This window comes from Oryctolagus cuniculus, chromosome 19 (genome assembly GCF_051225735.1).
Source record: "Oryctolagus cuniculus isolate XC-2025 breed Fujian yellow rabbit chromosome 19, ASM5122573v1, whole genome shotgun sequence".
NCBI lineage: Eukaryota > Metazoa > Chordata > Mammalia > Lagomorpha > Leporidae > Oryctolagus > Oryctolagus cuniculus.
In genome coordinates, this window is record NC_142885.1 from 53,785,267 (window position 1) to 53,929,445 (window position 144,179).

The 144,179-nt window shown below is 46.6% G+C and overlaps 1 protein-coding gene across 2 annotated transcripts; it reads right to left on the reverse strand.

Moving 5' to 3' along the window:
• Positions 1-4,399: 4,399 nt before the first annotated feature.
• HS3ST2 (heparan sulfate-glucosamine 3-sulfotransferase 2) lies at positions 4,400-109,541 on the reverse strand. 2 transcript variants are annotated; one of them, XM_002711823.6, is made up of 2 exons: positions 109,047-109,541; positions 4,400-5,779 (listed from the first exon to the last, which is right to left on the reverse strand). In XM_002711823.6, the coding sequence occupies exons 1-2, from the start codon at positions 109,532-109,534 to the stop codon at positions 5,161-5,163; spliced, it is 1,107 nt and encodes a 368-aa protein (XP_002711869.1). In that variant the 5' UTR covers positions 109,535-109,541; the 3' UTR covers positions 4,400-5,160. The 2 variants fall into 2 exon arrangements, with proteins under 2 accessions (XP_002711869.1, XP_089177862.1); XM_089321736.1 differs by lacking the exon at positions 4,400-5,779 and adding an exon at positions 104,381-107,613.
• Between the last annotated feature and the right edge of the window lie 34,638 nt (positions 109,542-144,179).

The window sequence follows — 144,179 nt, forward strand, 5'->3', positions numbered from 1 at the left end:
TCTGGCAAAAAGATCTCTGTGAGTGAGATCCCAGTGGAAAGAACAGGTCATCAAAGAAGGAGGTACCTTTCTCTGAAGGGAGGAGAGAACCTCCACTTTGACTATGACCATGTCTAAACAAGATAAGAGTCGGAGAACTCAAGGGGCTTCCATAGCCTTGGAAACTCATGACTGGTGCATAGGGAGATTACTGATGCCATAGACAGGAGTGTCAATTGGTAAAGTCAACAACAGGAGTCACTGTGCACTTACTCCTCATGTAGGATCTCTATCCTTAATGTGCTGTGCATTGAGATTTAATGCTATAACGAGTACTCAAACAATATATTTCACTTTGTGTTTCTATGTGGGTGCAAACTGTTGAAATCCTTACTTAATGCATACTAAACTAACTGATCCTCTGTAAAAAAAAAAAAAAAGAAATTATCAATTCCCAACTTGACTCTCACTGGGATTAAACATGACAATAGGTCTGCTCTGATTTCATCATCATTTAAAAAAAATCATCTATTATTTTTCACTTTATGTTTCTGTGTGGGAGCAAACTGTTGAAATCCATACTTAATGTATACTAAGCTGATCTTCTGTATATTAAGATAATCGAAAATGAATCTTGATGTGAATGGAAGGGGAGAGGGAGTGGGAAAGGGGAGGGTTGTGGGTGGGAAGGACGGTATGGGGGGGAAGCCATTGTAATCCATAAGTCGTACTTTGGAAATTTATATTCATTAAATAAAAGTTTAAAAAAAAAAAAGACAGCAGGGGCGGACACAGTGCAGACTCACATAGGACCCTCGCAGAGCCACAGAGAGAAGCAAACTTACCCAGACCCTTTGCAGGGTGGATGAGACAGACAGCCATCCTCAGTATCCACTCTCCCCTTCTGCTACAGAATTCCCCACTTTTAGCTGAGCCCCAAATCTCCCAAACTCAACATCACATCTCCCAGATTCCCTTGCCTCTCAGTGCGACCCAGGGACTGAGTTCCACCGAAGAGGTTGTGAGTGAAGTAGTACCTTTGCACAACCATAGGGGGCACCACTCACAGTGAAGAAGCCTCAGACGGAAGGGGTGTGTTCTTCCTGGGCTCTGGGGACAGTGAATGCATGAACAGACAATGGACAGACCACAGGGCAATGGAACTCTGACCCCCGACCCCTGCAGCACCTGGCCAGAACAGCCAGGGGTCCCTCAATGACTAGCAGCTTCCCCATTGCTCCCAGCTCAACAAAGAAAGTCAAGCAGACCCCAAACCAACTGCAGAAGAAGCCCCACTTCTAATTAGCCTGGCAGCAGCTTCCCTGCGCCAATGATCTCCCATCAGGGCACAGCAGAAGCCTTCTCTCTTCTCCACTACAGAGCTTTCCCACTCTTCTGCCTGCCTTTGAGCCTCTGCCAAGCACCAGACTCCCTGCCCTTGCAAGCGCTGAATCAATAGCCCTGCTTGTTCTCCTTTGGGTGGTCTCCATTTATTTCGACACTCCCTTCCTGCTGAGTGCAAGGCAGACGTGGGGTGAACCATCTGGAATTGCGAGCAGGAGAGAGCGAGGGTTCGCGTCTCTGGTGTCCCACCCTGGCTGTCAGTCGGAGAGACACACTTTGGTCTTCCACGGCATTGCTGCTTGGGGATTCTGCTTCAGCAATCTAAACACACACACACGCACACACACACACACACACCCCGAGGAGCCTCTTCAACTCAGATTGAATAGTCAAACTTCATCTATTTCAACTGTGCTAATTTGGATCCTGTGCAAGTCTGCCTTGGGCAGCCTGGGTGAAAGGGGCCATTTGCACTGGATTAAAAACCAGAGTTTGCTGAGCTTGTACTCCAGGTTTCACTCGCTTAAATCGGAATGTGGAAGGTACTTCAGCATCTTTCATTTGCATAGAATGATTAATACACTAATTACAAAAGACTCATACCTATTCATTAATAGGAGGAGACTACTTAGCCCAGGCAGTTGGAAAGGCTTGTAAACGCAGAGTACCCAGCCTGCAGTGATGCACTCAAAACCCCGAATCTGCACCAGTTCCCAGGAGTCTTCCCCATTTCACCAACTTTTTCCCGGGCGTTTCCTGTGTGTGCTCGTGGCCACCTCGTGGCCTGGGATTCCAAGACACCAGCTATTTTGGATGGGTGACCTAGAAGGGCTAATTAATCATGTCCAGGCACAGTCCATCGTTCTGGATGCCACAGGTGCAGGCCCTGGCGGCCAGGTGGTAACAACTCCCCTTTCCCTCCGTGTCACTTCTCCATCCCCATGGGGGGAGCACGGAGGGGCAGACTCCTGGGCCTGACTTCGGGACAGCTCCTGCCCAGGCATTTGACAACCTGGAAGGTGCTTGAGTTGGGGAGAAGGACTGGGACATAGAACTAATGTTTTTGACTTTTGTCCTCTATCTTTTCTTTTTTTAATAAAGATTTATTTATTTATTTGAAAGAGTTACATAGAGAGAGGAGAGGCAGAGAGAGAGAAAGAGAGAGAGAGAGAGAGAGAGAGAGAGAGAGAGATAGAGGTGTCTTCCATCTGCTGGTTTACTCCCCATTTGGCCGCAACGGCCGGAGCTGTGCTGATCCAAAGCCAGGAGCCAGGAACTTCTTCCAGGCCTCCCACGTGGGTGCAGGGGCCCAAGGACTTGGGCCATCTTCTACTGCTTTCCCAGGCCACAGCAGAGAGCTGGACTGGAAGGGGAACAGCCGGGACTAGAACTGGCACCCATATGGGATGCCGGCACTTCAGGCCAGGGCGTTAACCCACTGTGCCACAGCACCGGCACCTTGTCCTCTAACCTTGTGAGATTCTGATTTCCAGACCTTTCACCCATGCCTGGCAGAGCAGACAACGGCAGAGAGGCCCTGAGAGCTTCCGCCATCTTCCCCAGCCACCTGCCAATGATGCAACCTGGAAACAGATCTCAGACATGTAGTTCCATGGACACCCTGGTCCACGCCCCCAAGGCCTCCCAGGAGCCATCCACCCACTCCTAAGTTCATCTATCAGACTTTTCCTGTGTGCTCACCAGGAGTGAGCAAGGCACAGTCTCTAGAACTCTAGAAGAGTTCATGGGCTCTGGTGGAGGCACACCTACCAAGGAATTATAATCTGGCGTGATTAAAGCTGTTACCGATTTATGTACAAACTACCAAATGAAGACAAACGGCAGGCAGATAGCTGAACCGGGGCCAGCTTCACACATAATAAGCAAGCGACACTTGTGTGAAGTCTTAGGGGGGACGTGGGATTCTATTTGCTGGAGATGACGTGGGAGTGTGAGAAGCATTCCAGGCAAGGGAGCATGGGCGAGGGCAGGGGGCCTGGAAGGAGTCCAGCCTGGGAGCAGAGGATGAGCGAGGAGAGGCAGGAGATGAGCCAGAGCCTGCAGACTGGGGTTATCATGGGCACCTCCTTAGAGCATCGGGGCTTTCTCTTGAGGCAGGATTGGAAACCCAGACGCCTAGCGGGCCACGTAGATGATGTAAACCAGGGCTCCGTGGGAGTCGGGACACTGGAGAAGCCCCAGGCAAGGGTAGCAGCCAAGAGTTGCCTAGCTGGAGTTCAGGCTCGGTATAGCCAGGTTTCCACCTGTTAAAAAAAAACAAGAAGCTTGGCCGGCGCTGCGGCTCACTAGGCTAATCCTCCGCCTTGCAGCTCCGGCACACCGGGTTCTAGTCCCGGTCGGGGCACCGGATTCTGTCCCGGTTGCCCCTCTTCCAGGCCAGCTCTCTGCTGTGGCCAGGGAGTGCAGTGGAGGATGGCCCAAGTCCTTGGGCCCTGCGCCCCATGGGAGACCAGGAGAAGTACCTGGCTCCTGCCATCAGATCAGCGTGGTGCGCTGGCTGCAGCGCTCTGGCCGCGGCGGCCATTGGAGGGTGAACCAACGGCAAAAAGGAAGACCTTTCTCTCTGTCTCTCTCTCTCACTGTCCACTCTGCCTGTCCAAAAAAAAAAAAAAAACACAAACAAACAAACAAACAAAAAAAAAAACAAGAAGCTGGAGAACTATACACTTATGTGGGTGAGGCCAGTTTCTTAGCTGTTGGCACAGTGATTTCCCAACGTTATGCTGGCCAAGCACAAAGATATCGGATGTCCCTGGAGCCCTTGGGCCTTTAGTCTGACGCATCTAATCGCAGCCTCTGAGCCCGGAACTGGCAGGCAGACTGAACGTTCTGGAAAGGGGTCGTCCCCCCCCGCCCCCAGGTCGCCACGTGCTCTTTCTGCCCCCCATGTCTGCCAGCAAGAACCTCTTTCCCCACCTCTGCCCCCTGCTTCTCCCTGGGGGGCTGTGTCTGCACAAGACACGCCCATTTCCTGCCCCTGCCCCCACCGCACCCCCACCCCCAGCCAGCCGGCACCCAGAGGAACTGAAGGAATGAATGACTCGGGCTGCAGAGCCGGCTTCCAGACAAAAGCCCAGTCGTGTTTATTTCACAGGGACAAGCATGATTGGGCTGCATGCTGAACGTGAAAGCTCGCGTGAGGAAAGTACCCGTAACAGCAGAAGTAATTATGTGCTTTCGTCCACAGGGCCCGGGGGAGAGTCACAAAGTGTCTCTGAAAGCCAGTGTCCCTCAAGCTCAGCTGAGAAACCACTGGTTTGTCTTAGCCTCAGAGGGTCTGTCCCCCAGGAGTAGCCAGGGGCTTGCGTCCAGCCCTGCAATCTCTCAGTGAGCTGCTAGGATCCTAGGGGAGGATGAGGATGGCCTCCCAGCCCACCACCCAGGGCGACTGTGGGGGGGCCACTAAGCTCAGAGGGAAGGCAGGTGCCACTTGGAATCAACAACCCCACTCCTGGGTGGACAGGGACAGGGACAGACTGCTATGTGCACGGCAACAGAACAATCACCACTGAGAACACCTGTCACTCTTCTTAAAGCAACTCCCCAAGGCCTGGTAGGGGACAGAAGGGAGTAGGATTCTGGAGGCGACAGGTCAGGCCGGGAGCAGACCAGGTTTGCCTGGACAGACTGATGAGAGCTCGTGGCAGGGACCTCCCCCCTGGTCTCTTGGCCGTTACTGGCTTCCCAGTTCCAAGAGGATGGAACTCAAGGTGGGAGAGGGGGCTGGAGCCTGGGTTGGCTGGGGACAAGGATCACAGGCTCCGAGAGCCAATCTCCCAGAAGAGATGAGCCGGGGAGCCGGGGCATCCTGGTGGCTCACTCCCACCTGAAGTCCTGCCCGACTGTCTCATAAAATTTAATATTATAAGGTCTATAAAATTCCCGGAGCTGCTCTATCACTTCAGGATCGATCTGAACGTGAGCTCGCCCTTTCGATTTGCCCAGGCAACGGGGCAGCAGGCTGGACTCGGTTTTTTTCAGGCAAGGGAATCCTTTGGTCTTATTGAAATAGAAGTGCTTGTCCGTGATGAACCTCTTAATGCCCAGGAAGTCCTGGACGCGCCCCATCTCGCCGGCCGGGTCAGTGATGAGCCGCTCGCCGCTGACGAAGTGGATCTGAGCCAGCGGGAAGTACTGCAGCCAGCTCTGCAGGTGCAGCGCGTACATGCCGATGCGGATGGCGTTCCACGACACGTCCACCAGCCCCAGCGTGCGGTTGCGGAAGGAGAGGCCCTCGAAGGTAGGGATGTCCGGCTTCTTGGACAGCGTCTGGGTGTAGTCGGAGATGGCGCGGGTCACGGGGTTCCGCACCACCACGATGAGCTTGGTGTCCCGCGACATGTTGAAGATGCGGCGGGGGGCCTCTTGAGTGACGAAATAGCTGGGGGTCTTCTCCAGGGTGATCTGGGTGTCCAGGGTCCTGGGCATGAGGCTCCTGGGAAGGGGCCGGGGGAGGCACAAGCAATAAAATCATCAGGTCTCAGGTCTCCGGCACAATGACAGCATCTCCCTCCCCCGGTGACCCCTGGAGATTCCCTCGGCGGCATTTGGGGCTCTCCTGGTCAGGAACCCGCTTGAACTCTTTTTAACTCAAAAATATTCTGTAACAGGTTTGCTCTAAGACAGGAAACAACCTAAACACCCATCAGTACAGGTCACACAGATTGTGGAACAGTCAGTGAATGGATCTGTGTGTATGGATACGGAATGATGGAACGTTCCATCATATGGAATATGGAATGTCCAACACATAGTATTTGTGGGTTCTGTACTGGAGTAGTCAACCAGTCACCAATCAAAAAGAGGTTCTTTTTTTTTAAAAAGATTTATTTATTTATTTGAAAGTCAGAGTTACACAGAGAGAGGAGAGGCAGAGAGAGAGAGAGAGAGAGAGAGGTCTTCCATCCGCTGTTTCACTCCCCAATTGGCCGCAACAGCTAGAGCTGCGCCGATCCAAAGCCAGGAGCCAGGAGCTTCTTCCAGGTCTCCCAGGTGGGTGCAGAGGCCCAAGGACTTGTGCCATCTTCTACTGCTTTCCAGAGAGCTGGATCAGAAGAGGAGCAGCCAGGTCTCGAACCAGCGCCTCTACGGGATGCCGGCGCTTCAGGCCAGGGTGTTAACCCGCTGCACCATAGCACCGGCCCCCAAAAAGTTTTAAGTGACTGGTGTTGGGGTGCAGTGGGTTAAGCTGCTGCTGCTGCTGCCTGGTATCCATATCGGAGCATTGGTTTGAGTCCTGGCTGCTCCACTTTTGATCCAGCTCCCTGCTTATGCACCTGGGAAAGCAGCAAAAGAGGTCCCAAGTACTAGGGCACTTGCTAGCCACATAGGGGATCCAAATGGAGTTCCTGGCTCCTGCCCAGCCCTGCCTGTTGTAGCCATTTAGGGAGTGAACCAGTGGATGGAAGACTGATTTCTCTCTCTCCCTCTTTCTCACTCTCTCTTTCAAATAAATAAAACTTTTTTTTTTTTTTTTGACAGGCAGAGGGGACAGTGTGAGAGAGAGACAGAGAGAAAGGTCTTCCTTTGCCGTTGGTTCACCCTCCAATGGCCGCCGCGGCCAGAGCGCTGCGGCCGGCGCACCGCGCTGATCCAAAGCCAGGAGCCAGGTGCTTTTCCTGGTCTCCCATGGGGTGCAGGGCCCAAGCACTTGGGCCATCCTCCACTGCACTCCCTGGCCACAGCAGAGAGCTGGCCTGGAAGAGGGGCAACCGGGACAGGATCCGGCGTCCCGACTGGGACTGGAACCCAGTGTGCCGGCGCTGCAAGGCAGAGGATTAGCCTAGTGAGCTGCGGCGCCGGCCATAAATAAAACTTTAAAAACATTTTAAAAATAGTATCTGTGCTGAACATGTATAGACTTTTTATTTTTGTCATTGTTTCCGAAACAGCATTGCACAAGTGTTTACACAGCACTTACATGGTACCAGGCATTCTCAGTAGTGTGGAGCTGATTTACAGTCTATGGGCTTGGGCATTTGGCCCAGCAGTTAAGTAGCCGCTTCGGAAGGCTGCATCCCACATTGGAGTGTTTGACTGGAGTCCCAGCTCATCCCCTTCCCGCTAACGTGCACTCCAGAAGGCAGCAGATGACGGCTCGAATACTCGGGTCCCTTCCACCCACAGGGAGATCTGAGTGGGTTTCCAGGACCCAGGCTTTAGCCTGGCCCAGCCCCAGCTGTTGTGGGCATTTACTTCCCACTGGGAAGTAAACCAGTGGGGATGGAAGATCTCTTTCTCTTCCAAATGAATAAAAATAACTAAACTTTTAAAAAGTAGCATGAGGGGCAGCGCTGTGGTGCAGCTGGTTAAAATCCCAGCCTGCAGCTGCAGCATCCCATATGGGCACTGGTTCGAATCCTGGATGCTCCACTTTCCATCCAGCTCCCTGCTAATATGCCTGGGAAAGCAGTAGACGATGGCCCAAGTCCTTGGGCCCCAGCACCCATGTGGGAGACCCAGAAGAAGCTCTTGGCTTTGGATCAGCTCAGCTCCAGCCATTGCAGCCATTTGGGGAGTGAACCAACAGATGGAAGACCTCTCTCTCTCTCTCTCTCTCTCTCTACCTCTCTCTGTAACTTCACCTTTCAAAAAATAAAATAAATTTTTTAAAAAATAGAATGATTTGATTCAGTTTAATTATTAAGTTCTCTATAGACAACCAGGATCCTGGTCAGCTCTCTTCAAACTCTCTCTCTTTCCCTCTCTCCCTTTCTGTGTGTTACTCTGCCTTTCAAGTAAATAAACAGCCTCCAAAAAATAGAACATTGGAGGACTGTGTAGATTCTATGTGACTACTGTGCCATCTTGTACAGAGGAACAGAGCATCTGTGAATTTTGGTGCCTGTGGGGTGTCCAGGAACCAATCCCTCAAGAATACCGAGGGACGATTGTATTTCTTTTATTTTTCTTAAATATTTTTTAAACATTGAATCGTCAACTTTATTTTATTTTTACTTGAATGGAAGAGAAAGAGAGAGAGAGAGAGAGAGAGCGAGCTCTTCCATCCACTGGGCCAGGCTGGAACCAGAAGCTGGTAACTCAATCCAGATCTTTCCAGTGTAAGGTAGGTTTCTAATACTCAAGTCATTGCTGTTGCCTACCCGGATGCTCATTAATGGGAAGCCGGGAATGGAGGCAGAGCCTGGACTCCAATCCAGGCAATCCAGCAGGGGATGCAGACACCCCCCCCCCCCCCCCCCCCGCCAAGGCATCTTAGCCACTGCGCCAAATGTCTTCCTCTGATTGATTAGCTTTAAATGGGAAAGGGGCAAGATACAGCATGTATATGGTGGGAAGGATACACAAGAAACCAGTCTATGTAGTTGCTTCTGAGGGGAGAACTTGAGGCGGGTATAGAACTAGGAGATTAGAATCATTTTTTATTATATAACCTTTTATACAGCTTGAAAATGTTAATGTGTATTTTACATATTCAAAATCACAAGGAAGCCATTGAATATTGTTCTGGCAAACGATCTTTCTCCAGAGACATTAAGAAAACCTTCTCTTGGGGAGGGAAAAAAGTTTGTTTTGCAGGAACAGCAACTGTTTAGAAATGAGTTCTGACGTCTTCTGCAGCCTTTGTGTTGGCTTGCAGACGCCCAGAACCCCAGCCTGTTTGAGACCCCAGACAGAGCCAGGGAGCGCAGCCTCTCTCCGCCTGGTTTTCCATTTCTTGGCTGTGCTCACGGTTGTAAGGGATGCTGGTGGGAGGCGGTGACGTCTCCTTCCTGGTGGCAAATCTTTCAGGCCTTGACGGCTCTCAGTCCCTGTTTCTTAATAAAGGTCCATTTTTGTTTTTAACCCTTAAACTAGTGTGTGTGTGTGTGTGTGTGTGTGTATGTGAGTGTGTGTGTTGCCTGCCCATTAGAGCTACATGAGGAACTTTTAAAACTTTTGAATCAATTTGAGAGGCAGAGAGAGAGAGAGTGAGAGAGAAAGAGAGAAAGAGAGAAAGAGAGAGAGAGAGAGAGAGAGAGAGAGCGCATGAGCTCCAGCTACTGGTTCACTCCTCTAAGCAACAGCCTGGACTGGGCAGAGTCAAAGCCTGGAGTTGAGAACTCAATCCAGGTCTCCCAAGTGGGAGCAGGAACCCAAGTCACTTGAGGCATCGCCACTGCCTCCCAGGGTCAGCCAGGATGATCTCTAATGAGGAATCCTTCCAACCTTTCACCCTTTCTGATTCTTTCTATTTTTTTTTAATTTTATTTATTTGAAAGGCAGAAATACAGAGAGAGGGAGCCATGGGAATGGGGAGAGAAACAGAGAGAGTCAGAGACCTTCCATCCACTGGACCACTCCCCAAATGGCCACAACGGCCAGGGCTAGGCCAGGCCAAAGCTAGAGACCTGGAACTGTGTTTGAGTTTCCTGCATCGTGGACAGGGGCCCAAGCACTTGGGCCGTCTGCAGCTGCTTCCCCAAGCATATTAGCACAGCGCTGGATTGGAAGAGGAGCAGCCGCAACTCAAAATCATGCTCATATGGGATGGCAGCACCACAGGCAGCGTCTTCAACTGCTGCACCACAATGCTGGCCCCCGTCTTTTCTAATTCTATCCCTGCGCTATCAAACAGTAGTGGAGAAAATCGCTGACCCTCACAAACGAATTCTGTACGTATTTATTAATTCTAGCTTTATCTGAGCCCTCAGCACTGCTCATTAATCTTTATATTTTTCTTTCCAGGCCCTCCCACCCTTCTTCATGGTAAATGTTCCAGATTATCACCATGAGCTCCCAACCTTACTCCGACTACCCACCCTTGACACACAACTCATCTCTATTATACTAGAAAGATGCGAGCTGACACACCCAGCTCCTTCAACCATCCTCTCCTCCATCTTGAAACTGGTCCTTGCGCCATCCTGAATTCCTCCTGCTAAGTCTTAGAGACCAAGGCATGTGGGGGGCGCATCTGCCCACCTGTATCATTTCCCTTCCCCCACTACCTTTGCTGAAAACCCTTCCACTAGACCCTTGAACTTCCAAATTCACTGTCACACTGAAATGATACAATTGATAATTTGCTTCCGTGCCCAAGGTCTACATGGGCCATAGTGGGTTGAAAGCTTTAGTAGTATTTATTAGTACTGAGTAGGTCAGTATTTTTATTAGGATATCATTATAAGCAAACAATCACAAGTGCACCTGAGTAGAATTCTTTGATTCGGTTTTCATAGAAATCTGGCTCTACTGCTTTATGACCTTGGCACACATTATAATTAGGAGTCGGACTTAATGATGAGAGTGGATGGAACTCCATATGTTTGTTTAAGGATTTTCACTCTATGGGGTTATTGATGTAAAAGTCTTCCCCAAGACAAAGAACTTTTCACTTGACCAGCCCTTACACAGATTTCTTTGCAATGTTCTGTAATACGTGCAAGAATACCCACAGAGGAATGCAAGATGTATCGATTCCTGAGCTTATTTTACTATAGAGCATGAACTTTTGTCCAGAGGACCAATTCACCCCTCTCTCTGCTACCAGTTTGGAAAATTCTGATCCATTCTAGAGATTTCCAGAGTGTCACATCATTCTCCCCACCTACGCACCCAAATGAAACTCCGCCCTTCTAATTGGTATATCAGTTGCAAAACCAAACGACAACCACTAAGGAAGATAGAAGAACCAGACATAAAATCCCATCACTGAAGTCATATCATGACCTCAAATTTCTCTATCCCGCCAAAGAAAACCCTTGCATATTTACTTCTCCTTAGGTCGCTGGAATGTAGTACTGGAAGCCTGGGATGATAACATGCAAAGACTGTGCAGATGAAGTGAGTTTTAAAACTTAATGGAAAAATGGAATTAAAAGATAAGTGTATTTCAGTGGAGAAAAATTGAAACTCCATGTATATAATGGGGTGTTGAAAACATTCATGAAGAATGTGTATTATAAAAAACCTATGCATGGACTAAAAATATTTTTGTAGGGTCTGGTGCTGTGGTATAATGGGCTAAGCCTCTGCCTGCAGCACCAGTATCCCCTATGGATGCCAGTTCAAGTCCCGGCTGCTCTTCTTCGATTCAGCTCTCTGCTATGGCCTGGGAAAGCAGTGGAAGATGGCCCAAGTGCTTGGGTCCCTGCACCCATGTGGGAGATCCAGAAGAAACTCCTGGCTTCAGATTGGCCCAGCTCTGATTGTTGCGGCCATTTGGGGAGTTAACCATTGGATGGAAGACCTTTCTTTGTCTCTCTCTCTATCTGTAACTCTGCCTTTCAAATAAATAAAATCTTAAAAAGAAATTTAAACATCTTTTAATTCACATTTTTCATGAACTTTCAAAAAGTTTCATTTATTTATTTGAAAGCAGAAAAGCAGAGAGAGGGAGAGATGGATCTTCCATGTGCTGGTTCACGTCCCAAATGCCTGCAACAGTTAGGACTGGGACAGGCTGAATCCAGGAGCCCAGACCCCCATTGGAGGCTCCAAGTGGGAGGCAGGGGCTCAAGCCCTTGAGCCATCATCTGCTGCCTTCCACTGTGAGCATGAGCAGGAAACTGGATCAGAAGCAGAGCAGCCAGGACTCAAACGGCACTCTCACCCGCCCTTGCACGGACTTCCTGAAGTTCCCACGTTCACCGCCCTGCTCCATGCACAGAGGTGGGGAATGCACTGGCCTCTGCCTCGAGGCTCACCTTCCTTCATGTCGCTGTCCACATTTTACTTGCTTGTTTCCAGTGGCTAACAAGCAGCTGACCGTTCCTCTCAGCCTGTAACTCTCTTAAGTGTCTGTCTCCTTCCTCTTCTCTAACTCAGCAACAGTGACTGAGTGATCTAACCCGCACGGATGGGGCTCACCTCCCGTCTGCTTTTTCAACTCACTTTCCAACAGTTTTCCCTACACTGGGTAACAACCTCCGAGTGTTTCCTGGAGGAACTACCACTCCCTCTTTGGAGGAAATGTTGATAGGCTGATGGAAGTAAAGCCAGTAAGCGCCCGACTTTATGACAAAAGGACTGAACAGGTGTCAAAAACACTGACAATGAGGCTCCTCCAGCCAGAGGCAGGAGCTGCAAGGGATTCCCCATCAGTTTCTGGCACACAATCCCTTCGTCAATGCTGGTTCTTGGCCTTTCCTGGACATGGTTCCTTGGCTTTCTGTGGATTCTGTGAGGGCTAAACAACTTTCCAATACAGTACTGGTATTTTAAGTTAGGCAGAGTTGATTTCTGTCGCTTGCAACCCAAGAATTCTAGTATCTCATTTGCTATGTGGCTGTTTCTCGTCCTCTGAGGATGCTACACTCATCTCACTTAATGATAAACTCCCTGAGGGCGCAGCAGGCTGTGTCTCAGATGCAGCTCTGTCTCCAGAGTCTACCAGAGTCTACGGCACAAAGTCTCCATTAACATTTTTAAGTTCTAACTGAAGCCAATGACCTGTCCAATCCAATTACGCTCCAAAGCCCTGCATCCCCTTTGCAAACCCCCAACTTTCTCCAAATCAATCTAGATAATTCCCAGTGGCCGATCTCGTTCTCTTCTCATTCATGATCCTACCGGATGATCCCATTGCTTCCTCAGCCTTTAACCACCACCTGGGAAGTGCTGACTCACAAGCCATAACCGCAGCTCCCACGATAACGTCCTATGTTCTAGCCCAGAGTGTCCGACTCTCCGTAACCTGGACACCTCACATCAGCAATCAACTCACCAATTTCTTCCGCAAACTCATACTAATCCCATTGTGTGTTCATGATTGGCTCCGTGTCCACCTTTATCATGAGCAATACGGACATGTGGCGCATTCATTTCATCCACCTCGCACAATTTCTGGCACACAGTAGGTGCTCAATAAGTGGATCAGAGATCCAGTGTCCGAGCTAGGTGCTTGCTTAGGAGTTCTTGAGTCTGCAGAGGTTCTTGATGTGGGTTTATGGAGCTGGGCCCTTCCCTGGTTTCCCAGCCTTGGGCCAAGGAAAGATTTGGCAGATAATCCTGGAGGGAGCTTTTCTGTTGATTGCAAGATTTTGTCATGGCCCTGGCTCACTGACCGGGGAGAGCCCCAGCTCTGCTTCCACCAGAACCTCCACATTCAGGACGGAGAAGGAGATTTAAAGGAACACACATCATTCCAGTTCAGCTTTGCTATCTGCCCAAAGCCCTGCAGTGTGGCTGGAAGACGGAGGCGGGTGAAATCAGCCTGTAAGCTGGGATCATTTCAGGGCTTTTGGAGCAAGGCAAATGTCTGGGTCTCATGTCAGACTCATGAGATCAGAATGTCTGGGCCTGAGGCCCTGGTACTGCAATTCTGAGGCTCCCTGGATGTTGGCTGGCATTTGGAGCAGCAGTTAGGATGCTGTTTGGGATGCTCGCATCCCGTATCAGAGCGGCTGGGTTCAAGTTCTGACTCCGTTTCCAACTCCATCTTCCTGCCTGTGTACACCCTGGGAGGCAGCAGGCTATGGCTCAAGCAGTTGGGTCCCTGTCACCCACATGGAAGACCTGGATGGAGTGCTGGGCTCCTGGCTTCAGCCTGGACCAGCTCAGCTGTTGCTGGTATTAGGGGAGTAAATCAGTAGATCAAAGATTTCTCTCTTTCTCTCCTCTCTCTCTCTCTCTCTCTCTCTCACACACACACAAATAAAATGCTCCTTGGGTGAGAACACTGTTGCAGACTGCGTATTTTTTAGCACTATATTCTTTCACATAATTTCTCATGGATATCAACCAGGGTGCACCTTAGGGAAAAAAGTGCCCATGCCTCTCCTCTGTACACTCCTGTTTAATGGGTTTACAGTGGCGTCTACTTAACACATGCATGCTAATATAATTAATTATCTACGTATATGATTTTACAGATAGAGAGCGAGCAAGCTCCCATCCGCTGGTTTACTCCCCAGATGCCCACAGGGGCCAGGGCTGAGCAAGGAGCCAAGGCCAAAGCTTAGAGCCAAGAACCCAATCCAGGTCTCCCTTGTAGGTGGCAGAAACCCAACTACTGGCACCGTCACTGCTGCCTCTCAGGTCTGCATTAGTAGGAAGCTGGAATCAGGAGCCAGAGCCGGGTAGCAAACTCAGGTGCTCTGATGTGGAATGAGGGCATATTACCCAGCATCTTAACTGCACGGATAAAACATTACTATCTGATATTATACGTGTGTGTGTGTGTGTGTGTGTGTGTGTGTATCTATCTATCTATCTATCTATCTATCTATCTATCTATCATCTACCTATCTATCTACATGGTGGCTGTCCCTCCCTGCCCCCAGTGGATTGTAAACTCCAAGATGAAGGGGGTGGTCTCTCTTGTTTGCTGCTACATTCTCAGCTCCGAGAAGAGAGCTGGCACTCAACAGAGTTTCAGAACATACTTGTCAGAAAAAGAAAAATAGAGATAAGACTCTAATCTGGGAGCAAGGAGACAGATCCTATTGTGTGTACAGGTGGAGGTGTGTCTCTCTTTCCCATCCCCAAAGTCTATATCTTATCACTCTAAGTGGGAAATCGGATTACCAGAAAGAGAGAACAAATCCGAATACTCTCTGGGCATCCCAAGGCTCACTGAAGAGAGAGCAATTATACAAGGTATTTCCGCATGTTCATGGACTAACTAAGTTAAAAGAGCATGAGGATTTTCCACGAACTTTGTGAGGTCCCCTCGTATCTTTGACCCTCTGGTTCACACAGGGCCATGCTGGGCGTGTGTCTGCATGTGGCAGCATGTCTGGTGGCCTGTCACTGGAAACTCACACAGCTGGCACACTTGCAATGATTATAGGATGATCTGGAAGATTTCATTTGCTGCTAAATTTGCCCACTCTGCGTATATGCTGAGTGTTGGGGCATCTTTCTTTTCTTTTCTTTTCTTTTTGACAGGCAGAGTTAGACAGTGAAGGAGAGAGAGAGAAAGGTCTTCCTCACGTTGGTTCACCCCCCAGATGGCCGCTACAGCCGGTGCGCAGCGCTGATCTGAAGCCAGGAGCCAGGTGCTTCCTCCTGGTCTCCCATGCAGGTGCAGGGCCCAAGGAGCTGGGCCATCCTCCACTGCCTTCCTGGGCCACAGCAGAGAGCTGGACTGGAAGAGGAGCAAGCGGGACAGAACTGGTGCCCCAACCGGGACTAGAAACCGGAGTGCCGGCGCTGCAGGCGGAGGATTAGCCTAGTGAGCCATGGCGCTGGCCAGGGGCATCTTTCCTAACTGCGCGTGCATGAGCTTGTGCCCACTCTTGGTGATGACAAGGACTTCCCCTCTTGCATGCTTATTTTCCCTAAGGGAAACATAACCACCTTCCTTTGCTTGCGGAGCCGTGGTTTTGGAAACGATTCCCCATGTTCTCTTTATTGGCTGCAAATAAATGACTTTGTGTGACAATGACTTCAGGTGGAGGTTTTGCTTTCTACTCCGCAAGAAGTGGACCCACGACTTGGGTGGGTAACATCCATCCCCCCAGGCGAGGGGCTGCACCTGAGCTCAGCTTCCCTAAGAACTGGGGCAGGAAGAGGCCTTGCCTGAACCTGGTTCCCATCGCTCCTCCAGGCCCCCAGTTGCTGGGAAGCTTTTCCAGATAACTCCTGTAAACAGCTGGCACCTAAACTCAATCATTATCCCCGACGAGCAAGGCTGCTCATCCCTGCACTGTGAGAGAAGCTGATGGTGGTGTAGGTAGGAGCAGTCTCCCTTCCCTGGGGTACACACCCCTCGAAGGGCCCTCAGTGTGGAGGTGAGAGGACAGGGCAGCCCTATCTTCCTGCCTCTTTGGTGACCTTGGCTTGCAGGTGTCCCCCAGGAAAGCCCATTCTTTCATGTTTACCTTGTGCACTGTGGGCTTTGTCCTGAGTCTTGCTGTGTGACAGGTGGAGTTGACAAAGGAAAGGACCCTCTGGGCATGGTACGAGGGGGCTTCAAAAAGCCCGTGGAAAGTGGAATTAAAGATAAGCTTGCTGCTGGTGCCCCAAAACCAAACCAAACCAAACCAAAACAACAACAAAACAAAGTCATGCACAGTTTTCTAATGTGTACCTGCCATGAGCTTTTTGAAGACTCCTTGTATTTTTGGACTGCACTTTTTTTTTGCATCAAAATAAACTTATCTATTTAAAATATTTATATTTTTGCTTATTTGAGAGGGGGAGAGAGAGAGAGAGAAAGAGAGAGCAAGCAAGCTGCCACCCCATTGATTCACTTCCCACATGCCTGTGAGCCAGGAACTCCGTCCAGGTCTCCCCCATGGGAGGCAGGGACCCAGCAACTTGAGCCCTTGCTGCTGCCTGCCAGGTGTGCATTAGCAAGGAGCCGGAGTCAGGAGGCTGGAGCCAGGACTCCAATCCGGGCACTTTGGTACAAGGTGCACTGGTGTCTCAGCTGGAGGCTTTACTCTAGGCCAAATGCTTGCCCTTCAAGTTACCTTTCAATTTTCTTTGTCCATGAATATCTTGAAGTCTTCTTGCTACTTTCATGACTGGTTATGTGTACAGGATTTGGAACCAAAGAGTCGGGAGTTTGAGTCCTGCCTCCTGCTAGTCGTGGAAGGGCAGGTAGCAGACAGCAGCCCCTGGTCATGGGGTAGAAACCAGCTGGTCGTTGGCATTCCTTGTGCAGTGTCTGCAAGCCAAGGACTGTTCTAAGCTCTGTGTGAGAACCGTCTCATGCGTCTTCACAGCAACCCTACAAGTGGGCACTTTCGCTGTTCCTGGTTTGGGGAGGAGAAAACTAGGACACAGAGAACTAAAGTAAATCAGCAAAGCAACACAGACGCTCACAGAGTCTGGATTCGAGTGTGATTCTAGCACTGGAAGGAAACGTGAGAATATAAAGATTCAACTTGGCACAAGGACAGCCTTTCTAGGCATGAGACAGAAATCATGAAGGGGAAGATTGAAAAGTTAAGGCGACATAAAAAAGTCTCTGCGATGGAAAAATACCATAAATAAAAGGAAAATGACTAATTGGAAAAATACTTGCAGCATGGATGCCACAGACCCAAAGTAATGAGTTCATGGTTTTTTGTTTTTTTGTTTTTTTGTTTTTTTTTTTTTTTGGAAGTCTTTATATATTATTTTCTGGACTTCTTGCAAATCAGTTAGTGGTAGAGAAAAAGGACATAGACCATGGGGGAAGAGTCAGTAGAAAAAGATCTACAGAGAATAAACAGAAGGGAAGACATTCAGTGTTTCTCAAAATGCAAACTAAAGCCAGGATGCCATAATACCACTCACCTACAGGGTTGGCACCTGTGTTTAAAGATTGTAACAGTTATTATGTGCAAGATGAACCAATACTCTTCTACTATTGGTAGGAGGGTAAATCAGCATTACATATTATCTAAAAAACACACAGCCCTTTAAACCAGCAATTCCCCTTCTGGAAATGTATTTGCACACGTGTGTGAAGACACATGTGCAAGGCTGTTTGTTGCAGCGTTTATGGAAGAAACAGAGAGGCATCTATGAAAGACACCTGGTCTCTCTCCATGTCATTCCCCTCTTCCCGCAGGGGAGCTGCCAGCCAGGAACTACATTTCCCAGCACCCCCTGCACCCAGGTAAGGGCAGTGTAGTGCGCTAGTATAGGCTACACAGGAAGCAATGCAGATGTGTGCTGTTCTCTGTCTTTTCTGGTCCACCAGCTGAATGCAGGGGCATCTGTGACCTTAGAATGGGGCAGGCCCAACAGGTCACGGAAGGGGCATGGAAGACCACCCACAACTAAGAAACAACCCTTGGACTGACTGCGGGGGAGGGGGAACCAGAAAGAAAGTTTTTTTCCTAGGGCTGGTTTGCAACAGTAGTTACCATGAAGCTAACCATGGAAATATTGTTTATAATCTAAAAAGACCAGGACCAAGGCACCATGTAGGTGGCTGGTTAAATAAACTACAAGGAGGCCATACAATAGATGATGATGTGACTGGTAAAAAACAAGGCAGATATAAACACTGACACAGAAAGGAGTCCAGGATATATTATTAAGTGGAAGAAAAGCAAGATGCAGGACAGAAAGTTTAATATGATCCTATTTACATACATGTATTTACACACATGCACGCATGTGCTAGTGGGTATGTGCCTGAGCCTTCTCAAAAGGATACACAGTGAACTAAGGCCACCCAGGGAACTGGTAACAGGGCTGGCCTCTGGGGGACCGTGCAGAGCCTGGGATGGATTGTAATGCACAATGGAACTTCTCCACCTTTCGCTTGCTGCAATCATTGGAATTTTTTGTCCCTTTGCCATGAGCATGCATTCACTGTCTTTTAAAAAAAGCTAGCTAATATTTTTATGTATAGGCTAAAAATAAAAAAATTAAACCAGATTATCTAATGCAAAAGCTATTTTTACAAGCCTCCATTGATGTTCTTCGGGAAGAGGAGAGCTGCTGTCGTGGGGGGAGGGAGAGGAAGCTTGTTCCCAGCGTCTGAGGTGTGGGTGGGAGGCGAGGGCGCGGGGGCTGGGGCTGGAGAGCTCCTTCCCCGGGAAGCTTGCTGCGGAAGCGGGCAGGGAGACGCACGCTGGGTGCCGAGTGCATGCTGGGTGTCGAGTCGAGTGCACGCTTTTGCTGCTGCCTGTACGGCTCTGAGAACTTTCCAGGCCACTGGACCTCAATGTCTTGGGTTCCTCCTGTGGCTGAGCATAAGGACAGGATGGGGACCACTCCGGCTGTCTTTCCTTTCTCAGTCTGGGTGCAGCTTCTTGGCCTCCCTCCCTTTCTCCTGGAAGTCGTGACCTTAAGCCAGTGCTTGGACACTTGTGGTAGCTGTGTGCCTTGGAGCAACATAGATTCTGATTCTGTTGGTCTAGGAAGCAGCCTACAAGCCTGCCTCTCTGACGGGCTCCACGAGGATGCTGGCCTGCTGGTCCCTGGCTCACACTCTGAGGGGCAAGGTCTTCCTGCAGGCAGCACTGGCCTCAGCGGCACACAGCAAGAGTTCAGCGAAGGTTCGCTGCCTTGAACAGGATCATCTAACTGATGCTGGGTGAGGGACCGCGGATTTGAATCCAGGACACTGGGATTCGAGTCTGAGAATTTCCACATCGGGTCCCTCACCTGCCTCGAGTCGGGGATGATGGTGCTGACCTCGCCTGCAGCTGTGAGTGAGCCCTCAGAGAGAGAAACACGGCAGAGTTCCCCAGAAGCCACGAAGCACTGCGCCCACCCACTAGTGGGCTCCTCTTCCTCTACGTGGCCTCCCCCCACCCAAGTCTTCCTCATTTTCATGATGCAGGTCATCTGTCCCGTGGATCTCCTTTATGCCCCAGCCAGAACTCCGGAGAGCAAGCCCAGTGGCTCCACTTCCTCGCTTCACATTCAGCCTGGTTCCCAGCCTGTTTGCCTCTGAAGCAGCCGTCTCCAAGCAAACACAGAAAGCCAATCTCGCCTTTTGTCCCAGTCTGTTTTTTTTTTTTTTTAAGATTTATTTTATTTATTTGAAAGACAGAGTTACAGAGAAAGGTAGAGACAGAGAGAGAGGTCTTCCTTCTGCTGGTTCGCTCCCCAGTTGGCTGCAACGGCCAGAGCTGTGCCGATCCGAAGCCAGGAGCCAGGAGCTTCCTCCGGGTTTCCCACGTGGGTGCAGGGGCCCAAGGACTTGGGCCATCCTCAACTGCTATCCCAGGCCATAGCAGAGAGCTGGATTGGAAGAGAAGCAGCCAGGACTAGAACCTGCGCCCATATGGGATGCTGGCGCTTCAGGTCAGGGCTTTAACCTGCTGCACCGCATCGGCCTCTGGTCCTGGTCTTTTTTTCTGTGGCATCTGAGGCATCTGTCCACTCCCCACTTCTTTACTTTTGATTTTACTTATTTGAAAGGCAAAGGGTAGATGCAGAAGACAGAAAGAGCTCTTCCACCTGCTGGCTCACTCTCCAGATACCTGCAACAGCCAGGGCTGGGCCAGGCCACAGCCAGGAGCCAGGAGCTAAATCTGGGTCTGCCACAGGGGTGGCGTCACCACTGCCTCCCAGGGTGCAGGAAGCTGGAGTCGGGCGCAGAGCTGGGACTGGAACCATGGCCTCCTCAGTGGCATCGTCAGTGCTGTGCCACATGTTGCCTTCCTTCTTCTCCTTCTCCTTCTCCTTCTCCTCCTCCTCCTCCTCTCCCCTCCTCCCCTTCCCCCTCCCCCTCATCTTCCTTCTTCTTCTTTTTTGACAGGCAGAGTTAGACAGTGAGAGAGAGACAGAGAGAAAGGTCTTCCTTCCATTGGTTCAACCCCCCAATGGCCACTATGGCCGGTGCTGCACCGATCGAGGCCAGGAGCCAGGTGCTTCCTCCTGGTCTCCCATGCAGGTGCAGGGCTCAAGCACTTGGGCCATCCTCCACTGCCTTCCGAGGCCACAGTAGAGAGCTGGACTGGAAGAGGAGCAACCAGGACAGAACCTGCGCCCCAACCGGGACTAGAACCTGGGGTGCCAGCACCACAGGCAAAGGATTAGCCTAGTGAGCCGTGGCGCCGGCCATCCCACTTCCTACTTCTTGAGAGCTGTTTCTCTTTGGCCTTGAGAATCATCTCTTGGTCGCCATATATATTTTTCCCCTTGGCCTACGATTTATCTTCTTGTCTCCATTAGTGGCCCCAGCATTCACCAGTTGCCCCGGCAATACCCACATCCCAGGAGAGCCTGACTTCCATTTCTCTACACCTGCTGCCGGAGAATGCCTGAGCTGGCGGGATGGCTCCACGGCAGTAGCTGATGGCCAGCACCGCTGGCAGGTCTGCCATGTTACTCTGGCCACCTGGTTCTCCTGCCCTGCACATTGACCAACTCAGACCTCTCCCGTTCTCTGCAGATGACCAACACTGCCTGTTCCTGCCACTGTCAGCAGAGAAGCTCACTTCCAACTCTACAGAGAATACAGAAAGCCTTAGAACCGAGGGGCCAGTGCTGTGGCATAATGGATAAAGTCGCCACCTGCAGTGCCGGCATCCCATATGAGCTGCTCCACTTCTGATCCAGCTCTCTGCTATGGCCTGGGAGAGCAGTGGAGGATGGCCCAAGTGCTTGAGCCCCTGCACCTGCATGGGAGATCTGGAAGAAGCTCCTGGCTCCTGGCTTTGGATCAGCACAGCTCCGGCCGTTGCGACAAATTGGGGAGTGAAGCAGTGGGTGGAAGATCTCTCTCTCTCTCTCTCTCTCTCTCTCTGTCTCTCCTTCTCTCTCTGTGTAACTTTGACTTTCAAATAAATAAACACATCTTTAAAAAAAAAATAAGGCGTGCAAAGGTTGAACGTGTGAAAAGGAAACCTACTGGCAACCTAATGCGCACCCCCCCTCCCCGAACTGAATATGCTCACCAGTCTGTCAAGCACATGAAATTTTCCACACTGGCCAGCACTAGGCTGGCCGAAGATGGAGCGTCCCAGCTGAGTGGGCTTCTGATGCCAGCCCCTGGTCTGAGCACCTTCACCTCCACAGTACCTTGTCCACAAAACTCTTTTCCACTGCTACCGTGTGCACCTAGAGCCAGCTCCTCTAAGGACCAGCCCCTACCAGTTCTGAATGCTTCCCAGGCACTTGCAAAGTCTCCAACCACGATGCCTGGATGAGTTAATGAATTTATTTTTAAAAACCAAGCTTTACAATCTCCAGAGTTCCCAGGGGTATTGAGGATTTTGTTGAGCTGAGTTCCACAAGCCTACCCCACTTCCAACAGCACAGCAGTGCCCTCTAGTGGAAGGTGATCCCACTGCAGCTGTTGGAGAGAACACTTCAACCTGTTGGCTCCTGAGAAAAACGAATGAGCGATAGGAGGTCCTTTCTGCTTTGTCTCTCGAAAGTTGTCATTGTATAAGAGTAAGTTAAAAGCAATGGTTGCAAAGAGTCCCGGGGGTTGGCATTCAGATCACGCAGAGAGCAAGAAGAGAAGTGGAAAGTGCATATGAGCATGCCCTGAAAAGCCATTTATTCAAGTATCACCCAGGCCTGGAATGCGCCCAAAGCCACATGCATGGTTGTTAGGTCACCAATACTTCTGCCTATGGGATACAAATCCACATACTTGTTTGGGCTTTAGCTCAGCGTGTCAGATCTGGAATGCATTCAAGAATCCCAGCAAGATAAACCAGCAGGCATGCTCAAAGCCCCTAGTCCTCTCCTGTCTCTAGGACTCTGCTCTTTGCATCTGGAATGCCTGGGCCTGACTCTTCCCATCTGGAATGCCTGGCCCTCCTTTCGATGTCAGATCGAAAGCCACCGCTCTCAACTGTCACTCACCAGACTCCATGGTTTCTTTCCCTCATGGCTCAAAGCACAATCTGTAATCATCTTGTACATCTGTTTGTTTGTTTATTTTTTGTCGTTCCCCCAAGTCAGTCTGTTGACAGGGAGGGGGTGATGCCTGCCTCGCTGGCTGTGGCATCTCAGTCCCTGTCACTGTGCCACCTCATCACAGGCAGGCGTGAGAGGGTGAATCACACCCACCAAATATTTTGCTTGTAAAATGAATAAGAGGGGAGGGGATCAAAGCCTAAATCAGGAAGACACAGGCTCCTGCAGGGAATGTGGCAGCCTAAGATCTGCAGAAAGGATATCCCAGAGCATTGACTTAGTGCCTGTGGTGCACAAGTGCTTCATGGATGACATGCAGTTTTGCAGTTACGTGTTTAATATATTTTAGAAAACCGAAACTAGGACATCCCTTTTATTGAACAGATTTTATCACTTAGAATGAGACTTGAATACACAGTGAAGGTAGAAAATCTGAACAGGTCTAAAACAAATACTTAATAAATAATAGCACAAATGGTGGTACTGGTAAAAAGACTGCCCTGCAGTGACTAACATGGGGGAGCCTCTGTCTCAAAACAATGTTGGGGGGTTAGTGTCACAGGGCAATGAGTTAAGCTGCTGCTTGTGATCCAGCATCCCATATGAGTGCCGGTTTGAGCCCTGGCTGCTTCATTTCCAATCCAGTTTCCTGCTAACGCACCTGTGAAAAGCGCAGGTGCCCAAGTACTTGGGCTCCTGTCACCTCCCTGGGGGACCAGGATAGAGTTGCTGGCTTCTTGCTGGCCCATCTCTGGTTGTTGCAGCCATTTGGGTAATGAACCAGCAGATGGAAGTGCTCTCTCTCTCTCTCTCTCTCTCCCTCTCCCTCTTTCTCTCTTTGCTGCATGAACTTTTTTTTTTTTTTGACAGGCAGAGTGGACAGTGAGAGAGAGAGACAGAGAGAAAGGTCTTCCTTTGCCGTTGGTTCACCCTCCAATGGCCGCCGCGGCCTGCGCGCTGCGGCCGGCGCACCGCGCTGATCCGATGGCAGGAGCCAGGAGCCAGGTGCTTTTCCTGGTCTCCCATGGGGTGCAGGGCCCAAGCACATGGGCCATCCTCCACTGCACTCCCTGGCCACAGCAGAGGGCTGGCCTGGAAGAGGGGCAACCGGGACAGAATCCGGCGCCCCGACCGGGACTAGAACCCAGTGTGCTGGCGCCGCTAGGCGGAGGATTAGCCTAGTGAGCTGCGGCGCCGGCCTTGCATGAACTTCTAAATACATATTTTTTTAAAAAAAGACCCCAATGTTGGTACAGCCCAAGGGAATCCAAGCTATGATAATGTGGCTATACATTCATTCAATAAACAATAAATAAGCATCTTTTTTTTTTTGTCTGAGGTCACACCTGTAAATGAAGCAGAGGCAGCAGTTGCTCTCCCAGGGCCTCTGGTTTGGTACAGGAGACAATGGGAAAATGGAAAACACTTCATTGAAGCCGTGAAGAGGGAGAGCAAGTGAAATGGTGGAACCCTGTAGGGGTCAAGAGGTGAGCATGGGCTGAGATGAAAAGACACTAGGATGACCCGAGAAGTAGGATAAGAATGGGGTGTGACCGAGCGAAGACAGCGCTACAGAGTCTCAAATGCATGGTTACACCACACCACCACATGAAGAGCTGGGGAGAGCAGAATTAGTGAGGCAGAATTTACAATTCAAAACAAACTTGAACCCGGTTTTAGATTTTTACAGTAAAGGTCTCCAAGAGAACTGAGATGAGAGAGAAGGAGACACAGAAGGGATAGTTACAGGCAAGGTGTACTTTGCTGATGTTATTGAAGAAGAAATCCAAAACAAATTGGACAGAACAATAGGCTGAGATTTCATGAATGAGATTTCCAGATGCATTGATGGTTATGATGTGGGCAGAATGAGATGCCACAGACGGCGAGGAAGGCATCACCCTTCCTGAGGATGTCAACAGACTGACTCGGGGGAAAGGCACCCACACCCATGAATCCATCCATCCATCCACCCACCCATCCATCCACCCACCTATCCATCACCCATCCAAACATCCATCCACACATCCATCCATCCAAACATCTACCCACAGATCCATACATCCACCCATCCATCCACCCACCCACTCATCCATCCATCCATCCACAGATCCATCCATCCATCCATCCATCCATCCACAGATCCATCCATCCACACATCCACCCATCTACCCACTCATCCACCCATCCATCCATCCATCCATCCACCCACCCACACATTTGCCCATCCATGCAACCACCCATCCATCATCCATACACGAATGTACCAGAGATAATACTTTACATGGTGGGTAAAGTATAAAAGTTCTAAGAGTATTACAGGTACCCAGGATGGAGAAAGCAAACAAAACAGTTTTTCTACACATTCAAGGCAGACAAGGGCTTTGAAGCAGCACTGAGTGCTAGAAAAACAGAGATTACCATTTGCAGAATTTTTCATAAGAAAAAAGTTGTGACTGCCAATACTTATTTAGCCAGTTTACTGTGAAGGTGAAAGAAAAGCATTCTAAGCATGCAACATTTTGGAAAACATTGTGTCTTGATCTCTCAATTGCCTGAGTGCTGGTGTGAAAGAGCTCAGGAATGCGGAATTGCAATTAAAAGGACAGTGATTGGGGTAAAACAGAGCACGAGCCCCAACCAGCAATGCTTTCAGTGCCCAGTAACAGCATTATTAATTTAAAGTGATACAAAATTAATTGATAAATCAAATCCAAAAATCCCAGGTTACATGGACAAAAACTGAAAAGCTGTCCACAGAGGAAGACATGGAGGGAAGGAGAGGAGGAAAAGGACAGACGTTCCCTGCTCCCCGTGGCTTCGCCTTCTGAGGTTTCAGTTACTTGTACTCAACTGTGAGACAAAAGCATTTATTGAAAAATCATAGATGGGGCTGGCACTGTGGTGTAGAGAGGGTAAAGCTGCCACCTGCAGTGCCGGCATCCCATGTGGGCACTGGTTCAAGTCCCAGCTGCTCCGCTTCTGATCCAGCTCTCTGCTATGGCCTGGGAAGGCAGCAAGAAATGGCCCAAGTCCTTGGGCCCCTGCACCCACGGGGGAGACCCGGAAGAGGATCCTGGCTCCCAGCTTCGGAAAGGTGCAGCTCCGGCTGTTGCAGCCAATTGGGGAGTGAACCAGCAGATGGAAGACCTCTCTCTCTCTCTCTCTCTCTCTCTCTCTCTTTCTGCCTCTCCTTTTCTCTCTGTGTAGCTCTGACTTTCAAATAAATAAATAAATCTTTAAAAAAATCATAGAAATAAGGCTGGTGCCGCGGCTCACTAGGCTAATCCTCCGCTTGCGGCGCCAGCACCCCGGGTTCTAGTCCCGGTTGGGGTGCTGGTTCTGTCCCAGTTGCTCCTCTTCCAGTCCAGCTCTCTGCTGTGGCCCAGGAAGGCAGTGGAGGATGGCCCAAGTGCTTGGGCCCTGTACCCACATGGGAGACCAGGAGGAAGTGCCTGGCTCCTGGCTTTGGATCAGCCGTAGTGGCCATTTTGGGGGTGAACCAATGGAAGGAAGACCTTTCTCTCCGTCTCTCTCTCTCACTGTCTAACTCTGCCTGTCAAAAAAAAATCATATAAATAAACAGCCCATGAGGTTGAAATAACTTTTATTATGGTATTATGCTACAACTTTCCTCTTTTATTATTAGTTACTGTTGTTAATCTCTTACTGTACCTCTTATGGAAATTAAATGTAACATAGTTCTATATGTATAGAAAAAGCATATTATACATAGGGCTCAGTACTATCTACAATTTCAGGCATTGACTGTGGGGGCGGGGGTCACGCATCATCTTCCCACAGATAAGTGGGGACTACTGTGCACAGACTCTATCCTAAAAAAGGCTGTCTACTCACTGACTTCATTAGGAGAACGGAAAGTGAAGGATTAAAAACAAGACACAGATCTCCCAAATGCTGCAAAATATAAAATCAAAATGCTGGTCATACAACAAAAGTGATAGGGTAGAAAAGCAGCAGAAAAAAAAAAAACAGCAAAACTTTGAGAGCATGATGATAAAAGTATAGAAGATGGATTGTACTACTATTTTAAAAATCATTGGAAATAGTCCAAACAACTAATTTTTTGAAATGACAACAATAAGAATTGCTCGTCCTAAAATCAAGCCCAGTCTAGGACCAGCTCTTGTCACGATGGTTAAGATGCTACTCGGGTGCCTGCACCTCCTATTTGGAACGCCTGGTTCAAGTCCTGGCTCTGCTTCTGATTCCAGCTTCTTGCTAACATGCACCCTGAAACCTGGCAGATGATGGCTCGAGTACTTGGGTCCCTGCCACCCATGTGGGAGACCTAGATTGAGTTCTGGGCTCTGGCTTCATCTTAAGTCAGCCTTGGCTGCTACAAGCATTTGTAGAGTGAACCATGGGATAGAAGACCTTTGTCTGGCTTTCAAATAAATAAGTAAATCTTAAAACAAAAGTAAAGTGGAGGTAGACCTGCCAGAAGCTGGCAAACAGGTGGATCAACTCCAACTAACAAGTGGAGGATCCATCTCCCAAAAACTAACCAGTCAAGGTGGTGCATCCTACTTATGAAAAGCAAAGCTATAAGCCCCATAGAGATCAATACCATTCCATGGCATCTCGAGCTATAATTCAGTGCAGAAATAGGTCAAAGGAAAAAAAAAATGATCATCTCAACCGATTCTGAAATGGCACTTAGTAAATTTGACATCCATTACTAATTAAGAAAAAATAACCTTGAAAAGGCAGGAAGGCTGCATCTTTTGCATGAAATGGAGCATCCATCTCAACCCCAGGCACTAGCTATTGAAGGATGAAATAACATCAACAGCTAAGTTATTGAGAGCCTGTGTCAGACATAGCTCTGCATGCTTTTACATGAGTTCTCTCATTTAAACCTTACCACAATGTCACCAGGCAGGTATTCCTATGGCTTTAAAGCCTTATTATTCACTTAAAGGACTTGGGCACAGAGAAGCAACCTTCCCAAGGACCATAGTGAAGTCACGATATAAACTCAAGAGTTTTGTCTCCCATGCCTGTCCACCTTATCTCCAGGCTATGAGGCTCATGAAAGCCAAGTAGGACAAGGATGCCCACGAATGCAGTCAATAGCTAGTATTGTTCTATAGCTTATGGACAACTCCATTAGAACTGTAACGAATGGAGAGATGGGAGATTCTAATATTAGCAAGACATCAATTTTCCTACAATTAATTTACAAATCAAATGCAATTCCAATCCAAATACCAAAAGGATTTTAAAAAGTGAATTTGACATAATAATTACAAAGTTTCTATGGGACTCATAAATTAATAAAAAGAGCCAATGCATTTTGCTACAAGGAAGAGTGAGGGGGGAAATCGCAATATCCCATATCAGTATACATTATAAAGTTGTAGTAATTCAGACGGTGTGGTTCTGGCTCAGGAACAGGTAAGTGGATTAACAGAACAAACTGCAGAATCAGAAACTCACACCAGCACAGTGAGGTTGGAAAACAACATGATCAGGATGGCATTTCAAATTATTTGGGAATTATGGATTATTTGGACTTTGCTGGGATAACTATTTAATAAGTTCAGGGGAAATGGAATTAATTTTTCTCACTCACACCCTATTCCAATGTTAAACTAAGAGGGATGAGATGCAAAACAGCATGGTACTGGTACAGAAACAGATGGATAGACCAATGGAACAGAATAGAAACACCAGAAATCAATCCAAACATCTACAGCCAACTTATATTTGATCAAGGGCCTAAAACCAATTCCTGGAGCAAGGACAGTCTATTCAACAAATGGTTCTGGGAAAACTGGATTTCCACATGCAGAAGCATGAAGCAAGACCTCTACCTTACACCTTACACAAAAAAACACTCAACATGGTTTAAAGATCTAAATCTATGACCTGACACCATCAAATTATTAGAGAATATCAGAGAAACCCTGCAAGATATAGGCACAGGCAAAGACTTATTGGAAAAGATCCAGAGGCACAGGCAGTCAAAGCCAGAATTAACTATTGGGATTATATCAAATTGAGAAGTTTCTGTACTGCAAAATAAACAGGAAAGTGAAGAGGCAACCGACAGAATGGGAAAAATATTTGCAAATTATGCAACTGATAAAGGATTAATAACCAGAATCTACAAAGAGATCAAGAAACTCCACAACAACTGATTCATTGCTCATCCTAAAATCAAGCCCAGTCTAGGACTAGCTCTTGTCACAATGGTTATCAACTGATATATGATCAGTTCATAACTGATCATAAAGATAGGATTAAGTTTCAAAGGGATAACATAAACAAGACCAGTGTCTGCTAATACTAGCTGAAGAACCTAAATGAAAGATGGTTATCAACTGATCATATGATCAGTTCATAACTGATCATAAAGATAGGATTAAGTGTCAAAGGGATAACATAAACAAGACCAGTGTCTGCTAATACTAACTGAAGAACCTAAATGAAAGATCTCTGTGTATGAGATCCCAGCAGAAAGAACGGGCCATCAAAAAAGGCAGTACCTTTCTCTGAAGGGAGGAGAGAACTTCCACTTTGATTATGGCCTTGTCTAAATAAGGTCGGAGTTTGTGAACTCAAGAGGCTTCCATAGCCTTGGCAGCTCATGACAAGAACCTTGGGTGATTACTGACGTCATAAATAAGAGTGTCAATTGTTAAATCAACAACGGGAGTCACTGTGTACTCACTCCCCATGTAGGACTTCTGTCCTTAATGTGTTGTACTATGCAAATTAATGGTAAAACTAGTACTCAGACAGTATATAATACTTTGTGTGCCTGTGTGGGTGCAAACTGTTGAAATCTTTACTTAGTATATACTAAGTTGATCTTCTGTATATAAAGATAATTAAAAATGAATCTTAATGAAGAATGGGATGGGAGAGGGAGTAGGAGATGGGATAGTTTGCAGTGGGAGGGTGGTTATGGGGGAAAAACTGCTACAATCCAAAAGTTGGACTTTTGAAATTTATATTTATTAAATAAAATTTTTAAAAAAATAAAAATTAAAAACACTCAAAAAAGAGGGATGAAATAACTAAAAATGAAGAATGAAAATATCAGCACATATGTGTATATTCTTGATTACTGGGAAAACTTTGTTACCATGAGATCATCAGAATAAAGCAAAGAAAGACTTCAGATGTGACCAAAGAAAAATTTTAACATCATAGAAGATAAAATGATCAACATGAAGAGAAAGAAAATTCAAAAGACAAACTGTGTTCCATACATAATCTACAGATATTTAATGTTTTCTCATAGGGCTTTTATAAATCAACAAGAAAAAGATACCAAGAGAAAATTATGGGAAAAGATATACAATTCCTGAAAGAAGACACAAAATTGGCAAAACATTTAAATTCATTAGCTAGCCAAGAAATAGAAATGAAATGCAAATAAGATAGCATTTTGAATTTACACAACGTTAAAAAGTATTCAGTGTTGCCATGGCATGTAGAACGTGCATTCCTGGGCTGCCCCTTGCTACGCTGGCATCCCATATCCGAGTGCCAGTTGGTGCCCCAGTTGCTCTGTTTCTGATCCAGCTCCTTGCTAATGTGCCTGGGAAGGCAGCAGAGGATGGTTCCAGTAACAGGGACCCTGCCATCCATGTGGGAGACCCGATGGAGTTCCTGGCTCCTGGCTTTGACCTGGACTATCCCCAACCATTGTGGTCATTTGGAGAGTGGGCCAGCAGATGGAATCCCTCTCTTTCTCTCTCTCTCTCTCTCCCTCTCTCTGTCACTCTGCCTGTCAAATAAATATAAAATTAATAATATTTATTTTTAAAAAGGAAATATGCACTGTTATACAGTGCTAGAATTATAAAAAAGTTTAAATTTTATGGAAGGTATCCTCTAGAACTTATCTAGAGCTTATAAATATCTTTATATTCTACCAAATTTATTTATAAATACATTTATATATTTATGTTATAAAAATATAGTCATAGAAATATGTAAAATAAGGATACTCAACATAGTATTATTTATTTAAAGTGGTGAAACAATGGAAACAACTTAATTGTACCCAATACTAATGTTATTTTTTTTTTTTATTTTTGACAGGCAGAGTGGACAGTGAGAGAGAGAGACAGAGAGAAAGGTCTTCCTTTTTGCCGTTGGTTCACCCCACAATGGCTGCCATGGCCGGCGCACCGCACTGATCCAAAGCCAGGAGCCAGGTGCTTCTCCTGGTCTCCCATGCGGGTGCAGGGCCCAAGTACTTGAGCCATCCTCCACTGCACTCCCGGGCCATAGCAGAGAGCTGGCCTGGAAGGGGGGCAACCGGGACAGAATCCGGCGCCCCAACCGGGACTAGAACCTGGTGTGCTGGCGCCGCAAGGCAGAGGATTAGCCTATTGAGCCGCGGCGCCGGCTACTAATGTTAATTAAATGACAGGACGCACATTTAATGAAATGCCATGTTTTTTTGTAAAGGAGGTTACTTATAATATCCAATAGAGTTTTTGAGACATAGGGACAATGTTGGTAGCACATTGGTAGGTCAAAAAAAGTTAGAAAATACTTTGCACCCATGACAATGGGTCCATGTGTGTGTGGGTATCTGGACAGCCTCAAGATGAACAGAATTCACACCCTGAGATGCTGATATCCTGTTTCTCTGTGTGTATGTGTGTGCATGTGTGTGTGTATGTGTGTGTGTATATGTGTGTGTAGAAATTCTTGATGTGTATAAAAACTATTCTTTGTTTGATATTGATATGAAACCTTTCCCTATTTCACCCCCAACGCTCTTATAAATTCTAAACAGGAAACTCCAGTACAGAGCAGGAGTCCATTTCTGCCAAACAATTTAGAACCCCACTTCAAAGAGAAAACAAGGTGTAGATGCGTAGACTTTGGAGATGATACGTGAGATCACTGTAGTGGGCCACTGGGCAGGCCAGGCGCTGGAAGCAAGCTCATTTTTATTACAAGACATAATTCCTGAAAGGTACGAACTTGGCAAAATATTCACAGGCGTGGAGATATCAAAGAAATATAAGTTAAATCTTTTGTCCTCCTCATTTTCATACTAATTATTTAATCCTTTCTCATTTGAATCTGAAATACAAATCACACCCTTTTTGCACTCTTTGACTTTTCATGTCCAGTATATTTTTTCAGATGAAGAGTATGAAGATTTATTTATTTACTTGAAAGGTAAAACATCCGAGAGAGAGAGAGAGATAGAATCTTCCATCCACTGGTTCACGCTCCAAATGGCAGCAAAGCCAGGGCCGGGACAGTTGAAATCAGGAGGCAGGAACTCCATCCAGGTCTCCAACAGGGCTCCAGGCACTTGGGCCATCATCCACTGTCTTCCCAGGTGTAATAACAGGAAGCTGGATCAGAAGCGGAGCAGCCAGGACTCAAACCAGCACTTCAATATGGGATTTGGTGTAGCAGTGGCTTAACCCTCTGTGCTACAACACTGGCCCCAAAGGAAGAGTTTGGTAGAGGAAAATCTATTAATATCATGCTCTTCATCTGTTTTGCTACTCACTACCACGTAGCCTCGGGCGAGTCATTTAGCCTCATTCTGAGCCTCAGTTTCCCCCATAAAAGGGGATAAAATTAAACGTACTCTGCCTGATTGTGGAAAGGAGTGGAGACGTGGCGTGGAAACTTCCCAGGCTGTCCCGGCACATAGCAGACACTTGTTAGCTGTAATTCTTATTACCCTTGTACCTGTGTGAGACTGCAGGAAGAACTGAAGCAGAATGCAATCATCCACGCTGGCACAAAGCCAGGATACCTGAGTCTTGCAAAACATTCAGCTGAATGCTCAATCAAGATATGTAAGCACACACTGCCGTAGAACATGCCCACCGCCTTCCCCCGGGGCCAAGCAGGAAAATGCATTTCACCATGGCACATCTGCTCGGTTTTAAAAATTCCACAACTAATTAACTAGAATCCTCATCAGCAATCTCCATGCGGATTAACTAAACATGTCAGCAAACCCTGGCCCATTTCAGTGAAACACAGGCGATTTCTCCTACCTTCCAGTGCTTCCCACAAGCCGCTGAGTGCCTGGAGGTGCTGCTGGAGTCCTTCATTGAAGCCAACCATTTCCCTTCACCCAAGAGAAGGCATTTCTCACACAGGAGGTCAGTTTGATAGCCCTTTCAAGGCAGGAGGCACAAGCTTAGTGGTTAAGCCTACACACTCTGGAGTTGGTCTGATGGCCTTGAATTCTTCTTCCTCACCTCTTAACTGAGCAACCCTGAGTAAGTTATTTAAATTCTTTCAATTCTCTCATCTGTTCAGTGGGGCCAATGGTGTGAGGATGGATGAGAACTGTACACGAGAAACCGTACTTTGCACAGTGCCTGGTGTGTGGTAGGTCCTCAATTAATATAACAACCAAGATGTGTGCTTAGAAGACAGAGCACAGATGTCCTCATGAAGGCAATCAGAGAGGCCTCCCGGTGCAGGGAGTGTGTGTAGCTGAGATCTCTTTAAGGAACTCCTCAACACCCAGAAAGACGGCAGTCACAAAGCACACCCATAGCCTCTGTGTGAAGCTTAGAAATAACATGTTTACTAAACGCTTACGAAAGGAACATGTGAGGAAACTGTTTAAAAGTTTGATCCTATTAGGACTAAAAATATTCAATGGTTTTAAAGAAAAAAAAAAATAAAGCAATGCTCCTTTAAGAAGACAATTCCTTTAGAAAACTCCAAAGTCTGGTTATTATTGTGATTATCAATGGGATCTTTCATATGGATGCATTTTTTCAAAAGGAAAGGCCATCACACAAATGTAACATTATTATTTAATTCTAAGCACTTGTATGAAAAGGAATTTTCTGACTAGAAAGGAGGTAGAAGGAAATATAGCAGGTATTTTTTTTTCTGATTGTATGAGATTGTCAGGAAGACCACATGGATTTTCATTATTGTATCAAGAATCTTAGAGTCCAGGAAGGTAGTCGCTATTTAACTATTATATTTTGAAATTAATCCTAAGGATTGTCATTGTTCCAAAGGCAGCAATTTAGTGTTTTATTTTCACTTTAAAAATGTATTAGGGGCCGACATTGTGGTGCAGGGGGCCAAGCCCCCACCTGCAACACCAGCATCCCATATGGCTGCCTGTTGTGAGTTCCAGACGCTCCTCTTCCAATCCAGCTCACTGCTGATGCACCCGGGAAAGTAGCAGAAGATGGCCCAAGTCCCCGGGCCCCTACCACTCACATGGGAGACCTGCATGGATTTCCAGGCTCTAGGCTTCAGCCATTGCAGCCATTTGAAGAGTAAACCAGTGGATGGGAGATTCTCTTTCCCTCTCTAATTCTGCCTTTCAAATAAATAAACAGAGACTTTCCTCTGCTGATCCACTCCTCAAATACCTGCAACAGCAGGACCTAGGCCAGGCTGAAGCCAGGAGCCCCAAGGAATTCAATCCAGGTTTCCCATGTGCATGGCAGGGGCCCAAGCAATTGAGTCATCCCTGCTGCCTTCCAAGACGTGCATTAGTAGGGAGCTGGAATCAAGACAAAGGGGACTTAAAGCGAGGTGCTCAGCTATAGGAGGCATCCTATAGAATCCTATAGCAGGCATCCCAAGCAGCATCCTACCCACTGCTCCAAAAGCCCACTGCTATTTTTCAATTTACTGTTAAATAAGTATTTTGTCAAGAGTCTATTATTTCCCAGAAATTTAACAGTTTCCAAAATGTCAAGTCTCACTCTACCTCCCAGTTGTGATTTTGAAAAATAAAACCCGTTGAGGACAGCTTGGGACTGGCTGGGACACCTGCATTCTTTATCGAGCACCTGGATTCAAGCCCCAGTTCTGTTCCTGACTCCAGCTTGCTGCTAATGTAGAGCCAGGGAGGCAGCAGGTGATGGTTTGAGTTGTTGGATTCCTGCCACCTATGTGGGAAACCTGGATTGAGCTCCTAGCCCCTGGCTTTGGCTTGGCCCTGCTGTAGCTATTGCAGGCATTTGAGGAGTAAACTGTAGATAGGTTCTGTGTCTCCCTCTGCTTGTCTGTCTCTGTCTCTCTGACTGTTGAATAAAATTTTTTTAATTTTTAATTTAATTTTTTTTGACAGGCAGAGTGGACAGTGAGAGAGAGAGACAGAGAGAAAGGTCTTCCTTTGTTGTTGGTTCACCCTCCAATGGCCGCCGTGGCCGGCGCGCTGCGGCCGGCGCACCATGCTGATCTGATGGCAGGAGCTAGGTACTTATCCTGGTCTCCCATGGGGTGCAGGGCCCAAGGACTTGGGCCATCCTCCACTGCACTCCCTGGCCACAGCAGAGAGCTGGCCTGGAAGAGGGGCAACCGGGACAGAATCCAGCGCCCCGACCAGGACTAGAACCTGGTGTGCCAGCGCCGCAAGGCGGAGGATTAGCCTATTGAGCCACGGCGCCAGCCCAAATAAATTTTTTAAAAATTGGGACACGCTGAGCAAGTCATTTAAACTCAGTCTGCTTCCAGACATATGAAATGGAGAAAGTGATACATGAGGATTAAATAGGAATAAAGTGATAAATACTTAAAGTGCTAGCACAATGTCCTGTATGTAAGCAATGGAGTGATGCCTACCCAACCTCTGTTTCTAATTACTATCATTGCAACTGACTTGGATTTGGTTGTAAATTTGCCAAAGTGTTTGAGTCAGAAGCTTCTATTGTTCTCCTTTGTCTATTTTTGGGAAGCACATGTGTGTGCCCAAGTGTTTGCTTGTGAATTTTCAGGTAGATGCATCTATGTGTATCTAGAAAATACAAGAATAGAAGTTCATCTCCGTTTCCATGAAACAATGGTTATTGCACAGTTCTGTCAATCATTCAACACTGAGACACTAACTTGTTTGTGTGGTGCACTGTCCTTGGTGCTGGAAAATTTTGGCCTTAATTTAGGAGCTCATGATTAAACCGAGGAAACAGATGGCTACCAATCCATGAGACATGCTAAAGGTAGAAACTCATTCAAGGTGCAAGGAGAGCAGGTGATGAGGTGGCTCCTAACTCTGCTCCAGGGCATGCAAGACTGTCTTGATTAAGTCAGTGTTAATGCATTTAAATCTATATCCTATCTAACACTTTGAAGAAGTGGAAACCAAAGCACAGTATTGTTTCCCGAAGAAGCAAGCATTCAGTAGCATCAAATGTTGTAGGCAAGCCAAAGAAGTTCTTGAAAAGTAGCCCATGTATTTATCAGATCTGGCAGACTCTTTGTCATGTGGGGACACAGTGAGATGACAGCTGTCTATCACCAGTACCAAATTTCTGGTGCCTTGATCTTTAGAATTCAATGGATGTGTTTAGAGGTCTCTAAGTTTATGATATTATGCTTTAACATCCTGAACAGACTAAGACAGTGGGACATGGAAGGATCTGTAGGAGCAAGTTCACCCACTGAAGGGGTGGCAAAGTTAGGGTCTTAAAGTGGGATTTGGGCCAATGCGGATCTTCAAAAGTAGGTCTTCCAGACCCAGTGTCCAATGGAGTGATGTGAACACACCCTCATCTTATACAGTCCCATCCCCAAGTTGTACTTCCCAAGAAAGGTTTTCTGCCTATTAGCACCAGAGAGAGAAACAAAAAGCTGTATTTCAATTTGTTTATTGTCGCAAAGCATCTGGTACTTTGCTATGTTTTGCAGGGAAATTTGGCATCTCATATCCATAAACAGGCTGCTTTGGGTTTAATTGTGCATCTAACTCGAGCTATAAAGTAGAATCCGTGGCTGCCTGGAGAGGATTTTGAGGGAGAAGCAAATGAGCCTCCGAGACTACTTTGTGTAGAAGATAATCTGCGAATGAACCACACCCCCTCTAAGTGATGTACATTTAGCTCTCAGTCTTGGGGTGTGAGGGAGCCTGGGTTCCCGTGCAGAAGCTAGGAAATAAAAGCTGATTTTGATGGCCTGACCCTTGAAGAGAGGCTGGCCAAGATGGTCTGATGAAATCTCTGACTCCCAGCCTTTCAACAACCAATGACCAATGGGGGCTGACCAGGCCACTGCTCTAGGCCTTCCACTTAGTGCTGTGGCCCAAGAACCATCAGGAATCTTGGGATTCCTCTAGGGAGCACTCAGGCGAGGAGAATCTGGGGTAAACATCTAGGACACAGAGGGAGGCCATTCAAGCAGGGAGTGAGATTTGAGACCAGCACTCTCCAATTCAACATTCCATTCTTCCCAGTGTCTTCTCTGCTTCTCCCATTCCATTTTCTGGGACAATGAATTGGATTGGCGCCTAGAGGATTTTCTTGTACTGTAGGCTTAAAGAAACCAAAATGAGGAAAGGCTGTCTTCTTCCAAACCCTCTGACAGAACTTTAAGTTAAAGAGGCAACAACAGTGAACTCTCTACTTGGTGCAGGGTTAATCTTATGAGTATAAAAATTAACTGAAAATTGATCTCTGTAAAAAATAAGAATGCAGGCTGATTCCAAAACCAGATATATGGGAAAAAGGTAACTGTGGAATGGCTCCTGTGGGCATTGGAATCAAGAGGCGTTCTTCAACCTAGCTTAATCAGAATACAAGTAGAAATGACATGTCCACCTGCTTCTATTTTTAAATTTAGTTCAGAACCAGGAAGTGAAGAGAGGCGTAATTAATTCCTAACCTCAACAAAAGGGAAGTATACAATTCAGCCATCATCTAATATTTTATCCTCAAGCCAAAAAGAAAAAAACCCACAAACAAAAAAATCAGTTCAGTGATTATCCCAGGTACCCTAGTGACTCTACAAGACAGCTCACTTTATTTTTTTGGTAGTGTTCATTGTGATTTCCTGAACTTCTCCTTCATCCTACACTGAGCAGACTCCATTTCTCTTCCACATAACAGCTTTTCAAACACCAACGTCTATCTTAGATAACTCTCTTATCCTGGCAAAATAGCTCCTATTCCTTCAACTTGTGCTCCTTGGACCAGTATTTCTTTTTCATTTCCTTGCATTCCTGGCCTCTCCAATTTGTCAGGCTCTCTCTCTGAAAGCGTGTCAACCCCCCAGGTTGAGTTGACAAGCTGATGGTCTGGGCGCAGTTGCTAACAGGACATTATTTGAGTTTCTTTGCTATCATTTTCTCTCATCCTGTGATTCTCAGGGGTCGATGTGCTCAGGAATTGGTGTCTGATTGGAGCTTGTAATATTCTACAGGCGCTATTAAGTGATCTGAATTTTCCCCAGATGGAGCATATGGACTGCAGGAGTGTTGCTGCGGTCTGGGAATCTTAACACAGCCAAGTTCACCACCATGTTGATCCCCAGGACTCTCTTAGGAAATCCTGCATATACTATTTTTTTAGATGTAAAATCAGAGATAAACATTTTTATGTGAAATTCCCGTTATAAAATGTTGGCAAATGTTTTCAAACAACATCAACAACTACCAAAAAAAAAAAAAAAAAAAGAAAGAAAAAAAACACGATTAAGATAAAATAAAATGCTGATGCTGCACCCAGTTTGTAGACCATGTGCCTAGGCCGCTGGCATTTGCTTCTTTTCTTTTCTTTAAGAACCTGTTAAATGCCAGGCACTTGAGTGATGACGGGAGAAGAGAACCCAAAGTTCTTGCCTTTCCCAATCTCACAATTACAATGTTTGCTTGCTTGTTTATCTGAAAGGCAGAGCAAGAGCAAGAGCTAGAGCAAAAGTGAGAGTGAGAGCGAGAGAGAGAGAGAGAGAGGGAGAGATCTTTCATCTTTCATCCGCTGGTTCACTCCCCAAATGCCTGCAACAGCTGGGGCTGGGCCCGTTCAATGGCAGGAGTCTGGAACTCCATCTAGGTCTCCCACGTGACTAACCCGGACGCAAGAACTTGAGTCATCATCTACTGCCTTTTGAGATACGTTCACAGGATCTGGATTGGAAGTGGAAGTGGGATTTAACCCAGGCATTCCCAGATGAGAGGCAGGCATTCCAAGAGGCAGCTTAACTCACTGCATCACAATGCTTGCCCCGCTAGAAATTCAAATTATCTAAAAACCTTTGGCATAAGTTTCTCAGATGCTATGAAGTGTATCCTTTAGCTTCTGCAGGCCACTGGAAGCCTTTCTGTCCCATTCTGCTGAGAAGTTAGGAGTCTGTCATTCACATCACCTGTTCCTATGAAGTCGGCTTCCTGTAACCTCAATGTTCTCTATTTCCGTTGCTCCTTGTCATTCCAACATGGTGGGACATTCTGGTACCTTCTGTAGGGAAAGGGAGGAGTCTGGTGACTGAGAGGAGATGGGGACCAAAACAAAGAGAGACAGTGTAAGAAGTAAGCCTTGAGGGCAGCCCTTGGAGCTTGCTGTGTTCACGTGGATCTCCCATGTCTCCTCCCAGTGGTGGCGCCGATGTCTGCACCACCCAGTGAGGGGTGGAGTGTGGCTCTCAAGTCTCCCTCTACCTCAGGGAAGGTAGGGAACGGGCACCAGCATTTCACTGAACACCTGCCTAATGTCAAGAAATAGTCAGATGTTCTTAACCTCCCCTTGGCCCCACAAGACATGTGCCAATATTATCTCTATTCTTCAAATGAGGAAAATGATTTTAGACATGATAAGTTCTTTTGCAAGATCATAGAACTAGTTGATGGCAGAGCTAGGGTTTGAGCTGAGGTCAGACCCTTGGTTGCAAGTGACAGAAACTCAGCTCCAACAGTGAGGGGATTTATTGTCACGGACACATTGGAAGTCCAATGATTCACTGAGTCAAATACTTTGGATCTGGGATAGGAGTCAAGCTGGGGCCTCGAAGTTCTCTTTCACTTAGCTCTGCTGTCTTCTGTGTTAGCTTTACTCTGTACACTGCTCCCTCCATATGACTAGCAAAGCTGTCCACTGGCAACTGGGTAACAGAATCACAGTTTGAGATCCCATAGGAGGAGACTTTTCCTAACAGAGTTCCCTGTAGCAAATTTTAGGGAATTTCGGCTGGCGCAGTGGCTCACTAGGCTAATCCTCCTCCCGCGATGCTGGTACCCCGGGTTCTAGTCCCGGTTGGGGTGTCAGATTCTGTCTCGGTTGCTCTCTTCAAGTCCAGCTCTCTGCTGTGGCCCGGGAAGGCAGTGGAGGATGGCCCAAGTCCTTGGGCCCTGCACCTGCATGGGAGACCAGGAGGAAGCATCTGGCTCCTGGCTTCAGATCAGTGCAGTGTGCCAGCTGTGGTGGCTATTTTGGGGGTGAACCAATGGAAGGAAGATCTTTCTCACCATCTCTCTCTCTCACTGTCTAACTCTGCCTGTCAAAAAAAATTTAGGGAATTTTGGCCTGACCCAGTTTGACTCTCATGCCATCCCTGAAAAAAAAAAAAAATCACAAAGTCCAAGGGCATGGCATCCCCTGATTGGCCAGCTCAGGTCAACTGCAGGAGGAGAGCAGTCTTATACACTCCTCACCAGAACCACATGGCACACAGGTGCTTCCTAAACAAAAATCAAGATCTGCTTCTAGCCAAAGAGGGGAGCGGATGCCAGGCTGGCAAAATCAACACACTCGGTCTACACATTGTGACGTCAAGACTTCTTTCCACAGCTTTAGGGGAAGCAGATACATCAAGATACTCAGAAAAGTGGAGGCTCTCCTCATGTCTCTGATTATTCCCTAATACTTAGCTTGGCAGAGTGTCCTCAAATAGCCCCAGAGTCTGGGCTCTGTGCTTCATGGGGCTTTGTGGACCTGCAGAGGCTCACTGTTCTTCCTGACCACATCTCATCCAGTCCAGGGCAATCACAGGTCTCCCTTCAAGGCCAGTGGCCCCTGTGTCCTGCGTGGGGTTCACGGTCTTGAAAAGTCCTTAGGCTCTGATGACAGAAAACAGAAGTGGCTGCCTTCCCCTCTCCGAAAGGCCAGGGAAAGATTTCAGACACAAACATATTGGGAGGAAGAATTTGGCAATGGAGTTGCTACCTCCAGATTAATTTACACTCCAGCGGCCCCTGGAGAGGCTGACAGACTGATGGATAGCAGTGCCTGCTGGGTGTGCAGCCGCATTAATGCTGCCACGAACTCAGCTCATTAGCTCTGGGCTCCTCTCCTTCCTTTACCATGCCTTGGACACAGCTAATCTCACGGAAAATGGGGCCAGCTCACTCGGGCCATGTGCACTCGGTGTCAGATCCCTGGGGTTGATTTCCAACTGGGTTGCCAATCCAGCAGAGCGCATTCAACCTCCCTCCCACCCACACTCATCCACCATCTGCCTTCACCCACCCAGGAGCAAGGTGCGGGACGCTCAGGACACACAGCAAGAACACAGTCCACAGAGGAGTTCAATCATCTTCCCCCAGGGAGCTCTGTCCCAGTTCCGGAGACAGGAGAGCTCCCTGCATCAGCAGTCCTGCCAGCGGGGTGTTAGGTATCTGAAGGCACCAAAGGTGGCCAAGAAGGCGCTGAAACACACGGCACAGTCTGCTGGAATCCAAAGAAACAATCACCCTGACTGGCTGTTTGCTCAGAAGATAGAGCCTGGGACTATCGGGGTTGATTATGACAGAGCACTGAGGTTGTATGTATAACCAGAACCCATGCAGTCTGTGTAGTGGAGTGGCACCGGCTGGCTCAGCTCCTGAAAGCAGTGGCCCAGCCATGTTGGGGACCAGGCATAACTCGGCATCCTAACACAGGCTCCACTGACTACAGGAAAGTCGACGTTCCCCAGTGATAGAGCTGACGAATATCCATCACCGCTTTTCTGACTCTTCACTCACTGGTTTTGAACTTGAGAAGGGAAGAAAGGGATGTATTGCCCTCTTCCTCGTCCCAGCTCTCAGCACACAGTAAAGCCTTGGAAGTCTGTGGAGGCCAGGAGGCAGGGAACCTGGGCCAGCCTGCTGCACAGACAGACCATGGGCTTCATCCTCGCTCCCCTCTCTCTCTAATTGCAGCCTTCCTAGCTCCCCCTTCACCTCTCATGACCATGCCACTCCCCCACCCTGCCTACCTTGGGCACTCTGGTTTAGTGATTACAAGTGTTGGCCCTGGAATGACACAGATAACCTATAGCGTGACCATTCCCCTCTCCACTGAGCCAGCACAGGTGACTTCATCTCCCTGCGTTGTGATTTCCCTTTTTAAAAGGTAGCAACGATACAAATGCCAGCCTTGCAGGACTTAAGTGTTCAACACGGCGCCTGGCATCCATAGCACATGCTCTCTGCATCAGTGTGGATGCTATGAGGACTGCCCCTTTAGGGTGGGCTTCTGCAGCCTTGGCCTCCCACTCCCTTTCTTGGATGTGAATTAGTATTGACCATGAGTCTCCACACACTCAGCTACAGGTCAGAGTCCTTTCTCCTGCAACAACCTAGCCCTGGGAGAGCCAGGAAGGGTAATGGAGGCCACTCTGTCTCCCCTCTGCATAGAAGCACCAGGCATAACGTCTTGGGGTTTAAACCCTGGCGAGTCTCTTCTCAGGATCTCAGGGACTCGGGAACACCATCCCTCTTTGGCACTAGTGGCCAAGAGACACAAGATCCGGAAATCTGGGGACAACCAGGAGATTCGTCATTGGTTCAGCTGGTTCCACTTATTAGAGCCTGGAGGTACTTTGGGTCCCAGGTCTTGTCTTGACTGTGACAGGTTCCCGCCCCAGCAGATGCTCTCCCAGTTCTGAGCAATGATGCTCTCAGTGAATAATCCCTTTTCCCAGACAGCATATGGCCCTGGCACAGTTTGGCATCCAAGAGACACAGACTCAGCCGTGTGGGCCCATTGCCCAAGCTCCTCTGGTCAAGTCAGGCCATGCTGCAGAGCATGGATTAGGAGACCGAATAAGGATCCCCACGAATCAGGCTTGGGGAGAGAAGAGTATAGGCCTCGCTGTGACGAATACCTCCAGGGTGGAAGTTGAAGAGCAGTTTTCTAGCTTAGCATATGGTCCATGGTTTGTAAAAATGGCTACAGTGACTCCCCTTCCTCTATTAAGTCCTTTGGTTAATGTCCTCCCCACTGACTCAAAACTTGGCTATGAGACTTGCTTTGTCCAATAAGACCGTAGCAAATGTGACATGCACAAGGCTTCTGGAACCTTGTGGCTGACACTGGGCCTGCCCAGATGTCCTGCTGGAGGAAGGGAGACCACATGGGGCCCCTGTCCCCTCAGATATGTTGGACAGAGTCACCACACATCAGCCAGCCCCGGTCAACTAGTAGTTGGTGCATGAGTGAACCCAGCCATCCTCAGTTAAACCTGGTTCAGACCAGAACAGCCCAGATGACCTCAGGGCAAGTTGCCAACCTGTAGAGTTGGGCTCAATCAACGCCTGCTGCATGGGGCCCCTACATTTGGGGAGTAGTTTGTTACACAATAAAAGCAGCCTGAAACACATGGATTTTGTGTTGTCAGACTGCCAGAGTAGACTAACTAGGCTTAATTAAGCTAAACAAGAGTTTCTGTCCAGAGCATTCCAGAATGGTCACTTGAAAAAGGTTGCAAAAGAAAGAAAGTGACTATGTATTCACAATTATCTGTGCTAGGAACAAAAGGCCATCTCCCACTGCTTTCTCTCTTCGACGCTGGGTTATCTGTCATACAACTGATTTAATTGGGTACAAGCAGAGGTCAAGAGAAAATGGCCCAAGAAACTTACCATTAAAGTGAAATAAGATTTAAGGAACATTTAAATGTACACTGGGGTGGGCATTTGGTCTGATGGTAAGATGCCCACATCCCATGTTAGAGTGGGTTTGATTCCAAGCTCTGGTTCCCAATCCCAGCTTCCTGCTAACACAGGCCCTAGAAAGTGCAGTGCTATCACCACCAGCTGGAAGCTGACATCCCATATTGGAGTGCTGGTTCAAGTCTCACCTCTGTTCCCTATTCCATTTTCCTGCTAATGCACATCTTGGGATGCAGCAGCAACGGCTCAAGTATTTAGGTTCCTGCCACCCATGAAGGAGACCTGGGTTGAGTTCCTGGCTCTTGGTTTCCGTCTTGACCCAACCTTAGCCATTGTGGGCAACTGGGAAGTGAACCAGCCTCCTCTCAAATAAATCAATAAAAACTAATGTATGTTGTGCTCTAGACTCTGGACTTAGTGATTGGGAAATTCTTTTGTCTCCACGGAATGAGTTCTGCTTCCACATCAGCTAAAGCCAGGCTTTGACTTCCACTTTGCCAGCTCAAAATTCAACCGTTTCCTTGATGCCACAGCACCCTCATCCCAGCAAACACTTCTGGCCACTGTTTGCACGCCACGCACTTTTCTGAAGGCTTTGCTTAAGCAATCTAATCCTCAGATGGAACCCCATGGGGCAGAAACGATGTCACCTCCACTTCCTGGGGGAGGAAGCTGAGGCCTGGGAAAGTTAAGAGACTTGTTCACGGTCACACACCTGGGGAGTGGTCGAGCTTGAAATTAGCAGGATTTTCTGGCCATAGAGCCCACACTTTTAGCCAGAGAGCTCAGTATTACTGACAGAAAGTCTGGAAGTCATTATGCGAAAGGTCTTCGAAACATTTGGGGAAAAATTATGCATGGATTTACAATCTCTTGCACCAAGAAAAATTTATTTTTAAATTCTACTTTCCAGGCCGGCGCCGTGGCTCAATAGGCTAATCTTCCGCCTTGCAGCGCTGGCACGCCGGGTTCTAGTCCCAGTCGGGGCGCCAGATTCTGTCCCGGTTGCCCCTCTTCCAGGCCAGCTCTCTGCTATGGCCAGGGAGTGCAGTGGAGGATGGCCCAAGTCCTTGGGCCCTGCACCCCATGGGAGACCAGGATAAGTACCTGGCTCCTGGCTTCGGATCAGCGCCGTGCACCAGCCGCAGCGCGCCGGCTGCGGCGGCCATTGGAGGGTGAACCAACAGCAAAAGGAAGACCTTTCTCTCTGTCTCTCTCTCTCTCACTGTCCACTCTGTCAAAAAAAAAAAAAAAAAAAAGAATAAATTCTACTTTGCATGAAATTTTTAACCTCCCTTTGTATAAATAGCTCTTCCCCATTAACCAATACGAAGGCCCTCAGTAGGGGGGAAGCTTGCTTAGGAAGCTTGCTTAGGGCTCGTTGGGATGACGCTGGAAGAATCTTGTACCCAGGGGCTCAGGGCTGCTCTCTGCTCATCTTCCACATCTTAGCCATATTCACACAGATGAGGGGAGTGGGCTGGATGGAGCTGATGGAGGACCCAACCATGCCTGAGTTTCATCTAAAAAGAAAAACCAGTTTTTTCCCCATCTGATGGTTACCAAGCAGGAATATGGGTCTAGGGTTGCCCAATTTGTCTATTTTCCAAGATAAGCCAGAAACGTAATCTTTTGGAGCATTTTGATCTTAAGTTGTCACCCAATAATTTTTTTTTCTTGCAATTACATGTGAGCCAAATAAAATTTCTCTGGGCCAAATATTGCCCAAGAGTAGCATTTGCTGTATTTGATATAGGAGATAAAACTCAGGGTAAAGTGACAATAAAAATCAGGATGTGTTTCCTGGAAAAGAAGTCTGGAATACCCCTCTTTAGGGTCGATATGAGAAGTGAAGGGTAGATTATTAAATAGTTTTTTACTTGGGTTTATCTCTAGGGCTGCATTTTGATATCCCAGGACCATGTTGACAAATCTCAAGATTGTCCCCCTTCTGTGCAGACAGCAGGTTTACACGCCAAGTTCTGAAGTTTTCAAATCAGGGTGTTTGCTATGCTCTTGGCTCCTTGGGTTTCTCAAGTATCCAGATCTTGTTTGCAACAACAGTAAACAGACTTTCCACAGAAGCAAGGGAACCATCCATACTCATTACACTGGCACCCAAAGAAAGGCTTGTGAGCCCATCCTTTCCCCGGCGGGCCCTTGCAGGCTAGCTCACACCTTCCAGGTGAGTCCGCCCTGACCTGGAAATGGTTCCTTGTCCCTGCCAGCATCAGCACCTGAGCCACACAGGTTTCCAGCTCCCATGCAGGCACCACCAGCAGCTGCTCTAGGAGTCTTGCTAGCTTCCTTGGGACATTGTTTCCCTGGTCCCAGATTCCTGTGGATGGGAGGGCACTGGGCCAGGTTCATTCATTCATCAAATATTTATCAATCATCCGCTATGTACTAGGTACTGTCTTGAGCCCAGAGATACATTGAACAGAAGAAACAAAATCTCTGCCCTAGAGGAGGTTGTGCTGTTGTAAGAGACTGAACGTAAACAGGAATAAACCAAGCATCTAACAATGAAACTGTAATAGATTGGTGCAAGTCCCAAGCAATAAGAAATAAAATAGGGGAACGAGGGTTCAAGGAGGTTAAGATTCTACAAAGGTGGCCGAAACCCTTCACTCCATAGTGGATGTCTGAGTTAAGACATAAAGGAGGTGAGGGAGTTGGGCATGGGGCTCTCTGAGGAGCTAGTGTTCCAGGCGGGAGAAACGCAGGTGCACAGTTCCCGAGGTAGCATTGTGTCTGGCGTGGTCAAGGGACAGCGAGGAAGCCAGTGTTGCTGGAACAGAATGGGCCGGGGGAGAGGAAATCAGGGAGACAAAGAGGAGTCGGGGGCTGTGGGACCCTGGAGGCAGCAGTAGGACTGCAGCATTTACTCTGAATGAAATGAGACGCAGAGGAGTGATGGCAGCAGATCTAGATCTTAGCAAATCCTGTGGGCGGCTGTGCTGGGTTCAGATGGAAGACAGGAAAGGGCAGGAGCAAGGACCAGTTGTGAGGCTGTTGATGGCATCTATACAAGCATGGTGTGGCTCAGCAGAGAGTAGGCAAGGGTTGGTCGGATTCAACCAAATCCCCAAATACTCGATTACTGCTCCATGAAGATCACTGGGAATTCCTGGGCGGGCCTTAGAGACCCTGTGGATCCCCCCAAACTACCACACAATGGAGGGCAGTCAGTGGAGGGCAGTAAACTGCAGCCATATTGCCTGAGTTTAACTTCCACATTGGCCGTTTTCTCTCTCTAATGCTAGAAACTGTAATAAACCTCTCTCTGAGCCTCAGTTTCCTTACCTGCAAACTCGGGGATTTTCATAGAGGTTGCATTTGCCCCATCAACAGACGAATGGATAAAGAAATTGTGTGATTGATCAACTGATTAATCCATCAACTGATTGATTATGCAGCCACACAAAGAATGAAATGTTGACTGTCAACAAAATAGATGGAACTGGCAGTCATTATGTTAAATGAAACATCAGACATGGAAAGATAAATACTGAATGCTCTCTCTCATATGTAGAAATTTAAAAAAAAAATGTCCACCTGAGCTTAGGAGAGTGATTATAACCCACTGTGCCACAATGCCAGCTCCTTGTTGTACCATCGTGAATCGAAGAAATGAGTCTTGGGCCAGCTAAGCAATCCGCAATAACCTGCCCAAGATGACAGAACTAGACAGTGGCCAGGCTGGACTGGAACTCATGCTGTCTGATGCTAACTAAAGCCAGGCCTTGAACCTGTTAGGCCAGGCCTTCTACTCAAAGGTGTGTCCTCAGCCGGAAGCTGGAAGCCGAGTCGCTCTCGCCTCCAAGGGCTGGTGTTACAGACCTCCTCCTGCACTTCCCTGGGCTTCTGGGCTGTTCTAGGAACATAAATCCCTTCGGCAGTCCTTGCTGTTGAATATACCTGTTAGGAAAATGCTAACTTCAGTACAGGCTCCACAAACAGGTCCATCCCACGTCCACAAGGGACAGCGTTTGCAAATGATTCCCCCGCAGACTCTGCCGGCGGAGCCTCCTGAAATGGCTATTTCATTAATGGCCCATCTTCATACTTGTTAATGTCTAATTACTGACACTAATGGGCCCATGTATTTTCAAAATGAAATTATGAGCTTTATTCAATTAGGAAAAGCACTAGATAAACTGCAGAATAAATCTGGCGAGGGACACAGAGGACTGGGAGTTAAACAGCCGCCCCCAGCTCAGGGGACCTCAGACTGCTGCTGCAGCAAAATTAACTCCAAAAAGAAACAAATCAATTGACAACAGTCCTGGGCAGGGCCCAAGCTCCGAAATGGATCTGAAACTTAACTGTCATTGACTTTTAAATATCTCCTGACTTTGCACTTTCTGGCTGATGTAACCCACTGGAGAAGAGAAAGGAGAAAAAATAAACATAGACTCCCACCAGGCAGAGATAAGCACTACTAACCGTGTGTTCCATTATCTTAACAGACTTTCCATGTTCCCATTCACACGTGGGATTTGGGCATGTATACTACTCTTTAAAAATCAAACCCAATGAAGGTCTCATTCTGTAACGTTTGACACTTGCATAGGATGAACAATATTCCACATTAATAGTTTACATTCATTTATTTCGTCTTTTTAAACAGTTGTATTCTGTATCAATCTCCTATATTAAATATGTATTTGTACTTTTTAAATAATTAAAAATTTATAGAAATTATACTTTACAAAAAAAGTCTTGAGGGGTCGGCGCTATGGCGTAGCATGTTAAAGCTGGCACAAGCCGGCGCCGTGGCTCAATAGGCTAATCCTCCACCTTGCGGCGCCGGCACACCGGGTTCTAGTCCCGGTTGGGGCGCCGGATTCTGTCCCGGTTGCCCCTCTTCCAGGCCAGCTCTCTGCTATGGCCAGGGAGTGCAGTGGAGGATGGCCCAGGTGCTTGGGCCCTGCACCCCATGGGAGACCAGGAAAAGCACCTGGCTCCTGGCTCCTGCCAGGATCAGCGCGGTGCGCCGGCTGCAGCGGCGGCCATTGGAGGGTGAACCAGCGGCAAAGGAAGACCTTTCTCTCTCTGTCTCTCTCTCACTGTCCACTCTGCCTGTCAAAAAAAAAAAAAAAAAAAAAAAAAAAAGCTGGCACTGGCATCCCATATGGGCACTGGTTCAAGTCCTGGCTGCTCCACTTCCCATCCAGCTCCCTGCTAATGCTCCTGGAAAAGCAGTAGAGGATGGCCTAAGTGCTTGGACCCCTGCACCCACGTGGGAGATCCCGAAGAAGTTCCTGGCTCCTGGCTTTGGTGTCTCTCTCTCTCTCTAACTGTGCTTTTCAAGTAAATAAAATAAATCCAAAAACAAACAAACCTCGAAGTTAAATATGCACATACACTTTATTTCCTTGTTTTTAAAAAGCAGATTTTGGATTCAGTGGAGACTCCAACAGTTAAATTTCCTCCCAACACAGTTGTACACATTGACACTGACCACACCAACTTCATTTGTTGATTGTCCATTTGCTTCTTTAAAAATGTATGTATTGTATTTATTTGAAAGGCAGATTGACAGAGAGAGAGAGAGAGGGAGGAACAGAGAGAGGGGGCTTCCATCTACTGACTCACTCTCCAGATGGCCGCAACGGCTGCCGATGGGCCAAGTCAAAGCTGGGAGCCCAGAACTCCATCTGGTCCTCCCACATGCTGGGACTCGGATATGGGTGCTCAGTTATGGGATGCCGGCAGCATCGCAGGAGGCGGCTTAACCCCCGTGCCACAAAACCAGGCCCTTGAATTCTGCTATTTTTATTTTATTTATTTTTTTTATTTATTTGACAGAGTTAGACAGTGAGAGAGAGAGACAGACATAAAGAAAGGTCTTCCTTCTGTTGGTTCACTCCCAAAATGGCCGCTGCGGCCGGAGCTACGCCGATCGGAAGCCAGGAGCCAGGTTCTTCCTCCCGGTCTCCCATGCGGGTGCAGGGGCCCAAGCACTTGGGCCATCCTCCACTGCCCTCCTAGGCCACAGCTGAGAGCTGGACTGGAAGAGGAGCAGCCTGGACTAGAACCTGGCACCCATATGGGATACCAGTGCCGCAGGCAGAGGATTAACCAAGTGAGCCACAGTGCCAGCCCCTAATTCTGCTTTTAAACATCACTTGTTCACACTCACTGCCCAGTTTGCAATTATGGTATTTCTTTCTTATTTATGTGTAATAGATTTTTACATTTAAGGATATTCAAACCTGGACTTGATGTGTGGCCTGTTCCACGGTCCATTTTACTGTTGGCTTTTGCCTGTATGATTGTTTTAAATGTAAAAATGTTTTACATTTTTATTTTGCCCAATTCTTTAGTGTTTTCCTGTTTTTTTTTTTCTGTCTTAGGTGACATGCTTAGAAAATTTCCACCATTCCTTAACTATAAAATGTTGTTTTTTTTTTTTTTAATTTTATTTATTTAAGGGGCCAGTGCTGTAGCACAGCGGGTTAAAGCCCTGGCCTGAAGTGCAAGCATCCCATATGGGTGCTGGTTCTAGTCCCAGCTGCTCCTCTTCTGATCCAGCTCTCTGCTGTGGCCTGGGAGAGCAGTGGAAGATGGCCAGATCCTTGGGCCCCCGCACCTGCGTGGGAGACCCAGAGGAAGCTCCTGGCTTTGGATCAATGCAGCTCCAGCAGTTGCAGCCATTTGGGGAGTGAACCAGTGGATGGAAGACCTCTCTTTCTGTCTCTACCTCTCTGTAGCTCTTTCAAATAAATAAAATAAATCTTTAAAAATACATTTAAAAAATCTTATTTATTTAAGAGGTGCAGGGGTTGGGAGGCAGAGAGAGAGAGAGAGAGAGAGAGAGAGAGAGAGAGAGAGAGAATCTTCTATCAACTGGTTCTTTCTTGGGCCTGGCCAAAGCCAGGAGCCTTGAACTCAGTCTAGGTGTCCTCCATGGATGGTAGGGACCCAAGTACTTGAGCCATCACCTGCTGCCCCTCAGGGTGTGCATTAGCAGGGAGCTGGGATGGAGCAGAGCCAGGACTTGAACTCAGCCACTCCATTGCGAATTGCAGGTGTCTCAATCAGCATCTTAACTGTCAAACACCTGCCCCACCCCAGCTGCATTTTTTAATGTAAATCTGCATCATTTTGAGACTAATTTTGGTATGTTATGAAGGAAGAATGATTTTATAAATATAGCAGTGTTTGTTGAATGAGTCTTTCCTGGTGATTCAAATGCCATCTTACTCTACATTAAATCAAATACTTTTTATGGATTTCCTAGTCTATTCCATTCATCTTTCATATAGTACTGTAATATTTATAATTATCATAAGCTTATATTTTAATAATATTACTCTTCATGTTCAAAATGTTCTCCAGTATTTCTCCAATCTCTAGATGAACTTTAGAAGTAACAATTTCTGTGTAATGGGGATTTCCATTTAGCTGAATAAAAAGTAGGTTAATTTCAAAGAGAATTGACCTCTAGATGCTTGCCATACTCTCTGCTCATTCAGGTCTTTTGTTTACATTAGCCAGGAAAGTTTCATAGTTTTCTTCATGCGGATTCTTTAGTACGTTTAAATATTTAACATTCTTGGTCTTATTGTAAGCCCTTTCCTGCCTTGCACTGTGAGTGTGTGTGTGTGTGTGTGTATGTATACAATTTCCCCTCTGCCAACCTCTACTCATTCTAACAGTTTGTTGGTGGTTTTTTCTTTGGTTTTGCCAATAGACAACACCATCACTCACTAATCATCATCTCTCCAGGATTTGAGTGTGTCTGCTCTTTTTTCTTGTCTTGTTGCATTGGCTGTTCTTTCCGGAACAAAGCTACCTGGTTGCAGTGGTGTTGCCTGAGGCCCTAAGCACAGGGTCAGGAGTGGGGCAGGCTAACATTCTTCATGGGCTAATATTCTTCACTGCATGAAAGACTCTGCTCTGGTCCTGATTCAGTGTTTTGTTTTCAGAAATGACCGCTGATTCCATCAAAGCCTACTTTAAGCCACCCAACTGATTGTGTGTTTTCTCCTCCATGGAGTTACTACGGTGTTTTAACTGTATTCTAGTCACACAACATTCTTGGCATTTTTGGAAGAAATTCCACTTGGCTACAGTGCATTTCTCCTCACCTCCCAAATTCTCTAAAGACGTATTTCTCTTTGCCCATTTAACTGAATACTATTTGCTTCTACGGCACTCAGGTTTTCTGCATCAGTATTCAGGGTCTGTTATCAGGGGAATCCAGTTACTTGCTAGTAAAATAAATAGGGAGGCACTTTTTTTTATATGTCTGGAACAGCATCAAGAGCCTCATTCCTTGAAGGTTTGATTGAACTCATACATAAAATCTTTTTGGTTTACCAGCTTCTGGGGGGAGGCAGCATTATTTTTTAAATACTCTCATGGTTGTTAGACTATTTTCCGTTTTTCTACCTGTTCTTGAGTCAATTTCTTTTCTAGAAAACCACCTTCGTAAATGAGACTGCACCTTTTAATAAAAGTAATATTCATTTAAAACTCTGCTGTTTTGTCTTTCTGCTATTGTGCACTTGAGTTTTCTTTCTTTATCTTCTTGACTTGTCTAGCCAGGATCCTGACTATTTTGTCTTTTCAAAGAAACAACACTGGAGCACTTGGGTTTTTATGTGTTCCTCTCGGTGTCTTGGGGACCATGTTCCTAGGACACTCGTCAGTTTGTGATTTCTGTCTCTCGGAGAGCTCTGTCCCGGTTGTCTGTTCCGTCTGAATCTCCCCGTGTGTGAACAGCCCCTCCACCTGCAGGAACAGTCTCTGCAGCCACATTCATGCTGAATTACCCACCCCACCTGAGCTAGGCTGGACCAGCCACGGACACTTGGCTCAAGCTAATCTCCCCTGGGAACTCGGGGCTGAGACCCAGAGATGCCAGTTCATGCCAGCCATTTGCTCAAATGGATAATTATTGACTTGGTTCCTGGCTACCGCTCCTCACAGAGTCCTTCCTGCCACACTTCCTAGACTTGGTTCTGTGAAATGTCCTTGTAGCTTCATAACAAATCCCTTCTTTCTACTTTATCGAATTGGAATGTGTTTCTGCTATTTGTAACCAGATGATCCTTGATTAAGACAGTCAGTGGGGGCCAGGCATCCATCACGTCACCATCTCCAGAAGCAGCTGAAAGGTCACGCTGCCCATGTTGCAGCAGCCTCCACTGAAGGGCAGCGTGTTGGACGGCAGCCAGGCCCTCTATGTTTGTGGGTTTGAAGTCTGTACATTGCCTTGAGACGTCAGTTTCCACCCTACCTACTGACTAAGAGTCTGTCCTGTGCATTGGAGGTTAGGCTGGCCACATAAGCTCCAGCCCAGGGGTTTCCAGGGAGGAACCTGCCCAACTCAGTGTGGGAAGGAACACTGCACACTGCATGTTGGGGGCTTCAGAGGATGAGATGGAAGTGTGGCACCAATAGCTCCTTGGATGACCTGGAGAACCATGGCTCATGCTAAAAGGGCCACACTGGCCCTCTCACTGCCAGGACTTCTAGGCACTTGCTTGTGTCTGACTCTCGCAAGCAAAGGCAGTTTGCTGAATCAGAGGTGCTCTGCAGGAGCTGAGGACTTTAAGGGCACCCAAAAATTGGCTCCTTCACAAGGCTCCTAGGCTGGGAGGTCTGAGATTTGGGAGGGCTTCTTGGAGGAAGAGGGGCTCTGACTCACAGACACATGTGTGGAATGACAGCAGTGATTGAGATGGCCATCTCTGGGAGCACAGCCATGAGTGGGGACCAACCAGGAATAACGTCCGCTGACGTCACATCTCAGAGGGCAGGACTCGGGAGCATCCTCAGACGCACCCCGCAAAGCCAGGGGTGGGCTAGATCAAAGCCAGGAGCCCAGAACTCCAGCCTGGTCTCCCACATGGATGGCAGGGACCTAAGCACTTGAGCCATCACCTGCTGCCTCCCAGGGTGCACGTTAGCAGGAAGCTGGATCCTAAGTGGATCCGCTGGGAACTGAACCCAGGCACTCCCTTATGGAATGCAGGTATCCCAACAGGCAGCTTAACAGCTGCACCAAACGCTCACCCCTAGAATTCCTATAGGTTATTTGCTATATTCAGTGCCAGGGACACAATTGGATATAGTTAGATGAATAACAGCCCCCCAGGAAATCAGATCCTAGCCTCTAGAACTTGTAAATGTGACTTCATTGAGAAGAACAGTCTTCGCAGGTGTGTTCAAGTTTGGGCGGGTTTCCTTAGCATCCACTTTACTGTAAGCTGTGCGAGACGCCGAGAACGCTAACGGTGAGCCAAACACACCTGGTTCCTGCTCGCAGGTGCAGCCTCCTACATCCCTGTGGGAGATATTTCAAGCTTTTATCCTCTGCCCCATTCTTCTTCCTTCCAGGCTGTCAACTGGGCTCAATTTCTCTGCAAAGATGAAAGCCACCAGCCATACCCCGAAAACCCACTGAGCCTGGGGAGGTCACAGACGTATGCTGACCCAGGCAGCCTGGCTGAGTTCCAGAGGGGATGTCTGGCTCTCCAGCCAGGCTTCTGCAAACAGAACCACAAGGAGCACAGCAGAAGCCACTGCAGGTTTGCTCTGAGTCCAGACCATCCAACAGTCCAGGACCAGGCTGCAAATGCTGCCACCCCCACGCAGATTCCAGAACTGTGTCAGATGAGCGAGGATAGTATCAGACAATTGATGCCGAACAGCTGGGACTGCAAATACAACAGGTGCCTGGTTAGCCTGCTTTGAAAGCACCATGGGAGGCCAATCAAAGCCTTGCTACAACGCCACAGGCTCCATCTAGCCCACGGTCAGCCAGTTTGCGACCTCTGCTGCTGCTTTTCTTCAGAGAGACCGAGGAGAAGTCTGCCTGGAGAACGAGACACACACACCCACACGGCTGTCTGTAGATCCTAGAACAGGAATGCCTCGCTGGCCCATTGGTGCATTCATTCATATATTCATTTGACAACTGTGTGCTGAGTACCGATTACAGACAGGGGGCCGCACCAGGCAGGGAGACTGGTAAATGAGCCAGAGAAAACACACCCTCTCTCCCAGGGCTCAGGGTGGGCGTGGAGGCGGGCAGTGAACATCTAACAAGTGTATTTACTTCTTTCTGTGAAGGAAGTGAACAGGCTGACGCAGTTATTTTAGGCAGGGACGGTCTCTCCAGCAGAACATAGGAGGCTCAGGTTTGATGATGAGGGGAAGCCAAGACTGGGGAGTAGAGCACTCCAGGAAACAGGTGCAAAGGCCCTGAGGCAGGAGGGCAGCTTGGCAGGTGCAAGAAACAGAGGCTGGTGTGTGGCAAGCAAGGGTTCGGTCTGCAACGGCTTGTTCTATGTGAAATCTTGGAAGTAACAGTCAAGAGGCTTGTACTTTGTTGTTTTATATTCCATTCATCCGTGACTCCTACAACAGTGCTCCCTCCTTGCCTCTGGACTGCCAATCATCTTCCTTTGGGTACAGTGCACTGGGAGTTTGAGTGCCAGTATCTCCGGACAGGGCACCACTTAGCACTCAGAGGACGGCATAGGACCAAGGCTGCAGGTCCTGGGAGGGAGACACCTGCAGCTCTCTCTCCTCAACTACCCACTGCCACCCCAGGGCCCAGCTCTGGCCCTCCAGGCCCCTCAGAAGCAACAGCCACCTCCCCAGCAGACACAGGGTCTCCCTATGGGTTCAGGTCTGGTTCAGTCACAACCAGGGCAGCTGTCCCCAGGCTCTAGGTGCAAACCAAGGTCGGGGAACAGCTGGGAGTCTGCAGACCCTCAGAGCGGCTACAGCTCCGCAGTCCAGAAAACAAATCATACATCAGGAACTATGACACGTGACATGTGTTTGTGTGAACAAGTATATTTAATATACATCAATTATTATTAATATATAATTAAATACTAAGTATATTTTAATAGTTTATATAAATTTTCACATAAAATATATGTAGTCAAATAAATGTACTTGTATATGAATATATAGTTATGTATCATTTTCATATATTTCTATACACATTTCTCTATATTTGAGATGTATTTCTATTTTCATATGTTAATATTATATAAATACATATATTATAATATAGATGATATTTAATATATCATGTTGCTTGCATGTGTAACTTAACCATTTGCGACTGTGGCTATTTCATTCATTTCTTCCAGAAATATTTCTTGGGGATCTACAATTGCCTGAAATGGCTCCAGGTGCTGGGGGTTGCAGCAGTGAAGAGAACAGATGAGTGCCTTCCTAGAGGGGGAGACAGACCCCCTCTGAAGAATGTATGAAGAAAAAGGAAGTGTGGGAATAAAACGAGCATTCTGCTGTGTGCACAGGACAGGGCAGCTGCAATGTTCCACAGAGCAGGCAGGCAGGGTCTCCCTGACCTCCAAGCAGAGATTTGCAACTGGGGAGCAAACCACTTGGCTACCTGGGGAAATAGCGAGTACCAAGGTGCTAGAGAGACAGCAGTGTGGCTGGCCATCGGCTGGGAGCAGGTCAGGTGCAGCTGCAGCACCTGTGGTCAGGGCTCTCCCACTCTGCCTTCACCCACTGCCACTCACTCACTCCCTGCCCGGATCCTACCTCTTTACCAGGTCTCAGTTCCATCACCGCCTCCTTCGAGAAACCCTCCTGCACCAGATCAGATCAAAGTGACTCTCTCCCGCCTCAGAAATACAGCACTTATGGCCTGCCATCCTCATTTGGTGCTGTTCAGTTACTGCTGGAGATTAATGTCTGTAGGTTTCATTCAGCTATAAATCATAGGTTACAGATTGCTGGAATTTTCTTTCAAGCTAGCAGTTGGAATTTTGAACGTAGAGATGGAGGCTTCCTTTAAAGTGGGCTAAGAAGCCAACCAGGGCAGGAGACGACCACTCCAACCCAGAGAGAAAAACTTTGGAACGGGAAGGGTGCAGCCTGGTGGATTCTTAACCCAAGTCCCATGAAAGATGCAAGGAAGACTGGAGGCCATAAGACTGAAAATGAGAATGAGTAGTAAATTATTGATTCAATTACATCTGCAGCAAATAATAACAGAACATGTACTAAATTCAGTTTTCTAGCCTTCTGCAAATTGGCAAGTCCCAATATCTTTCTCAAAGTATCCCCTCTGTGCTAAGAATTATTAGCAGCAGTTTTCATTGTTTGCAAATAAGAGCAATAACTTGTACTGTGCGTATTGCAAAAATACTTCATACTGGTCTCTAAGCTCTGATCTTCCCGCAGCATGGGTAACATTTGCCTAAGGAATTGTCCAAGGAAACAGGATCAGAAAAATAAGGACAAGGTAGTTTTGCCCCATTTCTGGCCCTCAAGACTGCATTTTGTTTATTATACTGGTGCAGTGTTTTGGAATCCATACAATGAGTTCATGAACATGATCCCCCAGAATGCCAGGAAGGGCACCGTGTTCCTCGTCCTACGCTGCAGAAATACTCAGAAAGGTGAAGGGACTTGTTGAAGGTGACACAGCGCAAAGCAAGGACTCGAATCTGAGGCTGTTTGGTTTTACGTTTGGCTCTTTCTATTCCAACCTCCTTACTAAATTTAATAACGGCCCTCACCCCCAGAATATCTCACATTCTCGCAAACAAAACAAATGGGTTCCAAAATAGAGCTTTCTGAAATTGTATTTGTAATAACAGAGATCTAATTATCCCATACTTCATCATTTGGGAAGGAAAAGCATCTTGGCTGGCTCGGCAGCTGAATGCCTGGTTCAGAAACAAGCGGCGCTCTGTGTCCTCCTGGATGGTCCAAGAGCCTGTGTCCTTTCATCTCTGGTGTCTAGCAAGGCGCCTGGCACACGGTAGACATCAGCGCCGGTGTGTAAAGTGAATGAATGAACAACAACTAAAAAAGCCATCCTGCTGAAGACTGTCTCCTTCAGCTCCCTCCGAGGCACCGAGCGGCTTATTAATTATGAATGGAAATGGAAGCTCTGAAACAGAAGCTGATGTGGGTATAATCACACCCTGTGTTTGCATGATCATAAGTAGATTATTAAAAATGGATAAGGCAGCCATAATTGGGCTCCAGCCTACCAGAAATCTTAGAGGAAGCAGATGGAGTATTTGGGCATTTTCTGTGCTTTAATCTAAACCAGCAGGAAAAAAAAATTGATTAGAAGATTGTCTTTCACATTCCATTATTGATGTCTGGGCTATCATTAGCAAACCAGTCACCGTAAGAGCTCTCCCTGGCGCAGAATCTGAGGTATGGGGCTTTTATTTAGAGAGTTAAACTTTGTTCTGTGGGTCAGGCTCTTTTCAGAGTTTGGGCACTTGGCCAAACGTGTAAGTGAATTTTTCCCCAAACGCATTTCCCTTTCATTTTGAAATGGGGCTAGAAAGGAAATTATATTAACGCATTTTCCACTGTTTATGCTTTAAAATCATCTCAAAGACTCATCAAGAGGCTATGGTGGAAATAACAAGGAGGATTTTTTTTTTTAAAGAAACCATCAGCAGCCCTCTGGCTTGAAGAAAAAAGATGGTGGCTGGATAATATGTGTGGAAAGACACAAGAAATATCCTGTGAAACAGTTTCTACTTTTTGTGTATACAAAATGATAACTGTGGATGCTGATGACATAATTTTCATCACTATACGGAGCACCAGGAAATCCCTAATACAGTCACGGAAATGGGATCCGATTCTTTTTTGTAACAAAGCCTCATTCATCCTCCCTGTGCCTCCTGCTTCTCATTTATAAAACAGGGGTGACAGCCATGGACACGGGGTCGTGGCAGGAATTCAAGAGCGTGGTGTGAAGACAGTCCCAGCATAGGGCTGTTCCGCTTATGACTCCGCAATTTGATGATGATGCGAAGGTGACACGTGTTCAGCAGAAACCGGGCTTTGAATTTTGCTCTTCTCTCAGGCTGGTCATGTGCGGTCAGTCCTCTTGCAACATGCTGGGCAGTGGCCATGATGCTGCTCCCGGTTAGCCCCGCAGCCATGGGCGGAACACGGAAGGCCCCACCGCCCATTGCTCAGTGAGAATGTTCAGTAGGGCTAGGTGGAGTCAGTGCTTTTTATTCATAAAGATTTTATTTATTTTATTTGAAAGGCAGAGTTACAGAGAGGCAGAGGCAGAGAGAGAGAGAGAGAGAGAGAGAGAAAGAAAGAGAGAGGTCTTTCATCCACTGGTTCACTCCCCAAATGGCCACAACGGCCAGAGCTGTGCTGATCAGAAGCCAGGAGACACTAAGAACTTCTCCCAGGTCTCCCATGGTGGGTGCAGGGCCCCAAGGACTTGGGCCATGTTCTACCGCTTTCCCAGGCCATAGCAGAGAGCTGGATCAGAAGTGGAGCAGTCCCAAACCAGCGCCCATATGGGATGCTGGCACTGCAGGCTGTGGCTTTACCCACTACACCACAGCGCTGGCCCCAAGTGCATATTTGACTTAAGATATTTCAACATACAATGGGTCAAATAGGGATGGAACCCCATGGTAAAACAAAGAACATCTGCATAGAAAACATCTAGGATAGTGCCTCATGTATATTCTACATGGGGGTACTTCCAAAAGTTCAAGGACAAGAGAAAGATCAATTTATTTTGGTGTAAAAAATTTTTAAAGCCAAACATATTTTTTTCATAATAAGCATTTCTAAGAAAATTTTTGAAGACCTTTCATAAGCATGAACTTCAACTTTACTTTGTACCCAAATAAATTTATCTTTTCGTTTCATTTTCTGTGATTTAAAAAAAAAACAATAAGCCAGTATTGGGCATTTCCAGAGTAGAGTATCACAGTAAATGCCAAGCTATAGGACTGTCTTTTCTCCTTTAAAAGAATTATTTTAATTATATTTGAAAGACAGAAGAGAGAGAGAGAGACAGAGAGAGACAGAGAGAGACAGAGAGATCTTCTATCTGCTGGTTTATTCCCCAAATGCCTTCAAAAGCCAGGGCTGGGCCAGGCCAAAGCCAGGAGATGGGAACTCCACCTGGGTCTCCTACATGGGTAGCAGGGGCCCAAGTACTTGAGCCATCTTCTGCTGCTTTCCCAGGGAGCACAATAATAGGAAGCTGAACTGGACGTGGAGGAGCCAGTACTCGGACCAGGCACTCTGATAGGGGATTCGGGCATCCCAAGCACAGTGCCACACAACCAACCCTCCACGAACTTCCCAAAGTATCTTCATATTCCAGTGAACAAAGCATTGCTGATGAGATGAAGTAGCCTCTCTTCATGTGAAAGGACAGAATACGGAGGACTTAGAAACTTACAATCTGAAGAAACTGCATCAGGACCTGCAGCTCAGGGAAAGGTGTGGCAGCCTGCCGACAAACCATCGATCGAAAGCATCACGCGAGGACCACCGCTTAGCCCCCGTCTACCTGGTGCCATAATACAACCGGCAAAAGGGGACCTTCCTCAAAATGCTACTTCCAGCAGCTAGAAAACCGTAAAAGGTATGCAAATCCCTAACGCCTATGATGGGACTTAGGACCCCTTGGGTGAGCGTGGTTGTGCAGCACACAACCTACCCGACCTCACACGACAGTCCTCTAAGTCAGTTCACAGCTGGACGTGCTTAGGAAGCAGAGTACCCTTGCAGAATTAAGTGGAGGAGTCTTCTATGATACACATTCATTCCTCGTGCCACCTACCATCCATTCATCCTTGTATAGCAGGAGTACTCCAACATTTCTTTTCAGGATTTGGGTGCAGGCAAATCCAAAGCCTAAAGAAATGTGAGCATATAACCCGTGCCTAAATCCGGCAGAATATCTCACCTCTCCATGTGATAAATGGTTCGCAGGAGGAGCACGTGGCCCCACCAGAGCCAATGAGTCACAGCCAGACTTTTTCTGGGAACGCGGGGGTAAGGAAAATGCACTCTGTTTTACACTTGGAATTGTGAGGATTCAGGGCTGAAGCTGCAGCAGGCACTACACCACCAGCAGGATGCTGAGAATCAAGTCAATGATGGAGAGAGAGAGAGAGAGAGAGAGAGAGAGAGAGAGAGAGAGAAACATGAATGAATGTGTTGTTCCTGATACCCCAGGAGCCAGAACCACTTCCTGCTACACGAGAGAAAATATATTCCCATTTTGCTTGTGCCCGTCTGGGTTTGTTTTTAAGTTATTTGCATACAGGAGTGTCCCAAGCCTCCAAGCAGCCCCTAATTTTGAGGGGAACCTTGGAGGTGGGAGAAGAGCAGAGACCCCTCTGCTGCTGGGCTTCCCCGAGCTCAAGCATTGGGGGCGGGGTGGGGAGCTTCCAGAAAGCAGCAGAGTCACAGGGGGTGGTGGCTGGGTGGAAGCCGCCAGATGGGATGAGGTCTGCACACTTGGAGGGTGTGAGGCCTGCTACGACGGCCTTGTTGGAGTTGGAGAAGTCCCAGTCCAGGGCTGGGATCGCCTGTGACCCCACCTTCCCTCTCTCAATCCCTGAACTTGTGGAATCCTCCAGCTCAGGTTCCACGTGGGGGAAATCATCAGAAGAAGCCGTTGCCCCCTGCCTGGAAGGCAGCGCCAGTCCTGTCTGGAACTCTCATCAATTAGAAACACTAAAAAGAGAAAAAACCAGTGAAGCCCATGAAAAATGTCTGTGTCAGAAAACAGGCAGAGGAAAAATGTGCTTTGAGAATGATTTACTGTAGGAAATAGAAGTAAGTTCCAATAGCAATGTGCTTTGTACTTTCCAAAACAATTTTTTAAAATGCAGAATCCTTGAAACTCAAACACACGAGATGAGAAGAAGAAGAGATGGAACTGATTATGGCTTAGAAGCCAGAAGAAATTAAACTACTCACAGATGCACTTGATATCGCAACAGCTAAGTGAACAAGGCAGAAAAGCACCTCGTTCCTGATGGGGACACTTGAGAAAGTTCTGCAGGATGCAGACAAAGGGTGGAGATGCAAGGGTGAGAGATGGGAGACAGTCATGCCAGTGTGATGAGCACATGGAAAATGCATTCCTGAGGGGCAGGGGTTTGACCTAACAGTCAAGATGCTCCTTGGGACACCCATGGCTCACATCAGAGTTGCTGGGTTCAAGTCCTAGCTCTGCTCCTGAGTCTGCTTCTTGCTAATGTGCACCTCAGGAGGCAGCAGATGATGGATCAAGTAATTGGGTCCTTTTCACCCACACGGGAGACCTGAATTGAGTTCCAGCTTCCAACTGGCCCATTCCTGGCTGTTGGGGACATTTGAGGAGTGAACCAGTGGATGGGAGCACTCTTTCTCCTCTCTCTCTCTCTCTCTCTCTCTCTCTCTGTGTATGTGTGTGTGTGTGTGTGTGTGTGTGTTTCTCACTGTTTCTCCACCTCTCAAATAAATAAAAACATAAACAAGAAAATGTATACCTGTGAATAATATACCAAAAGAAAGTGATATTCAATATGAGAAAAAGTTGTTGGATTAAAGAAAAACTTCAATTTGTATTTTAAAAGAGTATAAATTATATCAGAAAAAAATCCATAGCAAGTATTCTGGTAAGGTGTTAACTTCAAGGCAAAGACCTCTATAAATATGCAGTGGAAAAGCTTATCTAAAGGGAATAAAAAGGTCATCCTGGCCTCATACTTCACTTCTGTGGTGTTAAGCATTGAAGACCATGTCAAGTTCTGGGGTCCTGGAAGCCTACATCCCAACCCTCTGCACCTAGCCATGTTGCTCTTCCCCCATGGGCAGAGATGGGAAGGGCTCAGCAAGTTCACTATCCACATCCAACACTACTTATTTATTTATTATTTTTTAAAGTCTTTATTTATTTGAGAAGTAACATTACAGAGAGAGGGAGGAGTTTCCCTCCCCAAATGGTCACAATGGCCAGAGCTAGGTCAATCCAAAGCCAGGAGCTTTTTCTGGGTCTCCCATGTGAGTGCAGGAGCCCAAGCACTTGAGCCATCCTCCATTGCTTTCCTAGGACATAGAGGAGAGCTGGATTGGAACAGGAGCAGCCAGGACACGAACAGGTGCCCATATGGGATGCTAATGCCAGCAGAGGCTTAGTTCACTAAACCACAGTGCCGGTCCCCACATCAAACACTATTAAAATCATATTCCATCCAGCCATCAGCTGGTTCAAAATACAGTTGTGAGACCACGTGGGTCCATGCTCATAGAGTTAAAAGTTGGATGAAATGGCTACTTTTCTATGAAAAGACAAATCACCAAAATTGAATCCACACGTGCCAACCTGCTCAGAGCACTACGTGTGTGCTTGACCAGACAACTGGCCCCTGAGGACACTGTGTCGCAGTAGGTCTTTGTTTGTTTTGGCTGCCAGTACTGGGGAGATGCGTTCCACAGAGTTGGTGTGCTCACGGCAGCCTTCCAGTCTCAAAGGAAGCCCAGCCACCAGCTGTCTTCTGCTTCGGGTGTCTCTGCCTGCCCAGAGCTATTTATGCTTCAGCCAGATTAGAGAAAGTGAGGCTGCTGTCCATGACACCTTCAGCCCAGTTTGGCTTCACCTGTACTGGGCTATCAGAAACTCTATGATGTTTTCACTATTCAGGCGAAGCTATTCTTCGTACCAGTTGAGTATTCCTTATCTACAGTGGTTGGCACCAGAAGTGTTTCATGCTTTGGATTTCTTCTGGTTTTGGAACATTTGCCCATTCTTAACGAGATATCTTGGGGGACAAGACCCAAGTCTAAACACCAAATCCATTTATGTTTCATATACACTTTATACACATAGCATGAAGGTAATTTTATACAATGGTTTTAGTGCACCTGCATTTTAGCTACAGTTCATCCATGTAGTCAGGTGTGGGATTTTTCACCTGTGGCATCATATCAGTCCTCAGAAAGTCTTGGATCTTGGATTTTGGGATTGGAATGGTCAACCTACATCTAAGAACCGATGCAGAGTCGGTTGTGTTGGGGCCTGAGAGGAGGTGGAGGGGGAAGATGTAGATGCTTGGGTGAAAACTACCATCTATCCAAGAAGTCCTTAATTTTCGCTTTTACCATGCACAGCTTCATGAAATAGCAGGGGGTAGAAATGCTACCAATTTTTCCTCCTCTCTGGGGAAAAAGTTATTCAGAACCTTCTAACTGACACACCCAACAACATGGATGAATTTCAACATGTTGACGGAAAGAAGCTAGACACCCCCGAGTATGTCCTGTGAGATAGACTGCATGAGTCTACCTCTTTGAGATTCCAAGAACAGGCAAAGTAACTCTTTAGTGGTTTAGGGTTTACCTTTGTGGGGGTACTGATTGCATGGAATGTGCCACAAGGGGACTTGCTGGGGTGATAGAATGTTGTAGATCTTGATCTGAGTAGTGGTTGCACAGGTGTATAAAGATGTAAAATAATTTATCAAGCTAGGCCCTTCAGATCCATGAATTTTCCTATATGCAAAATTATAGCTCAGTTTTAAAAGAGCCTCCAAAGTGGGTGAAAAAAGCAAACTGATATAAAATGAAATTGCATGTTCAGTAGATACAAAATGTTTCTATAAATTCTTTCATGCAGATTAGTCAGAACTGGATTCTTTTCTCAGTTTGTGAACTAAGACCACGTAAGAAGATCCAAAGGGATGGGGGGATTTTGTGAAGGACCCAAAGGACTATTTTCATCTTCTCTGGGAAAGCACAGGATGAACTGGGCTCTCTGGAGGGCTTAGGTTGCCGTCGAGGGTTTGGGGTCTCAGGGCTGGAGAGTCTGGCCTGGAATGATGAGAGAAAAAGGCTGAGCTTTTCTGCAGGAGAAAACCAGCATGAACAAACAGCTGGAGGCAAGTCTTTAAATTGAATGTGACGGGGCGGGTGGTGCACGCCCTGCCAGGCAGTGAGTCACGTAGGGCATCAGAGGGCAAGAAAGAGGATGACACGGATCCTGGGGGAATGACGAAGGCCTCTTAGGGGTCTAAGGTGGTGCTTTCCTCTCTGAACGATCTAAGAACCAGGAAGAATTGGAGCTGACCTTTGGTGCTGTGGTTTGCTGGAGGAGATGTCTAGGAGCAGAGCTAGCAAGGAGACTGGGGCAAGGTGGGGATAATTTATTGAGCTTGTCTCATAAAACATGCCTTTCACATCTGTCATTATAAGTGCCATTTATTTATTTATGTATGTATGTGCCACAATAAGGCTGCACTACAAGCCTACGTTTGCTCATGTGTCTACAAGTAGGGTCTCTCAGTCTCACAGCTATTGTTGTTTGGGGCCAGACAATTCTTCCTTGTGGGACTGTCATCTTGGTAGGATGTTTAGTAACATCCTTGAAGCATTACCCACTTGAAGCCCATATCTCCTAGTTTTGACAACCAAAAATGCCTGCAGACATAACCAAATGTTCCCTGAGAGGTAAAATCACTGTTGGCTGAGAACCATGATTTAGGCTCAGCTCAAACTGGGCTCAGCTGGCCTGAGGTCTAAGCTTCAGTTTGGGCCTAGGTCTGTTTCATGCGTCTTTCATCCTTTTCAAACCAGTTGGACACCAGGAGCATGTTCTTTTCATGAGTGAGTACAGAAGCACAAGAGAGTGAGTCCAACTACACAAAGCACATTTCCCGCCTTTGATCATGTCAGATCAGCTAACACCCTTCCGGATGAAGTATGTCACACAGCCAAACCCAACATTATTGGAGTAAGGCAACACGATGCCCCTATGGAAGACGGTCGGGGATGAATATTAATAGAATAATAAGCCAAGCTATCACAGCCATGAACACCACAATGGGCTTAAAATGACATTAGTCTCAGAAGTTCTTCACCTTTTATCTTGACTTATCCTAGAGAAGACCACGGAAATATGATACAATAAATAGGAGGTGAGAAAATTAGAAGAATACAGACTCTGAGAACTACCTCCTTCAAAAGAATACATTTTCATCTTTGTGCTTAAACTTAGCTGTAATAGCTTTGTTACTCCAAAAGAAGAGACAGCTGGGCTACAGTGGAGGAAAAAGTAACACTGACTTGGAAACAGCAGACCTGAGTTATAGTTCTTGTCTTCTTTTACTAGCTGCTGAATCTGGGGCAAGAACACCATCTCCACTGAGACTTGGGTTTCTTATCATAAAACAAAGCCATACCAGTGTGTACCAAATACAGTTGATGTGAGGGTTAGATTACATCGTGTACATAAAATGTATGTGGCTGACAGTCACCCAGATTGCCCTAGTAGCAATCTGGACACGCATATTGCACTTCACATAAGAGATGAGATCCCATTCTCTTCCCTTGCACCTAGACCGGCCTCAGTAACTTGCTTAACTAACCAGGCAAAAATGATGCACTGGTAGGCCGGCGCCGCGGCTCACTAGGCTAATCCTCCACCTAGCGGCGCCGGCACACCAGGTTCTAGTCCCGGTCGGGGCGCTGGACTCTGTCCCGGTTGCCCCTCTTCCAGGCCAGCTCTCTGCTGTGGCCAGGGAGTGCAGTGGAGGGTGGCCCAAGTACTTGGGCCCTGCACCCCATGGGAGACCAGGAGAAGCACCTGGCTCCTGCCTTTGGATCAGTGCGGTGCGCCGGCCGCAGCACGCCGGCCGCGGCGGCCATTGAGGGGTGAACCAACGGCAAAGGAAGACCTTCCTCTCTGTCTCTCTCTCTCTCTCACTGTCCACTCTGCCTGTCAAAAAAAAAAAAAATGCGCTGCGACTTCTGAGAAGAAGCCACAAGAAGACTTGTAGCTTCTGCCTGGACAGCCGAGAAAACACGCTTTGTGATGTACTCCTCCTCAGAACCCAGCTTCCCTGCTGCAAGAAGCGCTAAGCCATATGGAAAGGCCATGCATGGTCACTCTGGTTGACAGCCCCAGCCGAGCTCATAGCCTACAGCCAGCATGGCTGCTAGCCCTGTGACTGAGCCATCTGAGCCATTCCCCACTAGAACCTCCTCAGGATGCACCACAGCTGAAATCTGACTGCAACTCAAGGGGAGATGCTCAGCAAGAACTGTCCCTTTATGAGAGATAATAGATCATTGGCTTAAGCAGCTAAATCTCAAGCTGTGTGTTGCACAGCAGTGAATGAGTAACTCCCACACCCAGGTAGAGGTTTAGTCCCGAAATTTTATTCTTTTTTTTTAAAGATTTATTTATTTATTTGAAAGGCAGAGTTACAGAGAGGTAGAGAGGTCTTCCATCCTCTGGTTCACTCCCCAGATGGTCGCAATGAAGGGAGCTACGCCAATCTGAAGCCAGGAGCTTCTTCCAGGTCTCCCATGTGGGTGCAGGGGCCCAAGGACTTGGCCATCTTCTACTGTTTCCCCAGGCCATAGCAGAGAGCTGGACAGGAAGTAGAACAGCCAGGACTTGAAATGGTGCCCATATGAGATGCTGGCACTGTAGGTGGCGGCTTTACCTGCTACGCCACAGCACCCACCCTCCAAAGTTTTATTCTAAGAATCATAACAGCAACCAGAGCTGTGGTGTAGCAGGTAAAGCCATTGCCTGCAGTGCCAACATCTCATATGGGCGCCAGTTCAAGTCCCGGCTGCTCCACTTTTGGTGATGATGTTCTTGCTTGCAGAGTCTTCAGGTGGGACACAGAATCATACGGCAAGAGACAGAGTTCACCTGTCTGTCTGTAGCTGCCTCCTTATAAAGCCACTGGTATTCAATCGTGGGGGCTCCTCCCTAATGACCTAATTGAATCCAATCACTTTCTAAAGGATCCACCTCTAAACAGCATGATTGGGTTAAGTTTCAATCCTGTTATGACTCCTTTTTTTAAAAAAAGATTTATTTATTTTATTTGAAAGTCAGAGTTACACAGAGAGAGAAGGAGAGGCAGAGAGAGAGAGAGAGAGGTCTTCCATTCGCTGGTTCACTCCCCAATTGGTCTCAATGGCTGGAGCTGCACTAATCCAAAGCCAGGGACCAGGAGCTTCACATGGGTGCAGGGGCCCAAGGACTTGGGCCATCCTCTGCTATTTTCCCAGGCACATTAGCAGGGAGCTGGATGGGAAGAGGAGCAGCTGAGAATCCAACCAGTGCCCATAGGGGATGCTGGCACTGTAGGCCAGCACTTTAACTCACTGCACCACAGCACCAGCCCCATAAGCGCATTTCAAGATGAACCCTCTATCAGTGGGGTCCCCAAGTGACCACAGTATCACAAGCTACATATCTGAAGGATATATAGCATGAGTAAGAAATATGCCTTTTACATTCCCTCAGACTTACCCCTAAGGGTAATAGAATTAAAAAGGAGAGAACGATCCAACATGGAAAGCAGGCCACACAGCAGACTAATAGAATGATAAATGCCCTAAACAGCACTCTGGCCTCAGAATCAGCCCTTAAGGCATTCAGATCTGCCTAAAAAGCCCATGATAGTATTTCAGGCATGGAAAGTCACAACACTGTGTAAAAAATGACCTAAATGAAGGATCTCTGTGAGTGAGATCTGTTGGAAAGAACGGGCCATCAAAGAAGGAGGTACCTTTCTATGAAGGGAGGAGAGAACCTCCACTTGATTATGGCCTTGTCTAAATAATGTCGATGTTTGTGGACTCAAGAGGCTTCTATATCCTTGGCAGCTCATGACAAGAGCCTTGGGTGATCACTGACATCATAAATAAGAGTATCAATTGTTAAATCAACAACAGGAGTCACTGTGCACTTACTCCCCATGTAGGACCTCTGTCCTTACTGTATTGTACTATGAGAATTAACAGTAAAACTAGTCTTCAAACAGTACTTTATACTTTGTGTGCCTGTGTGGATGCAAACTGTTGAAATCTTTACTTAGTATAGAGTTGATCTTCTGTATAAAAGATAATTAAAAATGAATCTTAATAAAGAATGGGATAGGAGAGGGAGTCAGAGGTAGGATGGTTTAGGGAGGGAGGGCAGGTCTGAGGGGAAGAACCACTATAATCCAAAAGTTGTACTTTTGAAATTTATTTTTATTAAATAAAAGCTTTCTATAAAAAATATGCCTTTGCTGTGTTGACCCACTGATATGTTACTGCAGTATAACCTAGCCTATTCAGCCAGTCTAAACGAGAACCAGATGATAAAATGTTTGGCATTTCCACTTAAAAGATGAGCTGTAACATTCCTGTACATCAAACTTTTTAGTAATAGATTTGTCTCCCCCCTAATTTATAGTCTTAATCTCTGAGCATGCTGGGTTATTTTATTTGTATATTTTTATTTACTTATCTTTTATTTACTCATCTGCTGTCTCACTCCCCAAATGCTCAGAAACCTGGAACCGGATCCAGGGATTCCACATGGGTGGTAGGAATGCACCTACTTGAGCCATCACCATTGCCTCCCGGGGTGTGCACTAGCAGGAAGCTGGAGTTGGGAGGTGGAGGTGAAAGTCAAACCCAGGCACTCCCATATAGGATGCAAGAATCCCAAGCAGAAACCCAACCACTGCTGCAAATGCCTGCCTATGGGTTATTTTACAGAGACAGAGGATGGGTTGTTTCTAACAGGTGAGTGCATACGTCTGAGAGCTCCTGTTGGCTGGCAGTGGGGAGACAACACGAATGTCTTCCTGTGGGAAGGGTGGGAAGCTGGGACTCCTGTATGAATGAGACTACATCTGCTAGAACTGCTATTTAGAGCCCATTACACGCTTCCCATCCCTCCGGGTGTTTAAACACACCACGCCGAAGATCAGTCCCTTTTCCTAGATGTGAAAAACAAGGCATAGAGAGGTTAAAACAGCAGCCCAAAGCACAGTGAGTCAGTGGCATTGTCCAAAATCTGCTGGATTTAGAATGTTCAAAATGTGAAAGCTATTAAAGGCTCTCAGGTTGAATGCAAGATTTTAGAAAGCAGCTGGATAATTTTCCAGCGCGTGTAACCCGCTGTTAAGATGAATGCAATCAATCTAAAGGCCTCCAGAAATCACCACAGTCCGTGGTACAGTGTCAGGGTTTCTTCACTTGGCAGCAGGCATGGGGATAATCACATAGCCCCACGTTAAGTTCTGGTCTCTAACAGACAGCAGAGAACAAAAGGGAGAGAGAAATCAACTTGAACACCAAGAGTACTTCTCCACGACCCCAGCAGGGAGGAAGGTGAGTGAGAAGTCACAGAGTCCTCGCGACTGAAGGCAGAGAAACGGAGCTAGGGGGTGGGATGGCGGAGGCGGGCGTGAAAGTGGAGAACGCCTTTCTAAAGGTATTCAAAGGAGGCGATTTCACAACCACACTCGGAAGCAAACCTGACGCTTTTAAAAATTGCTGCATGGAAGTTCCTTTTTCGCTAGTGCCAAAGCCATGATCATCTTTTTTTTTGCTGCAACCTATAGCGAACATCAGTTAATTTCTGTTCATAAAACCTTGACAGAACACCTGTAATGAGTTGGGGGCTATCGGAAATCCGATCAGGGGAAGGATGCTAGCATTTATAATCTGCAACAGGCACTGCGTTAGCCAGCTTTTGTCACCATAACAAGATACGCAGAGCAGGCTAAGTCTATCACCGTGCTGGAAGTTCAAGGGCATGGTGCTTACATTGGTCAGCTCAGTTCTTGCAAGGGCCAGCTTGGCTGCATCACACCATGGTGTGTGGTGATGGTGGGAGCATGTATGGGGCAGAGGAGCAGAGAGAGGCTGGGTGGGGCCGGGCTCAGGCTTTGATTACAAGAACTAACGCAGGGCCCCTGAGAAAAGACCTCGATCACTTCCAAGGGTAGCATCTCCCATGACTCAGGGACCTCCCATGAAGTCCCACTTTTTTTTTTTTTTTTTTTTTTTTTTTGACAGGCAGAGTTAGACAGTGAGAGAGAGAGACAGAGAGAGAGGTCTCCCTTCTGTTGGTTCACCCCTCAAATGGCTGCTACGGCCGGTGCGCTGTGCCAATCCGAAGCCAGGAGCCAGGTGCCTCCTCCTGGTCTCCCATGTGGGTGCAGGACCCAAGCACTTGGGCCATCCTCCACTGCCTTCCCGGCCACAGCAGAGAGCTGGCCTGGAAGAGGAGCAACCGGGACAGAACCAGCGCCCCAACCGGGACTAGAACCCGGGGTGCCGGCGCCACAGGTGGAGGATTAGCCTAGTGAGCCATGGCACCAGCCTAAAGTCCCACTTCTTAAAGGGGCACACCACCCTGGGGCCCAAGCCTCCAACACGTGACCCATTGGGAGAACACCCACCATCCACACCCTAGCAGGTGCTGCCCTGGAAATCGTTCATGGCTTATCATTTGGTCCTCGTCACTGTTCTCAGAGGTCTCTCTGCTTGTCTCCAAATGAGGAAACTGAGAAAGAGGAAGTGATGGGGCCGGTGCTGTGGCACAGTGGGTTAACGCCCTGGTCTGAAGCGCCGGCATCCCATATGGGCACCGGTTTGAGACCCAGCTGCTCCACTTCTGATCCAGCTCTCTGCTGTGGCCTGGGAAAGCAGTAGACGATGGCCCAAGTCCTTGGGCTCCTGCACCCACATGGGAGACCAGGAAGAAGCTCCTGGCTTCTGGCTTCAGGCTGGCTCAGCTCTGGCCATTTGTAGCCAATTGGGTAGTGAACCATTGGGTGGAAGACCTCTCTCTCTCTCTCTCTCTCTCTGCCTCTCCTCTCTCTGTGTAACTTTGACTTTCAAATAAATAAATATTAAAAAAAAAAAAAGAGGAAGTGACCCGACCAAGGCCAGAGGTTCACCTGACCCCAAAGCCATGCTCTTTCAACTGCCTCGTATGGCAGCCACAAGACAATGGATAAATTACACCAACTGCAATTAAAGAGCTTTCCAGTGACTTGAGGGAGAGGAACACCAAAGAAAGTAAGAATTCCAGGATTCCAGCCGGCGCAGCGGCTCAATAGGCTAATCCTCCACCTAGCAGCGCCGGCACACCAGGTTCTAGTCCCGGTCGGGGCGCCGGATTCAGTCCCGGTTGCCCCCCTTCCAGGCCAGCTCTCTGCTGTGGCCCAGGAGGTGCAGTGGAGGATGACCCAAGTGCTTGGGCCCTGCACCCCATGGGAGACCAGGAGAAGCACCTGGCTCCTGCCTTCGGATCAGTGCAGTGCGCCGGCCACAGCGCGCTGGCCGCGGCAGCCATTGGAGGGTGAACCAACGGCAAAAGGAAGACCCTTCTCTCTGTCTCTCTCTCTCACTGTCCGCTCTGCCTGTCCAAAAAAAAAAAAAAAAAAAAAAAAGAATTCCAGGATTCCAGAGAAGGCACAAGGCCGACCTGATCAGGCACAAATTCAAGAAAAAAGACTCTCAACTGAACACATATTTCTTTCTTCTTATTTTTTTTAACATTAGGTATTGAGAGTTCATTTTGCTCCTAACTCTAAGGCCTGTCACCATCGTTGGTCTGGGTGTATGCTCGTGTCTTACATATTTATTAAGCAATGTATTCATTTTTTCCTCATTCCCTTCTCCCACAGGCAATCCACTCATATCTAATGTGTATCTTCTGGCTTGAATCTGTTCTTGTAAAATGTCCATTGTTTTGCATGTGATTTTTAAAAAACAATTTAGTTAAATGGGAAGCAAGCCTCTGGTGGCTCTATTTGATGCACACATGTTTCATATCAGAGTGCTTGGTTCAAATCCCAGCTCTTCCACTTCCAAACTAGCTTCTTGCTAGTGTACCTGGAAGGCAGCAGGTGATGGCTCACCACTTGGGTTCCTGCTTCCTGCATGGGAGACCTGCAGTGAGTCCAAGCCCCTGGCTTTGGACTGATCCAGCCACCGTTGTTGTGGGCATTTAGGGAGTAAAGCAGCAGATGGAAGATCTCCCTGTGTCTGTCTCAGTCTTTCAAATAAAAAGAAATATTGTTTAAATTTACCCAAATATGGTATTGTGCTAACATCTCACTCCTTGCTTGTGTTTTCCAGTAGACACTATGCTTTTAAGGTCTATCCATGTTGCTTTGTGCTCATTCAAACTGCTGGTTCCACGTGCTGCAGGAACTCCATGCTATACCTCACTGCCCAATGCATTCTGCCAGGGATGAACATGGAGGTGATCTCCCCCTACCCACCAGCATAGCTACAATTATTCCTTGTCTGTATCTTTTTCTTACAGAGCTTCATGAGGACGTCATTGGGCTGCATACCCAAAAGAGTGGAACACTGAGGCCCAATATGTTTAATTTGACAGCAATTCTGATCGCTCTTCAGAACTGCCCTAGTCCACCTCCCCATTAGCAGTGTGTAAGAGTTCCTCGACCCTCTCATCACTCAAACAATGTGGCATTTTTCCAATTTTTGCTAATCTAATAGGTGTGAATGGCATCTTGAATTGTGTTAATTTCAGTATCTCTAGTTACAGTTAAATTCATACAGAATATACAGTTTTTTTCATTAGCCAAATATTTGAGTTATTTATTTTTATTATTTGCTTTTCTTTAATTTATTCTTACATCTTAACTAAATTTTTAAGGGGTACAGTACGATATTTCAACACAAGCATACAGCGCAAGTTGATTAAATCAATGAATTAGCACATTTTGCATTTCCATTTTCTTACCTTTTCTTTATGTTTGGAACCATAGTTTGTTTGTTTGTTTGTTTGGACATGCAGAGTTAGACAGTAAGAGAGAGAAAGAGGCAGAGAGAAAGGTCTTCCTTCCATTGGTTCACCCTCCAAAACGGCCGCCACGGCTGGTGTGCTGCGCCGATCCAAAGCCAGGAGCCAGGTGCTTCTCCTGGTCTCCCATGCAGGTGCAGGGCCCAAGCACTTCGGCCATCCTCCACTGCCTTCCCATGCCACAGCAGAGAGCTGGCCTGGAAGAGGAGCAACCGGGACAGAATCTGGCACCCCCAACTGGGACTAGAACCCGGGGTGCTGGCGCCACAGGCGGAGGATTAGTCTAGTGAGCCATGGCACCAGCCTGGAACCATAGGTTTAACACATTACTGTGAACTATAGATGCCCACTCTGCTGTGTAGCTCTAGAACATACAGCTAGTGAGTTAGAGGAAAGAGACTCTTGTTGTTTTGCAGAAGAACAACTTGAGAAATTCTTCCCACTAGCCCAGGGCAACTTGAAGGAAGCTTTGTATTTACTCAGGCCTCTGGGAGGAAAACTCAGTCTACACACTGAAACTCTGAGCATGTGTCTAGCATAGTACAGGGATTACCAAGGCAAGAAATGAACACAAAGCTTTGTGCCAGGGCAGCAGAAGCAATGCAAAGGCACTCAGTAGCTTCCAGGACACGTGTCACTCACAGGCAAAAAGAAGCCCTCAAAGATAGCTCCAAGTCTGAAAATTGCAGAATATACCAGGAAATGACCCATCGTAATGGACACTGAGAGGACAAGACAAAAAGGGGCTAGGTCTCCCCAAAACTTGCAATAATAAGGCAACTTAAACAAATTATAAAATAAGAATGCTTAACATAATTGAAGGGATTAAAAGAAACACTGATGGAAAAAAAACTGCTCATTAAAAGAGGTGGGGGGCAGTGCTGTGGCATAGTAGGTTATATAGCCATGTGGATGCCTGTTCGAGTCCTGGCTGTTCCACTTCTCATCCAGCTCTCTGCTACGGCCTGGGAAAGCAGTAGAAGATGGCCCAAGTGCTTGGGCCTCTGCACCCACGTGGGAGACTCAGGGGAAGCTCCTAGCTCCTGGCTTCAGATCAGCTCAGCTCCAGCCATTGCAGCCATCTGGGGAGTGAACCAGCGGATGGGGCCGGCGCCGCGGCTCAATAGGCCAATCCTCCACCTAGCGGCACCGGCACACTGGGTTCTAGTCCCGGTTGGGGCACCGGATTCTGTCCCGGTTGCCGCTCTTCCAGGCCAGCTCTCTGCTGTGGCCCGGGAGTGCAGTGGAGGATGGCCCACGTGCTTGGGCTCTGCACCCCTTGGGAGACCAGGAGAAGCACCTGGCTCCTGCCTTTGGATCAGCACGGTGCACCGGCTGCAGTGCGCCAGCCATGGTGGCCATTGGAGGGTGAACCAATGGCAAAAAGGAAGACCTTTCTCTCTGTCTCTCTCTCTCTCACTGTCCACTCTGCCTGTCAAAAAAAAAAAAAAAAAAAAGAAAAGAAAAGAAAAAGAAAAAGAACCAGTGGATGGAAGAACTCTCTCTCTCTCTCTCTCTCTCTCTCTCTCTCTCTCTCTGTCGTACTCTCTGTCTGTAACTCTGCCTCTCAAATAAATACATCTTAAAAAAAAAATAAAAAGGGAGGTGGGGGAGAAGAAATAGGCCAATTCTACTTTTGTGGTGAAAGTTCTAACCTTTCCAAACTAAATCTTTTTCTTGTTAAAAATACATACCCTTAAACAGATGAAAAAATACAGAGGGGCCGGTGCCGTGGCTCAATAGGCTAATCCTCCGCCTTGCAGTGCCGGCACACCGGGTTCTAGTCCCGGTTGGGGTGCCGGATTCTGTCCCGGTTGCCCCTCTTCCAGGCCAGCTCTCTGCTGTGGCCAGGGAGTGCAGTGGAGGATGGCCCAAGTGCTTGGGCCCTGCACCCCATGGGAGACCAGGAGAAGCACCTGGCTCCTGCCTTTGGATCAGCGCAGTGCACCGGCCGCAGCACACCAGCCGTGGCGGCCATTGGCGGGTGAACCAACGGAAAAGGAAGACCTTTCTCTCTGTCTCTCTCTCTCTCACTGTCCACTCTGCCTGTCAAAAAAAAAAAATACAGAGGAAATTTTCTCCTGTTCAGCTCAGAGCGATTAAAGGGAGAAAAACAGGAGCGAATGTAAAGAGATGGGAGAAATGCATTAGTAGGGGCAACATGTGCCTAACAGAGGTTCTAGAATGAAGAAGTAGAGAAAATATTCAAAGGGATAATGGTTGAGAATTTTCCAGAATTTATAAAAGGCATTAATCCTCATAATCTGGAAGTAAACTGTTTTCTGATTTAAAAAAAAAAATAACAGTAAGTAGAATGGTGGTTATGAGAGGCTAGGACACAGTGTGTGTTGCGGGGGTGGGGGAGCTGTGGGGATGTTGGTAGAAAGGTTGCAAGATTTCAGGTAGCTAAGAGGAACAGGCTCAAGAGATACACAGTACAACATAGCGACTATTGTTAAAAACAATAGGTATTGTATTCTTGAAAAATGAGAATAAATGAATAAATAAAATAAATCCATATGTGGATCCCCTGTTGTGAAATTATAGAACAGCAGAGATACCGTAAAAAGCAAGCAGAAAGGAGAAGTGGATGGTTAAGATTCAGAGCAGGTTTCTCAGTAGCAGTAAGAAAGTCCAGAAGATGCTGGAATGATCTCTTCCAGGAGCTGAGGGGGAAAAACTGCCAACAGAGAATCCTGTGCAGAGCTTAACATTCGCTTAAAGAGAAGGGAAAACAGAGACGTTTTCATTTTAAAAAAATTGACAGACTCTACCAATGATTCTACAAGAGGAAGCTGTACTCAGGAAGAGAAGTAGGTGAAAGAAACAGCGGTGAGCAAAATGATAAGGAAAATTTCTGAATGAAACTACAAATGAGAACATGGTCGTTGTTTTTAGAAAACAGGAGCAGGCGTTTGGCGCCGAGGTTAAGAGGCTTCGTGGGATGCCTGTACCCTGTGTGGGAGAGCTTGGGTTTCAGTCTTGGCTTAGCTTCCTGCTAATGCACACCAGGGAGGCAGCAGGTGATGGCTCAAGGACCTGGGTCCCCTCCATCCACATGGGAGACCTGGATTGAGTTCCTGGCTCCCAGCCTGAGCCTGGTCCAGCCCTGGCTCTTGTGGGCATTTGGAGAGTGAACCAGTGGATGAGAGCTTTCTGTCTGTCTCTGTGTCTATTTCTCTTTCTCCTTCTCCGACTCTCTATATCTGTCTTTATCTCTCTGACTCTCAAATAAATAGGATAAACAAATAAAATTTTAAAAGGCATTAATAATGATAATCTGAATTGGGCTGGTACATACATGGTATAACTAAAGAATGAGGGTACCTCAAAAAGTTCATGGAAAATAAAATTTAAAGGTAAGCTTATTTTGCTACCAAAAATAAAAATTCATGCATCTGAGGGGTCCTCAAAAATTCATGAAAAATACAAATTATGAAGAGAACTATGCATAGATTTCAAGATTTGTTTTTGTACCAAAATTAATATCTTTTAATTCCATTTTCCATGAATTTTCATTAGTGTGCAAAGGTTCTTGTATCATTAGGGAAGAAAATAAAACATGGATAATTCTAGGCTAAGTCAAGTTAACACTGTAAGAATAATCACTAAAGAATGTAAACATAGGTGCTATTATTTGGGGCAGCTAGTAAGTTACCTCTTGAGATGCTACATCCCATATCAGGGTGCCTGACTTCCAGTCCTGGCTCTGCTTCTGAGTCCAGCTTCCTGCTAACATGCGCCTGGCCAGGCAGAAGGTGATGGCTCAAGTGCTTGGGTTCCAGGCTCCTGGCTTTGGCCTGGCGCATCATGGTAGTTGCAGGCATTTAGAGAATGGATCAGTGAATGGAAGATCTCTTCCTGTCTCTCTCTCTCTCCTCTCCCCCCGCCGCACCCCTCGCATGAGCACACTGTCTGTCTGTCTCTCTCTGGCTCTCTCCCTTTCCAAGAAAATGAAAATAAATAAGTAAGTAGTAAATAAATAAATAAAATGTGTAATAACATAAACAGAGCAGTTGAGAAAGAAAAAAAAAAAGTCAGCGAGGCTGCTGAGCTGTGCGCTGGCTTGGAACAGAGGAAAAAATCCCAGCAGTGCACCTGGTGGAACGCTGGCATCTCCTCCAGAGCCACTGGTGCTGCAGGCCATGGGAGAGTGAGAACTCTCACTCTCTCTAGCACGCAGTTGGATAAAATGGTTTCTACTTCCCAGTGCAGCAAGAAGCTTGTTTTCCCCCCTCAGATGCACCTGATGCCATCAAAGAATTCCCATTCTGGAAGCTCCTTTTGGTTAAATTGCAAAAGTGGATGACAGCGGTGAAATAAGGAAGTTTCTTTGCCAAGCAAAGAATGTGCAGACGGGGCTGGAGGTGACCTCCCTAACACGAGTACAAAGAAAACGACGCGGAACGAATTTAACTTCTGGGATCTTGGAGGCATCTTGGGTTCTTTGACCCAAGGCCACACTCGTCAGGCAAGGTTATCTATGGAGTCCATCTGCTTAAACTTCCCTTTGTAAAGTCACGTGCCTTGTCATCATCAAAACCAAGTCAGAATCGATTTAACGTCAAAGATGACACGTGCGCTGCAACCACAGCTCTAGCTTCCTGCAGAAGCTAAACGCTGGCGGCATGATCATTAAAATTTCCAGGAAAGTAGTTAAAGACAACTTTTTGTCTAATTTTTCACAACTTGGAGTTTATATATTTTTCCCGAAAATTTCTACTGACTTTTACATTCAAAAGGTGACGTGAAAAGGCATATACGGTGCTTTGCAAAGATCACATTCTTATTGCACGGATTTGCAGGCTCTCAACTTCCACTGGAATAAAATCAGTCCCCCCACAGAATGCTACATGTGTGTATTTACGGATTTGTGGAGGGTGGTGTGGGAATAGAGCTTTCATCATAATGTCGGAGAAATTTATGAACAAAATGGAAGTAAGAAGCAAAAGGCATTCATTCTCAGTAGCAAAAGCAGCAGGTGGGGGATGTATCAAAATCTTTAGGTGAAGGGGGGAGGGGCTTGTTCATCCCAAGATATAAAAACGGTGCAAAATGCTGCACTGAATTGAAGAAAAGGGAGTCAAATTACAGCTACCCAGGAAGGGAAATTTCACATAACTCAGAGAAGTTACCTATGTGGCAGCTTTTGTGCTAAGAAGAAAACAATGCTGAGAAAAGCAGCACTAAGGTGTGATTTAATTTATCAAATGTGATTGACAGGCCATTCAAAATTACAACTATTCTGAAGCTATAGGCAGGCGGGAACATTGTTACACTCCTCCTTCACTACCTATACTTTTGTTCCTGTCAAGAGCTCCTTCCAGATTTCTTAAGCAGGTTTCATTCTTTCGTGTATTTGCCACTGTGAGTTAATATTCCGATGGGCTTTGAGTGGGTGCCTGTGAGCTGTGCTGAGTCCTGCCCTGCCCGTGTGGTGCCGACTCTAGTGCGTGTATTTGACAGAGATTTATCAAGCTTTCCATGCCACACACTCTTCTAAGTCAAGGAGACACAAGCCCAGAGACAAAGCCCACTGCTTTGTTTAGCAATGCTCAGGTGTTTAAGGATGCTCAGTACAGAGAGGGACCGGGCCAAGGTCAAGGCCAAGGCAGGGATGTGCCATGCTAATCACGGTTTAACACAGGTCACAGGGAAGGGAGACAGGGTCAGCTACTGCTGCGCAGGGTGAACTCTGTGCACTCTGGGGTGGGGTGGGGGTGTTTATAGCTGTATGTCGTGGACAGCACTCAGCAGAGCCAGGACTACAAGGCCAGGAAACGGAAGGTCATGTCAGCCAAGCAGGATTTCTCAAGGAGAAACAGCATTGCCTAGACTTTCCCAGGTTGCAAGAAGGAATGACCACCTGGAAGACAGCTGCACAGCCCTGGCCAGCGCCCTGCACGAGGAAGAGCTGCCTTCCAGCGGCCGCCTGCCTTCTCACACTGCAGGCCTCTCGACAAATTGCCTCCTCACTCCATCACACCCTTGCCCTTCTCCATGGTTCCCTGCCCTTTCACAAATGCGGCTCCAGGAGCGTCGGCGGCTGAGTTCCAGCAGCTGTAGACACCTGATCGATAGCTTTTCATAATGATTTTCTCCCCAGCCAGGACTCTGGCCCAAACCAGTCAGCTCCAACACACCTGGGTTGCACTAAACAAGGACATCAAAGCAGCCAAGGGGACAATCTGTCGTCTACGATTTTTTTTTTTTTTGGTCAGGCAGAGTGGACAGTGAGAGAGAGAGAGACAGAGAGAAAGGTCTTCCTTTACTGTTGGTTCACCCCTCAATGGCCGCTGTGGCCAGCGCACCGAGCTGATCCGAAGCCAGGTGCCAGGTGCTTCTCCTGGTCTCCCATGGGGTGCAGGGCCCAAGCACTTGGGCCATCCTCCACTGCACTCCCTGGCCACAGCAGAGAGCTGGACTGGAAGAGGAGCAACCGGGACGGAATCCGGCGCCCCAACCGGGACTAGAACCTGAGGTGCTGGCGCCACAGGTGGAGGATTAGCCTAGTGAGCTGCGGTGCTGGCCTGTCTATGATTTTGAAGGGCTCATTCTGCAGCTGCTGGGGAGCGGCTTCTCCCAACTGTCAAAAGTGCTCCTTGGATGATGCCATGGGGCAGACGTACTGCACCTGAATGGTGGTGTCCAGTGGTCAGCTCCAGCCATGTTCCAGAGGGATCCAAAAGGGGTCCCCCAAAATCCCACAGAATATTCCATCCTGAGCCCCAAATGCACAGGCAGACTTTTGTCCAAGACTCTTGGGCTTGACAAATGATCATAGCATCCATTTCCTGCAAATTTAGCTCTTCACACAAAACTTCAACAATTCTTGCCTGTTATTTATTTTATACTTTTCTTTATACTCCAGTCATATTGTTTTGCTTACATATATCTAGCTTTTTAGTTTCTCCTTGGAACATTGTTGCAATCATAAATGCAAAATCAGTATCTCTTGCCACAGGTCAATGTAAAAATAAATGCACAGAAAAGTCTGAAAGATCAAATTCCAATGAATGTGTTAGAGAGGTGTTAAAGATCGAATAGCACCAAGCTAAGCCTTTATCCTTGACTCAGAATGAGGGAACAGAAATTGAAAAGGAAATAACATTTTCACCGTGCACCTGAGGGATGTAACATGAGTGTGTATCATCCCATATCACTAAAAACCAACCACCCAGTTAATGGCAGGTTCTCCACTTAGGATACACAAATCCAGTTGACCCCTCCAATTCTACAGAAGTACACATGTCATTGACCCAAGGTTGAAGGTGAGCTGATGAACTTGCTAGAACTAGAACAGGGATTTGTCTATTCGAGACTAGAGCTGCTTAGACACTGCTGATGGACAGTGCTCTCCTCTCCTCATGGTACAGAACCCTTGAGCATCACTTCGCTTCCTTGGAAGAACCAGGCTGAGATCAACAGGCTAGCAAGGTTCAGCTATCTTCTACCATCCAAGGCAGCACTTACTGGACACAGTGGGATAGCAGACCCCCAGAAATGGCTGAATGATGCGGCAGTGTGCCTCCAAGTAATTCTTCATTGAGGTAGCAGCCTGGTTTGCAGGATTCAAGGAAAACTAAGTCCTGATGAGCACCTTTTAGCCAAGAGACCCAGATGGGACTGAGACCTATTCCTGCAGCCTGTTGGTCCAGACCAAGTTCAGCTGGAAAACTGGGAGACATGAAGGCCATTTTGAATTAGCAATACTGAGCCACAAATCAGGTCCCTGGTGGGATTTTCTGTCCCTGGTCCTCGAATGTTCTCTGTATCTGATTCCAGATAAATGACTCTGGAAAAGTCAGCATCTATAGAGAGAGTGAGACTTCTTCTTTTTAAACTTAATATTTTACATATTATTTTTGAGATTACACATTTCAATTCACATTATTCTCAAAGGCTTAATGATTTTTCTAAGAGTTCAACAAACAAAAAGTAAAAAATACCACAGTCCAGTAAAATATACTTCCTTTCGAGCTTGAGAATGACGGGGCTCTGCTATAACATGTAGCAGATACATTCTGTGCCCCTTTCACACCCAACTTAACTCACCCTGGAATTCAACTGTGGCTAAGCTGGACAGCTCCTGTAAAGCTGACTGCATCCCTAAGAACCTGTTGAATTTCTTTGAATTTTTAAATTGCAGCTCTGCCCCTGCGATTTACCGAGAGTGTAGGCGCAGACCAGAAGCACAGAGAAAGAGATGACCCTTGAAGAAATTCCACACCAACAGGTCCTTTGGAGGGGCAATTCTGGGGCACTTCTTACACAATTCCTTGGACTCTCCAGCAGGACTGAGTTCCAGCCACCACAATGATAACCAGCTATCCCTATCTGATTCTTTCTTCCTTGCCTGTATTCCTCTCCTCAGTCCCTCATTCTTGACTTCAGGAATCACTTCCTAAACAAACTACCTGCACACATGTTCTTGTCTCCAGCTATTTTTTTTTTAGGGAAATCAATGCTGCCAATACCTCATGCAGTCCAGAGAAGACTCATGTATGTGCCATGTTGTGGAGAGTCTGTGATCTCTGGAACTCTGGACAGAAAAGACCAAGTCCTGCTGTTCTCAACAGACACACACTGAGGAGGAGGAAAGAGGAGGCTGAATGCTCAACAATGTGTCAGAGAGAAGGAAAAAAAAAAGACCCAGGAGAAACAAAGCAAAGAAATTCAGCATTTTCAGGAGGTCAAAGGGGATTATTCAAAGATGGTATAAGCTTAAAGGTGCTCCCTGAATCTTCAGCTTCCTCCACTCAACTTTCCTAGTCTCTTCTGGCAGTGACAAACAAGGGAGAAAACTGGAACTGGGCATGCATTTAACTCATGTCAGGATTTTCAAAAATTTTTTTTTAAAAAACAAGATACAATAAAGATGAGACCATGCTAAAGGAAGACCCTATCGGTCTGTGAGTCAAAGCCCATGGTGCAACAGCAGGTGCATATGTGGAGACTTCAGCAGGACCCACAAGCACTCCTGAATTCAAAGAAGAGAAGATGGGAGAAGGGGCAGCTATGGGACAATCAGTGGTGGAGATGAGTGGTGCAAATCTCAATCTTAGGGTTTCCTGGGAGCTACCCTCAAAACCAGAAGCCACAAAGAGCCAAGATCCTATCAAATACTGATCATCAGTGACTCCCTGGGATGAATAGATCTGCCAAGCAAAGAGAGACGCTCATCTACCAAGTGCTTCAAAAGGAGATAGGGAAGAGATGACAGGATTACTGTCCAAAATATAGAAGTCCTTTGGAAAATGCTCTCATGGGTGCTGAAATCCTTGACTAGTTATAGCAACAAAGGGAAATAAAAGCAAAGTAAGACCTAAATGCCTACCAGTAGTAGCCATAGTAATGCCAAAGTAGAAAGTTTCTATATAGTCCTTGCTCTGGGCTTGGTCGTCTAAGCACTGAGTACTTGCTAATTCATTAAATCCCCACAGTATCCCTAAGAGGCCAAGATAATTGTGACCCTTGCTTCACACATGGGAAAATGAGGTGCAAGGCAGTTAATTACATTGAAAAAGGGGACACAGCTAATAGGTAGAGGAGTCCAGAGTTGAACCCAGAGCAGACTGGCTTCAGAGTCACTGATTTTAATTTAAATAATAGAGAAAATCATAGAACCATCTAAGTAGTGATAAGAAAACAAACACTTTGCTTGCATACAAAAAATATGAATTCATCTGACATCACCCTTCTCTGTCACACACACAGATGCCTTGAAACAAGAGATTCATGTTTTCAGAGATGCTTTAAAAATATTTTGTCCTAAAAATTACAATTCAGCTAAGTTACTCCTCATGTCTAAGTAAAGTAGGAGGATTCTTAAACTTGCCAAGGGCTCAGGTTAAAACATTAATGGAAAAACAAAGACGTTATGGAGCAGGTATTTGCCACAGTGGCCAAGATACTGGGATGCCTACATTCCATTTTGGAGTATCCTGTCCCACCTCTTTTTTTTTTTTTTTTTTTGACAGGCAGAGTGGACAGTGAGAGAGAGAGACAGAGAGAAAGGTCTTCCTTTTGCCATTGGTTCACCCTCCAATGGCCGCCACGGCTGGCGCACTGCGGCCGGCACACTGTGCTGATCTGATGGCAGGAGCCAGGTACTTATCCTGGTCTCCCATGGGGTGCAGGGCCCAAGGACCTGGGCCATCCTCCACTGCACTCCCTGGCCACAGCAGAGAGCTGGCCTGGAAGAGGGGCAACCGGGAAAGAATCCAGCACCCCGACTGGGACTAGAACCCGGTGTGCCGGCGCCGCAAGGCGGAGGATTAGCCTATTGAGCCGCGGCGCCGGCCTGTCCCACCTCTGATTCCCACTTTCTGTTAATGCACCCCCAGGAGACAGCAGTTATGGCTCGAGTACTTAGGTCCCTGCCATCCACACAGGAGACTTGGATTGAGTTCCAGGTTCCTGGCTTTGGCCGGGCTCAGCCTTAGCTGTTACAGGCAACTGGGGAGTGAACCAGCAGATAAGAGATCTCTGTTTCTCTGTCTCTATTTCTCTGCCTTTCAAATAAAGAAATTTTTGAACAAGTTATGTATAAAAGTCTATCAACTGACTGTGAGAAATAAACACAAACAACTAAAGAAAGGTATAAATTACTGGGAAAAAGATGAAGACTAGAACCAACGAAGACTTAGGTTGTTGATGTGGTTACGAAGCTCAAGTGCACCATCAAATGCAATATTTAAAATTGAAACAATAGGCCGGCGCTGCGTCTCAATAGGCTATTCCTCCACCTGCAGCGCCAGCACACCGGGTTCTAGTCCCGGTCGGGGCGCCAGATTCTTTCCTGGTTGCCCCTCTTCCAGGCCAGCTCTCTGCTGTGGCCCGGGAAGGCAGTGGAGGATGGCCCAAGTGCTTGGGCCCTGCACCCCATGGGAGACCAGGATAAGCACCTGGCTCCTGTCTTTGGATCAGCGTGGTGTGCCAGCCTCAGCGTGCCAGCCGTGGCAGCCATTGGAGGGTGAATCAACAGCAAAGGAAGACCTTTCTCTCTGTCTCTCTCTCTCTCTCACTATCCACTCTGCCTGTCAAAAAAAAAAAAAATTGAAACAATAAATGCTGGTTAGGATGTGGGGGGAAAGGTGCCCTAATCCACTGTTGGCAGGAATGTGAGCTAGTACACCCATTGTGGAAGATAGAGTGGCGATACCTCAGAACGCTGACAGTGGACCTACCATAGGACCCAGCAATCGCACTCCTGGGAATTTACCCAAACAAAATGAAATCAGCATGTGAAGGAGTTATCTGAACACCCATGTTCACTGCAGCTCAAGTCACAATAGCTAAGACATGGAATCAACCCAAGTGACCATCACTGATGACTGGACAAAGAAATTATACACACACACACACACACACACACAAACATTATGGAATACTACTCAGCTGTAAAAAAAAATCCTGTTTTTTGCAACAAAATGGATGCAACTGGAAACCATTATGCTTAGTGAAATAAGCCAACCCCCAAAAGACAAATATGTTTTCCCCTGATCTGTTGTAACTAATAGAGTACCTAAAATGTATTGAAGAGGAGTGCAATTGACATTTTGAGATTCAATGACTGTTTACAACCCTTGTCACTACTGTTGAGGAAAGGGCTTTTTTTTTTCTTCTTCCAACTTGTTGATCTCTTTACTTAGTGTAGGGTTAATCTGATGAGTATAAAGTAAACTGAAAGTAAATCATCATTGTAAAAATTAAGAGCAGGATGGCTAAGTAGGGTCAGTAACACTGCAGGCAGAACTGTAAATTTCCTGTTAGAATTTACACCTTCCTTTACCTGGCCAGCTCTCCTCCCAGGCCAGCTGGGTAATGGAAGTCAACAGGGTGCCTTCCCCAAGGACGTTCACACTTCCCTTAGGATGTACCCCATGTGAAGAGATAGACAGGTCTGGGCCTCATAACTGACAAGGCCTTAAAGCCCACCAGATTATTATCAGGCCCCTTCTGTCAGTTTCTATTTGCCTCTCAATTGGAAAACTTATTCGTGGCTTAGACAGCACCTTTCTTAGGTCCTCTAATCATGACTCTGTCCTTTGTTCTAGACCCTGTCTAACCCACTTGGAGCCTCATTCCTTTGTAATCATAGCTTCTACTCTTACATCAGTGGCTCTATTCCCAACTTGTATGTATTGATGGTCCTCTCCCTGACTTAATGTAGTATGATTGTTCAGAATTTCTCTACAGACAGACCCCTCTACCTGCAAAAGATGAGTGGCTTTTCTCCTGGTCTTGGTTGGGATCAGCTTTAAACCACGTCCATCAAACAGTCTTCATAAGGGTCCAAAGACCCCCCAACCCCGCACCATTTCTTCTCCTCTGTGAAATCCTCTCATTACTTGGTTAACACCAATACTAGGACCACTGATGGCTGTTCTCACACTGTCCTTTATACTACAGTGTTTGTTTAAGTATTTACAGGAGGTGATAATGGAATGAACCAAGAACTTTAGCAAACAGGCAGTCAACCAAATGCTGCTACAGGGATATACTTGGCTCCCCACCCAGGAGACAGCAGCTTGAGACATCGCCCCATGCCAGCGAAGAGTATCTTGTCACCCCATGTCAGCAGGAAGTAGCTCTAAAGACAGATCATCGTCCCTCTACCCCTCCTGGACTTTGGGGGCTAATGTAATCCTATACAACTCCTGCTTTATAAAAAACAAAAGGGGAGAATGTTAGTAAAATGGCGCAGTCCTGACACCATCCTAGGCTCTAGCCCCTGCCGCCATTGCTGGAAGCCAGGTGGCCACATGGCCCAACCACCAGTGTCAAGCTCCACCCCCACCCTAATGGGATTCACTGCTCCTACTTCCCTGCCCACCCCAGGCAAAGTTTTTTTTTTTTTTTTTTTTTGACAGGAAGAGTGGACAGTAAGAGAGAGAGACAGAGAGAAAGGTCTTCCTTTGCCGTTGATTCACCCGGCCGCCGCGGCTGGCGCGCTGAGGCCGGCGCACCACGCTGATCCGATGGCAGGAGCCAGGAGCCAGGTGCTTCTTCTGGTCTCCCATGGGGTGCAGGGCCCAAGCACTTGGGCCATCCTCCACTGCCTTCCTGGGCCACAGCAGAGAGCTGGCCTGGAAGAGGGGCAACCGGGACAGAATCTGGCGCCCCGACCGGGACTAGAACCCGGTGTGCTGGCGCTGCAGGTGGAGGATTAGCCTATTGAGCTGTGGCGCTGGCCCCAGGCAAAGTTTTAAAATGACCTGTTCCTGAACCCATGGCTCTCTTTCTCTCTGTCTCCTGATCTCTGTCTCTGTATCTCTCTCTTACGCTCTCCTTCTCCCTCTTTCTCCTTCTTCGCCCCTTCCCTCCAGTCTGTAAGGTTTCCCCCAATAAACTCTTTCCCTTAAAAAAAAATTAAGAGGGGGAATGGGAGAGGGGGGAGGAGGAAGGGTGGGAATGTGGGCAAGAGGGAGGGTAGAGTGGGAAATGTCACTGTGTCCCTAAATCTGTATATAGGAAATACATGAAATTCGTATGCCTTAAAAATAAATTTCTACAGTGAATAAAAATGGAATACATGTTGCACGACTTAGTAACTGACAGAGGCGAAGCCTTCAGTAATGGCCTTGGCCTTCAGCCCTCAATGCTCCTCTGTGATCACTAGGGGCTTCCCTTTCCTTTGCTCCCAGCCAGGAGAGAGAGAGAGAGAATATCTTAAACTCACCGGATCATTGCCCAAATGGCAGTAACAGCTGGGCCAGGCTGAAGCCAGAAACAGGAACTCCCATGTAGGTGGCACAGAGTCAAGTACTTGGGCCATCTGCTGCGGCTTCCCAGGTGCGATAGCAGGAGCTGGATCAGAAGCGGGGTAGCCAGTACTGAAACTAGGCACTCCGATGTGGAGTGCAGGCGTCCCACGTGGCAGCGTAACCCACTGAGCCACAATGCCTGCACACCACTTCTGTAGTTTATCAGCAGTGTCTGGGAGAAGTGATAGCCACAAGATCTCAGAATGCCATGTCTCTATGAGACTACAAATTATTTTAAAACAGGCTAAGAAGATACCTCCAACACACAGACAGTATTCTATGATGATTAAAAGTTAGATTTTATCTCACTTGTTCTATACTGTAAAGATACTTGAGCCCTTTACACATTTGAAAAATATCTTGTGATTGTATTCTCATTCTTAATTTTGTCTATTTTTGTTGTTTTTTTTTCCTCTGACTAGATACCATAGATGTTTGCCTATTTTAATTGATTTTTCTGAGAAAATTTACTTTTTAAAAATCAATATCACTGCTTTCCTCCATTCACTAATTTCTCTTCTTATTTTTCCAAGTGATGTCCTTGATTTTTTTATGCTTGCTTTAATCATTCCTGTAACACTTGGGGCTGAATCCTTAGTCAATTCATTTTCTTCATTTAAGAAAGAAGCAAGTTGCTATCTAGTCTAGCTTTGGCTACATCTGCCTAGTTTCAACAAGTAGTTCAACAAGTACACATTATTGTGCTTTTTTACACGGTATACAACTGTGGCTTTGAAATTCTTCTTTTCCCTGAGTGATTGGCAGGTGCAATTTTTAACTCCCAAGGTTATCCTTTTTGCAATATGCAAGACATAGCAATCTAAACATGTTATTTGGGAATATGGAAGCATACAGAAGCAGAGAGAGCCCAAGAATTGAAAATTGGTTGCTTCCATTAAGCAGGAATCAGAATGCAGGGAACTCAGACAGAGGGCTGTTCTTTTGTGATAAGCCTTAGGATGTTATTTCACTGTTTACTATGTAGACATATTGTTTTGATAGATGTTAATATCACAAAAACAAAGTGGAATATTGGGGGCAGAGGTGGGTTTGAAATCACAGCTCAAGGGGCGTAGCAGGTAAAGCCAGTGCCTGCAGTGCTGGCATCCCATATGGGTGCTGGTTCAAGTCCTGGCTGCTCCACTTCCAATCCAGCTCTCTGCTATGGCCTGGGAAAGCAGCAGAAGATGGCCCAAGTCCTCGGGCCTCTACACCCACATGGGAGACCCAAAGGAAGCTCCTGGATCCTGGCTTCGAATCAGCGCAGCTCTGACTATTGCGGCCAATTGAGGAGTGAACCAGTGGATGAAGACCTCTCTTTCTCTGCCTCTCCTTCTCTCTCTACGTAACTCTGACTTTCAAATAAATAAATAAATTTTTAAAAAAAGAAATCACAGATCAATGCTTCTGATTGTTAAATCTTTGGTCAGATATAAAGATACCAACTTAATGTGTAAAAGCCAGCCACTGGTGTAGCACGGGGCATAAAGCCACCGCCTACACAATGCTGGCATCCCATACAAGGGCCGGTTGGAGTTCTGGCAGCTCCATTTCTTATCCAGGTCCCCGCTAACGTGCCTGGGAAAAGCAGCAGAAGATGGCCCAAAGTGCTTGGGCCCCTGCACCCACATGGGAGATCTGGAAGAAGCTCCTGGCTCCTAGATCTGGCCTGGCCCAGCATTGGCCATTGTGGCCATCTGGGGAGTGAACCAGCAGATAGAAGACCTCTCTCTCTCTCTCTCCCTCTCTGTAACTTTTCCTTTCAAATAAATAAATCTTTTAAAAACAATGGAAAGAAGTGGCGGACATATGGCTTTCAGTTTAATGTCGCCGCTGGGACTCCATAATGGAGTGTCTGGGTGGGAGACACCCCTCCCCCACCCCCACTCCAACTTACAGGTGCTAATGTTTACCCTGGGAAGCAGTAGGTGATGGCTTAGCTAGTTGGATCCCGGGATGCAAATGGGAGACCCAGACTGAGTTCTTGGCTCCTGGTTTCAATCTGGCCCAGGCTCAGCTGCTGCAGATATTTTGGGTGGGGGGGGTGGGGGGTGGGGGGGGTGGAGCGGTGAACCAGTGGCACGGAGTTCTCTTTCTTTCTCTCTCCCAAATAAAATAAACACAAAATTTTAAAAGGAGAAAAATGAAAAAAAAAAATCCAACAGGGAAATAGTGAACTAAAACTTTCGGAAAACAAACAAGCAATAAATATTTTTAAATATCAATAAAATAGTTCAAGCTTAAAGGAGCTAGTGTTAATGCATTAGGTTGGCAAAGATCAAGTGAGTTATTCATAGTTGAGATTGAAAAGATTGTGAGAAAATTCCCTTTCAGACTCCGCTGGTGAAGTATTCCTGCCTCAGTCACACTGTCAGAGAAACAGGGAGAAGCTGGCAAAACAGGGAAACTTTGAACACTTCATGTGAATGGGGTTAAAAGATAAGTCTATTTTGGGGCAAAATTGTTGAAATCCATGCACAGGAGATTCCAAAAGCTCATGAAAATGCATAGTATGAAAATAGGCATGGTTTTTAATTGCTTGCAGCAAAATAAAGTTAACTTTAAATTCCATTTGCACATAAACTTTCTGATACTACTTTTTTTAGCATGTTTATTTTTAAACAAAAATTTCCTGAAAGATATTTATCCTAAGAGGAAAAAATTAGGGCTAAATACTGGTTGCTGTCCTTTAGTTTTTTAACAATAAATGTAGGGACAATATAAATGTCCACCATTAGGCTATTTAGTTAAATAGGTCATACAACTAAAACCAAATACAGTTAAATTACATCTACACAATGAGATGCTCTACAGGCATCTCAAATGATTCTACAGATGCATCCTTACTGGCATGGAAAGATACCCATATCAGACTGTTAAATGAAATTGCAAGTTATAAAATGGTATATAAAGTTATGATACATATTGTATATACTGATCTACAACAGTATAAAATAGTATATAAAAGTATATGATTTATCTGGAAGGGCAAAGCAAAGTTAGAACAGTGATACAATTTTGGGTAACTTTTTAGTTCTTTTGTCAATTTCCTAATTTTTCCATGATGCACAATTTCCAATTTAATTTTTCAGAGAATATATTCACATAGAGCAAAAAGCATACAAGGTACATAGTGAAAAGTCTCTCTCCTACCTCTGTTCCCCACTCACTTACCTCCCCTCCAAAGAAACTGCCATTATTAGTTTCTTATATAACCTTTCAGAATTTATTTATGAATGATAAAGAAAATTTAAATATAGATCATTTCTTTCCCCCTTTTGATATAATTTATATATATATATTTCACTTTGCTATTTTTCTTTTTTTAAAAAGATTTGTTTATTCATTCATTTATTTATTTAAAAGGCAGAGTAACAGAAAGAAAGGGGGAGGGACAGAGACTTCCACTCACTGGTTCATTCCCTAAATGTTCACAACAGCTGGGGCTGGACAAGGCTGAAGCCAGGAGCCATGGACCCCACCTGTGTCTCCTACGTGAAAGGCAGGGACCCAAGTACTTGAGCCATCACCTGCTTCCTCCCAAGGGCATTAGCAGGGAGATGGATCAGAGAGGCCGGGAATTAAACCGGCATTCTGATATGGGAAGTGGGCATCAGGAGCTACTTAACCTGCTGCACCACAAAGCCCATCTCACTTTACTATTTTTCTCAACTGAGCAGTATTTCTTGAGGACTTTTCATATGAGTATTTATTTTTCTTTCTTCATCAGCTATGCTCAATTCCACCAGGAGGGCATATCTTTGCTTACTTATTTACTTAGAGACAAATTATTCTTTTTTTTTTTTTTGACAGGCAGAGTGGACAGTGAGAGAAAGAGAGACAGAGAGAAAGGTCTTCCTTTTTGCCGTTGGTTCACCCTCCAATGGCCACTGCGGCCAACGTGCTGCAGCCGGCGCACCGCGCTGATCTGAAGGCAGGAGCCAGGTGCTTCTCCTGGTCTCCCATGCGGGTGCAGGGCCAAGCACTTGGGCCATCCTCCACTGCACTTATTCTTTTTTTAAAGATTTATTTGAAAGTCAGAGTTACACAGAGAGAGAAGGAGAGGCACGCGCGGTGGGGGTGGGGGGTTGGGGGGGGTGTCTTCCATCCACTGGTTCACTCCCCAAATGGCCGCAATGGCCCGAGCTATGCCAATCCGAAGCCAGGAGCCAGGAACCTCCTCCAGGTCTCCCATGTGGGTGCAAGGACCCAAGCATTTGAGCCATCTTCCACTGCTTTCTCAGGCCATAGCAGAGAGCTGGATCGGAAGTGGAGCAGTTGGGACTTGAAATGGTGCCCATATGGGATGCCAGCACTGCAGGTGGTGGCTTTACCCACTAATTCATAATGCTGGGCCTTCTTCTTCTTTTTTTAAGACAATTTTTAAAAAGGATTTATTTATTTGAGTGGCAGTTATAGAGAGAGGGAGAGACAGAGAGAAAGGTCTTCCATCTACTGGTTCACTCCCTAAATGGCCACAACGGCTGGAGTTGGGGAACTGGGAGCTTCTTTTTGGTTTCCCACACGGGTGCAGAGGCCCACGCACTTGGGCATCCTCCACTCTTTCCCAGGCACATTAACAGGGAGCTGGATCCAAAGAGGAACTTCCGGGACTTGAACTGGTGCCCATATAGGATGCTGGCACTGCAGGCGGAAGCTTAGCTTACTATGCCACAGCACTGGCCCCAAGATGAATTATTCTTATCACCATAACAAATAAAAGTATCTATTAGAGATAATGATAACAATAACAGGTCCGAGATGTTTCCATATGTAGTGTGGTCATTATTTTTGAAACAGGTAAATGTGAGTAACCAAAGTTAACTTTACAAGGACCCAAAGAGACCAATGCTCATGGAAGAACGATCAAGCTAAGAAACATAAACCATCTTTCCCTGAGGGGCCAGCACAGACTAAGAGATCCTGGAGGGACAGACATCAGGTGCACCTGATGCTCTCCTGGGGTTTATGAAACTACCCCATGCCCTGCCCTTTGCACTTTGAATCTCCCAAGCTGTGAACTGAATAAACCTATTTTCTTTATAAAGTACCCATCTCCAGAATGGGAAATGAACTAATACAGAAACTCATAAGTGCTGTCAGTAGACTGTGGATTATTTTGTTTGGGAGAGTCTTCAGCTAGCTCTTCCACTGTGGATGATGACCCATCCTTCCCCATCCTACTTTCCCTCAAACCCTCCCCAGGACCTCAGCCAGATCTTCTCATCCACCAACAGTCACTTTGATTTTGAGATGCCTCCCATGACCCTGGCCTCACAGGCTGGACCTAAGACCTCAGTGGAAACTGCCCAGCCTTTGCTTCAAACCTTAACGTCCTCCAGGAATGTGGATGTGGGTTGGGAAATAGTTAAATGCCATCCACAGCCTTGATTCTAACTACAATAAAGATGGAAGTTGGGGGAGCCAGTGAACTCCCAGCATTTGAGGGCTGTCTCTGCCTGATCACTAGCGATCATACTCCACTGATGTAGGATGTCCATCAGCTGCTGAGTTCTATAATCATGGGAAGGTTTCTAACACGAAGTTTGCTTCTTTAATTTTATCTTTAAAAAGATTCCACAGTAAAATAGACTTATTGATGTTTTGCTCTATGTATTTTAACACATGCATAGATTCATGTACCCACCACCACAATCAAGGTAGGGGGTAGGTTCCCAAGAGTGTATCCACAGAACACCCCAAAAAAGCCTCCTTCATCTGCCTTTTTATGGTCACCCCTTCCCACTTCTCTTGAGCCCTGGCAACCACTGATTTGTTCTTCATCACTTGAGTTTTGTCTGTTTGAGAGTGTCATATAAATGGAAATACAGCATATAACCTTTCTTTCACTCGGCATAATGCCTTTGAGATTCATCCAAATCACAGTGTTTATAAGGAGCAATAAACAAAGGTTTAACATAGGTGATTTGAATTGGAATTGTAAAGAAAGTTTGCGCTAGCCCTCAGGTCAGTCATATATTAGACAGCAGATATTGGAGCTTATCAAACGTCGAGTCCAGATACAAATTATGCAAAACTGATCTGGGGGAAAAGATCTAAAAATATTGCAATGTTGGATCTTTTCCTCCAGTTCTTCACGTCTGCATTCGCTTTCCCATGATGCCCCCATCGATTTGCAATTTAAATTGGAATCACAGCTTTTTAAACTACCCAGACTTTGTAATGTCAGCCAGTCTCTCCCAAGCTGTTGATGGTTCATGACAACCACGTATGACAAAACTGATACAGTGACATCAAGGCAAGAGCAACCTAGGTGCTTAGGTCAAAATTTTACCATTAGTGATTAAAAAAATTTAGATGGTACATGGCACAACTTTAAAGGCCAGCCAATCACATCACTAGGAAACAATTAGCTCTCCTTTTTCATTCTAGTCAAGTCTTCCGATGACATCGTGGAGGACTTAGTGCTAAAATGTTGCTAACACCTCTCTAATACTTTTTGATCTCCCACTTCAACATGAAAGAGGCTGCCTCCTTCACGTGGCACGGGCAGCAGTATCTGGCTGGAATGGAACTGCACTGTTTGGCTCTCATTGCATTTTTTTTAAAGACTTATTTATTTATTTGAAAACCAGAGTTACAGAAAGAGAGAGAGAGAGAGAGAGAGAGAGAGAGGTCTTCCATCCACTGGTTCACTCCCCAGATGACTGCAACGGCCGGAGCTGTGCCAATCCGAAGCCAGGAGCCAGGGTCTCCCATATGGGTGCAGGGGCCCAAGGACTTGAGCCATCTTCTACTGCCTTACCACACCATAGCAGGGAGCTGGATCAAAAGTGGAGCTGCTGGGATTCGAACCGGCACCCATATGGATGTTGGCGCTTCAGGCCAGGGTGTTAGCCCGCTGCACCACAGCACCATTCCCTGCATTTGTTTTTGTGACCACTTTCCATTCCGCCATGAGATGAGGACTCTCACTGAGGAGAGGGATAGGGCTTTCATTTTTAAGCAAATGTGTTCGAGTAAAAGGTCTGGGTAAGCTTAAATATGACATAAAGTAAACAGAGTTATTTGTTTATAACCTCCCCAAGTTCACAGAAAATGCCTATGATAAAAACGTATGCATGGGTTTCAATAACTTCGGCACCAAAGTAATCTTGTCTTTTACTTGCATTCTCCATGAATTTTCTGAAGTACCTTCATATACCCCAAAACAGGCCATGAGGATGGTACACAGATGACTGACGGTTGGGAAACAATGTGCTAGGTTTTAGAAAGAATTTTGACAGCCCCATGATTAGGGAAGCTTACAGACAGATTACCCAGAGGCAAGACAAAGCCTGCATGATATCCCAGACCCTCTGCCAACACCTCACGCATCCGGGCTCTCAGTCCTTACAATTTAACCAATCCCTGTAGACTTCCCTTCACTCCAGAGCATCACTCTGTTTTAAAGGGAATTGTGTCATCGAGATCACTTGGTAGGTGGTTGTTCTCTGGAGGGGCAGCTGCTGTCTCTGCTCTATCGCTTTCTTTTCCCTACAGCTTTCTTTTTATTATTATTATTATTATTATTATTATTTTGACAGACAGAGTGGACAGTGAGAGAGAGAGAGAGAGAGAGAGAGAAAGGTCTTCCTTTTTGCCGTTGGTTCACCCTCCAATGGCCGCCGCGGCTGGCGCGCTGCAGCAGGCGCACCGCGCTGATCCGATGGCAGGAGCCAGGTGCTTCTCCTGGTCTCCCATGGAGTGCAGGGCCCAAGCACTTGGGCCATCCTCCACTGCACTCCCTGGCCACAGCAGAGAGCTGGCCTGGAAGAGGGGCAACCGGGACAGAATCCGGCGCCCCAACCGGGACTAGAACCCGGTGTGCCAGCGCCGCAAGGCGGAGGATTAGCCTATTGAGCCGCGGCGCCGGCCTTCCCTACAGCTTTCTCTGCCCAACATCCCAATATCGCTGTCACTCTGCAGGTACCATCTACCAATCAAGGCTAGCTAACCAGAAATTCGCCTGGGCTGAGCTTTATGGTTCACCTCTGTTTATCTCTCAGCCTCTCCTTGTTAGCAAAATCCCACTTTCCAGGCGGGACATCCATCCAGACCTAAGCACAACAATCAGGACATCACCTCCTGTGCAGGCGACACGAACCTCTGAGCACCTCTACTCTCCCCAGGTAGCTGAAGCCAAGAGAACAGTTAGATAGATGGAGGAGGCTCTGGGCGGTTCTAAAGGTGGCCTGGTGAGCTCGGCAGTGACTGGACCGCATGAGAAGCAGGATGGAACAGTGACAGCATCACAGACTCAAAATCCTACATTCTGTGGGCCCATTCCTGAATGACAACAAAGAACGAGGGAGATTTCTGGCTCCCTCCTTGGGGTCCACACATCTGCCATCAGATGCATTTCTCCAACAGTGAGTCACCCTTGCTGTAGATTCATTACTTCCTCATTGGTCAGCTGGCGAGAACACAGCTTTCCTCATGTTGGCAAAGCCCCGCGTGTGACAGTGAGTGCCTCTTGTCTTCCTGGCATGGCCATAGCTTAGTGATGACACGCCTCCCGAACACATCATCCTGGAAGGGGAGCCCACAACAGTAATGATAAAACCTGACACTTTCTTACTCCATCGAATCACTGTAACATCCTACTAGGCAGGAAAGCATGCTCTGCTCTTCTTATACACAAGAAACCCAGGCTTAGAATCAGGAAGCCACCTATCCTACAGTGAATATACTATAGAAGCAGGATGATAAGCCAGCAGGGCCTGTTTCTAAGGCCTCCCCTGTACCATGAAAGATTCCAGGTAACACCTAGCCCACAGACTTGTTCTACTTGGTCTAAAAATGTTCCATAAAAGTTGTGAATCAGTGAGAGACAATTTTAAATTGAGAGTTTACATTTTTAAAGAAAGAATGTCATATCTAAGGCTTTTCTGGTAGAACAAAACAGCTGGGAGATCTGACAATACAGGAACAGCAAAAAAAAAAAAAAAAATCAGTTGGAAGTGACTATTGGATGTCTCCTCCAAGTGGAACAAGTACACTCTCTAAATGAGGCTTGTCCAAATGTCTCTAATTCTTATGGTCCCACAGCCAACTTCACTCCTTCATGCACATCCCACAGAGTCCTCAGGGTTATTGAGTCTGATTCCTTCATTGCTCTAAATTGCTTCTCCACGGGATAGAAACTATGTCCCGGCCCCTGCTCCCAGCTCACAACAACACATTCAGAACAGCTCAGTCTCTCCATCCCTCTCCACACTTTTCATTTCTGGCACCGGTCACCAGGAAAGAGTAGAGGGGCTCAGAAATTCATGTTCTATAGACAGCCTTGCTTGTACAGTTGTTATCTGAATGACATCCAAATTTGATATCTGTCAGTCACTTTGCTTGAAGAACCTCCCAGAGCCATGTATGCCTGGTTCCTCCTCTACAACCCTGGCAGGAAAGAACGGCTGAATGGAGCCGAGTTTCCTGTCTCCTGGTGCAGAGATCTGGCCAGGTTTCCCAAGAATTTCTAGCTAATGGAGATGTCTGTTCTAGAGAAAATATGAGAAAGGGCACCTAAAGTGGGGATTGTGCCACCACAGAGCTTTGCAATGACTTAACTCATTTTTCATGGAATTAATAATTCATATCCCACACTGTTTCAGCGAGAAGTGGCCATAAACTGCAGAGAGTTTAACCAACCACTTCTGAAAATGGGGATTGATCCTAGGAAATGCTACCTCCACTTTAAGCCATCTCGCCCGAACAAAATGAAAGCTGTTAGATGATTTCATATCTTCATTAAAACCATCAAAGCAGAAACACACGGCAAAGAGGCTGCCAAAGCAGAGAACATTTCCCACTGCTTCAGCAGCTCTGGGGAAGAGGGGAGATTTGGATCCCGATTATCTTGCAGAAAGGCATTAGGGTGTTCAATTCTCTTTGACGGAAACCACACGCACAAGCCCCTTAAATCTGGTCATGTCATCAAGGCAGCCACCTTGCCGTCGCGCATATCGATGAGGCTGGAGTGACACGTGCCTTTCCTGGGCTGGAGTCGAGCTAATTCAACCTTCAACACTCTCAAAGGGTTCCCTAAGACCTCTGCCATGGCCAGCGCTGCAGCTCACTAGGCTAATCCTCCGCCTTGCGGCACCGGCACACCGGGTTCTAGTCCCGGTCGGGGCGCCGGATTCTGTCCCGGTTGCCCCTCTTCCAGGCCAGCTCTCTGCTGTGGCCAGGGAGTGCAGTGGAGGATGGCCCAAGTGCTTGGGCCCTGCACCCCATGGGAGACCAGGAGAAGTACCTGGCTCCTGCCATCGGATCAGCGCAGTGCGCCGGTGGCAGCCATTGGAGGGTGAACCAAGGGCAAAAGGAAGACCTTTCTCTTTCTCTCTCACTGTCCACTCTGTCAAAAAAAAAAAAAAAAAAAAAAAAAACAAACTCTGCCATTATGCAAAAGAGCTCCAGAAAAGAATCTCACAGGAAAGGGGACCCTGCCATCACCCACCTGTTTGGGTGTAAAGACTTCAAGCTACAGTAGAATAGAGTGTTCTCTTCTTTGACCCGGCAGTCCAGGCGTTGCACTGGGAAGTGTTGGGTTCAGACCTCAGCCTGTCACTTCCGAGGGCCTGAATGATAACAAGGCCTTGATAGATGCCATCATCAGTGCCAGCAGCAGCAGTGGCACCATTACCATCCTCACCACCATCAGCATCTTTCCCGAGTCCTCTCTCTCACACTTCGTCTCCATGCTGTTCACCAGCAAATCCCACAACTGAACCTTCAGATGGTCCCCAGCAATGGCCCACCTCTCCCTCTTCCCTCCACCCTCACCCCTGCAGCTATCATTGCAAGACTCCTGCTTCCCTCCTTACTTCCCTCCACAGCCATCCAAGAGATCCTTTTAAAATGCAAGGCAGACCATACGACCCCCTTCATTCAAAACTATCCAATACCTCCCCCCACCCCTGCCTTGTGCTCAGGGTAAAAGCCAAAGTTCTCGCAACAACCTACAAGGTCCTGCTCCGTTTGGTCCCTGGTCCATCCATCTCCTTGCTCACTGTACTCCAGCCACGCTGGCCCCTTGGTTTCCCTCCATCACACCAGCTGCCCTGCTGTCCTTAGACTTCCTGTTTTTATGTTTTTCCCTCTGCTAGGATCTTCTTCCTTCAGATCACAGCATGCTTGCCCCTCAACTCCTTCAGGTCTTTGCTAAAATTCCACTTCTCCACTGACGCCTCCCCTAACCTCCCCATTTAAAACCTCAATCTCCTCCTCCCACCAAGTACCAATCTCTCCTCCTTCCCTATACATCTCCTGATCAGCTTCTGCCATAGACATATTTTCCTTACCTGCTTGTTGGCCATCTCCTCCCCACACATAGAGAGTAAGCACCTTGAGGGAAGGAGTTTTGGTCTGTCTGTCTCACTGCTCTCCCCGCAGCGACTACAATACTGCCTGGCACACAGCAGGTGCTCCACAGAAATCAACTGCACCATTCTGAGCTCTAGAAATGCAGCCACAAATAAGAGAGACAAAATCCCCGCTCTCAAGAAGGAGTTTTCAGTCTGATGGGGAGACAGTATCTAAAAGTGAACAAGATACTTTGGAATTGCAAAGAGAAGCCGGAAGTGAATGAAACTAGGTGGTGAGGAGAGGGAGGGAGTGATGAGGAAGGTGAGACCAGGGAGCTGATGAAGGCCTCTCTGAGGAGGTGACATCTGAGCTGGAACCTGCATGATAAAAAGGTGACGAGGTCTGGAGTGCTCCAGGGGCAAAAACGATCTGGGTGGAAGACAGAGCAAGTGCAAACAACCTAAGGTTTGGGGGTCATCTCTCCTGAAACTTCTCTAGCCCACCTTTGATGGGGTCCCTTTCTCCTCACAAATGATGGAAGCTTTCTCTCCTTTAGCAGTTCTTACCATCAGGGCTGTGTGCCCCTTCAGCTCTTGAAATGAAAAACGCTCGGTCTTGTGTCACTTTTCAGGGCTTAGCACAGTGTCCAGCACATAGCAGAGGGTCAATAAATGCAGAGCTCACGTGATCTTGCACGACCTTACTTTCTGATTTGACAGTCATCAGAAGTGGGATAGTGGAATGAACGTGCCTGCCATCAATCAGCAGCTCCATAGAGCCACACTCTTCATCAGCCCTTTGTCCAACGTCTTTGTCTAAAGAAAGCACTTCTGCCCATCAAGACCCAAATAACATACCACCTTCTCCAGGAAGTTTTCCCAAATCCCCCCAGTTGGATGTCATCTCCCTCCATGCTCTTACAACTATCCTTGTGTCCCTGTTGTGGTCACCAGCCCCACCTGCCTTGTGGACACATTTTCCATGAACCGCTCATCACCCGCCAACCACGAGGCAGGACCTGAGTTTGACCACCTCTGTGTCCTCAGCAGTGAGGTCACTCGGGGTGTGACGAAGGCGTCAAGGGCTAATAATGACAATGAGCACTAGTGGAACACCTTCCACGTGCCAGAAATGTTCACAGCATTTCTGTGTGTAACTGTTTATCGAATCCTCACTGCAAACCCACGTGGTGGTCAATACAATCAGGTTCAGTGTGTACTTAGGGAAACAGAAGCACAGAGAAGCAAAGAGCAGATGGCTGATGGACACATCTGCCAGGTGGCGGGGCTGAGAGTGTAACAGACTCCTGATGCCACAGTACGAGCTTTTAACCGCGTCCTTCCTCCTATGGTAGTTACCCATAGCTTTGCTTTTTTGCAATTTCTGTTACCCGTGGTCAGTCCCAATCTGAAAGTACTACGTAGAAAACTCCAGAAATAAGCAATTTGTAAGTTTTAAATGGCATGCCATTTTGAGTAGTATGACAGAATCTCACACTGTTCCGCTACATCCCATGTGGGACAGGAATCTTACTTTTGCCCAGAGAATCCACAGTGTACACCTCACCTGTCCGTTAGTCACTCAGTAGCTGTCTTAGTTATCAGACTGCTGCAGCATTGCAGTAGTTGTGTTCAAATAACCCCTATTGTACTTAATAGCGGCCCCAACATGCAAGAGCATGAATGCTGGTAATTCACATAGGCCAAAGAGAAGTCATAAAGTGCTTCTTTTAAATTAAAAGATGAAAGCGTAATAAGATATTTTGAGAGAGAGAGAAAGAGAGATCACACTCACATAGCTTTTATTATACTATTTGTTATAATTGTCCTATTTTATTACTAGCTATTGTCGTTGATGTCTTACTGGGCCTAATTTGTAAGTTAAACTTTATTACAGGTATGTATTATAGGAAAAATCATGAATGCATAGGCCTCATGACTATCTGTAGCCTCAGATACACCCTTGGAATGTATCCCCATGGCTAAGGGGGACTACCAAAGTTTTCATATCCTGCTTTCCCACCAGTGAGTCCATCCATCCACAGCCTACTCTCTTTCTCTCCAACATGAGAGAATACTCCATCCTTTTGTTGTTTCTTTGGGATTCCAGCTCCTCTATGAAGCACAGATTCAATGCCTGCTCACCTCCCCACCAGTCTCCACGTAGATCCTGGGCTCCTCTGCCCAGCAGTAAGCAGGAAGGCCAGGGGGAACTGAACTGGCAGGAAGTCACTGCCCCATCCATGTTGATGACTATCTGCCCACTCAAAGTCAACGCCAGGGGAGCCTTGTTGTCACAGAAAAGCTCCAACATGCCTATGTTAGTCGAATTTGGGACCATATTCCCTGTTAGGGATCCTTTTGTATAATTAAAAGAAAGTACACAATAAACTACATTGGGCAGGCATTTGGTGCAGCAGTTAAGACACCACTCGGGATGCCTTCATCTCGTACCTGACAAGTTCGAGTCTTGGCTCCTCCACTTCTGATTGAGTTTCCTGCTAATGCACACCCTAGGAGGCAGCAGGTGACAGCTTAACTACTTGGGCTCCTCCCACTCAAGTGGCAGACCCATATGGAGTTCGCAGCTCCTGGCTTCAGCCTGGTCCAACCCTGGCTGTTGCGGGCATTTGGAGAGCAAACCAGTGGGTGGAAGGTTTCCCTCGTCTGTTTCTCTGCCTATCAAATAAAATGAAAACAAATAAATACATATTTATAAAAGAAACTACACTGTCTTCTGCTCTTGATTCAATGAGATGAAATTGCCCGAGAAAGCAAAACCGACTGTGCGTGCCCCACGTGTACACCTCATTCCATGTATCAGAGAATGCAAGGAAAGCAATTTGGCATTTGAGATTTGTTTTAGTCTATTTGAAAGCCATAAGGACAGAGAAAGAAGGGGAGAGACAGAAAGAGATGGAGAGAGAGAGAGAGATCTTTCATCCACCAGTTCACTTCCCAAAAGGCTGCAATGGCCAGAGCTGGTCCAGACTGAAGCCAGGATCCTGGAAATCCATCCGGGTCTCCCACGTGGGTGACAGGGGCCCAAGCACTTGAGCCTTCCTCCACTGCTTTCCCAGGTGCATCAGCAGAGAGCCTGAGGGGAAGTGGAGCAGCCCGGACTCAAACCTGCACTCCGATACAGGAGTCGGCATTGGAAGCAGCAGCCTAACCCGCTGCACCACAACACTGACTCTACATTCTGAGATTTTAAAAAGGCACATCCTGTCTCACATGAACACCGAAATAAAACAAAACAAAAGCCTTGAAATCCTTTCCCACCAGTGACTGACTCTCTGTTGGAAACAACCTTCTCTCTGACATCTGGGGCACCAAGATGCCTGCAGATGTGTAACAATCACGGTAGATACGATAATCGATAGTTGTGGGGAGGCTGTGGATTTTCCACCAGGCAAATAATGAGAAACCCCTAGTGACCCTGTGGGTTCATTTTTCTTCCTTTCTATGCCTGCTAAATCCTTTCTCTAGGAAACCCCATTCTTCTGAAGGTATACTCCCTTCTAAATATTGCAAACGAAAACCCTCCTCTTAATGCTCAAATTTGTTCTGATTTTTTCTTGGCTTGTCTCTCTCAATCATTAACACATCAAAGGAATCCAAAAAGCTAGAAACATCATTAAAACCTAAGCCGGGTTTTCTGCAAACTCCAGCAACATGTCTATCCCATGTGTTCCCCATCTTGGTCATTTCAAAACTACACAGACCTACTGAGTACTGTTGAATCACACGTTGAGAAAGTTTATGATCATTTCCACTTCTCTATCATTCCTCCTGGTTACGTCAAGGAGAACAACTCATGTTAATATCCGTCTTTCTTTAACTGTTGTTAGTCTGATTCTGCAGGCTTGGAACATTCCAGCCACACAGTACAGCAGAAACTCAATCATATGGTTTTGCTTTTGATTTACCTATTTTTATGGTTACTTTCTAATTATGGTGCATGATGAAGGCTTTCCACTTAGAGTGGTTTTCAAATAAAGTTGCTTTTGAAAAAAAATTTGTTTTAACTATATTTGCATAGGATGTGTTAGGCCTACAAATTCTTCTACCTTTAGAAGGATGCACCCAACCAGGTGTCCATGGCTGCTCCTGGGAAGAGAAATATCATGGCCGAAAGACAGGGCAGGAAGGAGAGGATTCATTTTCACTGAATACCCTTTGTACCCTTTTGAATTGCATGAAATGAATACACTATTGATTCTACAATACACAAATTGAAGGGATAATGAACTACCTCTTTATGAAAAATTATAAGTTTTAAATGAGCTGGTTTTAACAAAATATTAAGAAAGCAGAAGCAGGGGTTTGGTGTAGTGATTAAGGCACCACTGGGGTCACCCGAGTGCCTACGTTAGAGTCCCTGCTCCGCTTCTGATCCAGCCTCCTGCTAAGGCACACCACGGAGGGAGCAGGGGGTGCTGGCTCAGATACTGGGGTCCCTGCCACCATGTGGAAGACCCACATTGAATTCCAGGCTCCTGGATTTGGCTTGGCCCAGACCAAGAAGTGGGAGGAGTGAACCAGTAAAGGAAGATCCCTCTGCCTCTGTATCTATCTGTGTCTTTTTGTGTGTGTCTTTCAAATAAAATTGAAATAAGTAAAAAAAATAAAACTTTTCAAAAGAATTATCACTTAATTTTTTTAATATTAAGAAAATAATAGTAGAAGTCATGCCAGGCTTTGGCAAGTATCATGAAGATGGTGCATGAATGTCTGGAATCTGGAAACCATGCCCCCCCCCCCCGCAAGAATGTGGGCGCTTGCCTCCACCTGGAAAATGGTCCACCCAGAGCAGACACCCCGTCTTCCTTCTTGGGGAGCACTCATGGGAGCTGGTGGCCATGGAAACACTGTCAGCTCCTCGACTTGGGGAGACATGCCTGGTTGACTTGTGCCAGGAAATCCATGTGATGTTCTAATCCCAGATCACCCACCCAGCACGTCTGGCCCTTGTCCACTGACCAAACAGGCTCCATCAGAGCCCACGGCCCCTCACCCTGACCATTATCCCACTGAGAAAGCCCCCTGCGAGTATAGCATTGGGCCAACAGCCCAGCTGTGCAGCTTGACAGGCAGCAATTACCTGTGAAATGCTAAGTTACTTCCACTCACTGGTGGCTTTTACCCACCCTGTCAAGCTGCCCGTGGACTACAAAGCACTTCAGCCATCAGCGCAGCCCATTAGGAGAACAAAGTGGCAGCAGAGCTGGCCTACGGCAGCCTGGCACCAAGCCTGGCAAATGGTGGGCGTTTGACAAATAAATGGATTAACCCGCCCTGGAGTTAGCTCTGGTGGGAATGGTGAGCCCTACAGGTTTAGACTGGCTGTGTGACCTTTCAGACCCCTCTGGCCATACTCACAACAAATGGCTGAGCCTCATACACAGAGACAGCCTCCTCCAAGTCCTCCAGTGGATCCAGATCAATGGGGAGCTTGTGTGCTTCCCCCCCCTCCACACCCACTCTGCCACTCCACCATTCAGAAATGATTCATGGAAGTCTCACCAAAGGGAAGAAGTCTGCCCTACAGCCCTGGACTCCAGATGCATGCAGCACTACCAAGCACCCGGGCCATGGAGCAGCAGTCTGTTGAGAAGTGACTGCCCAGAGCCTAAGAGGGTCTTGCCATGTGCCTCCTAGTATGTGGGAGGTACGGTGAGGGCCTCCTTCTGTGGCTGGTGGAGAGCAAGCTCCCCCCAACCCCCGCATCTTGGCCCCTCCTGGTGAGGATCAGTCCCACGCTTTCCCCAGTTTTAAGAGAGATGTTTTCAAAGAGATGGCATGGGTGGCATTCCAATGAGTACAGCTCCTTGACCAATCAGAAGGGACCCCAGCTGGGGGTCTCAGAGGCCTGCTGCTGGGTCAGGCATTCGTCGTGGAGTTGCTGGCTCTTTACAAGGTCCAGGTCGGGCTCAGGCTGGCTGGGGAAGCCACCTCTGGAAGACAAAGAGCATCTACAAGGGAAGAGGGGTTCTAGGAGACACTGAAGCCTCATCTCCCACTGACATTAAGACACCATCCAGGTGTTAAATTGTGGGGGGAAAATTTGCCTCCTAGAATCTCTGGTCAGTGCTATTGTCACAGCATCATGTCTCAAACAACCTTAACAATGAGTGCTGGCTGAAAAGCCAGCCCTGGGGCTATTGGGGGTCTTCTGCACCTCATCGTCCACACAGCAAAGGCTTTGGGGAAAGCTCGTTTTTCATCCCCAGCTTCCCCCGCTGTCCCTCAAAACTCCATGGGGAGGCAAAACCAGCTCTTCCAAACAGCCTCCTGGAGCAATGACTGTTGCGCTTGCCCATTCCAAATATTCCACGATGCCTGACAAGAACTGTGTACGTGCTGGAACTAACTATGATATCTCCAGTGTGCTGGCAGGCTGACGGAGAGCTACAAGATGGATGGGGGATTTTGGACTCAAAGGTTTTGTTTCATCAGCGTGTGTGACATTCTTCTGAATGAAGGTAGGGAAACTCCCTTAACAAGCACAAGTCTGCACAGACACTGCGATCACGGGTGTGCATACACGTTTGGGGTCTGCACCACACGTGCACCTGTGCACAGTGAGCACAGGTCAATCTGCTTCCCACATTGACCAGTTGGTTAAAAGATGGTGACGCCTTTGCATTAACTACTTTGTAGAAATTTGCCTTCTGCCTTTGGTTTTATTTCTTCCTGAAGTTCACTCTTCCTGCGTTTGGCTTTGCTATTAGAATCTTAATCCTTGATTGAAACAAGTTTGCTCATGGGAGAGATCTCATTCTGTGCTTTTTATTTTCTTTCTTATTTAGATTGTTGCCTCTGGGGCAAATACTGTGTCTTCTTTCCTTACATCATATCAGGAACACCATGGATGCTGAACAAATAAATAACCGGAGTTGTGAAATGGAGTCTAAAACGTACAGAACAGGGTCATCTATCAAAATTTGGACACCGGAGTACACAGTCAATTATCACATATTAACTTGCTCTGGCTGGCATTTTAATACATTTGGAAAAGATTCACTGCCTCTCCACACACACACACACACTCACACACTCACACACACACTCACACACACACACACGCCCCTGGCATCCTGAAACACTAGCAAAATGAAAGCAATTGAGACAAAATTCAGCTTCCCCAGAGACTGTGAAAACTACTGGACACGGCACAACTATGTCCCTGTAAAAAGGCGACACTGGATAGTCTGCCTTGCATCCAAACCTGAGTAACACAATGACATCCTGAATATGACATTAAGTTTGGGAAAATATTTTTACATCGATTGTCTTACTTGATTTCCACAAGTCTGTAAAGCAGGTCAGGCGTGAGCAGACATGAGCAAACTGCCACCCAGACATGCGAAGTGACTTTTTATCAATGCACAAGGAAGGAAGGGGGCGGGGGGAGGAAGCAGAAAGGAAAGAAAAATGCGGAGAGGGCGCTGTGGTGTAATGGGCAAAGCTGCCACCTGCAGTGCCAGCATCCCATGTGGGCGCTGGTTCAAGTCCTGTCTGCTCCACTTCCAATCCAGCTCTCTGCTCTCTACTATGGCCTGGGAAGGCAGTGGAAGATGGCCCAAGTCCCTGGGCTCCTGCACCCATGTCGGAGACCCAGAAGAAGCTCCTGGCTCCTGGCTTGGGATTGGCAGAGCTCCAGCTGTTGCGGCCAACTGGGGAGTGAACCAGCGAATGGAAGACCTCTCTTTCTCTCTCTGCCTCTCTCTCCTCTCTCTACGTAACTCTGACTTTCAAATAAATAAACAAATCTTTTTAAAAAGGGGGAAAGTAGAAAACAATTTTTCTAGCAAGAAATTCTTTAGCCCCATTTAGTAGCCGCAGCAGGAACAGAAACTAATGGTTTACTAATGGTTTGAGTAGTGATAACAGGAGCGCTGGTGGTGCGGTGGTAGTTGTAATAGTGGTGTTGGTGATAAATTACTGCCATATCTTCATAGGCCAAAGAAATGTCCAGGTCACCTCTGCATAAAGTGTCCCATTTATTCTTTCAAACATGCTTCCAGTAGAATGACAACAGATCCCATTTGACGACAAAACAGTCAGGGCCGACAGGGGCCACCTGTTTTCAAATCACACAGCAATTGGTGGCCACCTCTGTTCTTCAGCCACAGTCCTATCCTGGTTCCCTCATCAGCCTGGTTTCACTGTGTCTACCTGTCCAGGTAGCTAGTGGGTCCTATCTACCCTGTGGGACCTGCTGCTACCTTGGCGAGGAAACTTGGAGCGGAGAACCCAGGCCAGCTTCTCAGGTGAGGGAGGCATTGGAGAACAAATCCAGAAAGGTATTGGATGGGAAGGATCCTACTGCAGAGGGCTGGGCTCTGTGAGGGTGGCCTGCTGGGCTGGTTCCCAAAAGGAAACTCAAGCTGGAGGCAATGAAGTGTATACAAGTTCTGTGTCCCATTCTCCTACGCTGATACCATTTCTCTGGCTATATTGTTTGCCTTCAACATTGAATCTCCATCTGCCCATGGGAAGAAATTTCTCCTTTGGGTTGAGGGTAAAAATTTTGATTTTTTTCATCGTCTATCTGGATTTGGATCTCCTGACCCAGAAAGTTATCGCTTTACCATAGGCAGATCATAGTAAGAGCCACCATCAGCAACTCTGCAGCTACACTTTGGGGAAACCCAGTCCAGCACAATGGAGCATACAAGAGCTCCTTGGCCACGTGTATGTGGTGGACACTGGCTTTGTGACAGCAAGCCGTGAAATAATGAGGGTCGTGGGCAGACAGAGGAGCACACTGTCACCTGTCATACCGGACTCATGGAATTCCGGAAGAAAAGGAGACTGATCTCAGAAATCTCCATCATTTCTTCAACTAATGTTCATTACTGGAGTGATAATAAAGGGCCAAATACACACAGAGGGGGCTGGCGCTGTGGCGCAGCGGGTTAATGCCCTGGCCTGAAGAGCCGGCATCCCGTATGGGCGCTGGTTCTAGTCCCAGCTGCTCCTCTTCTGATGCAGCTCCCTGCTATGGTCTGGGAAAGCAGTAGAAGATGGCCCAAGTCCTTGGGCCCCTGTACTACTTGGGAGACCTGGAAGAAGCTCCTGGCTCCTGGCTCCTGGCTTTGGATTGGCACAGCTCTGGCCATTGCGGCCAACTAGGGAGTGAATCATCAGATGGAAGACCTCTTTCTCTCTGCCTCTCCTCTCTCTGTGTAACTCAGACTTTCAAATAAATAAATAAATCTTTAAAAAAATATACACAGAGGACTATCCTGGAGATTCAGGAAATAGCATCTAAACAGGGCAGTTGTAACTTGTGCAGAAATGGCAATCCACAACTGAAACCCTTGACTCAGAGAGTGTCAATTTGTAACTGCAAGAAACACAAACCACACAGCCCTGTGCTGATGCTGTAGGCTCCCAGCATTCCCAGGCAAGTGATGGCGATAAGGCAATTATGACCAGACCTCTGGACAATCTTCCTTTTAGAAACACAAAAGAAGAAAGTAGGGAGGAAAAGAGAGAGAACAGGAGCTGTCAGCGTGCTTGATGTTAAATAAAACCTACCAAGACTCAGCTGAGAATTTTAGCAGAATCCAAATGTGCTAAAAAAAAAAAAAAAAAAGGAAAGAAAGACATGGCTCCCATCTCTAAGGTTCACAGCTAAGCTGGCTTAGCATCACACATGCCAAGGTTAAAAATAAAAAGCAGCCATCCCTGAATGACACGGGCTCTGGGAAGCAAGCCTGAGCTATGTTGTTTGGTGGTGGTGGAGAGAGGAGAAGGGGGTGGGGGGCTGCGTTCAGAGCACAGGTGTTTACTGGAGACCACACCATCTAAAAGCCGGACGCTCAGAGCCTTGCTGCTTTGCACTTGAAAGGCGCTTCACATTGGCTAAAGGTTCCGTAATGGTCTTCAGCATTTCCATCCAGGAAGCCCCAGCATGCATGTGAATGTGGCCATGGCGGGCCCACTCTGGCAAGTCTCGGCTGTTCAGTGTGCTTGCTTCTCCCGTCCATATACCTGCATGGGATGTCTGTGGGTTATAGCTTGCAAAGCATGGTGGGCCAACAGCCTTGGCACAGAACCAAACCCACCACTGTGCACCACTGTGTTCTTTCACCAGCATCACAGTGCAGGGGCCACCCGCAGGCCTATCCCCTGTGTGCCTGCCTACTGAGAGGGATGCATGCCCCACGCCTTGTCCCCAAACCACAGCCACTACAGGCCGGGGATCCCTGGCAAAGATGCAAGTCAGCCTCTGTAGTGCTCTCTTCTTACAAATCCAGGACCCCCATGAAGAAGCCCAATGGGGTCTTCTTTCCTATGAAATTGGGCTTTCTCCAACATGCACATGACCTCTACTGCCTACAGGGTTGACTTCTGCAAAAATAATAGCCTTGGCTGCTGTGGTGTTCCCCCCACAGTTCTCACTACGCAGATGATGCTAGGACGTCTTCTAGGGGTCAGTTCAGTGGTGAGCATCCTGTGTCCTGGGCGGTCCGTACATGTTGCCACCTGCAGGGATGGCCACAGGCCAGCTGTCCTAGGCTTCTGCGCCATGCAGGGCTCAGGAGGCAGCTGTGCCACGAGGAGCGGAGGCTCAATGTGGGTCCAGACACTCTCAGACCAGGTAAGCCACCCCTGGCAGTGTGGTAGGGAGTGACTGGCTGCCCGGGGAGCCCTGGTCAACCCTCACCTGAGATGCCCACCAGGATTCCTCATCCCATTCCCCCGCTACTGTTCTGCAAGCATCACCCAATGAGAAATGTCTTTTCTACACCTCTGGAGCAAAGCACTTGGAGGTAGCCAAGACAAAAGTCTGTTTTGCTGCCCATTGGGATGAATGAGAAAACAGAGATTGGGAGAGTGTCAAACTTGCTCAAACTAAGCAACAGAACCAAGACTTGAATCCAGGTCTCTTCCCACTAAGACCACTGGCCCAGGGTCGGGGGATTTCAGCCCAGGTGCAGCAGCAGAGACCTGGGCACTGGGCCTGGGATTCCCTAAGAGATCTTTCTCATCGGGAGCCCTGGGCTGCTGCGCTCTCGTTTGGCCTGAAAGCTAGGGGCCTCATCCAAACACAGCCCTGCCCCTAAGGATCTCTGTCCTGACTTCCGCTTCCCAGGGTCCCTCAGGTGCCAAGGAGCAGGAAGACCTACCCAGGGTAGGGATGCCAGTGTGCTCTGGCCAGCCCCTTCCTCGGACACCCTGCTCCACGCGGGGAAGGCTGGTCACGGGGCCAGCCCTTCAGCCCTCAGTGAGGGCTCTGCCTTCCCATCCAGCCATGCCAATGGCTACAGGGAACGCCCTTTGCAGCGCAAGGGCGTCTGGCTAATCACCGGGAAGTTCTAGGTAAATCCTGCCAGAGTCTCCCGCAGGAGAAGACAAAACGCAGGCGACAGCTCCAAGGCCGTGAGAGCCCCGGCGCGCTCAGCGGGGCGTGCGCTGCTTACCTGTACCAGTCCAGCCCGCGGCCGTAGTTCCTGTCGAAGAAGTGGGGCTCCGTGCCCAAGGCCCGCACGTCCGGGTGCACGCGGATAAACTCCAGCACGGCCCGGGTGCCCCCCTTCTTCACGCCCACGATAAGGGCTTGGGGCAGCCGCTTGGTGCCGAGCTTCGGCGACCCAGAGTGGTTGGAACTCGAGAGGCGAGGGGCGGGCACGGCGGCGGCGGCCGGCGCGCTGGGAGCGCTCGGCTCGCTGGGCGTCGGCCCGGGGGGATCGCAAGGGCGGGACTTCGGGAGAAGTTTCTGGCCGCCCGCGCTGGGGCCGCGGAGGCAGCGAGGCGCGCCGAGGAGGCGGCTCCGGCCCAGGACGTCGCAGCAGCACAGGAAGCTGTAGCACAGGTAAGTGCAGGACAGCGACAGCGTGAAGGCGAAGAGCAGCCTGCGCGCCCTCCGCGGCTGAGGTGGCCCAGCGCGGCCCAGGACCCTATAGGCCATGGCTCCATGGGCCCGCGCCGGGGGTCATGGTTTCCGAGGGGCACCTGCGGCGGAGCTGCTGTGGCCCTGCGGTCGCCTAGAGGGCTTGCGCGGCGCTGTCCGGGGCGCGCGGGTCAGGCGTAGGGCGCGCCGCCTTCTCCGGGCGCTGCTGGCCGGGGCGCGCACCGTACCCGGGGATCCCGGGGGCGGCGGCTCCTCGGGGAACAGGCGGCGGTATTCCCCACATCTCCCAGTCCTAGGCGACGGGGCTCCGGGCAGCGGGGCGGCTCCTGGCGCTCCTCGGCTCTTACGTGCGCCGCGTCCGGAGCGCGCCCAGCGCCCGAAGCCCCATTCTGGATCCTCGGAGCGCCGCGCACGGAACGCTCGGCCGCGGCGTGGCTGTGCCAGTGACGGGCGGACCGGACGGTGGCGCTGGCTCCGGCCGCGTTCCGGCTCCTCGGGAAATGCCGAGCGGAGCGCGCTGCCGGCTCTATTTAAGGAGTCGCCTGACGTCAGCCGCGCGGGTCCCCCGAGCCCGCGCCGCGCCCGGGGACCTGGCCCGCCCCCTGCGCCCCCTGTCTCTCTTCCCTGCCAGGGACACACTTCCTCTGTCCCTTTCCCACGCCGGCCGCTCCCTAAAGAGCCATGGCCAGCCCGGGGCGGCGAGGGGAGGGTGCCGAGGCGCACAGTGTACCTCGCCAGGAGGCTGGACATCGCCACCACGCCGGCCTCCAGATGCCCAGGGCTGGAAACCCAGGTCGAGATTGCGCCAACATCCAAACCAGACTCGGCCCCACCGCACTGACCCACACATCCTCACGCGCGCACACAGCTTGCGCGCCCTGACCTGGACACACCCCCAACGCCCCACACAGCGGTGGGTGGGGAGGAGAAAGCCCCTAACCTGGCTACAGAAGTACCGACAGGGACACTCCCTCCTCCCCTCGCCATCACGAGAAACAGACGCACACAGCCGGGACCGCGGTAGCCACGCTGTGGACGGGATGGGTGGAGGAGCTGAGCGTGAGTGAGAGACTCCGTGACTATTCACCGAGCGCCTCGGCCCCCCCACCGCGCGCTGACTCACACCCCGGCGGCTCGCACCCGCCAAGCGCACCCCAACCCTCCACCGCCCCCCTGCGTCCCTGTCACTCCGTCTCTCCCTCCTCCTGGCCAGAGAGCGAGCCCTGGAGCAGCCGCGGGCGCGCAAGGTGTGTTCCTCCCTCAGAAGCTGCCCCCTGGCGGTGGACTGCTCCCCAGGGAGCTGTCCAGGGTGCCACAGGATCCCTAAGGGTCAGGATACCCAGGCCCTCTTCACACAGTGGCAGTGGGAGGCGCAAAGGGCAGAAAGGACTCATCCGGAAGCGAATCCACTCTGAATGGTTCCTAAGTGATTGTGCATAGGGCAGTTCTCCAGCAGGCTTGAGTGGCATCCCCAGCACTGCCTTGAGGAGCCACATCAGTATCTTGGATCAGAACCCTGCATGAGGACAAGCTTAAGTGCCCGTGGCCAAGAACACAGTTGAGTTGTTCCTCAACAGCCCTGGCAAGTCACCCGGGCCCAGGTGAGCCCAGAGTGAGAGCCCCAGGGGATGTCTGCAGGGCCACCAGCTACAACCGACTTTCTTCTTTAGGGCATAACTTGATCCAAAGGCTCTGTAGATCTTAACCCAAACCAGAAAGCATTTTTAAGTTTTGGAAGATGTATGTTGTTTATTTCAAAGGCAGAGGAACAGAAACAAAGGCAGAGGGACAGAGAAAGAGATCGTCCATTCACTGGTTTGTTCTTCAAGTGGTCAGAATGGTTGAGGTGGGGTGGGGGTGGGGGCTGTGACTCTATCCGGGTCTCCCCAGTAAGTGGCAGAGGCCCAAGTACTTGAGCCAACTGCTGCTGCTTTCCCAGATGCCTTAACAGGGAGCTGGATCAGATGCAGAGCATCCAGAATTCAAACCGGCGCTCATATGGGATGCTGGCCTCACCCTCTATTTTTATCTCCAACCCAGACCTATCCCTAGAAACCTTAGACCAACCCTCAAACTGCAGGTAATAACAGCTATCAGCTTCATGACAAGGAGTTGACACGTGTTGATTCCTTTAATATTCGCCATAACCTATGAGCTCATTACCAATATCTCTGTAACACTTTGCTTTCTTAACTCCAGCAGTAGCTAACACGTATTGAGGGCTTCATTTATACCAGTAGTATGCTAATCACTTGACATTGTTTATCTTTGGAGATAGGTGTTATGCTAATCAGAAATAATTGGCAGAGCTAGGATTAAACCCAGGCAGTCTGACTCCATGATCAAACTCCTAATTGCAGTTCTTTGCAGCTTTCTAACTTGTTTGACCATTATTCACATAGTTCTGTCCTGGGCTCCTTTCCCAAATGTGGACTGACTTGTCTATGTCTCTTCTAAAATTTGATACCTGAGACAGAATGAGGAATTGCTGGTCTGGAGTAAAAAGTTCAACAGGACTCTGTGTCTTCCTTTCTCTAAGCTCTATCTGGTAGTGCCACATTATCTCTCTCTTGCAGCTACATCCCACTGCTGACATCGCAAGCTTGCCCCCAAGTAACATCTCTAAGTGTTTCTTGTAAGTACTGCTGATTAAGGCACATCTACCCCATACTGTGCATGTACAGTGGGCTTTTTGGGATCCAACATGTAGGTCCTTACACAGTTGACCTGATTAAATGTCATCTTGTCTCATCAGTTCACTGACCCAGTTTTTTTTTTTCATGTCTGTTTGAATCTCAAGTCATGATGTAGCTTTCATTTATTCAAAAAGAGAAAGTAGAAAGATGGTTACATAGCTTTGCCCTTGATTGCAGGTGTGCTTTGGTAACTGGGTTGCCAGCTATAAGCCCCAGTTTTCTTACCTGTAAAATGGGAGTTATGATTAACGGGAGAAGCCTCGTGGGGTTCTGATGTTATGTAATTCTGTGTTCCCACAATTCCATCATCCAATGCCTGAACCATTCTCTTGGCATCACATCATCTCTGCATTTGATTACAATTTAATTAATTCTTCACTCAAATTATTAATAAAAATGTCAAAACAAATATGCTGTAGTGAGTTATAATATACAATTTCAGCCATTTTTCAAATTATGAACCTGTTATTTCTGCACTCCATTGTTAAAACTGCAGGGTTAAATGTGGAGTAATTCTCTCCACTTTTTTTTAGGAAGCACTTTTTTCTTAGGAAAAAAATCATGGATACAGTTGTTTCTCATAATTCTGTGCTTGGCTCATTTTTCAAATTATTTTTAATCTTTGGATTCATAAACTCTTAAATTCAAGGTACACTCATGCCAGGCAGGTTCTTCTCTTCAAATTCCCACGAGAGTAATAACCATGACTTGGATAGAATTTTTGGGAGTGAGACAGTGGACACATCTGCCCATCAACCCCGTGCCTATCGTTTTACAGTGTCATTATGATTCTCCTTTGATGATGTCAGGTAGAATTATGTAGTTTATTAAGTAACAGTGGAACAAGATATGTGTTTGTTTTTCCATTGTCTGAAAGTGCAGATGAAGATCGTACAGGGCTGGTACGCATGCTCTGTGATGTTTGGTCTATCTGGTTGCTTTTCCATGTGCTTCCTCTGTTCTGAAGTCATCTTCTGAGATGATTCAGTCATCTCCAGGTATAATATTCACATTCTGACCATTGGTAGGGAAGCAAAGGACAGAGAAAGACATGCCACATCTCTTTAAGGACATTTCTTGGAAGTTGCTGTATTATTTTCACTCCTATTCAGTTGATCAACTCCCACTCATCACCTCTGCCATCCAGAAGGGAGACTGAGAATGAAGCCAAACAAAAGATAAAAGCAAAAGAGATGGAGCCTCAGATTCCTGATGCTCTACCAAGGCCCCTAAATCTAGCCCTGCTGCATCTAGGCATGGTCCCTGGAAGCTGGTTAGTTATTTTTCATCACTTACCGCTGAAAGAGTCCTCACTGACACTAAAACAATCACAGCTATACCGCAATTGCAAGCTCGAGGCTTGTTTTTAAGGATACGCAGAGAGACCGGCACTATGGCATAGCAGGTAAAGACGCTGCCTGCAGTGCTGGCATCCCGTATGGGTGCCGGTTCGAGACCCAGCTGCTCCTCTTCTGATCCGGCTCTCTGCTATGGCCTGGGAAAACAGTAGAAGATGTCCCAAGTCCTTGGGCCCCTACACCCATGTGGGAGACCTGGAAGAAGCTTCTAGTTCTTGGCTTTGGATCGGCATAGCTCTGGCTGTTGCGGCCATCTGGGGAGTGAACCAGCAGATGGAAGACCTCTCTCTCTGCCTCTGCCTCTCTGTAACTATGCTGTTCAAGTAAGTAAATAAATCTTAAACAACAACAAAAACAAGGATACACAAAGACCAGGACTTAATTCCTTTCAAAGTTCAGATAGTCACAGGATCCAGCTACTTTCTTCATCTTCTCTGCTTCTCTTTGTATCTTAATTATTTGTCATCTCACTCCTAACTGCCACTTTCTTTTTATTTGTTAATCTAGTAGGGTTACTGAATTGCAAGCAACAAAAACTGACTGTTGTTATATAAATCAACACAGAACTTTGAGATAGCTCACACAGGATAGGAACTTTGCAGTAGCTCACAGAATTAAGAAGGCAGTGGGAGAGCTGGGATCATAAACAGTAACACTCATAGAACACATTGTTTTCTCTTTCTTTTTTTCCCTCTGAGTCTCTATTTTTATTTTGCCTCAACATTATCTTGAATTTCCTTCCCATTCTAATATCCTACATTTAAGACCTTGAATTTGAAATTATAAAACAGGAAATGTTCTTTCCCTTTAATCTTTGGACCTAATCACGTCTTTTTTTCCCAAATAAACCATGTATTTTAATGAGTACAAATTTCATAACTTTAGGAATATAGTGATTATTCCTATCCTACCTGCCTGCCCACCCTCACCCCACCCCACCTCCTCCTTCCTTTCCCATTCCCAGTCCCATTCTCCATTAAGAAAACAAAAACAAAACCCCAAAAAACTGTTCCTCAACAGTCAAGACAAGGGCTGTTCAAGTCATTGCTTCTCAAAGTCAATTTCACTTCTACAGGTTTCCTTTTGGGTTCTCTGTTAGTTATCATAGATTAAGGAGTACATATAGTATTTTTCCTTTTGCGACTGGCTTATTTCACTAAGTGTGATGTTTTCCAGATTCATCCATTTTGTTGCAAATGACCAGATTTCATTTTTTTTACCACTGTGTAGTATTCCATAGAGTACATATCCCATAACTTCTTTATCCAGTCTTCTGTTGACGGGCATTTAGGTTGGTTCCATGTCTTAGCTGTTGTGCATTGAGCTGCAATAAACATTGAGGTGCAGATAGCTCTTTTATTTGCCAGGAGTGGGATGGCTGGGTCATATGGTGGGTCCATATTCATATTTCAGATCTCCAAACTGATTTCCGTAGTGGTTTTACCAGTTTACATCCCCACCAACAGTGGCTTAGGGTACCTTTTCCCCCACATCCTCGCCAGCATTTGTTGTTTATTGATTTATGTGTGGAAGCCATTCTGAGGTGAGGTGAAAACTCATTGTGGTTGATTTGCATTTCCCTGATGGCTACTGATCCTGAGCATTTGTTCCTGTGTCTGTTGGCCATTTGGATTTCCTGTTTTGAAAAATGTCTGTTTAAGTCCTTGGCCCATGTCTTAACTGGGTTGTTTATTTTGTTGTTCTGGAGTTTCTTGACTCTATATATTATGGTTATTAATCCTTTATCAGTTGCATTGTTTGCAAATAATTTCTCCCCTTCTGTTGGTTGCCTCTTCACTTTCCTGAGTGTTTCTTTTGCAGTACAGAAGCTTCTCTATTTGATATAATCTCATTTGTTGAGTTTGGCTTTGATTGTGGGCACCTCTGGGGTCTTTTCCAAGAACTCTTTGAGATTCAGGTTTTTAACCTATTTTGAATGGATTTTCATGTAAGATGTAATGTAGGGGTCCTGCTTCATGCTCCTGCATGTGGAAATCCAGTTTTCCTAGCACCATTTGTTGAAGAGACTGTCCTTGCTCCAGGGATTGGTTTTAGCTCCTTAGCTAAATATAAGTTGGTTGTAGATGGTTGGTTGATATCTGGTGTTTGTGTTCTGTTCCATTGGTCTATCCCTCTGTTTTTGTACCAGTACCAGGCTGTTTTGATTATAACCACCTTGTAGTATGTCTTGACATCTGGTATTGTGATGCCTCCAGCTTTGTTTTTGTTGTATAAGATTGCTGTAGCTATTCAAGGTCTCCTGTGTTTCCAAATGAATTTCAACATCATTTTTCTAGATATAAGAAGAATGTCTTTGGTATTTTGATTGGTATCACATTGAATCTGTAAATTGCTTTCAGGAGAATGGACATTTTGCTGATATTGAATCTTCCAATCCATGAACATGGAAAATTTTTCGTTTTTTGTATCTTTTTCTATTTCTCTCTTTAATGTTTTATAATTATCATCATAGAGATCTTTGACATCCTTGGTTAAATTTATTCCAAGGTATTTGACTTTTTATATAGCTATTGTGGATGGGATTGATCTTAGAAGTTCTTTTTCAGCTGTGGCATTGTCTGTATGGCTGTGGCCATTGATTTTTGTGTATTGCTTTTATATCCTGCTACTTTACCAAACCCTTCTATGAGTTCCAACAATCTCTTGGTGGAGTCTTTTGGATCCCCTATATATAGAATCATGCCATATGCAAATAGGGATAGTTTAACTTCCTCATTCCCAATTTGAATCCCTTTGATTTCTTTTTCTTGTCTACTGGCTCTGGGTAAAACCTCCAGGACTATATTGAATAGCAGTGGCAAGAGTGGGCATCCTTGTCTGGTTCTGGTTCTCAGTGGGAATGCTTCCAACTTTTCCCCATTCAATAGGATTCTGGCCATGGGTTTCTCATAAATTGTCTTGATTGTGTTGAGGAATGTTCCTTCTATGCTCAGTTTGCTTAGAGTTTTCATAATGAAAGGATGTTGTATTTTATCAAATGCTTTCTCGGCATCTATTGGGATTAATCATGTGGTTTTTGTTCTTCAGTTTGTTAATGTAATGTATCACATTGATTGATTTGTGATTGTTGAACCATCCTTGATACCAGGGATAAATCCCAGTTGTACCAGGTCAATGATCTTTATGATGTGTTGTTGGATTCAATTGGCCAGAATGTTGTTGAGGATTTTTGTATCTATGTTCATCAGGGATATTGGTCTGTAGTTCTCTTTCTCTGTTGTATCTTTCAGGCTTAGAAATTAAGGTGATACTGGATTCCTAGAAAGAATTTGGGAGGATAACCTTCCTTTCAATTGTTTTGAATTACTTGAGAAGAAGTGGAGCTAGTTCTTCTTTAAATGTTTGGTAGAATTCAGTAGCAAAGCCATTTGGTCCTCACCTTTTCTTTGTTGGGAGGGTCTTTATTACTTCCATCATGGTAGAGTCTGTTTAGGTTTTCTATGTCTTCATGGCTCAATTTAGGTAGGTTTTACGTGTCTAGGAATCTATCCATTTCTTCTAGATTTCCCAATATGTTGGCATACAGCTCTTTGTAGTAATTTCTGATGATTATTTTTATTTCTGTGATGTCTTTTGTTATATTTCCTTTTTCATCTCTAATTTTATTGATTTGGATCTTCTCCTTTATTTTGGTTAGTTGGGCCAATGGTGTGTCAATTTTGTTTATTTTTTCAAAAAAATAGCTCTTCATTTTGCTGATCTTTTATATTGTTTTTTTTGTTTCAATTTGATTTACTTTCTAATTTTAATTATTTCTTTTCTCCTACTAGTTTTGGGTTTGGTTTGCTGTTATTTTTCTAGATCCTTGAGATGCACTGATAGCTCATTTATTTGGTGCCTTTCCAATTTCTTCATATAGGCACCAATTGCTATAAACTTTCCTATTAACACTGGTTTTGCTGTATCCTATACGTTTTGATATGTTGTGTTGTCGTCTTCATTTGTTTCCAGAAATTTTTTAATAGAAAATTTTTATTTAATAAATATAAATTTCAAAGGTACAACTTTTGGATTATAGTGCTTCTTCCCCCCATAACCACCCTCCCACCAGCAAACCATCCCATCATCTACTCCCTCTCCAATCCCATTCTTCATTAAGATTCGTTTTTACTTATCTTTATATACAGAAGATCAACTTAATATATACTAAGTAAAGATTTCAACAGTTTGCACCCACACAGGCACACAAAGTATAAAGTACTGTTTGAGTACTAGTTTTACCGTTAATTCTCATAGTACAACACATTAAGGACAGAGATCCTACATGGGGAGCAAGTGCACAGTGACTTCCATTGTTGATTTAACAATTGACACTCTTATTTATGATGTCAGTGATCACCCAAGGCTCTTGTTATGAGCTGCCAAGGCTATAGAAGCCTCTTGAGTTCACAAACTCCGACCTTATTTAGACAAGGCCATAATCAAAGTGGAAGTTCTCTCCTCCCTTCAGAGAAAGGTACTTCCTTCTTTGATGGCCCCTTCTTTCCACCGAGATCTCACTCACAGAGGTCTTTCATTTAGGTCATTTTTTGCTACGGTGTCTTGGCTTTCCATGCCTGAGATACTGTCATGGGCTTTTTAGCCAGATCCGAATACCTTAAGGGCTGATTCTGAGGCCAGAGTGTCCAGAAAGTTTTTGATTTCTTTTTTGATTTCTTCTATGATCTACTGTTCACTCAGGAGTATGTTGTTAAGTCTCCATGTGTTTGCATATATTCTAGAAATTCCTGAGTTGCTGATTTCCAGCTTCATTGCATTGTGGTTCAAGAAGATGCGTGGTATGATTTCAATTTTTTTTTTTTTTGAATTTGCTGAGACTTGTCTTGTGGCCTAGCATGTGGTCAACCCTAGAGAAGGTTCCATTCACAGGTGAGAAGAATGTGTATTCTGCAACTGTAGGATGAAAAGTTCTGTAGATACCTGTTAGGTCCATTTGGTCTATAGTGTCAATTAATTCTGCTGTTTCCTTTTTGATTTTCTGTCTGGTTACTGTCCATTGCTGAAAGTGTGGTACTGAACTCCCCCATTACTGCTGTATTTTAGTTTATGTCTCCCTTTAGATTTCTTAACATTTGTTTTAAATAGCCAGGTGCCCTGTAATTAGGTGCATATACATTTATAATAGTCACATCTTCCTGTTGAATTGATCCCTTAATCATTACATAGTGGCTTTCTTTGTCTCTTTTAACAGTTTTTGTGTTAAAGTCTATTTTATCTGATACTAGGATGGCTACACCAGTTCTTTTTTAGTTTCTGTTAGCATGGAATATCTTTTTTCATCTTTTCACTTTCAGTCTGCATGCATCTTTGTTAGTGAGATGTGTTTCTTGTAGGCAGCAAATAGATGGGTTTTGCTTTTTAATCCATTCAGCCAGTCTGTGTCTATTAACTGGAGAGGTAAGGCCATTTACATTCAAGATGACAATTGATAAGCAACGACTTTGCCCTGCCATTTTCCCATAAATAGTCCTATTTTTTACTTGGGATGTCCTTTGTACTTTTACTGGGAGCCCTTCCTTTACCTTCTTCTGTAGTAATGACCATGGTTCTGTGTTTCTGTGCACAGCACATCCTTAAGCATCTTCTGCAGGGCTGGACAAGTAGTGACAAATTCTTTCCATTTCTGTCATGGATGGTCTTTATTTCGCCTTCATTCATAAATGAGACATTTGCAGGGTATAGTATCTGGTTGTCATTTTTTTTTTCTCTTAAGACTCTGAATATATCTTGTCATTCTCTCCTAGCCTATAAGGTTTCTGATGAGAAGTCCACTGTGAGTCCAACTGAGATCCTCTGAAAGTAATCTGGCGTTTCTCTCATACACATTTTAGAATCTTTTCTTTATATTTTACTGTGGAGAGTTTGATTACAATGTGTCATGGTGAAGATCTTTTCTGGTCGTGTCTATTTGGAATTCTATGTGCTTCCTGTACTTGCATGCCTTTTTCTTTCTCCAAATTGGGGAAATTTTCTGTTATTATTTCACTTAAAAGGCCTTATAATCCTTTCTTTCTTTCCATGCCTTCAGGAACTCCTAGAACCCATATGTTGGGTCGTTTGATAGTATCCTGTAGATTCCCAACAGTGTTTATTAGTTTTCTAAATTCTTCTTCTTGTGTTTGGTGTGACTATAATTTCCTGTGATTTGTTTTCTAAGTCTGATATTCTTTCTTCTGCTTCACCAATTGTGTTGCTAAGGCTTTCCACTGTATTTTTTTATTTGTTCTATTGAATTCTTCATTTCCAATATTTCATTTTGATTTCTCTTTAAGATCTCAATTTTTCTTTCATGTCATGTATGGATTTCATTAGTTTGTGCATTTCCTTCTGATTACTTCTAAGTAATCCTATGATCAATTTTTTGAATTAAATTTCTAGCATTTTTCTATCTCATCATCTTCACAATCTAGTTTTGAGGTCTTGTGTTCTTTTAGGGGTGTCATGTTGTCTTCCTTGTTCTTGTTTCTTGGATTGGTGCATTGTGGGGATACTCATTGGTTTCTTTGATTTTTCACTGTGGCAGCTTTTATCTTTGGACTATGTCTGATTGGATTAGTAGAGTGTTTGCTTTCAGGAGATAACTAGAGGCATGTGGTTGGAGTGGCCAGGGAGCTCTGTTCAGTGCTCCAGGGTGAAGGGTTTGTCTGAGGTGACACACCCAGGGTGGTAAATCTCACTTTTTTTTTTTTTAGAGAGGAAGTTTCTTCTTGTCTGTTGTTGTAGACTCAGCTGAGCTCCTCTCCTTGAAGGAGACCAGTCCTGGGCACTAGCCCCAGTGAGTATATTATTTGTCCATTCTGCCACAAGGACCACACAAAGGATCTGTGCAGTCCTCAGTGTAAGCTGATTCCCCAGCAATGTCCCTCACCAGGTAACCAGGGAGCCCTGATCGTGTGGAGCCTCCCACAGTGACAGCCCAAAGTCACAGCCACACCCTGAGTCCTCCCACACAGCCTCAGTGTTTTCACAGTCCCAGCACACAATCATACCACAATCATTAGCACCTAGCCCTCAGTCTATCCTCCCCACCAGACTCAGGAGTCTCTACTTGGCTCATTGCTGGGCACAGACACGAGCTGGTACAGCTGTTACGCATGTCCAAAATGGCACTTACTCTCTGTCAGCTTGTTACAGGGTGCTTTTGCAGGATGATCAGGGAGACAGAAAATGTGTCCCCTCTTTGTTTTTTCTCCTTTAGTTTGTCAGGTACGCCATCCCCCATGGGGCTCCAAGTCGAATTCCTTCTAGGCTCTTCCTGCAGCTTTTTTGCCAGTGGCTTGGGCTGCTGCAGTCTCATCTCACCTTGCTCTCCAACGCTATTGCGGAGGCTCTCAGCTGGTGGGGTCTAAGTTGTACATGTCTTCGCCCTCCATGTAGGTCCACTGTATTCCTCCAATTTATATAGAGTTTCCTCTGCTGTTTTCTCCTTAACTCTTTCCTGAGACTGCACTCTTTCCACTTTTTAAAAACTATCTTCTCGGGGCCAGTGCCATGGCTCACTTGGTTAGTCCTCTGCCTGTGTCACCGGCATCCCATATGGGCACTGGTCCCGGCTGCTCCTCTTCCAGTCCAGCTCTCTGCTGTGGCCCGGGGAGGCATTGGAGGATGGCCCAAGTGCTTGGGCGCCTGCACCCGCGTGGGAGACCAGGAAGAAGCACCTGGCTCCTGGCTTCAGATCGGCACAGCACCGGCCGTGGCGGCCATTTAGGGGGTGAACCAACAGAAGGAAGACCTTTCTCACTGTCTAACTCTGCCTGTCAAATAAGTAAACAAACAAATAAACAAACAAACAAAAACTATCTTCTCCTAGACTCAAGCAGCAAGCTCCATCCCTACTCTGCCATCTTAATCCAATCAAAAATCCTAATCAAGTCTTATTATTTGGTTTTATTTCACTGTGAATTTCAAATCTTTTCTATAGACCAGATTTTTGTAGAATGTGAGCAAATATCACAGGCAAGGTGATTTCTATTCTATGAGGCAAAGTGTGGTGAGGTGGAGTCACAGGGTCTGCAGGTTTTCTTCCAGGTACACAGTAAACACCCAAGTCTAGAGGCTATGAACGAGTACTCCACATGTAGGAAAGAGGTTGAGAGTAAGCATGAGAGAAAATTGGGGGCAAGCTGCATGTCTGGATAACATGAGAAGGTGAAAACTCAAAGGACTTCCAGAGATTGCCTCCAGAAAGAGGTAAGTCTGATGACAAGGCACCATGGTTGATTTTAGAATGTTGTTAATATTCTGAATCCTTTGTTGTTCTCCATGTTGGTTACTTCCAGTATTGGAAATTGTCATCATCATATTACTAGTCATCTTTTACTGCACACTTACTCTGCAGCAGGGACAAAGCTAGGCATTTATATGAACTACCTCATTTAGCCCTCTTACTAAACCAATAGGGTAAGCAATTATTGAAATCCCATTTTATAAATAAGAAAGCCATTGCAAGTAGGTTGAGTCTTTCAAGTTCTCAAAGATGCTGCAGGCTTGGGAAGTGGGAAACAGGTGCAACAAAGCATGAAGGGGAGATCCAAGGTCAGTTTTACCCACCTCATAATCTTCCCTTGAGTCAGAGCTGGTTAGTGCCCCCAGCTTCCGACCTACATTATTGTACCTGAACTACATTGTCTCACTCAATCCTACAATCTTGCCTTCCTAATGAGACTGTCAACTCCTTGGGAATAGGTTATTAGCTGGTTCCAACTCAGTCTGGTGCATAGAATTTAAGCTGCATGTTTATGTTGGGGCTTCTTTGGTTTCTTTACCCTCTTTCTCCTATTTTGACGGGCCACTAAATATTACCCCGTCGAAGCTTCCAAGGAAGAGCTAATATTTCATTTCAAAAGCTTATCCAAAATGGACTTTTATGTCAGGGAAGATACTAGGTTTTTTCATTTGCACAATAATATGGGAGAGCTGACTGAGTAATGCTCCCTCTCCTCTCATTTTCTGTAACCAAATGGAAGCAGATAAGAATGATGCTACTGGTTTTGTCACCCCAATTCATCAACTTCCTGAAATACAAACCTTTGTGGTACAGAAGAGAACGTGTTGAAGAGTACCCAACTACAATAGGGAGATATATTTATTGGTTTGTGCTGGGTTTCTTTTTTTTTCCATTTAATATTTTTATTATACAATATAAGGAGCTTCAAAAAGTTTGTGTGGCTGGCGCCGCGGCTCACTAAGCTAATCCTCCGCCTTGCGGCGCCGGCACACCAGGTTCTAGTCCTGGTCGGGGTGCTGGATTCTGTCCCGGTTGCCCCTCTTCCAGGCCAGCTCTCTGCTGTGGCCAGGGAGTGCAGTGGAGGATGGCCCAAATCCTTGGGCCCTGCACCCCATGGGAGACCAGGATAAGTGCCTGGCTTCTGCTATCAGATCAGCACAGCACGCCAAAAGCGGCGGCCATTGGAGGGTGAACCAATGGCAAAGGGAGAGCTTTCTTTCTGTCTCTCTCTCTCTCTCACTGTCCACTCTGCCTGTCAAAAAAAAAAAAAGTTTGTGAAGATGGTACTAAAAGATAATGTGTATTTTCAATGAAATTTTTAAGCCACCTCATATATCCCCAATGTAGAAACAAATGAAAATACTGAGAATCAAAATGAAAAACATCCTCTAAATTGTAAATTCAGACATAATTACTGGTGTTTTTTAAAATGTTCTTTCCATTAAACATTTATTTACTTATGGATTGGCCCTTTACCTACTACTTTATAATTTTTTTTAGAACTCTTTGTTAAATGATTTATTTTTATTTATTTGAAAGACAGAGTTACAGAGAGAGGTAGTGACCAAGAAAGAGGTCTTCCATCTGCTGATTCACTCCCCATATGGCCGCAACAGCCAGAGCTATGCCGATCCAAAGCCAGGAGCCAGGAGCTTCTTCTGGGTCGCCCACATGGGTGCAGGGGCCCAAGGACTTGGGCCGTCTTCTACTGCTTTCCCAGGCCATAGCAGAGAGCTGGATCAGAAGAGGAACAGCTGGGACAAGAACTGGCACCCATATGGGATGCCCGGCGCTTCAAGCCAGGGCTTTAACCTGCTGTGCCACAGCGCTGGCCCCTATAAAGTTTTTCTTTTTAATGTCATAATATGTTGGATTTCTTTTATACTGTTAAGCATAGACTGATGTAATGGGTCTAGTATTTTCAGAAGAACAAAATAAGTTTCTGCTTTGATGTAAAGATGGTGTAAGCGTGTAGCCACCATGAGTGGAGGAAACCTAAACTGTGAGTGAATTAATTCAACACAGAGCAAGAATGAAAGACCGAGTCCTGATAACAGTGTCTGAATCCCTGGACACAGCTGTCCTTCAAAGGGGCAATAAAACATAGTGATTTGTAGTGCAGCCTCAGAAACATACTGCCTGGGTTCAAATCCTGACTCTGCAAGTAGAATTAAACAGGATAATTAATGCAATGCACTTGTAACAGAGGCTGGCCAACAATAAGCCCTCAATAAACATTAGCAAGTATTATGCTGAGAATTTTTCAATTGCATCCATCAATACATTTCTTTTTTGGCTTAAGCCAGTTTGATTGTTACAGATGTGTGTGTTTCAACCAGATAGACATCTTTCAATCAATTTGCAAATTTTATTGACAGCAAAATGAAATCAATTTCTGTTCTCAGCAATCAAAATAAGATCCCACTTTGAATCCAATGTTGTCTTTGTGAGATTTTAAATGTTTCTAGGGAAGTAACCAAATATCCTCTCTGGACATAGCTCATCGCAGGTGTTCAATAAGTGCTTACTGAGTGAATATGCAGATAGAACCCTCAAATACCAATTTCTGGGGGACAATTTTAGCCATGAGGATATGGCATAATGTAAAGGGAGGACTAGATTTTCTATGTACTAAGCACCTCTTCTTGTTTTCTCTTTCCTCTTTATTCAGTTTAAATTCCACGGATAAATATGATAACCACTTTTTTTTTTTTTTTGCTTGTATCATCAACTCCCTTGACCCTCTCTCACTGTGATATATTTCCTGGTTAAAATCAACTGTCTTCCCACTCGGGGCTCACACCCACACAGATGAACACAGTGAATGTATAAGCATGATGACTAGTCTCACTTAAAATTCATCATTTCTAATCTCAAGTGGACCCTTAATACTTCCTAGCAATCACACTACATTTTCTAGTCCATTCATTCTCAAGTTCTCCAAGAGAACTCTGGAGTACCATCCCTTCTCCTCTCAAAGCCAACGCCTCCTCCCCCACCCCATCAGCCGATGACCCTGCTTCCTGCTTCACTGGCAAAACAGAAGCAATCAGAAGAGAGCTTTTCCCACCACCTCTACCCTCCTACCTGCATCCATGAACACATACTTTGTTCTGTCTCCTATGAACAGGATTTTATTGTCTGTGTTTTTGGACAAGACAATCCCTCCACTTGTGCACAGACCCAGTCTAGTCTCCTCAAGGACATGACTCCAGCAACCCTCCCCTTTCCCTCCTGCCCCACTATCCGCCCCTCCTCCATCCCACCCTGGCCACTGGATTGTTCCCATCAGCATATGTATGTTGTTACATATTCCATCTTAAAAAGAAAAAGAAATGACCTGGTCAGACCTTACTTCTCCCTTCCATTAGCACTCCATTAGCATTGCTTCCTTTTCTCAACTCCTCAAATGCCATCTCCACTCATACTCCTGTCATTCCCCCTGGAGCCCTTTTCCTCCAAACTCTCCTCCAAAAACTGTTCTTCACAAGGTGACCAGTCCATTGGCTTGTTGCTGAACTTGGGCCAATTCTTAATCCTATTGATCCCACCCCAAGACAGCATGTGACACTCTTTGCTTCTTGAAACATGTTGCTCATCAGTTTCAAGGTGCCACATTCTCCTACTATCTCCATCAGCTCTCTATGTCTTCTTCTAAGCCTCCCTGACCTCCAATTTGGAATATCCTAGAATTAGTCCTTGGACATCATGCCTTTTCTACCTAAACCAGCTCCATTAGTGACATCATAAGTCTTTTTTTTTTTTTAAGATTTATTTATTTATTTGAGAGTCAGAGTTACAAAGAGAGAGAAGGAGAGGCAGGGAGAGAGAGAGAGGTCTTCCATCCACGGGTTCACTCCCCAATTGGCCACAACAGCTGGAGCTGCACCAATCAGAAGGCAGGAGCCAGGAGCTTCTTTTGAGTCTTCCACGTGGGTGCAGGGGCCCAAGGACTTAGGCCATCTTCTACTGCTTTCCCAGGCCACAGCAAAGAGCTGGATGGGAAGTGGAGCAGTTGGGACTCGAACTGTCGCCCATATGGGATGCCAGCACTGCAGGCAGTGGCTTTACCCGCTATGCCACAGCATCAGCCCCAGACATCATAAGTCTTACGACTTGAGATGTCACATACATACTTCTGAAACTCAAATATATCTATAGACATCTCAAACTAAACTTTTCATGGTGCCCTTAAACTTGCTTTTATTATTGTGTTAGTTGTCTGAGTAAATAAAAGCTCATTTTTCATTTACTTTAGCAAAAAAAAAAAAAAATCTAGTTGGGGGCCTGTGCTGTGGCATAGCAGGTAAGGCCACTAACTGCAATGTTGGCATCCCATGTGTTGTTTCAAGTCCCAGCTACTCCACTTGTAATCCAGCTCCCTGCTGATGCACCTGGGAAGGCAGCAGAGCATGGCCCAACTCCTTGGGCCCCTGCACCCACATAAGAGACCTAGAAGTGGCTCCTGGCTTCAGTCTGGCCCAGCTCTGGCCACTGCAGCCATTTGGGGAGTGAACCAGTGAATGAATGATTTCTCTCAGTGTGTCTGTACTTCTCTCTCTATTTATCTCTCTCTGTAACTATTTCAGATAAATAAAATAAAGCTAAAAAAAAAAACCTAGTTAGTTTGACTCCTCTCCTTCTCATTCCCCACAATTGATACATGAGCAAATTCTGTTAATTTTCCCCTCAAAATGTACTACATTTGATTGGCTCTCACCACCTCTGTTGCTATGCTAATCAAACTCCACATTCTTTCTCATCTCAATTCTTGCAGTAGTTGTTGTCAATCATTTCTTTTCTCTCTTCCTTTTTCCATTCTCATTTGGATTGAAACATGCTAGAAGTTTAGAAACTACATTTCCCAGAATCCCTTTCAGCAAGTTTCTTTTTTAAAAAATCTGTTTATTTACTTTGAAAGGTAAAGTTATAGAGAGAGAGGGACAGACATAGAGAGGGAGATCTTCTATATACTGGTGCACTCCCCAAATGGCTGCAATGGCCAAGGCTGGGCAGGACCGGAGCCAGGAGTCTGGAACTCCATCCTAGTCTCCCATACAGGGTAGGAGTTCAAACACTCAGGCCATCCTCCAGTGCTTTCCCAGGCACATTAGCAGGGAGCTGGATCAGAAGTGGAGCAGCCGTGACTTCAACCCCTGCTCATCTGGGATGCTGGTGTCGCAGATGCCAGCTTAACCTGCTGCGCCACAATACCAGTGCCAATCCAGCAGGTTTCTGGTTATCTTCCCTCCATGGGAGGTCCTGGCAAAGACTGGTAAACAGATGGAAGGGAGAAACCATATTTTGCTTCTAGAAGTGTCTCATTAGCATTAGCAGCAACAGCAGGGTGGTTAAGGGTTTGTAATCCCCATTCATGTAGCATGGTAGTTGAAGTGGGCATTCCTGTAGCATCAGCAACACAGAACTCATAGGCTGTGGTTCCAGCAGATGCAACAGACCTGTTATTTCTCAGGTAATTTTGGGTCCCTCAGGATCCTGCAGTGTCCAAGGGAGTGGGACCTCCTGGCTTCCTGTAAGACGGATGTGACCATGGACCCTGAAGGCAGCAGTAACAGGAGCAGATGCTCCAGTGATCACAGTGACATAACCATGGGCTAGTTTAGCATCATTTTCCCCCTGGTTCCCACAGCCTAGGGGTGGTTCCTGTAGTCGTGAATTTCTAAGTAACTTCATCCTGCCCTTTATGCTTCTCCAACCCTTTCATTGTGTTTGGAACCAATTCCCTGCCATAAAATCTTTCTGTTTGAAATACCTCGAGCGTTTCTGTTTTTCTGAGCAGACACTAACTGATACAGCTCCCTAACAGGTCTTCCTAAGGCTTCCACAGGCTCAACAGGGAGAGGTGATCCTTCTATTCCAAGCCTACAGTGGCATCTAATCCCACTAAGAGAGAAGACCCACTCTTGGGCTAAGAGCTTTCAATCTGGTAAAAATTCTTCTGCGACCATAAACCAAAATAACACTGTCCAGATCAGTCCCTTCCACCTGTTGCCATACTACTGTCAGGCAACTAACACGCGAAGCACTAGCCCCTTTCAAAATGAGAAGATGGAGAGAAGTGACCTGGGACACATGAAAAAGAGGGTGATTTTAACCTAATTCACCTCAGCTCATGCCAGTTGTACAATTTTCCCCTCTACTCTGTTTCACATCTCTCAGCCTGAAGCTCGTCTTCATCAATTTCCCATAAAATAAACGGCCAGAGAGTGGGCAGCACTGTTTCTCGGCTGTGTGCATGCCAAGGGATCCTCGGGGGATTCAGTCGCTCAGCCCTGTACCTTGTTCTTGCTGTCCTCGGTCTCTGAGCCTTTGGAGGGTTTTCTCTGTCAGTATTTCTTACCATAGGCATTCAGCTGTACCTTTCTTGGTTTTGCTGGGCGAGGTGCTGCTTCCAATTTTTTATTGTAATCTTGCAATTGCTGTTGTGTCCTCTCACTCTCTTTGTCCTTGTAGATTAATGCCTTTATTTCATTTCTTTAGACACAGCGGTATTGTGAGCAATACAATCTATGTGATGGAAGGGTTCTGAAAGAACCTTGAACTTCTGCAACAAAAAGCACTCAGGTGGTGGCTCTTGAGCTAATCTCTTTGTACCAAAGAGCCTGCCCTCCACGTCTGTCTTCCGCTCTGACGGTTTTCAAATGTGGACCCTACAGGCAGCAAGCAGTGGGCATGTAAATAGTTTAAGAAGGTCAGCTGGTGGGTAGGTGGGAAATCTAATTAATTTATGCTGTACTAGTAGTATCTGAATCATTCCTTTTGTAAAAATGCAATACAGGACAGACAAAGATAAGATGTCCTTTCACCATCCCCCGGCATTTTTTTTTTCTTTTTTGTGCTCTCTTCTTCTCTCCCAAAGTTCCCAATATTATCATAGTTTAGCTAGTAGAATTTCACTCTTTTTGGAAAAATATTATATTATACTTAGAAAAAATAGGAAAAAGAATTCAGCAGTCTCTGTCAGAGACTTGAGGAGGAGAGTGCCTGTGTGATGGTGATATCCTTCAACTTTGCTTTTTTCACTGAACATGCCGATGGAGCTCAGTGCGACAAATTATTTCATCATCTATAGGAAGCCTCGAGTTGTTTCCAATTTAGATTTATCTACCTATCATAGTTTATTTTGCCATTTCACTGTAATAGAGATTTAGCCTTGTATCTGTGAGGATTAAACTTTGCTTCCTGTAACCAAGAAGCCCAAAACAAGAGCAGTCTGAATAAGAAATAGATTTCTTTTTATTATTTATAGGAAGTTCAGTAGGATAGTCTTGGCCTCTTTGGCAGTTCCATGAAGTTCTAAGGTATCCAAACGTCTTCCAGCTCTCTGCAGCCTTGCACATGCCGCACCTCTGTGGCTACAGATGGGTGATGACGTTCCTACCATCACATACCCGGTCCAGGTGAATGCATCTTCAGTAGACTTCCCTAAAGTGGATGCTAATGTCTGTTCACCTTTTATTGGCTAGAATCTGATCACATAGCTATACTGGCTGCAAGGAAAGCTGGGATACGCACTCTTTCGATGGGCAGTAATGTGAACAGGTTCTGTTGTTTTGAAAGGGGAAATAGATATTAGGTAGACACTTGGCAGTCTCTGCCTTGAGTTGTTTTTCCTCTACTTTTTTTTTTTTTTTGACAGGCAGAGTGGATAGTGAGAGAGAGACAGAGAGAAAGGTCTTCCTTTGCCATTGGTTCACCCTCCAATGGTTCACCTCTGATGGCAGGAGCCAGGTGCTTCTCCTGGTCTTCCATGGGGTAAGTACTTGGGCCATCCTACACTGCACTCCCTGGCCACAGCAGAGAGCTGGCCTGGAAGAGGGGCAACCGGGACAGAATCCGGCGCCCTGACCGGGACTAGAACCTGGTGTACCAGCGCCGCAAGGCGGAGGATTAGCCTAGTGAGTCGCGGCGCCGGCCTTTTCCTCTACTTTTACAACAAGGCTTCAATAACTATCTTTTCAACAAAGATCAGTCAAAATATGCTCAGCCAGTTAGACCAGATCCTAGCACAAGGGCGGGAGGGGAGTTCCCGTATGCCTTTCATCAACTCTTTAATTGCAGAGTTACAGGATAGTATGGAGCAAAAGGGAAGAGGCGACAATGGCCTGGGGTAGTGATATCAAGAGCGCTTTCGGGACCTGAGGTTTGGGCTGTCTGCCAACCAAAAGAGAAGTGGTTCAGTGTTTTGCTAGAGGCCTGCTTCTTCTTGGCCTTAGTGTACATACGACTGTGTTTCACTGAAGTAGACCTACTGGGTCACAAGATGTGCTGTGCATGTTTTTAATAGTTTCCCACATTTCCTTCCAAAGTGACTGTGCTAAGCTACACTGTCCCAGCAATTCCTCTCAACCCTATCAACTCTACATATTAGGAAATTATTTAAAAAATAATTTTGCCAGGGAGTTGGCGCTGTGCCTTAATGGGTAAAGCCACCACCTGCGGTGCCAGCATCCCCTGTGGGTGCCAATTCAAGTTCCAGCTACTCCATTTCCAATCCAACTCTTTGCTAATGCACCTGGAAAAGCAGTGGGAGATGGCCTAAGTCTTTGGGCCCCTGCATCCACATGGGAGACCCAGAAGAATCTTCTGGCTCCTGGCTTCAGATCAGCTCAGCTCCAGCTGTTGTGGCTATTTGGAGACTGAACCAGTAGATGGAAGACTCTCTCTCTCCTCTCTCTCTCTCTCTCTGCCTCTGCCTTTCTGTAACTCTGCCTTTCAAATAAATAAATAAATCTTAAAAAATGATTTTGCCAATAGTATGATAAACATGATATCTGATTATTGTTATCACTCCATTTCCCCACTGCTGAGACTGACAATCTTTTTTATAGTATTTCTTAGCCATTCAAGATTTCTTGTCTGTGTACTCACTATTCATGGATCTTGCCAATTTTCCTAGAATTTATTTTTGTGTATGGTCTGAGATGATGTCCTAATTTTTTCTCCAATTGGATAAGCTACTGTCAAAAATCAATTACTGAATAACCCTGTCTTTTCTCACTGATATAAAATGCTACACATTTCTCATCTCTGGACTCTCAACTTCCATAAGTCTACTTATCAGTACCTAGCAACAATATTGTCAGAACCTGCTTGCATTTTGTGATATAAGACTTTTCCAAATAATATTCAAATAATAATTATAAGGATTAGATAAAATACTTCCAAAAAGAAAAAGAAAAATTATATAATTTTTGAAAGATCCTAAAATAAAAAGTTACAGTAATTAAAATAGTTTCATATTAGCAAAACAAATTGGTCCAAGGGACAAAGAGAAAACCAACCGACAGGGCTTCATGTTCCAAATGAAATGGAAGAGGCACTTGGATGTGCAAGTTAAGATGCTTTGTTTGCCAAAACAAATTCCAGATGAATCAAAGTATGTAATGTCAGAAATTAAGTCACTAAGTTATTACAAGAACATTTTGCTATAAAGAACATTTTAAACGTGCAAACAGTGAATAAGGGTAAGTCTGGTAAATTTTGGCTACAATGGCATTTTTTTTGTTTTGTTTTAAGATTTATTTATTTATTTGAAAGGCAGAGTTACAGAGAGAGAGGGAGAGACAGAACGAGAGGTCTTCTGTCTGCTGGTTCACTCCCCAAATGGCCAAAACAGCAAGAGCCAGGAGCTTCTTTGGGTCTCCCACAAGTGCAGGGGCGCAAGCCCTTGGGCCATCTTCCAGTGCTTTTCCAGGCACATTGGCAGGGAGCTGGATCAGAAGTGAAGCAGCTGGGATTCAAACCATCGTCTATATGGGATGCTGGTGTCACACGCAGTGGCTTTTCCTGCTATGCCACATTGCCAGTCCTAGCATTTATTTTTAAAAAACTCAAATACAATTAAAATTGAATGATACGAAGGTACATATTAGAAAGCAAATGAATAGCCATTTCGGAAAAAGAAGAAATAATTAATGGAGTTTTCAAAAAGTTCACAGAAAATGTACATTTTGAAAAACTAGGGGCTGGTGCTGTGGCTCACTTGGTTAATCTTCCGCCTGCAGCGCCGGCATCCCATATGGGAGCCGGGTTCTAGTCCCAGTTGTTCCTCTTCCAGTCCAGCTCTCTGCTGTGGCCCGGGAAGGCAGTGGAGGATGGCCCAAGTCCTTGGGGCCCCTGCACCTGGGAGACCAGGAGAAGCACCTGGCTCCTGGCTTTGGATCGGCGGCCATTTGGGGGGTGAACCAACGGAAGGAAGACCTTTCTCTCTGTCTCTCCCTCTCTCACTGTCTAACTCTACCTGTCAAATTAAAAAAAAAAAAAAAGGAAAACTATGCATGGATTTCAACGATTTTTGCACCAAAATAAGCTTATATTTTAATTCCATTTCCATGAACTTTTTAAAAAGATTTATTTATTTATTTATTGAAAAGGCAGAATTAGAGAGAGAGAGAGAGAGAGAGAGAGAGAAAGTGGGCTTCCATCCTCTGATTCACTCCACAAACGGCTGCAACAGGTCTGGACCAGGCCAAAGCCAGGAGCCAGGAGCTTCATCCAGGTCTCCCATGTGGGTGGCAGGGGCCCACGCACTTGGACTGTCTTCTGCTACTTTTCCCAGGCTTCCAGCGGGGAAACTGGATCAGAAATGCAGCAGCCAGGACATGAACTGGCACCCATTTGGGATGCCTGCTTTACAGGTAGCCTCTTAACCCACTGTGCCACAACACCAACCCCTCCATGAACTTTCTAAAGTACCCTCGTACAAATGAAACATTTGAACATTAAAGAAGTGCAAGGAGCCTGCGTCGTGGCTCAATAGGCTAATCCTCCTCCTTGTGGTGCCGGCACACCGGGTTCTAGTCCCAGTTGGGGTGCCGGATTCTGTCCCGGTTGCCCCTCTTCCAGGCCAGCTCTCTGCTGTGGCCCGGGAGTGCAGAGGAGGATGGCCCAGGTCCTCGGGCCCTGCACCCGCATGGGAGACCAGGAGAAGCACCTGGCTCCTGCCTTTGGATCAGCGCGATGCGCCGGCTGCAGCGCGCCGGCCACGGCAGCCATTGTAGGGTGAACCAACAGCAAAGGAAGACCTTTCTCTCTGTCTCTCTGTCTCTCTCACTGTCCACTCTGCCTGTCAAAAAAAAAAAAGTGCAAGGTAAAATCACGTTAAGTAGAATTCATTACCTGTTAATGTGGCCCATATTTTGACCTTGATAAGCTCTAGGCTATCCAACTTATGCAAAAAAGTCACATTCATAGATACTTGTGTGTTTAAATTAGAACTGTATTTCTGGATGAAAATTTGGCAATGTATATTACAAATTTTAACATTTTTCATATCTTTATGTCCAGGGTTGGAATGTGTCCAAGGAAAATAGGTTATAGACACATACAAAGGTTTGTGTGTAAGGTGGGTGATTCAGCATGTATGATATACATAAACCTGGAAGCCATTTGAAATTGCATCAATTGGTTATTGCTTAAATAAATTATGATCTGTTGCTCTCTCAGGGCCAATCTCCTATCCCAGTTCAGGACTGAGCAGAAAGATGTAGGAGATCATGGATTAGACAAGGGAAAAGGTTGGGATTGGGCATGCGTATCTGAACGTGGCCCCCTAAGTGACCTAGCCTAGTGACTCCCAGCCCCGCTGGCCCATTGGAATCATCTGGGGACCTTGGGAAAATGCTGCTCCCTGAGACCACAATGCCCCCCTGGATTTTGATTCGATTGGTCCTGGGTGAGGCCAGGTCTCTGGTATTATTTTCAAAGCTCCCTCAGTGATACGACCGTGCAGCCAGGGTCAGCGTCCGTTGCTAACCAGCACTCCCTTTAAGTTGATTAATCACATAGGCTATTGACCAAAGCTGGAACTAACAGCCCTCAAGAAACCCCCAGGAAAGCCACGCCATCGCTCCAGTCGGACAGATCACAAACAGGCAGCAGCCAACCATATGCCCCCAGAGACGGGCCTCCCTGGCTGTGCAGGGCGCCAGGACAGCCAAATGCCTCTTGGATTTAACACCAAAGAGGTCATGGGTGACCTTGACAAGCACCCTTACCGGCAGGGCATTCTTACCCGTTCTGTGACAAACTGCCATAGCGAAGCGACACGCCAGTCCGCGTTTCCATTTTTAGCCTCTTTATTACCTCCATCTGTTGATGGAGATGCGGCAGCAAAACACACAGAGTGTGAGCTGCAGCGTGATCTGGTATTGTATAAATAAGGACAGCCAGACTCCCACGGTCTCCCACTTGCAGGGGGCTAATGCCTCCTAAGTGGGCCCCTCCTTCTGGCCACACATTCTCTTGCTACCCTCTCCATCTCCAGTCCCTTCTCCTGCACTTCGATAACAAGTCTGCCTTTCCACTCCATTTCACACAAACAACTTTCTAGCATTGCTTGCTCACACAGCGATGGCTGGAGGCTTAGCTACAGACCTTGAAAATGCATCTTTATTTTCATCTCTGCCTCTTCCCTAATCCCTCCGACTGTCCTTTCTCTGCCTCCCCGCCTCCCCTTCCCCTGCCTGATGAGCTGCAAGGACTCCGGTTCTCATCTCAGATAATTTATTAGCATGCTAAAAGAGGTGGTATATTCCTGTCTAGAATCCCCCTTTCTGAGTATAAGATGAGAGAATAAAACAGAAGAGAAGTGTGGTGAGCATTCACTGAGGGTCTTTAATTTTCTGTGCCCTTTCCACTCCATTCAGATTCCTGAGAGACAAAACAGACAACAGGGACTATTTCAGGGCAGTATTTCAATCATTTCCCTCGCACCTTCATAATTTCTGCCCTACTCATGTACCAATAATAGGATTCCTTATGTGACATTTCCTTATTTCATTCTTTAAATTCACATATGTGTTATTTTTCAAAAGTGAGCCTGATCATTACTCAAAATAAAAAACTAGCATCATTTCCCAAAGTTGAAGGTAACTGAAAAACATACACAATAGAGGCTGGTGTTGTGGTGCAGTGGGTTAAGCCGCCGTTTGCGATGCCAGCATCCCATATGGGCACTGGTTCATGTCCCAGCTACTTCCACTACCGATCCCACTCCCTGCTAATGGAAAGAAAGCAGAAGATGGCCCAAGTCTTTTGGTCCTTGCACCCACATGGGAGACCCAGATGGAGTTCCAAGCTCCTTGCTGTGTCTTGGCACAACTTCTCTCTCCCTTCCCCTCCCCCTCCCTCCTGCCCTCTCTCCTCTCTCTGCAACTCTGCCTTTAAAATAAATAATCTTTTTTTTTTAATCAAACATGCATGGGCTGGGGGCTGGCGCCGTGGCTCTCTTGGTTAATCCTCCACCTGCAGCGCCGGCATCCCATATGGGCGCCAGGTTCTAGTCCTGGTTGCTCCTCTTCCAGTCCAGCTCTCTGCTGTGGCCTGGGATAGCAGTGGAGGATGGCCCAAGTCCTTGGGCCCCTACACCTGCATGGGAGACCAGGAAGAAACTCCTGGCTCCTGGCTTCAGATCGGCATAGCTCCAGCCGTTGCGGCCATTTGGAGAGTGAACCAATGGAAGGAAGACCTTTCTCTCTATCTCTCTCTCACTGTAAACTCTACCTGTCAAATAAAGTTTAAAAAATTAAAAAAAATGCATGGGCCAGCATTGTGGCATGATGGGTTGAGCCGCTGTCTGTGATGCTGGCATCCCCTATGGACGCCAGTTCAAATCCTGGCTGCTCCTCTTCTGATCCAGTTCCATAATGCACCTAGAAAAAGCAGCAGAATATGACCCTAGTGCTTGGGTGTCTGCACCCACATGGGAAACCTGGAAGAAGCTCCTGGCTCCTGGCTCCTGGCTTCAGTCTGGCCCAGCCCCAGCCATTGCAAACATTTGGGGGAGTGAACCAGTATTTGGAAGATTCTCTCTCCCTCTCCTCCTCTCCCTCTATCCCTCCTTTCTTTCTCTATAATTCTACATATCAAAAACTCAATGAATCTTTAAAAGAAAATCATACACCATAAATTCAGAATCATTACATCCTTTAGATATGTTGCTGTCCAGAGGCTGAGTATCAGACTTGATCTCTCTCTGTTTAAAAGGTAAGTAAGCAAGGAAAGAGTTAAAGACATTTTAGCTCAGACACAAACTTCACGTACATGAAAGGTGCAGGTAAAAGAATAACGTTCTCCGTAAGTTGATGGCTTCTGACATCTGATGTTATCTTGTGCTCATGACCGCCCTGCACTTGGAGAAACATTGTTCCAGCTCCCTCCTTCTTTTATGCCTGGTGAGAGCCTCTATCTGCCTCTTTTCCTGTTTTAGCTGGACCCACAGTTGAATATGATTTTGGATCCTTTTTCTTTTAAACCATGCCAACCACCTATTGACCAATAAATCTCCCTGAGTGACTGTAATTCAGTAGATCTGGGTCACAGCTCAAAGGCTGTGTTTCTGAAAAAGCGCACAAGGTGAATCTGATGGGAAGAAAAGTCTGAGAAACACTTGCCTGAGTTACCCTTATGCAGGAGACTCTTATGGTACCCCGAGACACACCCGAATTACTCTACCTCCCTCCCAAACACCCCCAAACTAAACTCCTCCCAAACTCCTCAGCTGTCAAAGGCCCTCTGATCTCTTACCACCTCCCTGAAAAGTTGAGAGATTTCTTCTTTGTTAATGATCTCTAAAAACAGCCCACACTCAGCATATGGTTTCGTGGAGGACAGGAGAAGAGGGGCACAAGGCAAGAGGGTGCCTGCCTTCTCTCCACTCCTGGGGTGGTATATGCTTTCCGTCCCAGCCAATTGCCATCTATTTTCCATTTCCACTGGGACTTCTTAGTCTGAGAGTCCTGTCTGGACAACTCTGACCTCTGTGAACCCTTGGTCCTCAATAGGCTGCTGAGAGAAGGTATCAGAGCACAGTGTTAAAATGTCCTTGAACTCTGTCCCAGGGGACACACCCCACAGTGAACTCACTCTAATGGGGGTCCCGATTCAGGATCTGACATTTGCACAGAGCCTTAGGCAGACTTTCCATGGTGGAGGCAAATAGCTGTTAGCAAACAATCTGATTTGGGGGTTCAAAATCAACGCCTTAAGTCTACCTTCTGGAGGATGGTCAGTATAGTGGTTAAGCTTGTAGACCCTGGATCCAGGCTGACTTAGTTCAAAGCCTATCTTTGCTACTTGTTAACCCAAGTAACCTTGACCAAGCTATCTAACCTCTTAGCATCTCAGTTTTCTTATCTCTGACCATAGCAATAATCAGCAACTACATCTTGAAGTTGTCCTGAGCATTAAATAAGATAATGTATTTCGATTGGCCTGATAGAAGCGCATGCTCAACAAAGGCTAGCTTCCATCATCGTCATCATCCTCATCATTACCATCTTCCTCCTCATCATCACCATCCAAGGACCTCTCAGGTGCCAAAGCATTGTAGTGAACATTTGTTCTTTTAGGCTGTCCAACTCTGGGTACCTTTCCTATGCTTACAAAGCCGGCGCTGCGGCTCACTAGGCTGATCTTCCACCTGCGGCGCTGGTACTCCAGGTTCTGGTCCCAGTTGGGGCGCCGGATTCTGTCCCAGTTGCTCCTCTTCCAGACCAGCTCTCTGCTGTGGCCCGGGAAGACAGTGGAGAATGGCCCAAGTCCTTGGGCCCTACACCCGCAGGGGAGACCAGGAAGAGGCACCTGGCTCCTGGCTTCGGATTGGCGCAGCGCGCCTGTCAAAAAAAAAAAAAATTCCCTACATTATGAATCTTGAAAGTGGCATCTCATTTGCCTGGACTCTGAGCTGGGGACACGCAGACCCTGACTATGTTCCTTCCCACAGGAGAGGAGTCCACAGGACCAAGGAGATGTATAATCTGTGACTCCTTCTTACAAACCACATTCCAGGTGTCCTGGATCCTGGAATACCTGGCCAAATTCTAAGCATTTCCAAACCTGCACAGGTCTCTTCCCCAGGTCCATCCTGAGGGTCGACCACACTACCAGCAATGAGGCCCAAAAGCATGCCAAGAAATGTCTCTCTGTGGATGGAGCTTGGATCTTCCCATGATTTTGTCTAAGACAGCTTAATGTAGATGATGAGTTAGGAGTGGAAAGCAAATGGGAGTTGGGACACAAGCCAGAGTTTGGCTCTTACCTTGCCATCACCTTCATTTGAACTTGGACTTCCAGGAGTTTCTGAAGGCATAATTGCCAGGCTTGGATTACACGACATGGTTTATTTACTAGTTTGTACATGTTTAGGTATTCAGTATGTCACTCTCCATTCATGCTCTTGCTCCAAGCCCTGAAAATGTCAGGAATAATGTGTGTACCTGACACCAGGAATCAAGGATCACAGAGGGAGTCGTTCTGCCAGTCTCTGTCTCTGTCTTTCTATCTGTATCATGGGCAGTGGACTCTGGGTGCTCCAGTGTCCCCTGGCTACCACTTGAGTCCAGAACATCACCTTCCCCCACCCCATCCCCACGCACAAACAAGTAGAAAGTCTGGCCGTTGTGGCCATTTCTGGAGTGAATCACCAGATGAAAGATCTCTCCCTCTTTCTCTGTCTCTCTGTCCTTCAAATAAGTAAGTAAGAAAGTCACTACATATTAAAAAAAAAATAGCTCAGGACAGTTCCATTATCACAAAGATCTTTCATGTCTCCCTTTCATAACCTCACCCCCAACCACTAATCTGTGTACCATTTCCAAAATTCATCTTTTCACAAATGTTCCATGAGTGAAGTCACGTAGCGTGTCACCTTGCGGAACGGCTTTTCTGACTCAGCAGCATTCCCTGGAGATGCGTCAAGTCGCGGCATGTGTCAGCTGTCCTTTCTTGTGCATTGCTGGGTGGCAGTTCATGGTTTGGGTGTAAATATTCACCCACTGAAGGACTGTTACGTGGTTTCTTGGTTTTGCCTATTCTAGATAAAGCAACTATGAACATTTATGTACAAGTTTTAAGGGCACATGTTTTTATTTCTCTGGACAAGTTAATATCTAAGAGCTCAATGCTGAATCAAATGATAACTGCATGTTTATAAGAAACAGTCAAGCTGTTTTCTGGAGTAGTTGTACCATTTTACAACATGAGTGATCCAGTTTCCCCACATCCTCAACAGCATTTGCTGTCACTTTTTTTTTTTTTTTTTTTTTTTTTTTTTTGTAATTCTGGTAAGAGTCAGCTTCAAAAAGTTCATGGAAAATGGAATTAAAAGGTGCTAAGCTTTTCCCGTGAATTTTGTGAAGATTTGGACAGGGCTACCTTCTGTGGGTTTGGCACGATTTGTTCATGGCTAATGATGCCGAACATCTTTCCATGCACTTATTTTTTAAAAACATATCCTTTCTTTGTGAAACATCTTTCCCTGTCTTTTGTTCATTGTATTTTTACTGTTTTTTATGGAGAACTATTTTTATATGCTAGTTCCTTCTCCTTTGAAGGGTATGTGCATGCAATTATCTTCTCTCATCTTTCATTCTTTTCTTACGGGTCTTTTGCAATGCAAAAATTTTTTAATTTTGATGAAGTTGGGTTTATTTATTTTTTAAAGATTTTTTTTTTTATTTATTTGAAAGAGTTACACAGAGAGAGGAGAGGCAGAGAGAGAGAGAGGTGTCTTCCATCTGCTGGTTCACTCCCCAGATGGCCGCAACCGCCAGAGCTGTGTGGATCCGAAGCCAGGAGCCAGGAGATTTCTCTGGGTCTCCCACATGGGTACAGGGGCCCAAGGACTTGAGCCATCTTCTACTGCTTTCCTAGGCCACAGCAGAGAGCTGGATCGGAAGAGGAGCAGCCGGAACTAGAACCGGTACCCATATGGATGTTGGCACTTCAGGCTAGGGCATTAACCTGCTGCACCACAGTGCCGGCCCCAGGGTTTATTTATTTTTATCAATTTATCAGGTTATACAGTGGTATTAAGTCTAGGAACTCAGGTATTTGTGATTTTTCTCATTTTTTTCTGGAAGTTTTACAAGTTTACATTTTATATTTAAGATCATAAGCCATTTTCAGTTACTTTTTAAATAAAAGGTATGAGGTTGAGTAGAGGTTCAGAACTTTGTTCCATATTTTATGTATAACTATTAATATAAAATACTATTATAAGATTTATTAGATCATCTCTCACTTCTGTTTTTGTATAATGAAATTTTCTCACAAAGTCCTATATTGTGAATATCTTTACACATACATTCTAATTTGATAATTTTTTTTGACAGACAGAGTGGATAGTGAGAGAGAGAGACAGAGAAAGGTCTTCCTTTGCCGTTGGTTCACCCTCCAATGGCCGCCACAGCTGGCTCGCTGCGGCCGGCACACCATGCTGATCCAAAGGCAGGAGCCAGGTGCTTCTCCTGGTCTCACATGGGGTGCAGGGCCCAAGCACTTGGGCCATCCTCCACTGCACTCCCTGGCCACAGCAGAGAGCTGGCCTGGAAGAGAGGCAACCGGGACAGAATCCGGCGCCCCAACCGGGACTAGAACCCAGTGTGCCAGCACCGCAAGGCGAAGGATTAGCCTATTGAGCCGCAGTGCTGGCCCTAATTTGATAATTTCTAGTGTCTGTATAAGTCATTGCATGCTTGTATCATATTTTATTAAGGTGAACATATTTAAAAATTTTCTTACCCTGTCCCAATATCCATTTGATAGGATTCTTTTTAGCTTAAAGCAAGCAGCATCAGTAACTGTTGCTTCAAGCTAAGAACTCTCACACAATCAAATAAGCGCCATTCTGAGAGGTTATGTAAGCAAACATCACATGTCAAGTGTGTCAGGAAAAAGAGCTAGGACCTAGGAAAGAGTTCTTTCCTTGAATCCTACGGGCCTCAATGTTAGACCAACCCAGAAAATCTTGCAGCTTCAAATTTCACTTCATCTTTGTGTGTGGTAAAACACTCCCCAGCCCAAGGTGGTCATGTGATTTATGTTTCTATTTCAGTGTGCATTTGAGGATTTACACAATTTTTTTTTAAAGGACCCAAGTTCCTGCCAAGGTTGAGGTAGGGAACTCATAGAGGTCATCCGACTTGCTTGGCAGTTCTGCCCTGGGAGTGCTTATCAGCATCGTCTGGGGAGATTTTCAACTGACACCTGCCCAGCCTCCACCCGACTTTACTGGATTATAATCTCCCAGGATGGGACCTGGACCAGTGTGCCTGGAAATACTCCCCACATGAGGCTCATAGACATTCAGAATTGCAAATCTCTCAAATATCCCCAAGTCATAATTTCTATTGGAGCTCATTTCTGAAACAACCCATTCAGTTGCTTAGTTCTTTGATGATTAGAAAGTCCTACTAACTACTGACTGTCTACTGGGTATAAGTTTGTGGGTCTTAGAATGTCTTCCTATGGGTTATATAGTTCCATTATCCACAGCTGTGGTTCTTATCCTTGACTGCACCTTGAAGCAATTTTAGAGAGCTGTAAAAACAAACACTGATGGCTGGTGCCACCCCCACGGAGTCTAAAGTAATTGGCCCAGGGTGCAGAATTCGCACTGGGACTTTTAAAAGCTCTCTGAGTGACTCCAAGTTGAGAACCCTTGAATTCAGTGCACATGGAGATCACAAATTCAAAGGCCCGCCATGTCCAACAGGCAATCAGAGGAGGACTGGTATGAGCTGGAGAGCTGTTGATTTGTCCAGAAGACACATCAGCTACACTGTCCCAGGCAGTGGTTGCCATGTGGGAAGTTAGACCCAGTATTGCCAAATAGGGGAATTTTTTTTTTTTTTAACAAGAGGCTGGAGATCCGAAGCTTTGTGTGAAATCTCAGGATTCTCCAAAACCAGCAAGTGATACAAAAAGGGACCCGATCCAGCAGAGTTGGTTCTCTGCCCTGAAACATTTTAGCACAGGACTTACTTCCCAAGCAAGTTTCTCAAGCTCAGCACGGTGGACAGTTTGAGCTGGACATTTGTTTGTTCTGGGAGTTGTCATGCGCATGGTAGGGTGTTTCAAACCTTTCTCTGCCTCCAAAATAAACGTATCTTCTAATTCTACTTTCCAACAGTTTCTGGAAGTACCGTGCAGAGCTCTGTCAAGATCTCTCCTTTAAGAAAAACAAAGCAAGCCTCTCAAGATTTAAGGTCACCTCCTGAATTGCCCCTGCAATGTCTTCTCTTCTCCCTGCTAAGCTTCCGACTCTGCTCCCTGCTCCCCGTGCGGCACATCTTCCTGACCATTCACTCTCTGCCGAACGCCCTCCAGTTTTTTATATCCCTCAGAAGCTGCGGTGCCAAGTGGAGCCCAACATTCCAAGTGCAACCTAACCATCAAGGCCTGCAGAAAAGCTATTTCCTGCCTTGCTCTGAACATTGCGCTTCTATTAATGTACCTCTGGATCACATTGGTTGTTTTTCTGATAACCACATCCCACTGTCGACTCAGACTGAGCTTGTGGTCAATTAAAACCCACAATGGGTGGCTGTGCTGCTCTTAGCTCTGCTCCATCCTGTGTTTCTGCAGGAGTGTGTGTGTGTGCTTGCGCGCGCGTGCGTGTGTGCATGTGCACCTCGACCTAATTTTAGGGTATCACATTTACTGCTCTTCCACTTCATCTCCCTGCTTCCAGTGTGTCATTTTAGTACACTACATACTTCGCATCATATTCATCATTCGACAGAAGAGCTAGTGTGCCCAATTTTGTGTCATTCACAAGTTACTAGCTTGGCAGCCCTTCTGGGTCATCAGGTGGGTCATTGTTAGGAATGCTCAGGGAGGAGACTGGACAGGTGTCTTGTGAAAATTTTTGAGACAGCCTCGCCCAGGGGACGTGGATTCAGGGATGTTTCAGTGTCCCATCAGTGTCTGCGTTCCTGTTGTTGAACCACCGAACAGCATGGAAATAAAAAATTGAGATGTGCTGTTGTTCAGCCTTAAAAAGGAAGGAAGGACATTCTGACAAATGCTGCAATAAGCCAGTCACACAAGGACACATAGTGGAGGAATCTTCTTTTATGGAGTACCTAGGGTAGCCAAGTTCATAGACACAGAAGGTAGTATTGTGGTCCCGGGGGCTGGGAATGATGAGGAAAGGAGAGTTAAGAGTTTCGACAGGGGAGGATGGAAAGTGTTGGAGATGGACGGTGATGCTTGCACACAATGTGAGTGTACTTAGAGCCATTGAAATGTGCATTTAAATGTATACAATAGTAAATGCTGTTATGGATGTTTTGCCACAATAAAAAAGACACATTATATAGTGAAAACAATTGAGACCCACAACTTCTACATCATATCCCTGAGACTGATGCCCTCAGTCAGGAAATCAGGTCCATTTCATATGATTTACTTAGGAAACATGTGATTCTTTTCCAAGTGCTTGCAAAACACTTTTTGAGGGGTTTGCTATTTAACACTCTTTTACTTCTTGGAATTTGCCTTTTTTTCCTTTGGAAAAAACAATTCGCATCTTTTTATAGCCTCCTGGATCTTCTTCCTATAAATACTGTGGCTGCTCACTGTCCCAGGTTGTAAAGATTAAAGAGCCTCAGGATCTACCCCTCAAAAAGTCTATCGCTCACTGACAGTTATTTGGGAATCCCATGTTCATATGTTTTAGAGTGATTATGGTTCAAGGCAGTTCAAGAAGAACAGAGAATTCACAGCAAGATCGAGTAGGCAGAGCCGGCAGTACCCAATCTAGAGTAGATTCTCCTTCTAGAAGGAAAAGTATGGAAAGAGAGGGAAGCCTGACTCCCCAGGTCCAGGTAGCAAGTTCTGGTTTCCCAAGAGGATGACCTGCTGTGCTCATGGTGTGAGTAAATGGTTGTTGCCACTGAGGAAAGCAATGATGAAATACGGTGGAAGAGAGACCTCCGAGGAGCCGTGCTCTGGAGCCCAGGCAGATAGACAGGCAGTGTCTGAGAAGTCTCCTTGTGAGAGGCAGGCCCAGCCTCCTGCTGAGGTGAAGTTGGTAGTCTCTAGAAAGAAAAGGCATCAAACAATTTTTAAGAATAAGAGCGGGGGCGGCACTGTGGTACAGTAGTGGGTTAACGCCCTGGCCTGGAGCGCTGACATCCATATGGGCTCTAGTTCTAGTCCTGGCTGCTCCTTTTCCGATCCAGCTCTCTGCTGTGGCCTGGGAAAGCAGTAGGAGATGGCCCAAGTCCTTGGGCCACTGCACCCACATGGGACACCCAGAGGAAGCTCCTGGCTCCTGGCTTCAGATTGGCGCAGCTCCGGCCGTTGCGGCCAATTGGGGAGCCATTGGATGGAAGACCTCTCTCTCTCTCTCTCTCTCTCTCTTTCTCTCTCTACCTCTCCTCTCTCTCTGTAACTCTGACTTTCAAATAAATAAATAAATCTTTAAAAAAAAGAGCAAAGAACAAAAATAAATATGGAAACCCATTTCTATGAACTTCGAAAATGGGTGTACCATAGAGAATAGAGTTGGATCCCAACAGTAGGATGACCACGTGGAAATCCAGTGGCCAATCCACACCCAGTACAACAGTCAGGGTCAGTCCAGTCTA

Bases quoted from the DNA above. Each gene is read 5' to 3' on its own strand.
- HS3ST2 (XM_002711823.6), bottom strand. From the start codon at position 109,534: ATGGCCTATAGGGTCCTGGGCCGCGCTGGGCCACCTCAGCCGCGGAGG. The intron at 5,780-109,046 runs GTAAGCAGCGCA...GCCCCTTCCCAG, and splicing joins CGCGGGCTGGACTGGTACAG to GAGCCTCATGCCCAGGACCC.